This window comes from Staurois parvus, unplaced genomic scaffold (genome assembly GCF_062004578.1).
Source record: "Staurois parvus isolate SC_StPar_1 unplaced genomic scaffold, SC_StPar_1.0 ptg000381l, whole genome shotgun sequence".
In the NCBI taxonomy this organism is placed as follows: domain Eukaryota; kingdom Metazoa; phylum Chordata; class Amphibia; order Anura; family Ranidae; genus Staurois; species Staurois parvus.
Genome location: NW_028318177.1, coordinates 2,248,631 through 2,370,526, shown reverse-complemented (window position 1 = coordinate 2,370,526; position 121,896 = coordinate 2,248,631). Strand labels below are relative to the sequence as shown.

Below are 121,896 nucleotides of genomic sequence, written 5' to 3'. Positions count from 1 at the left end.
ACAGGCAGTAAAATATGATCAAAGCAAAAAAGGACCTGCATTAGTGTTGTTGACTGTAGTGTACAGAACTTCCCAAAAACAGCATGTCCTATCTCTATTAGGAAATGAGAATATGTCATTATATACTATACAACACACGCATGCACACTATACAACATAATAGTCCCCCGATTTACAAAACACTCATCTGTCAGAGCCACAAAGGAATCTTTTATTTTTTAGCTATTTCAAAATAAATAGAGTTTACCAAAGTAACGTAAACAGTGTTTTATTAATACAAAAGAAATATACATTGGGTATACAAATGTATCGTAGCTATTGTGGAAACAATTTCGATTTTTAAATAGCTATCAATTTACAATAGATTTTGTAAGACACAAAAACTAGTTAAGAAGTATTGTGAACACGACTGGACCACTTACAAAAAAAAAAAATGTTCTCTTTGAACCCAAAATAATGTTAATTGCCTCCACGTTAATCAAAAACACAAACAATGTGATTGCCTTTTACATTTGTAAAGGCCGACCTCACCTAGATCTGATTACTCAGGTTGGTCTGCTTTTTGGCATGTTGAATCACATGCTATATCTATACTTTTTTGGAGGTTCCAGTGGTGAGATAGCTACTACAGTGCCTAGTACACAGTTTTTTCATTCAACCCAGCGGGCTGAATGAAAAAAAACAAACAAAAAAAAAAACGGAAGTGCTCAGGAGGAGAACCTGTAATAACAATCTGATGTTAGTGCAGCGTTATCCCTGCTAAGCTATCGTGTTCTTCAGGGGGACGCCTCCCACCCCCGCAAGAACACACCAGTCGGCGCTCTCAACCATTGGATGAGAGCACTGATCGGATGCCAATCAGTAGACCTTTTTAAGTCATGCCCCATCGACAGAAGCTGGATGTTCGGCTGGCTTCTGTTGGACCGGCTGCCATACACACGGGCCAAATGTCGGACAGTTTCTATTGAACCAGCTGATACCGCCGATTTTCGGCCTGTGTGTACAGGGCTTTACCAGTACTGTCTCACTATCATTATGCAACTAAATGATGGTATCCTGATCTAAAGGGCCCCCCACAATGAAGTCTATACAAAAGAAAAGTGGAAATAAAAATATGGCCATATGGGGGGTGAGAGAGAGACAATCTACTACAGAAGATTATCACCACTGGAGTCTCCAGAAGATGCTGCATGATTCCTCCCACAAGTGCCCATCTACCACTGAAAACAGTTTAAGATGTAGCTTAATTTTGTATTATAACATATATAACAGGAAATGCTCATATTCTAAATAAACATACACATGTATGCACTAGTGCTCACTGTTCTCAATGCAGTGACTGCATTATGTCCACAACTATGACTGTGTGTAATTAGTTTTAAATGGGGCAGCATAATCTGTACATATTTATGCCGTCAAGATCACAGTCCACACCAAAAAAAAAATCCGTAGGTGTTGATCATGTGTTCCTGACTACATAAAAAGGTAAAGTAGACAAAAAGTAAGACATTATATTTAGTATGACTGCACTGCCACATAAATCTGGGTATCCCAACAAATCAATACTGAGGCATTTCTTGTTGGCGTTTGTTGATTTTCCACTTCCAGTACACTTCAGAAAAAATTGCACCAAGAATAGTGACAAGTGAAATAAAAACAACCCATAATTCATCTAGCAATCGGTGGCTAAACCACTTATTAATCCTAATTAAAGAAATGTAAGTATGACCTAAGATGAAGATGAAGAGGGAAGGTTAGGAGGGAGAAAGGACAGGGAGTGGAGAAGAAAGAAAGGGAGAAAGGACGGGGAAATGAAAAAAAGGAGAGAGAACAGGCGGAGAAGAAAACAATATGGGGAAAAAAAAACAAGGAGAGATGGATAAGGAGGGAATAAGAAAAGGGGGAGAAGAAAAGACCAGGAGAGATGAGGAAAAGGAGAGAGAAAGAATAGGAAGAGAGGAGAAAAGACTGGGAATGATGAAGAAGAGACAGGAAGAGAAGAAGAATGGCATGGAGAAAGGACAGAGAGAGAAGAAGAAAGAAAAGAATAAACGCCATGAAGAAATGTCAGGGAACAGAGAGAGATGGATAAAAGGAGTGAGAAAGAAAAGGAAGGAGAAAAGACTGGGGGAGATGAAGAAAGAATGGGAACAAAAGAAAAGGTGAGAGATAAGACCAGGAGAGATAAGGAAAAGGAGGGCAAAGAAGAACCAAGATGGAAGAGGAAGGAACTATTTTCTCTGTCCACAAGGAATCCTCCAGGATCTCTTATTGTAGGGCAAGGTTGCTAGACTCTATATGTGGATGGGCATAATTAATCCATGATTATCAAATGAATTTTACCATGCCTGTCTGTAAGGATATTAGGTTTTTTTTAAACACAAATCCCCTGAGTTCAGTTTTAATTAAATACTTTTACTATAGGTTCAAGCCACTGGTGACTAAGCCCACTGAACCTCATGAAAAGAAACAGTTTTGAGAGCTCCTCCCCTCGAATGGTTCTGGGGTTCAGTATTACTGACCTACAACAGAAAATACTTTATTATAAGACATTGAATGAACCATTTTCTGGATGCTGAGCTGATTATTTGAAATCATAAGTATCTGGTAGTCTTTCTTCACTGATACATATACCATCTGGACAAGGATTGCCACTCGTTACTATATAGCAAGAACTTGCACACCAACTGGGCTCATTCCCAATAAGTTAAACATCAACAAAACTGTGACACGCTGCTACATAGCACAACTAATGAAATCTATTAGGGTTTGGTGAGACTTTTATATATAAATATATACACACAGTACATGATAACCATTTCACAAATCCAGTCCTCCTGGAATTGCCATATATATATATATATATATTTAGAATACAACAAAAATGTATATATTATTTACATCATGCTTTGGAAAAAAATGCTTTTTCTGGTGTAAACAAAGAAAGCAAAGAAACAGCAAGGATATAAAGAAACATGGACATACCATTTAAAAAAAGTGAACAAAGCATTTTAATACAAAAATGCCTATAACAAGTGCATAGCATATATTGAAACAAAACAGCTTACAGTGATGATGCTTCAATGGCATTGTATCAAAACTGTACACTGGAAATAACTCTGTGACTACTACTTACACAAGGTATGTTCTACAAAAAAATGATATTTTGGCAGCTGGCATGGTAGCAGTAGTGGTTTGTTTTGGGTTTCAGTAAAAGGAGCTGTTTGCACATCCTCTACTTTGAAATGCATCATTGTTTCGTTCTTTCAAGATCATGCTTTTTCCTAAAAATGAAAAAAAAGTGCATGGAAAAGAGCAGTGAGTGATTTGGTCCAGATTCTATGGTCATAAACTGATATAAGGTAAATAAGGTAAGAGAGGTATATATTTTTCCGATATGTAATGATATACACTTGAGCTTATGAAAACTGCAGGAAAGGAATAGGAGGTGGTTTATTTTTTAGAAAATAGGTGGCCTCACTAGGTAACACCTCATCTTTTCTCCAGTTTCCATAAATACGATCCTCTGATTACTCAAAGCTAACATATTCATACCACAGGATAAGCTATTTCCATAATTAATATACAAGCATGCACTCTACCAAGGACACAGGTTCATAGGTACCCCAATTAAATGAAACATCAAGTACTTTCATCCAGTGAGTTCTCATTTAAATGTCTAGAAGTTAGAAAATGTTTTGTTCCATGTTCTGTATTAATGCCTTCTATTCCAATAATAAGTTTGTTTACTATAGAAATATAAGGACCATTTTGAAATGTATGGCCTTTTTGGAGAGTAATGTCGTCCATGGAATAGCATCATTGTAGAACCTGGAATAAACAATGACGTGTCATTAGCCGACCCTGATTCTACAGTTGCTCTCCATACAGGAAGTAGTATTGCTCTCCTTACACAAAGTAGTATTGTAGTTGTTGCAGTGTATACCTATAAAGTGAAAGTTCACCTTAGAATTGTGACCCAAACTAAATCCACTGGGTCCCCTTATGTATCAACCGCTTTGAGTGTGGACAAGGACAGAGCTTATCCCACCTCTAGATATCTAATCAAAAAGGGAGAAGTCCTGGAAGATGTGCATCTCTGCAAAACCCTGTAAGGTGTATGACAGCCTTGGGCTCCATCCAGGTCACACCCACCAAACCTTAGAATTACTATATGAACATTAAACATATATAACACATTTACCTTGAGGAATGCATAGCACCATGTTTGACTTATGTCTAAGCTCCGGTTGTCCAGCAATCTGCACTGGAAACTGCCAGTTATAAACAGAGGCACCATGCAGCTCATGGGGTTGATTTACCAAAACTGGAGAGTGCAAAATCTGGTGCACCTCTGCATAGAAACCAATCAGCTTCCAGGTTTTATTGTCAAAACTTAACTGAACAAGCTGATTGGCTACCATGCACAGCTGCACCAGATTCTGAGTGTTCCAGATTTATTAAATCTCCCCAATGGCCTCACTCATTCCTCCTCATGCTATCCAAGACAGCATCAGGGCACAGAGGAAGACTGTTCAAGCAATGTCCATTCAGAGGACATAGATAGAAAGAGGGGTGCTGAGCAATAGCATGAGTTGCATGGTTTTGCTGGTAAGTCTGAGGTTTCCAGTGTGAATTGCTGGACATCCAGAGCACGGACAGAAGTTCAACATGGAGCTATCGAGGTACATGTGTTACATGGTTGTGTAAAGTTCATTGAGAAATTTAGAGTGAACTTCCACTGTGAAACCTTTTTAGCAATAGAATGCTTCCTAGTTGGAAATAAATGAACAGTACATTTCAGCTGTCATACACACTAATTGTAAGGTATGTAGTACAATGAGATAAAAATATCAAAGTGTAATAATATAAAGACCAGTCCCTAATCTCATCCTGTGCACAACTGTCACAACCCTGGGCAAGTCAAAGTGATGTAGAGATGGCCGAGGTTACCTTCTTTGAAAACTGCACATCAAATGATCTAGAATTATGGACAGCTAAAGATATATGCGCAACATGACATTTTCTATAAAAGTTACACTTAACCCTTCCTGCAATGTTTGAGTATACAGTTTTCACTGAATGCAGTGGCTTACCTTGGGTGGGGGGAGGGAGGCTTAGGCGTTACACCTAGGTTGAGGGTGCTCTAAGAACATATACCCTGCAATCCCCAGGATCCCTGTCAACCTTAGCGACAGCGGCAGCTCAAACCAGAGAAAACGTCTCTTAAGCACCTCCTGGGCTCTAACGTGCCATATGACAGCCTAGAGGAAGTTTTGATATGAGCTCTGGTAATAGTTCCAATGCAGAGGAGAACATTTAGTAGATGGCGCTTTCTGGCAGAGGAGGTTTTTTTTTGTGTGGGAGGTTCTGCTGGGGAAAAGTAGGGGTTTTGCATTGCGGGGGGGAGGGTGTTTGCTGGGGACAAGTGTTTTGCTGGTGGACGTATGTCTGTCGGGGAAATGGGATTTTTGGGAGGAGGGACAGATATTCATTGGGGCTTGGAAATAGAATAATGGAGGGATTTTTGCTTGGGGGAAGGGAAGGAGGAATTGTTGGCTGTATATTGTCACAATTTCCCATTTGTTGTCTGCATATTATAACAATTGTCTGTTGGTTCCCTGCGTATTGTCAAAATTGCTCATACATGGTGACAATTGCTGGTTTGTTGTCAGCATATAGTCTCAACTGCCAGTTTGTTTCAGTATAGTGTCACATTTTTGCATTTTTTGCCCATTTTCTTCCTACATATTGGAAGTATTGCCCATTCGTTGCATAATATAACAATCTGCTTGTTGTCTGTGTATTGTATGATTGCCCGTTTGAGGGCAATGTATTGTCAGACAAGCCACTAGGCTTGTCACTATCAAAGCACACCACTATTCCTCATGTATCACCACGGTGCACTATATGTACCATTATTAAACCTTTGAATCCAACTTTATTTAGCGTGTCAATATTATCATCCCCACTTTTCTCCATGGCACTCAATTTTATTTTTGCCCATTATTAGTATTCATTTCTCAATTTTGAGAAAATACTTTTGATGTATAGAGGAACATCGGAAAGGGGCTTGTTAAAAAATAGGACCTGGGTAGCAACTAAGCTAGGTACGCCAATGGCTGAAAGTAACCCCTGATTCCATTTTATTTCATCCTATTCTCAGTTTGCAATGCCCATGTTTAATCACAGGTTATCATTAAAGGACCCAGTAACTAAAATCTGGCCACTTTGGCAACCATTACATTAATTCAGCATAATGGAATATGATTTAGTATATTTCACCTAAACAATATTCAGTGACTCTGAAAAGCTTCTGTGAAGGTTCAGATTTTGGCTATGTCTATTCCGGCTACGCACAGATGAAAACATTATGTTGCAGCCTGCAACTTTACATTTATGGAGCTGCCGAAGATGGACAGTTTTGTAATGGGCCCTAAATGTCCCTTTGTTACTATATGTTTTTTGACAGATTTGGCAGGTTATTGGCATACCAGAAGGGATGTTTGAGAAACTTTGCTGAGCTCTAGCAACCAAATTCCAATTGTGACAAATCTCATCCTGTGGTATGAAGCTCAGGCCTTGACCGCTTTCATCACTATCGTCCACTGGTAGGTTACCTTCTTCACTACCACCATCCGAGTCCCAGGAAGAGTGGGAACTGCTGGCTGACTTGATGCTCGAGGTGGTGCTCAAGTCCAACACAACGCTGTCATTCATAGAATCAGCAGCAAAGCTGTTTAAACAAGAATCTCTAATCTTGTTCAAGGGGTAAACCAGACTCCCTGTTCGGTTCATTCCTTTAAAGATCACAGATGTCTGTCCAGGGTTCTTTAATGGCAAGTCCTGGAAACGATCCTTGGACATCTCTTTGACAAGAAAAGGAATATTGTAAGGACTGTTTTGCATTTCTAGGGCATCTTTGGTCAGTAGTTTATGATGAAGGTTCAGATTAGAACTGTGCCTGTGAAAAAAAAAAGTACAAATAAATAAACTGTAGATACCAGAACTTGTTCATTTAAGAACTTTCATTATTATTCAATGGAAATTAAAAGCAATCGTTTTCTATTACAAGGCCGCTGGGTTGTTGATTTTGTCCATGTATAGGAATCTGATATTTTTTACTTCCTTCTCTTCCATGTCCTTTTATTATAAGAAATATAGTACCATTCAAAAAAGATTAATATACAGTATATATCTGCCCCTACCTAAATGTCAGATTTAAAGCCCAAGTCCAGGAATTAGAAAAAGTCTACCCTCGAAGTGAGCCTCAACCACCTACACTGAAAGGGTTAACCACTCATTATGTCTATGGGTACTGTAATGAGTAAATACTTACCTTATTCCATGATCCAGCAGTGCCCTGTCAGCCGCCTCTCTAAGGCACTCCTGGACAGACAAAATTATTGACATAGAAACTACGATGGAGGCTTTTGCCACTGAGAGTGTGTGTAAATCTAACAAGCCGAATGTCAGCTGTCACATGGAAGTGATCTGGCACTTCCACAAACTCTGGTTACTGCAGATCCTCCCCAAACACCCCCACCACGTTTCCCACGCTCCACACACCCACTGGCGGAGGCAGGACTGGCATGGCAGGTGCCCCTAGGTAGAGGGAGAGAGAGATCAGCGAACGTCCTGTTACTGACCTGGAGGAGATCTGTAATACAGGGTTTCTCAACCAGGATTCCATGGAACCCCTAAGGTTCCTCCAGAGGTTGCTAGGGGTTCCTTGAGCAATGAGCAGTTTCTGACTCTCAGATAAGCTCCCACTTACACCATTTATCTTTTTTAGCTATCTGTAAAGGGGTAATTCTTCCCCATGACCACAAGTTTTAAGGAGCATTCTACCCACTGATCATCACACTAATGTATCATGAGTCATAGATACAATAACTTTTAACATAGGTTTCCTGAGAACAGAAAGGTATTTCAAAGGTTCTTCTGTCTTGAAAAGTTTTAGAAAGGCTGATGTAATATGTAATTTCCGTTTCCAGATGTCACTGTCTCAAGCCAGTATGGCTGAGTAAGTAGCTAATTGAACACGGTCTGCATTCTATTAGCTTCATTGGAGGACAGGAGATACATAATGGGTCTTTTTAGACCTTAGTCTTATTAAAGAGAACCTTTATTAAGAAAAATCTTCACATAGTAGACTTTTTGTTGCTTATGAAAAATTAGAGAGCACCGAAGTTTGTGGCCACTTCATGGGTGCACAGAATTTTAAGGTTTGACATGTTAGGTATGCATTTACTCAGCATAACCTCATTTTTATACTTTAGAAAAAATGTGTAATTGACTGCATTTGTGTATTTTTTTGTTACTGAAATTTTCCATTTCCTAACCCACTGCGCTAATATTCTGTGACATACAACTTTGGAACTAACACCCCTCTATGTTATCTGCTTTCTGAAAATATAGAATTTTGGGGGGTTTTACGTAATCTTCAGACCAAAACAAATGTTTTTAGATAAACAAAAACCGCAAAAATGGCTCTGGCAGTGAAGGGGTTAACAGCTCTGCATTGTATGTGATAATGGAGAGGGACTGCCCACAAACTGGAGCTTCTGGGAGAAAGGTGCAGCATCAGAGTTGGGAATAGGGCAAGTAACAATGGCTGTTTCTCTACCCCTTTATCCTGATAAGGAGCAATTAATCCTTGGGGTGCAGGGAGGGAGGGGCACTGCAAGGGTACATTTTGTTTTCTAATTTTGGAGTAAAGATTTAGCTTGAATGAAGCCTCAATTCACCAACTAGTAAAGGCTATATACCGCTTTACTTTATTCCATGAATGTACAGTTACTGAAGGGCTTAAATCTTTTTTTGCAAAGGTGTGATGACCCTCAATGTAGTTCTTGAAGATTTATTTCTATTAAACCTGAAGCATAAGACTTCATTTTTTTTAGAATTACAGAATTCATTCAAGCTACGAAAATGTGCAATTTATGTCTCTTACTAAAAATAAACAATTTTGTTAATGATTTACTTTTGTTGAACAAAAAAATATTTCAAACAAAATTTGTAAAGCCAAGAAAGTGCCCAGTTTTCCCTGCACATATTTTATACCCCCTCGTGTGTTCTGTGTAAACACATCCCCCATTATAACTTCATGCTAAGAAGAGGTATCATTTCTTTTAACAGAAAAACTTGAGATGCTCAAACTTGGCATTATGGCTTCCTCAATAGCCACAAGGGATATAAATCCACTTTGTGTGCAATGAATACCTTTGCAAACATAGATATCATCTTGAAAGTGTAGCAGTAACCTCATTACTGAGCTGCTCGTAGCTTTTGCCCACCCACTAAAGGCTGCCCGCAGAGAACTACTGGATGGGGTGTAGACAAGACCAGTCACCCTGCACATGAAACAAGAGCAGCAGTGACTGGTCTTCATTACAGGAAACTCTTGTACAACGTTTAAATAACACTGGACTACTGCACAGAAGATTCAAATAAGAATATACATACACATTCTTTTCATGTCAAGCAGCACAGTGGCTAAAACGTTAGCACATCTGCCTGGCAGTAGTAGGGTCGTTGGTTCAAAACCCAACCATGGGACCACCTGCCTGTAGTTTGCATGTTATCCTTGTGCCTGTGTGGGTTTGCTCTGGGTACTCTGCTTCCTCCCACACTCCAAAGACATGCTGGTAGGCTAATTGGATCTTGTCTTAATTGTCCCTAGTATGTGTATGAATGTAAGTTAGGGACCTTAGATTATACGCCCCTTGAGGGTCAGGGACTGATGTGAATGTACAATATATATACTGCGTAAATTGACTGCGCTATACAAGTACCTGAAATGAATAAGTCCAGCTGGTTTTAAACTCAAAATGCAAAATGTTTTTTTTTACCTTAATGCATTCTCTGCATTAAAGGTAAAAAAGGCCACACTATCTGTTCCATTGCTCCCCCCCCCCTCCCCTCATCCCTAAAAACGTACCCGACTCCTCTCCCTGCTCCAGTGTCATCACGGCTGCAACACTGCTCTCCTCTCCTGGTCTTGAAGGAGACACTGAAGATAGAGGGAGCCATAGGCTCCTTCATCTGTCAGTCACACTCCTGTAAGGAGGGAATGGGGCACAAGCACGGGTTTTAGCAAGGGGCAAGAGGGAGAAGGGGACAAAACTGCCAAGAGGAAGTAAGGGACCACTCTATGTAATATCATTGCACAGCAAGGGTAAGTATAACATCTTTTTTATTTTAAGAAAAAAATAGATTTAATATCATTTTAAGGTGGATGTTTTCAAAACTTTCATTTTATTAATAGCTGTATCAATACCATTTCTATAGCAATGTATTTTACGGTCAGCAGATTATACACTTGATTAATCATGGGGGCCATTTCTTAAGAAATGCATAAAAGTGGGATTTTTTTTAAATATGCCCTTCACCCATTGGTCCAGAGGAGAATCTATACTTATTTTAAATATTTTTGTTTTCAAGGTACCTTCCAGGCTTCACCATGACATACAGCACAGGAAGCTTTTCTAAGAGTGAGTCCAGTGTGAGCAGAAGTAAAACAATTCTCTCCACAGACAATATTATATAATAATGAAACACTACATTTTCAAACTTGGTGACATGGTTTGATTATCAGTGTCTCATGGGAAATGTACAAAATATCTGATGCATTAAGGCAGGACAAAAGAGGACCAATGACGCAGATTATCAGACATTTACAAAGTGATCACATCCTGAGTCATAAATTCCCTTACCTCTGCTCAAAAATCAAGCATACCCCCTGACCACTTGTAAGCATGTGTTTTAAAATGTTCTGTGGGAATGCACTAAACTGTCCACTGATGTAGCCTACAGCTTCTACCTTCCTACTGGCTAACAAACGTGAAGGATTCATTAAAAAAAAAACAAAAAAAGGACAAAACGTGTGGCGCAAAGTGATGATACAGACTTTGCATCCAATTTTTCCATGAATTAAGCATGACTGGTTGCTTTTGAAAACACCGCTTTGGTGCTCGTCTTCTGATGTCCAGCTTTTTTTAATCAACTACTCTGAGTAATCTCAGTATGTCAGGTGTCTGGGCTCCTGGTCTGTACAATCTCATTTCATGCTTGGTATGCTCAGTAAGAGGCCATTCCTACTATCACATTACCACAATACAAATTACATGCATTACTGTGATGCAGTGGCATTCATCTTGAATGGTACCCCAATGCACTTTGCCAACACGTGTGCTGCAGTGCATTGAGATGCATGGCATCGCATTAATGTGGTAAATGCATTCTTTTTGATGTATGTATTATGTATTCCATATTTCTATCCCAACATATTTCTTTTAGCGGACAGCCGAACTCTTATAAATAAAAAAAACTGTTTATGTGTCTCCCTCTCTTAGGTCTAATCTCAAAAGAGGTCTAATCTCAAAAGATTAGACCTTGGACGCAACAAGATCCCACTCCACACTGACTGGCTTTTGGCTGTTCGAGGCAGCGTTTATATTTTATCGAAATAAAAAAAAATGTATCAAAATAAAAAGTAAAGAACCGTCTAATGAAAATAAACAAAATATTAATATTAACTATTACTAATGATAATCAGGCTGCATATACAGAAATAAATATGTCTCTTTTATAAATTTTGTTTTTATCTAGCAAGTACTGCAGCGTGCGTTTAAAAACCCTGTGCTGGAGCACGTAGGAGAGTTGGACTGCTGTGCTGGAGCACGTAGAAGAGTCGGACTGCTGTGCTGGAGCACGTAGAAGAGTCGGACTTCTGTGCTGGAGCACGTAGGAGAGTCGGACTGCTGTGCTGGAGCACGTAGGAGAGTCGGACTGCTGTGCTGGAGCACGTAGGAGAGTCGGACTGCTGTGCTGGAGCATGTAAGAGAGTCGGACTGCTGTGCTGGAGCATGTAGGAGAGTCGGACGGCTGTGCTGGAGCATGTAGGAGAGTCGGACTGCTGTGCTGGAGCATGTAGGAGAGTCGGACTGCTGTGCTGGAGCATGTAGGAGAGTCGGACTGCTGCTCTCACAAACAAGCAGCAAGCCCAGCTGCAGCTCTCTGAACAATGCTGTATATAACTGCTCAGGGATTGATAGCAGTGTTGATTTAGGCAGTGTTCAGTGTGGTGTCAAGATTGCATGAGAGCTGAGCCACCGCTTGCGTGTGACAGACATGGTCTGACTCCTGACTCCTTAGTGCAGTCAGCAAATTGTAAAAAAAAAAAAAAAAAGCATATTTATCACCTAACCGTTGCATAACAGTGGAGTTCCAGACGTTTTTGTGTTTATTAAAAGTCAGCAGCTACAAATCTGTGGCTGCTGACTTTTAATAAACACACATTTACCTGTCCCAGGGTCCAGTGATGTACTCACCCGCACCATCCCTTCTCTCCTTCTTCTCTTCACGGCGCTGGCATCTCAACTGTGGGCACCAAGCTATGACAGCTTGCAGGTTCACAGCTGGGTGCCCGCTGCACATGTGCAAGTTGTACTGGGCATCCTGATTGGTCCAACAGTCTTCTGGAACCTGTGAAAGTTCCCAGGAGACTGCAGGAGGAAGGAGGGGGCCGAACTTACGGCTCACTTCAGTGGGAGCGGGTGACTGTCAAAACCAGGTACCCGCTCCCCCCTCTCCCCCAAAAGGTGCCAAATACGGCAGTAGAAAGGGGAGGAGGCAAACAAACAGAGTTTTTCCAATTATGGGTGGAACTCCGCTTTAAGGTTTAAAAAAAAAACCTGTGCTGATTGTGTCTGACGTTGGGCCATGACCCTCACACGTTTTGGTCCTCCTGAAGTCCGATTCTCCAAACTAAAAATACTGCTTTTGCCACCTTACTACCTTCATGTACTAATAAAAACAGCGGGTAGACAGACATACATTTCTGGAATGTTGTTTTTTTTTTTTTTAAATGGCAATCAATGACGTTGTGTACCACCATGTGTACAAACGGTAAGCAGACAGTGCAGAATACAGGCAAAATTCACACAGCCATTTAGAGTGGCCAATCACTGTGCAGATGTTTACACTTGAGAGCCCTCCCCATCCTCTCACAATGGAGAAAGGACAAGAAGGAGAATTTTAGCAATTCGAGATTTAATGAATGAAAGGTAAGCAAAAGCAGATTCAAGGTGGGGGTTTTAATTATGTTGGTTAGTTTGTTTTGTAACCAATTCACCCCCCCCCCTTCTCCTGTACATCCCATCTCCATCCAGTCTCTGTAGTAGCCTGTATAAATTATACAGGATTTATAGTATTTGCTTTACTTCCCTTATCATGCACATTACCCCCCCCCCCATACACTGTATGTGACCTGTGCATTGAACCCTTCACCCCCTCCTCCCTCCCTGTATATGTCATGTACATTTATGTTCAGCTTTATCCGGTGCACCATTACCAAGCCCATGTTTTAACCGCCTCAATAACAGTATTCTTCTTTTCCAAAAAATTGTGGCAAAAAAATTGAGAGCAAAAGTTGTAATGTTGAGGTGTTTGTACTGTCTTGTCATTATTATATTTAAAATAAAGAGCAAGGGACATCTTTTCACAATTTGTGGTGTATTTTCCTTTATATGGTAAAAAAGGGGTTATTAAATACCATTCCTATTTGTCTAAAAAAAAGGATATAAAATGAAATTTGGTACAGAGTTGTATAAGTATCAAACTATTGCAGTAATGAAAACTGAAAAATGGTCTTGTGATAAGGGGTAATTACAGGCTGGTACTCAAGTGGTTATTTAACATTGCTGAACCTCCCTGAGCTGGGCTGTTAATCAAAACAGTGTTGAGGAGGGAGTACAACAATTAATTTCCCATCACTTCCTGTACCTGAGACAGTTGTGACAAATAGAGAGAATGGCTCCTAGACTCTAAGTGTTACGCAACCTTTTTTTTTAGCAAAGGCACCCTTTAAAGTTATGAACAATCTTGAGGTTCCCTTTAAAATTATGGACAGTCTCAAGGCACCCCATTCTAAAATGTAAAAACTATTCTAATAGTTTTACCTAATGCAGCAACACCCACACTGAGCTAATTTGACCCTATTACTGACAGAGTGGGGCAGGGGAGGGTCAAACAAGGATGCTGTGCAGGCGACCGACATCCCCCATATCAACTGATGGCATCATTGGTTGTTAGGATGCTGGAGGCTAGAAGGTTGTAACAGTGAACAATGAAAACCCCTGGCTTTGTGTAATTAAAAGGCATGCTTGATCCACCTTCTGGCTTGTATACAATTTTTGGGCAATATTTAGGCATTGTGCCTGGGCACCCTGGTTGAAAAAGGCTGTCTTAGAGGTGGGAACATACTATAGAAAGCATAAACAATATGACTGAGAATTTAACAGTTTTTCAAACTATCCAAGACTAGAAAAAGGTTATGGATTACATACAGTGCATCCAAAATGTATTAACTTTTGCCACATTTTGTTATGTTACAGCCTTATTCATAATGACAACATAAAAGAAGTTCGTTTTTAAATCTTTGCAATTTATTAAAAATAAAAAGCGAAAAAAAGCACATGTACATAAGTATTCACAGCCTTTGCCATGACACTCAGAATTGAGCTCTGGTGCATCCTGTTTCCACTGATCATTCTTGAGATGTTTCCACAACTTGATTGGAGCCCACCTGTGGACAATTCAGTTGATTGGACATGATTAGGAAAGGCATAAACCTGTCTATATAAGGTCCCACAGTTAACAATGCATGTCAGAGCACAAACCAAGCCATAAAGTCCAAGGAATTGTCCGTAGACTTCCTAGACAGGATTGTATAAAGGCACAGATCTGGGGAAGGGTACAGAAAAATCTCTGCAGCATTGAAGGTCCCAATGAGCACAGTTGCCTCCATCATCCGTAAATGGAAGAAGTTTGGAATCACCAGGAATCTTCCTAGTGCGGGCCAAAATTAACAATCGAGGGAGAAGGGCCTTAGCCAGGGATGTAACCAAGCACCCGATGGTCACTCTGAAAGAGCTCCAGCATTTCTCTGCGGAGAGAGGAGAAACTTTCGGAAGAACAACCATCTCTGCAGCACTCCACCAATCAGGCCTGTATGGTAGAGTGGCCAAATGGAAGCCACTCCTCAGTAAAAGGCAAATGACAGCCTGCCTGGAGTTTGCCAAAAGGTACCTAAGGGACTCTCAGACCATGAGAAACAAAACTCTCTGGTCTGAAAAAACAAAGATTGAACTCTGTTGCCTGAATGCCAAGCGTCATGTCTGGGGGAAACAGGCACCACTCACCACCTGGCCAATACCATCCCTACAGTGAAGCATGGTGGTGGCAGCATCATGCTGTAGGGATGTTTTGCAGCCGCAGGAACTGGAAGACTAGTCAGGATCGAAGGAACGATGAATGCAGCAATGTATCCTTGATGAAAACTTGTTCCAGAGTGCTCTGGACCTTAAACTGGGGTGATGGTTCATCTTTCAACAAGACAACAACCCTAAACACACAGCCCACATAACAAAGGAGTGGCTACTGGCCAACTCTGTGAATGTCCTGGAGTGGCCCAGCCAGAACCCAGACTTGAACCCGACTGACCATCTCTGGAGAGATCTGAAAAAGGCTGTGCACCGACCTTCCCCATCCAACCTGATGGAGCTTGAGAGGTACTCCAGAGAATGGGAGAAATTGCCCAAAAATAGGTGTGCCAAGCTTGTAGCATCATACTCAAAATGACTTGAGGCTGTAATTGGTGTTAAAGGGGCTTCAACAAAGTATTGAGCAAAGGTTGTGAATACTTATGTACATGTGTTTTTTATTCGTTTTTTATTTTTAATAAATTGCAAAAATTTCAAAATGAACTTCTTTCACATTGTCATTATGGGTTATTGTTTGTAGAATGTTGAGGAAAAAAATTAATTTAATTCATTTTGGAATAAGGCTGTAACATAACAAAATGTAGCAAAAGTTAAGCGCTGTGAATACTTTCTGGATGTACTGTACATTTTAAGAGTGCACAATCAGATTTTTCTAAAATGCCCAAGTCTAATGCCCCGTACACATGATGAGAATATCGGACGAACGATCGGCCGTTTTATTTTCGCCTGCTAGTCTCACATCGAAAGTGAAAAGGTTACTAAAGATACGAAAATTCTCCTATGAAAGAAAAGAATTTCGAAAGTGATGTATTGCGTTGTATTTGTATTGTATTTTCAGACGACTACTGTACTGATTAAACGAAAATCGTACGATCTGGTATCGTACGAGAAAAATGTTTGCGCTTGTCCCTTTGGATATTGTCGTACGAATTGTCATGATCGGCTCTCAAAAGCTGTGTACTAACGATCCGATATCGGACGATCAGTCCTCGTATGAAAATTTTCATACGATTTTCTTATAGTGTGTACGGGGCATAAAAGGCTCTTTAAAAGCTGTAAATTACTTACACTACTGATGCACAATTTGTGCTGTATAAGCAATTCAGTGTTTTAAGTGTTTAGTACAGAAAATACGTTAATGTGACTTTACCTGTCTCTGCTCCTTCGAGATGGGAAAGCAGCATTGCAGCCATCAATTGTACATAAATGCATTTCTTTGGGGTGCACATTTTTGTAATGCATCTTAACACTGTATGGGTTTTTAAATGCTTTTTTGCAAATCTCACAGTGAAAGCGGTTTTCATCCTTAGGGGTTTCCAAATGCTGTTCTCCACGTTCTATGTTTGCAGAGTCACTAAAGCCTGAGCCCTTGTTAGACATAGCACCAAAAATGCCTCCGCTCAAAGGGTAAGGCCGAAACTCAATACTGTCCTCAGAATCTGCGTGTTTTGGCTGTTCTTTATTATACAGGGAGGGGTCAGCCAGCTGCTTGACAACATTAAAGTGGTTTGAATGTTCATATTTATTTTCACTGGAATCCACTTTCAGTGCCGGCTCATGTTTGAAGGGATGAAATTCATTTTCAGAGTCAGAAGACATATTGTCATAACTTTTATCCATAACAGAGTGAGAATGTTGCTCCCCTCCGTTCAGGGGCTGGAATGAAGCTGAAGAGTGCACATGATCCCTCTCTAGTCCACCTGGATTCTCTGCTGAACCCTCCATATTGTTATCACAGTCATCTAACAACTGCTCATCGTCCTTATGTGATGAAAGTTCCTCCTCAGAATTAATACTTTCTGTGCTTTCAGTTGGTGTAGTCAGAGTTTCCTTGTGAATTTTGATTGGCATACTAGATTTTCGAGACTTCTTTTTTGGCGCTGTGTCTAATGGCAAGTCAGGAGATACCAGTTTTTCACTGACAGGTGAAGAGATGACTGGAAGAGAAGGAAGTATGCCAGGAGTATTAGCTATCTCAGCTGGGGTAACTGGACTTCGGTAAAAAGGCAGGACAGGTTGAACAGTTTTTAAGTTAGGGATAAGAACACAAGACTGTCCAACATTAGGCAATCCAGACGTCACCTTTGATTCAGAGACAGGACTTGCATAATTATTAGGCCTGTTATCTGAAGAAGGAGCTTTAAGTCCCAACCTTTTGTAGTCCTCTGATACAGAGATCATTAGTCCATTCCTCAAATCCTTGTCACGATTGTTTCTATTCATTGGCATATGAAGTCGTGGGTTAGGGTTAGAACTGTGACGATTCCTGCTTCGCAGTGAGCTGAAAACCATGTTGCAACCCTCAATTGTACATCTGTGCTTTATCTTCAGATGGACAGCGTTATAATGAATCTTTAATGTTCCTTTGTCATAAAAAGTCTTTTCACAAGCTGTGCAGAAAACACGTCCCTTTCTGGGTCCACACCCATTTCGGTCACCAGGCTTCAGTTTACCTTCAGGGGAAACTGATGCCACATCATAGTTTGACACTGTGTTGTGTGAGCTAGAGTCACTCAACAGGCTATCATCTTCAGCTTTGGTCATAACATCATGAGCATTTATGTTAGACTCATTCTCTAAATGAAATGATGCAGAACTGGAAGCCAAGAAGCTGCTCTCAGAGAATGATATATGGGCATCTTGTTTGCTCTCATTTCCTCGGTCTTGACTTCTTTCAGTTAGTGGCCTCTCGGGCGGTGAGCCAATGAGTGGTGGAGGCAGGGGGCTAAAGAACTGAAATGGCAGCGTGAAGGCCATGTTATTGATCATGTTCTCAAAGGGATGTATGGAAGATGGAGATACTTTCTCTAGTGCAGGAGGTACAATAGGACTGCTCCTGGGATTGCTGTTCTCAATGAATGCTCTGATGTCAGAATTTGATCTGGCAGGGGGTATAAGCACAGTGTAGCCTTCTTTTTCGTGGATTGCCATAAGTTCTACAATGGACTTGGTTTCCCCAAAGCGAAGGAACTGCTGTAATGTAGCCAATTCTTCTTCGACTGTCATTATGGTCCAGTGATCTAGGACTTTTCCAGATGCATCCTACACCAAGTGAATGAAAAAAAAAAAAGGACTTTAGACATATATATTTATATACAAACTTCCAAGATTTTAAGGCAATTAACGATCGGATATTATAGTTCTAAAGAAAACATACTAAATGTCAACAAATTCCGAAAATGCGAGAAAAATTTCTGCAATTACCAAATATAATAAAATTCTACAAAATTAAAACAGTGCTACTGTTTTCCATACCTTTCAGCATTTACTTTTTGTCACTTTAGGAATGTTACCCAATTTATATAGAAACAAAACCAGGAAAATTATGGTTCCAACATTTTTCTGTTAAGGCCTATAACAGTTTATGCTGGTGAACTGCACTATTTTGATTTACCCCAGAGATTTACACACTTTAGAAATAATCACACTATTTGCATCCCATCAGTCTTGCAGAATCCATGATGAAAACGGGATAATCACTTAGACATTTCTAATCATGTGAAGCCATGGTCCTATACAAACAGCACAGAGGAAGGTGACACTTTCACTTTTCTGAAATGCATTGGTAAAGACTGAATTTCTACCTTTTTTTGCAATTGAGTTTTGGTTCTCTGAATTCTTGCTACATTTAATTTGACTTTAGCTTTTTCCCACTAATCACACTCTTCAGCAATCCAGTGGACTTGCTGTATGTTGTCAGTCTACATTTTACATTTACTTTGGAATAAAATCAGTGGGGAACTGATCCTGAAACCTCTTCTTAGTGGACAGGCAATGAAATGTGGATCTGGAATTGTAGCCTATCCTTGCAAATATAATGAAGCTCTTATGCACAACATTATATTTATGGCTATACTTCAGCGCTCAAGCCTCCACAGGCATGGTGCCTTGGGGTATTCCATCTGCCTTGCTGCAGCGATGGGTCAGATCAGGTTAGCCAGTTAAATATATGAACTTTAACTTCTGTCTCCCAAGGGTTAGTTCAGTAGCAAGTTTTTGTTTTCAGCACTTCAGTTACTTCCAGGTATTAGTGGGAAAACAATAGCAATCAATTCAAAAGGAACTGCTATATTCCCCCAAGATCTGTTTGTTTAGGGTGTCGGACACTGCCCATATTTCCATTTTGCATGATTATAGTCTAACCAAAACTTTTGTTTAAAATAGATGCTTGGCCTTTATATCCAGGGGATTACATCTGCAAGATCTCTGCAGCAGAGAAATTGGTGTAGTCTGACTCCTCCTCCTGTAGTTTCTGTAAAATAAAACAAATGGAAGAATGCCACAGGGATATTAAGACTCCTTAAAACTGGATATCAGGAAAAGCAGACTTGTGAGTTCAAGTACAGGGAATCCCTGATAAAGTGCAGTGAATTTACCAACTTGCTGGCATCTACAGAAATCTAAAATATATAGTTTTGAATGTTAAAACTGAACTCTGGGACCTAAAGTGTTCATTCAAATACTGTACACTATATTGCCAAAAATATTGGGACACCCCTCCAAATCATTGGATTCCGGTGTTACAATCACCTCCATGGCCACAGTTGGCCAATTAGGCATGCAGACTGCTTCTACAAAACATTTGTGAAAGAATGGGTCGCTCTCAGGAGCTCAGTGAAATCAAGCATGGTACCGTGATAGGTTGCCACCTGTGCAATAAGTCCATCCGTGACATTTCCTTGCTACTAAATATTCCACGGTAATCTGTTAGTGGTATTATAACAAAGTGAAAGCAACTGGGAACAACAGCAACTCAGCCACATAAAATGACAGAGAAGGGTCAGCGCATGCTGAAGCGCACAGTGCGCAGAAGTCACCAAATGTCAGCAGAGTCAATAGCAAAAGACCTCCAAATCTCATGTGGCCTTCAGATTAGCACAACAGTGCGTAGAGAGCTTCATGGAATGGGTTTCCATGGCGGAGCAGCTGCATCCAAGCCTTACATCACCAAGTCCAATGCAAAGTGTTGAATGCAGTGGTGTGAAGCACGCCGCCACTGGACTCTAAAGCAGTAGAGACATGTTTTCTGCAGTGATGAATCACGCTTCTCTGGCAATCTGATGGATGTGTCTGGGTTTGGCGGTTGCCAGGAGATCGGTACTTGCTGACTGCATTGTGCCAAGTGTAAAGTTTGGTGGATGGGGGATTATGGTGTGGGGTTGTATTTCAGGGTTTGGGCTTGGCCCCTTAGTTCCAGTGAAGGAAACTCTTAAGGTGTCAGCATACCAAGACATTTTTGACAGTTTCATGCTCCCAAATTTTGTAGGAACAATTCGGGGATGGGCCCTTCCTGTTCCAACATGATTGCGCACCAGTGCACAAAGCAAGGTCCATAAAGACATGGATGAGTGAGTTTGGGGTGGAGGAACTTGACTGGCCTGTCCTGACCTCAACCCGATAGAACACCTCTGGGATGAATTAGAGTACAGACTGCGAGCCAGGACTTCTCATTTAACATCAGTGCCTGACCTCACAAATGAGCTTCTGGAAGAATGGTCAAACATTCCCATAGACACACTCCTAAATCTTGTGGACAGCCTTCATAGAAGAGTTGAAGCTGATATACCTGTAAGGGGTGGACCAACTCAATATTGAACCCTACAGACTAAGACTGGGATGCCATTAAAGTTCATGTGCGTGTAAAGGCAGGCGTCCCAAAACATTTGGCAATATAGTGTATATTAATAAAAAATATATAACCAAAAAGCCACACAGGGTATATAGCTACTTTGTGTGCACTCAATGCCTTTGCAATGCCAAATATTAGAAGTAGCAGTTACACATATTTTCCAAATGTTTTCTGGATGTGTCTCAAAATTAAACAAATCTGGATCACAGTAGTACTCTATGCTACCACATTAGTAAACTATTTGTACATAACTTTTTGGCCTGATAGACATCCCATTATATCTCTTGTAGCAAGGAAAGCCATGCTACATAAGGGAATTTATCCACAAACCAAGACCATCTCTCTGTTTGTAGAGAAATGGTTCTATGTTTTCCACATAGAATGGGTGTCTTCTTACATAGGAAACATGGGAATCTTTTATTCAAACTTTGCCTATAAATACCCACCAATTAATAATACACTGTTTCCAATACACTCAATGGTATCAAACTAGACTTAAGTGATGTTCCTCCAACTGACCCTCTACCTTCAGCTTAAATTAAGTTATATTTTAGATTCTAATAGCAGAGGCCTTCCCCCCTTCCTCCAACTGCTAGATAACAGACCAACCACCATCCATCCAAATACTGCTTAATGCTCATCCTTAGACCCAGTACAGCTAATCCAACCTTAAACTATGTTATTACAGTTAACACTGGGGATGATTTACTAAATGTGGAGAGTGCAAAATCTTGTGCGGCTTTGCATACAATCGGCTTCCAGGTTTTTTTCTTTGTCAAAGCTTAATTAAACAAGCCAGTTTAGTAAATCAACACCACTGTTATTCTTGCATTATTCTACTGGCCAAATGTTGTGGTCATCCTCACTGTCAATTGCATTATGTCACCAAAATAAAAAATCAGCAGTGCCATCCTCAATGTGCTGTACACATAGATGTGGGATGGACCCAATAGCTCCACTGACTATGGACTGCCTGTAGAAAACTACAGGGAGGCAGATGCCAGAATCACACACCTACTGAGCGACATAGACTGGATGTCGCTCCACTTCCTTAAACTGAACCTCTCCAAAACCGAGTTTCTTGTCTTCCCTCCAGCCCGGACACCACCCCCCATTGACTTCTCCATCACATCCAACAACGCCACCATCAAACCCGCCCTGCAGGCCAGAGTAATGGTGTCATTCTGGACTCCAACCTATCCTTCCAGCCCCAAGTCCAATCTTTAACTAACTTGTTCAGACTCCACCTCCGCAACATCGCCAAAATACGCACGTTCCTAACCCCAGAAAACACTAAACAGCTCATCCACTCCCTCATCATATCACGACTCGACTACTGCAACTCCTCCTCACTGGCCTGCCTCGCTGCTGGCTATCCCCGCTTCAGTTGATCCTGAATACGGCTGCCAGACTCATTCACCTTTCCAACCGCTCCGTTTCCGCCACCCCCCTCTGCCAATCCCTCCACTGGCTTCCGATTGCGCAACGGATCAAATTCAAAATCCTAACACTGACGTACAAAGCTGCCCACCATACTGCCCCGAACTACATCACTGACCTAATATCCAAGTACCTCCCAGCACGCACACTCCGCTCCTCACAAGACCTCCTTCTCTCTAGCTCCCTGGTCTCCTCCTCCCATGACCGCCTCCAGGACTTCTCCAGGGTGTCACCCATCCTCTGGAACTCCGTGCCCCAACCCATCAGATTATCACCTACTCTCCTCCTCCTCCACTCTTCCTACCACTCCATCCCCCACAGCTATCTCCTCCTGTACCACTATCCCCTCCCTCCTAGATTGTAAGCTCGAAAGAGCAGGGCCCTCGATCCCCTCATGTTTTGCATTGTATTGGTATTGTTCTGTCACATGTTCTGTCCCCCTTTGTAATGTACAGCGCTGAGTGAACTATTGGTGCTTTATAAATACTGTATAATAATAATAATATAAAACCAGTCACTCTGCCCCAGGTCAAAGAGCAGAAGTGACTGGTCTTTAATGCAGGAAACTCCTGCACAGAGGCAAAATGCAGAAGTTGTTTAATGCTCAACATTTGCACAGACATGGAAGAAATACACAAGGGGCTCCAAGATTCAAGTAAGAACACTCATGCCTCTTATATTGAGATGCAGTTTTTTTTTTTAGCCTGGTTTTCATCTGTAAATGTTATTTACAGCACAAATACATATTACTTTCCAGTAAAAGGGAGAGAGAGTTACATGTTAGTATTTCATGTGTAATTTTAAATTGATCAGTTAATGTAGGGAGAAAAAGCCCTGCACTTCAAGTTTAAGATGAGCTGCTCATTTAAGGCGAGTTCCATTTTCCCCCCATTGCAAGTTTAATAATCTTCCAGGCAACTAAAGATCAGAGAATAAATGAAGGCGTATTGATCTATAGCCAGCGTCCACAAAGCACAGCTGTAATTACACTTGAGTGTTGGAGTTATATCAAACTCTGGCCTTGTCTAACTTTTCCCAATAACTACAATAAATATTTTATCACAGGACTTGTATTTGATAGCCTACTGAGATTTTTCACAGTCCATGAAAGACTTTCCAGGTTGATGAAGAATGTATCATCATATTTTTTTCATGCTGTAGAGGTTTGGAGATAATTGATTCCATATTTTTAATCCCAACACTAAAACACAAGATTATCCAGATCATTAAATATTGATCTGTGTCATGATATAAGACCATAATGGAGCTTAGCATAAAAACATAATTGTAGCAAGTAACAGGAAGTGTAAGCTTCTTACAATGAGCTTCATTAGCATAGTATAACTCTGTTCTGTTATGTACTTGTAGGTTACACAGAAATGACTTCTACTATATATAGCGTGAACATAAAACAAATCTGGTTTTTTTTTTAATTGTATCGTTCTTTGCTGTACTGCCCTGGTTAGACAGCAAACAAGTAGCGACTTCAGATGTGGCTATCATTCAAGACACAAAGGGATTGATTTACTAAAACTGGAGAGTGTAAAATCTGGTGCAGCTCTGCAGAGAAACCAATAAGCGTCTAGTTTTTTATTAATTAATTGAACAAGCTGGAGTTAGAGGCCAATTGGCTACCATCCACAGCTGTGCCAGATTTTGCACTCCAGTTTTCGTATATTAACCCCAAAATGTAACAGATAGAATGAATGGCTCTCAGATCCATTTATAAGATTATCATTTTTTGTGGAAAAGGGAAGAACATGTCCCCTACTGAGTTTCTAAGTTTGCCATTGCCTTTTTCGGCCCAAAAGCAAATCTAGAAAGTTTTTTAGATGGCAATATTAGAATATTTTGAGAAGGATACTGGGATATGTGTGGTAAAACATTAGCATCAACAGAGACTTGGATCAAGGAGGACAGCTAGCAATTTTGTATTGGTTGCAATACAGCAAAGCATCAATTAACTCCTGCAAACCTTGGACCAGGTGAAAATATTGATAGTGAGGAAGATATTTTCTTAAAAAAATAAACATAGCTTTATGGGATGTAGTAAAATTACAGCAAAACATTATGAAACTCCAACCTTGGAGGATTACCAATGTTATCCTAGGCAAAGGCCATCAAAAGGAAAAAAAACGTGTTTTGCTTATTTATTACAGGTACTTATATAGTGCAGTCAATTTTGCTTTAAATATATACTGTACATTCACACCAGTCACTAACCCTCAAGGGGTGTACAATCTAAGGTCCCTAACTTACATTCATACATACAAATACTAGGGCCAATTTAGACAGGATCCAATAAACCTACCAGCATGTCTTTGGAGTGTGGGCAGAAACCGGAGTACCCACGCAGGCACAGGGAGAACAGGCAAACTCCAGGCAGGAGATGCCGTGGTTGGGATTTGAACCAACGACCCTAGTACTGTCAGGCAGAAGTGCTAACCATTTAGCCACTGTGCTTAGAGAATAAGGTTTTTGTTTAATAAAGGAATGCAGAAGTAGGCCTTGTACTGGCCAAAAATGCCAACTATGAAGGACACATTTTTTAAAAACAGCCTTATAAGATAGAGTTTTTCTCCTTTTTGTTGGCTTAGCACCAGTTTAAAGCATCAAAACCTTCCAGCCTTGGAGGATTGCCAACCTTGGATTAGCCATACAACCCAGTAATGGGATCTATGAAGCACCAAGGAAGCTTAAGACTGAATTTTTGTACCTTTCAGACCTTTTCTACAGAGTGTTAGCACTATGGCATGACATGATCTTTGACTGATGAAGCTGTACACATCGTCAATCTCTTGGCCTGTTCCAAGTGCACTCACAAAATGGAGACACAGTCACTCCTGAATAACTGTGGTAAGGGCAGGGAGGGAAATAACACAACAACAACAGAGCCAATTAGGAGAAGGCAGCAAGATATAATATGGGGGGAATAGGAAGCAATATGTATCTTGCCACCTTCAGCCAATCGACTGAAGAAAAAACGAAGTTTTGATTTCTGAAATTCACTGCAAGGCTAACAAATGTAATCAGCAGGGCACTTTTATTTTAACAAGGCTCTTGTTGCTTCTGAAAACGTAAGTATATCCGCACCTATTGCAGACACCGTTAGACCACCAGTGCATACGTTATATGCCAATTATATTTAACAATAAATTATTTACCTTTTATTAACAATTTGTAGTATTCAATAATTATGTAAAATTCTGAAGAATATATGCTTACTGAGAAAGCCATGATAAAAAAAAATAAGTGTAATTCTGTTAGGATCATTCAGTAAGGCAATGCCAAGTGCGAAGTGCAGTAACCCATAGTATGAACAAATCATATACAGTTAATCTGAATCACTAAAAAAAACCCCAAAACTTGAGGTTGCTGGTATAGTTATTACACTTTGTATATCATTACTACTCTTGACACTTCTTTATTGATAATGCCAGTGTGTATCACAGTAATTGAAGCACTGTAATGTACCTGGAGGACATAACCCCGAATATAGTCCTGAAGTGTCCAGTCAAGTGAATGGAGGATCTGCAGGACCTCTTCTTGCTTCAAGACGCTGAAAAGCCGATCAAGCAGAATTTTCAGGCGAACAGGGATGGCTTGAGTGGCATAAAGCATAAGGCTGCTAATATCGAAGACCACGCTGGACTGAACAATCTCAACTTGGCTGGAGGGGTAAAAGTGTGGGATCCGTAACTTGCTTAATGCTAGGTCACAAGAAAACAAAACACGTTTGAGAACTATGGAATCAACAGGAATGTGGACATCTGGACAGAGAACAGGATTTAGTTACAGAATATTACCATGTGCCACCCATCCGTGCCTGCACTGCTCACAATGACGAGGGTTTATTTTCGCAGGTTTAAAACTCAGACAGATGCAGTTGACCAGTGTGCATCTTATTGCCTACAATATAAATACACATAAAACAAACATGTTTAAGACAACAGGAATCAAAGTGACCATTTATTAAAAAAAAAAAAAGGGGGGCTCTACTGTTATGTTTTCATACATTACTATTGCGACTACAATAACTAATCTGACTGGTTTATTAAACAGATTTGCAGCAGACTCACTTTTGCATTGTGATTTAGAATGTCATACGAACACATGCACACACTACTGAAAGGAGATCACTGACAGATTATAGTCCATGGTCAGAGTTTTATAGCTTCCAAATGCAATGTAATGATCACGTTTCATCAAGGAACACATTACTCTTTGCATCTTGTACATCTGGACACCTTATGCAGGTCATAAATAATCACTGATATTGTGGCTTTTCACAGTCAAGAGCACAACTGGCAAAAACTAAAGATTGAAATCTATTGCAGCCATGCACTTCAGTTCAGCAGAGAAAAAAATATAGCCCATCAAAAAGAAAAAGAATTGCAGATAAATGAATGGTAATGCTAATAAAGTATTTCCTGATATATATATATATACAGTTGTGGCCAAAATTATTCAACCCCCACTGAAATTGAGTGTTTTGGCCAGTTTGACATTGCTTTTGATCATTCAGTCATCTTGCTTACATTTACATTAAAGAGGCACTTGTAGGTCAGACAAATATAACATAACAGTTATAATGAAATAACCACAAATGTCTTTTCTGTGCTCACAGCATTATCAGTTTTATTCAACCCCCAAGTGACATTCAATCTTAGTACTTAGTACAGCATCCTTTTACAGTTATAACAGCTTTTAAACGTGAAGCATAGCTTGACACAAGTGTCTTGCAGCGATCTACGGGTATCTTCGCCCATTCTTCATGGGCAAAGGCCTCCAGTTCAGTCACATTCTTAGGCTTGCGCACTGCAACTGCTTTCTTTAAGTCCCACCAGAGGTTCTCAATCGGATTTAAGTCTGGTGACTGCGATGGCCACTCCAAAATGTTCCAGCCTTTCCTCTGCAACCATGCTCTAGTGGACTTGGAGGTATGCTTGGGATCATTGTCCTGTTGAAAGGTCCAACGTCTCCCAAGCCTCAGGTGTGTGACGGACTGCATCACGTTTCCATCCAATATCTCCTGGTACTGAAGAGAATTCATGGTACCTTGCACACGCTGAAGCTTCCCTGTACCTGCAGAAGCAAAACAGCCCCAAAGCATGATTGACCCTCCACCATGCTTCACAGTAGGCAAGGTGTTCTTTTCATCATAGGCCTTGTTCTTCCTCCTCCAAACATAGCGTTGATCCATGGGCCCAAACAGTTCTAATTTTGTTTCATCAGTCCACAGAACACTATCCCACAACTTTTGTGGTTTGTCCACATGGCTTTTGGCATACTGCAGTCGACTCTTCTTATTCTTTGGAGACAGCAAGGGGGTACGCCTGGGAGTTCTGGCACGGAGGCCTTCATTACGCAGTGTGCGTCTTATTGTCTGGGCTGAAACTTCTGTACCCACATCTGACAAATCTTTTCTCAGTTCCTCAGCAGTCACACGGGGACTTCTCTCCACTCTACGCTTCAGGTAGCGCACAGCAGTCGAAGTCAGCATCTTCTTTCTGCCACGACCAGGTAGCGTTTCAACAGTGCCCTTTGCCTTGAATTTGCGAATGATGCTTCCTAAGGTGTCTCTTGGTATGTTTAACATCTTTGCAATCTTCTTATAGCCATTGCCCTTCCTGTGAAGAGAAATCACCTCTTCTCTTGTCTTCCTGGACCATTCTCTTGCCTTCACCATGTTTGTAACCACACCAGTAAATGTCTAGAAGGAGCTGAGTATCACAGTCATTTTAAAGCTGCCTAATTGGTGCTTATTATGCTTGATTGCTGCTCGGTGACATCCACAGGTGTTTTCAATACCTGATGGAAAGCACCTGTATGAACCTCTGTTCTTCAGAGTGGTAGTCTTTAAGGGGTTGAATAATTGTGGCAATGAAGAAACCACATAAGAACCATTTACTACTGTATTACATAAACAATTGATGTCATTTTAGTTGCATTTGGGTAGTTACAACGTCCTTGTAGGATTTGATTCTGAATACAATTCCAAATGTACACTATAGTCCCTAAACCCCTTTACAGCATTGGGGGTTGAATAATTTTGGCCACAACTGTATATATATATATATATACACATACACACACACACACACATCTATTGCATTGCAGATAAACGAATGGTAATGCTAATAAAGTATTTCCTGCTATATATATATATTATATATATATATACACACATACACACACACATACAGTCAGGTCCATAAATATTGGGACATCGACACAATTCTAACATTTTTGGCTCTATACACCACCACAATGGATGTGAAATGAAACGAACAAGATGTGCTTTAACTGCAGACTGTCAGCTTTAATTTGAGGGTATTTACATCCAAATCAGGTGAACGGTGTAGGAATTACAACAGTTTCCATGTGTGCCTCCCACTTTTTAAGGGACCAAAAGTAATGGGACAATTGGCTTCTTAGCTGTTCCATGGCCAGGTGTGTGTTATTCCCTCATTATCCCAATTACAATGAGCAGATAAAAGGTCCAGAGTTCATTTCAAGTGTGCTATTTGCATTTGGAATCTGTTACTGTCAACTCTCAAGATGAGATCCAAAGTGCTGTCACCATCAGTGAAGCAAGCCATCATTAGGCTGAAAAAACAAAACAAACCCATCAGAGAGATAGCAAAAACATTAGGCGTGGCCAAAACAACTGTTTGGAACATTCTTAAAAAGAAGGAACGCACCGGTGAGCTCAGCAACACCAAAAGACCCGGAAGACCACAGAAAACAACTGTGGTGGATGACCGAAGAATTCTTTCCCTGGTGAAGAAAACACCCTTCACAACAGTTGGCCAGATCAGGAACACTCTCCAGGAGGTAGGTGTATGTGTGTCAAAGCCAACCATCAAGAGAAGACTTCACTAGAGTGAATACAGAGGGTTCACCACAAGATGTAAACCATTGGTGAGCTTCAAAAACAGGAAGGCCAGATTAGAGTTTGCCAAACGACATCTAAAAAAGCCTTCACAGTTCTGGAACAACATCCTATGGACAGATGAGACCAAGATCAACTTGTACCAGAGTGATGGGAAGAGAAGAGTATGGAGAAGGAAAGGAACTGCTCATGATCCTAAGCATACCACCTCATCAGTGAAGCATGGTGGTGGTAGTGTCATGGCGTGGGCATGTATGACTGCCAATGGAACTGGTTCTCTTGTATTTATTGATGATGTGACTGCTGACAAAAGCAGCAGGATGAATTCTGAAGTGTCCCGGGCAATATTATCTGCTCATATTCAGCCAAATGCTTTAGAACTCATTGGACGCCGCTTCACAGTGCAGATGGACAATGACCCAAAGCATACTGCAAAAGCAACCAAAGAGTTTTTTAAGGGAAAGAAGTGGAATATTATGCAATGGCCAAGTCAATCACCTGACCTGAATCCGATTGAGCATGCATTTCACTTGCTGAAGACAAAACTGAAGGGAAAATGCCCCAATAACAAGCAGGAACTGAAGACAGTTGCAGTAGAGGCCTGGCAGAGCATCACCAGGGATGAAACCCAGCGTCTGGTGATGTCTATGCGTTCCAGACTTCAGGCTGTAATTGACTGCAAAGGATTTGCAACCAAGTATTAAAAAGTGAAAGTTTGATTTATGATTATTATTCTGTCCCATTACTTTTGGTCCCTTAAGAAGTGGGAGGCACATATGCAAAGTGTTGTAATTCCAACACCTTTCACCTGATTTGGATGTAAATACCCTCAAATTAAAGCTGACAGTCTGCAGTTAAAGCACATCTTGTTTGTTTCATTTCAAATCCATTGTGGTGGTGTATAGAGCCAAAAATGTTAGAATTGTGTCGATGTCCCAATATTTATGGACCTGACTGTATATATATATATATATATATATATATATATATATATATATTATAAAAATAGTAAACAGGCATATCATTACATGTATATTTATTTTTTCAAAAGAGGGAAAAATAGGACACCCATGTGGGATGAAATATCCCAAGCCACTAAAATAAGTTAATACACCACATTCTTCTGGGGGCAATAGTCAATTAGAAATTGCATTATGTAGGCTTATCATACTAGCAATGCTTTGTACAAGACAAAGCTCCTCATCATTAGCACATATTTGCCAGTACTTAATAAATTCGGTGTTCATATCAAGCCAAAATACACCAATAAACACACACCCAGATCTTTTTGTAAATTAAAGTTTTTATAAAGTCCAAGAATCTGCGGTCCAAGTAAAAATACAAACCATTTCTAACTTACCTTTTAAAGAATACATTTTTATTCAACTTTTTCAATACATACATATAACACATACTGTATACATTAGTAGAGGTAAGTCCCTCTTCCCAAGAAAACACACACAGATGTCCACTTTAGACATCATATCCGGTGCAGAACATGCATTGAAACAATACAGAACATGGCAGCTGAAAATATAATGTGGCTGCGTCTTTTACTTTTCACTTTAGGGCTACCATGGGAACATTTTTGTGGGGTAAGAAACTAAAGTTAATGTACTTGAGCTTCCTACAGACACTGAAGAGGTCTATAAACTTAGATTGTAAGCTCCAAGGAGCAGGGCCCCCCTAACCCTCTTATATTGAACTGTATTGTTGCTGTATGGTCTCCCGTTATATTGTAAAGTGCTGAGCAAACTGTTGGCACTATATAAATCCTGTATAATAATAATAATAAAAAAAAAAAAAAAACAGTTGACCCCCATTACACTGGCCAATAATAAAGAGAGGGGATTTGGCATGCTTTGTTGGCATCCAGTGCACCAGCCTATAATAAGGAAAGGAGAATTTGGAGTGCTCTGTTTTTACCCACTGCACCAGCCTATATAATAAGGAGAGGGAATTTAGAGTGCTCTGTTGGTACCCACTGCACCAGCCTATAATAAGGAAAGGAGATTTGGAGTGCTCTGTTGTTACCCACTGCACCAGCCTATATAATAAGGAGAGGGAATGTAGAGTGCTCTGTTGGTACCCACTGCACCAGCCTATAATAAGGAAAGGCGATTTGGAGTGCTTTGTTGGTACTCACTGCACTAGCCTATTAGAAGGAAAGGGAATTTAGAGTGCTGTGTTGGTACCCACTGCACCAGCCTATAGTAAGGAGAGAGGATTTGGAGTGTTTTGTTCAACCCACTGCACCAACTTATTTTAAGAAATACAAAAAAAGAGCTGACCTGGAAAATCCACCTTGAATGTTTACTTCCATCTGCAATGTGGGTGTTTTGGAAGGCCCACAGACATGAACATGAATGCCTGGATCAGGTAAACATTCTCTTATGCTGTGGGTACCTTAAGGCTCCATGCACACTGGCTTAAAAAAATGCTACTTCTATGGGAGTTTTGTGTTTTGCCTGTAGAATGTTATCCCATGTGTCCGTGCACATTAAGCACGATTAGAGACCTATTTTAAGCTCAATGTTTAGAGGCAGGGAAAAAAACCTTCTGGTTTGAGTTTTTGATTGAAGCTTTCTGGCAGAAAAAATGCTAAACTCTCTTAAACTTGCCTAAACTGTGTACAAAAACGCTCTATATCAGTGATTTTTCCTGCCAAGGGAACTGTCTTTTTTTAAGCTCAGTGTGGATGGAGCCTTAAAGCAGGTGGAAGCAAACAGCTAAATGAACAGCTGAGATACAGTATGTAAGTAGAAACCTATTAAGAGAAGAAATAATGGGTATGAACCCCTTTGTGGGAGAGGACCATCATCCCTGAATGTTAGCCATACAAAAGTTAAATTGAACTACTTGGTACTTTTAGGGAGCCAAACCAAGGTTGAACACATATCAGGTCTTAAAAGAAATAAGAGAACTCAGCGAGCGCTAAAATATATATAGAAGCAGCTGTGTATGATAAAGGAAAACCATAACCTTTCAATCGACAATAAGATAAAAATAGGTGCAGCGCTTAAAATGCAGTCCTGGTAAATATACAATTAGCTCATAGAAAAGGTAATAGTCTACACTAAATATAAGAGCTCAGAGATGATTTATAATATCCCCAAAGTCGTCACTTTCATAGAGTCGGTGAGAGGCAGGATATGTGCAGGATATGTACAAAATGCGCACTCACCGGACGCGCAAAGGTATTGCGCAATGTGTCAATAAGTGGAGGTTTGCCAGAGGGTCCCTTTCAGGATGCAAATGGAATCAGCCCGGGATGGATGAAAATCATCTGGACGGATAATTAAACTGGAGGTCCACTTTAAGGACACGGATGCAGCCTCTTCAGTACAATGGGATAATCACCGGGGGGAGCTCTGGGGGATTAAGTGCTCAGTACAGAGCAAAAGATCAAAATACCCATAGTGTAGTACTTTCAAATATCATTTAATGAAGGTAATGAAAAAGTAGTAACAGGGTATCCTCATACATGTAATTGGTATGTGCCAGACATGCGCCAAAATGCTATATCACAAACACAAGGCAGGAGTAGATACTGGGGGGCCGCCGGACCTCCGTGATCTGGCGGCGTGACGTCAACGCATACAGGCTCCTCCAAGATGCATTTCGTACACTCGTACGTCTTCAGAAGGGGTGGCACGCACTGAAGACGTGCGAGTGTACGAAACGCGTCTTGGAGGAGCCTGTATGCATTGACGTCACGCCGCTGGATCACGGAGGTCTGGCGGCCCCCCACTATTTACCAGCTGGTTAGTGCTCATAGCAGCTTTTTGCTGCAGTATCTACTCCTGCCTTGTGTTTGTGATATAGCATTTTGGCGCATGTCTGGCACATACAGTTGTGTTCAAAATAATAGCAGTGTGTTGAAAAAAGTGAATAGAGCTCAAAATCCTTCTAATAGCTTTTATTTCCATACACAGAAATGCATTGGAAACACTACACATTCTATTCCAAATCAAAACATGAACAAAAATATATCAAATTTGTGTTGTTCCTCTAAACAAAATGGAAGAAAAGTGAATATTAGACTGTTCAAAAAAATAGCAGTGTTTGTATTCTTCTTTACAAACTCAAACATTCATTATATAAACTGAAAAATGTTTGAAGATTTTGCTTTCCTTTGAATCACTTAATGAATATTTCGTTGTATAAGCACTGTTTCTGAGAACTGCTGTACATCTGTGTTGCATGGAGTCAACCAACTTCTGGCACCTGTGAACAGGTATTCCAGCCCAGGATGATTGGACTACATTCCACAGTTCTTCTCTATTTCTTGGTTTTGCCTCAGAAACTGTATTTTTGATGTCACCCCACAAGTTTTCTATTGGATTAAGATCCGGGGATTGGGCTGGCCACTCCATAACGTCAATCTTGTTGGTCTGGAACCAAGATGTTGCCGTTTACTGGTGTGTTTGGGGTCGTTTTCTTGTTGGAACACCCATTTCAAGGGCATTTCCTCTTCAGCATAAGGCAGCATGACCTCTTCAAGTATTTTGATGTATTCAAACTGATCCATGATCCCTGGTATGCGATAAATAGGCCCAACACCGTAGTATGAGAAACATCCCCATATCATGATGCTTGCACCACCATGCTTCACTGTCTTCACAGTGTACTGTGGCTTGAATTCAGTGTTTGGGGGTCGTCTGACAAACTGTCTCCGGCCACTAGACCCAAAAAGAACAATCTTACTTTCATCAGTCCACAAAATGTTGCGCCATTTCTCTTTAGGCCAGTCAATGTGCTCTTTGGCAAATTGTAACCTCTTAAGCACATGTCTTTTTTTCAACAGTGGGACTTTGCGGGGGCTTCTTGCAGATAGCTTGGCTTCACATAGGCGTCTTCTAATTGTAACAGTACTCACAGGTAACTTTACACCTTCTTTCATCTTCCTGGAGCTGATTGTTGGCTGAGTCCTTGCCATTTTGGCTATTCTTCTATCCATTTGAATGGTAGTTTTTCGCTTTCTTCCACGTCTTTCAGGTTTTGGTTGCCATTTTAAAGCATTTGCGATCATTTTAGCTGAGCAGCCTATCATTTTCTGCGCTTCTTTATATGTTTTCCCCTCTCCAATCAACTTTTTAATCAAGGTACGCTGTTCTTCTGAACAATGTCTGGAACGACCCATTTTCCTCAGACTTTCAGAGAGAAATGCACTGTAAGCAGCATGTACATTTGCTGCCTTCCTTCCTTAAATAAGGGCAATAATTGCCACCTTATTTATTGTTTTTCAAAGAATGAATGACCTCACTAATAGAACTCCACACTGCTATTATTTTGAACATGACCCTTTCAATTAGTGATTCAATTATACAGAATCAGCAGCATGCATGTCATGACTGTTGGGTCTGTTGGATTTCTATTACTCTACTAAACCTGCTAGTAAATTATTTGCCATGTAGAAATATCATTTCTACCAAAAACAGTGATTGATCAGGTTAGTGATGTCTGACTGCTATTATTTTGAACACAACTGTACCAATTACATGTATGAGGATACCCTGTTACTACTTTTTCATTACCTTCATTAAATGATATTTGAAAATACTACACTATGGGTATTTCGATCTTTTGCTCTGTATTGAGCACTTAATCCCCCAGAGCTCTTCCCGGTGATTATCCCATTGTACTGAAGAGGTTGCATCCGTGTCCTTAAAGTGGACCTCCGGTTTGAATATCCATCCAGATGATTTTCATCCATCCCCGGCTGATTCCATTTGCATCCTGAAAGGCACCCCCTGGCAGACCTCCACTTATTGACACATTGCGCAATACCTTTGCGCGTCCGGTGAGTGCGCATTTTATACATATCCTGCCTCTCACAGACTCTATGAAAGTGACGACTTTGGGAATATTATAAATCATCTCTGAGCTCTTATATTTAGTGTGGACTATTACCTTTTCTATGAGCTAATTATTGTATATTTACCAGGACTACATTTTAAGCGCTGCACCTATTTTTATCTTATATGAGGTCTTACCTGTCGTAAATGTTTAATATTGTTCAGCTAGTTTTCTAATTCGGGCAGCACTGTAGGAGTCTGAACTTAGTTTTCTATCCTACCGTAATAAAGCTTGGTCCAAGACCTCTCAGGTTTGTGATTGGATATTAACAGAGTAGCAAAAACATGATGAGGTCAACCCTGAGCTCTCCCATCAGCCAGCTCCCTCTGTACTGTGCTATGTAGTAAAGCCTCAAATGACTTCCAATGCTACCTCTCCCACTTTATTACATTGTGCAGGGAACTACAGGGGGCTAATATAAACAATTGATAGGATGCAGTTTAAAAATAATTTATGGATTTTTTTTTAAATACATAATCGGGTTAAATGAGGGAATTTTATGTCTGTTGCTTTAAGACAGACAAAAATATTATCCAGGCAGGAAATTATAATTGGTTTCCTATTGTGCTCCATATTCAGACAAAAGGCAGGCATCAAAGTTCATGGCCTATGTAACAACTGCAACATACACATTTCAGAGGGGATAACAATCTTTTATGGTCAGATTGTTTTCTAATGAAAGTCTGCTATCTTACATCTATGGATAGGAATGTTAGGACATCAAAAGTCCTATTTCAGGGAGGTGTACGTCAGTAAAATAAAACTGCTTCTTCTCAGCGTGTCTATTCTAAATGTAACCCACTTGCATAAAGGAGCTTTCACTAGATTCTTTAATATGGATGATTACATTTGTAATTGTTCAAATGACAACCAGATAAGACGGGAGAGGGAGATGTAATTCTGGACTGGGTAAATGTAGAATTCCTCCATGTCTGGAACTGAAGTGCTCTGCATAGTATGCCCGACTTGATGTAACAATGAGCCAATGTTGGGGATACATATTAATCCTCTGGGGAAACCATTCCTGTACAGAGTGGAAAACAGATTATGGGAGTCTAAGAAAACTAGTCTCAAGTTACCCCTATTAGCATTTCATCAGCAGCACTTCCTACAGGGGTTTAGAACATCTGCTGAAACTCTGTGTGCAAGTGATTTATAGATTGAACTTATCAAAATACAATGGTTAAAAAAAGACACCAATATTGTGGTTTTATGGTAATACTGAACTGTTTGGTGTACGGAGAATTGCGTCATAATGATATCTTGCTGAGATCTAGTGTTTTCAGATAGTAGAAATATTTGTTTCTAACACAGCTCTTTATCATATGACACAGATGAAAGTAATTCTGTTTCATATGGGGGGGGGGGGGGAAACAAGATGCACCTACGTTTTTAGAAAATGATTAAAATGTTGCACAATAAAACATATTAGGATTAAATAAATGCACACGGGAAAGCATCAGCTCACCCAAAACTGATATTTCATTCATTTTGTACACTACAGAGTAGAATAACTCAAAAATAAACAGCCATTGAACTTGTATACTTCAATAAATGCATAGCACCATGTCTGACATCTGTCCATGTTTTGGTTGTCCAGCAATCAGCACTAGAAACCACCAGCCATTGACACCATGCAACACATGGTGTTGCTCAGCCTCCCTTATGCCATCTACATCTTTGATAACGTATGAACACAGAAGAAGCATTTGCCATCTACATCTTTTGATAACGTATGAACACAGAGGAAGCATTTCCCAGTCAGATTTTGCAATTACAAAGTATACATAGCAGGGGAGGAGCCTTTAAGAAAGCCTATGCGTGCACAACTTGCCAGGCGGGCAGCGACGTCATCCTGCTGGGCAGAGTCAAGACGCCATGTTTGGTAGTGCTATGAGATATGTCTATTATTTCTTTTGAAATGTATTATTTTAGCTTTTTAATAAAACTGGAATAGAGATCTGCACTATTGGCGTGTTTCTTGCTTCCCTTATGTGTATCTAGATCTGGAACAGTGTTTTTCTGTAAATAAAGTGCGACTTCCTTTAGCACAGTGAGGTCCTACAGTAAAGGTGAGAGGACACCCATGAGGTGTGGTGAAGGGCATTGTGGTGTGTGTTTATGTTGAAGATCATCTTCTGGGTAGAAAATCATTGATCTTGGATTGCACAACAAATTGAATAGTGTATGGGACTTACATATAGACTTTATGTTTACTACTTAAATCTGTTTCTGGTGGTATATTGTCACTACACATTAGTATATTATTTAGAGTTGTTCACTATTAGGATTGATTGCTCTTGTCATATATATATTATTAGTATATATCACAAACTAGAATCTAGCAGACGTGCTGCACTATTTGATTTACGTATTTATTTATTAATGCATTTTAGCACAGTTTGGTGAGTGCATTTATGTGATAGCTACTTCCTTGATTATTTCATTTATTTGTTTATTTATTATTTCTTTTTTGTATAATAATTTGGGTCTTTAGTTTTGATAGCGTGGGGGAATGTTTTACTTTAATAAATACATAGCACCATGTCTGACATCTGTCCATGTTCTAGTTGTCCAGCAATCAGCACTAGAACTACCAGCCAATGACAGTATGCAACTCATGGTGTCACTCAGTTTCCCTCATGCCATCTACATCTTTGACAATGTAAGAGCAGAAAGGACGCGTTTCCCAGTTAGATTTTGCAATTAAAAAGTGTAGATGGCATGGGTGGGGACTGAGCGGTACATGAGCCGTAAATGACCAGCAGTTTCCAAAGATGATTGCTGGACAACTGGAGCACGGACAGATTTTAAATATGGTGCTATCAAAGTGCATGTCTCAAATGGTGGTTCATTTAGTAATTGTAGGGTGAAATGTCACTTTAATTGTGGCCTTGGTGTCAAGCTTGCTACCTGTGAATTCTACATTTGCTCACCAACCAGGGCCATTGTAAGTGGATATCACTCACCCAGTGGACATTACCTAATAAATAATGCAGCAGGAGGAGTAAGACTGTAAAAGAGGAGGGAAGTGGGTGGGTACAGCTATGAACAATGATGGGAAGGTCCCTCCACTAGAGTCCCTTAAAAACAAACATTTACATTAAAATGGGATATCTGCTTTGTGCAGACAGGCATTTGAAGGTAAAGTGTTAAAACTGGAAAAAAGAAGAAAAAAAAAACTTACCTCATTCATTTTGTGCTTTGGTTCAGTCCCCACAAACAGCTGAATCTCATTCCCTGGAATGCACTCACTAACACACAAAACAGAAGGTCAAGTTACTTTCTGAAAACATTTCTTGGCAATGCATCTCAAACCAGCTACCACCCTCATCACAGATATTCTCTCTGCTACAACTAATGACTTCTGTTTAGTATCAATAAACCTTAACCCATGTCGGTAGTGTGCAACATAAAAGGAGACGGATCACCAGTATGATTGTACAGATAAACACAGCTCTACATTTCATTTTTTAGGCAGTACAGATTTCCTCTATACGCATGAAGAAGAGACATCACAAAAATAGACTCTGTTGACTTTTCTCTGATTCATTCTGCCAATCTTGACCCCAGTTTTACAACTATTTGATATCATTTTATTTTTTAAAACTTTGACAATAGCAAAGGACACCAACACAACCAACAAAGCAAAATGATTGGAAGCTCTTATGTTCACAAAAGCCCATATGTATTGGATGGGGAAGGATAGGGACAAAAAATGCTAAGACTGGCGAGTATTAGACTCTTCCATGCCTACATCGGCCAGGAGAAGGGGCAGGAATTGGAAAGAATCAGTACAACTTGCCCATTTCCACTGGTGGCATGTAAATTATCTCTCTTGCTTCTGCAAGAGGTTTATTAAAAATTCATGGTGACCAGGTGAGGGGTCCAATAGGCCCATTTATTCCACAGAGGTAGTGGAGAACAAGTTGTACATTAATCTCCAAATCCAACACAAACATCTGGGCACTAATGATGTAGAAGAACACGTTACCCCTGTTAAGCAACTAGCCAGTGTTGAAGGACATGTGTTGGATATGGATTAATTGTAGATCAGCTGTTTATTTAATAGACATCTGCTGTCCATGATTTAGTCTGATCTACACAGTTACATAGTTAAAAAGGTTGGAAAAAAAACAAAACACAAGTTCGTCTAGTGAAACCAATAAAAAAATTAAATTAAATAACAGAATAAATCAATAGAAAACCTTCAAATACAGAATCCAATACTTAATCTAGAGGAAGGCAAAAAAAAACCCAATAAAGCATGGGCCAATTTGCTCCAGCAGGGGGAAAACAATTCTGTTCTGATTCCCCAGACAGCAATTGGACATTCTCTGGATCAGCAATCCCTGGAATTATTACCAAAAATGTCAATATCCATTTATATTTTTTTTCATTTAGGAATAAATCCTGCTTTCTACTGAGCTGGTCAGAACTAGTTTTTCAGGAAGCCTATTCCACATTTTCACAGCTCTTACTGTAAAAAAGCCTTTTCCTATGTGGAGGTCAAATCTCTTTTCCTCCAGACGATAATCTAAAACCATCCATTCCCTCATCTCTACCAGAAAGCTCATTCACATGTTTACATCTTCTGTAAAATAATCTATTTGTGTTCAAGTGGTTCTAAAGTCTAACCATTTTTTACCTTAATGCATTCCTTACTTTAAGGTAAAAAATGTTTTAGCATCAGTATCCCCCTTCACCCCTCCTTATACTTACCTGGGCCCTTATTTGTTCCAGCGCTAAGTACGTCTGCGGCTCTTCTCTCCATTTAGTTCCGGGTCTCACAGGCTTTGCTGATGCTGTAAAAGACAGTGACAAGGGAGTAGGGAGCGGGGCCAAGTCCCACTGTCTGCATCAATGGACACAGACAGCAAGGCTCGGGAGCGTGCGCACACAAGTGCCCCCATAAGAAATGGTTTCCTATGGGGGCACAAGACAGAGAGGAGGAGCAAAGAGCGCCAGTGGGTGACCCAAGAAAAGGAGGTTTGGGGCATTGCACACAGCAAGTAATTCTACTTTCTTATGTACCAAAATTATCAGCATATAATATACCATAAAATAGACAGTGATACAATTTTCTCCAAAAACTAGAGCAGATTGTGTTGTTTCCTATAAAAGAGTACTGGGTGCATGACTACCGAATTGGGTACATGACTGCTCATGTTGTTGGAAATAATTTATCTTTTATTTTAGATGTTCTAAGTTGATCTCCCAATTCTGAATTCAAGTAACCTCCCAAAACTGTTCATTTCATTAAAGGGAATAGCAAATCGGTTTTTGCCAGACTTAATATGAAATAATTCAGTATGTGTTTGTACTGTTCAATGCTATAGAAGATGAAAAGTAAACATCAGATGCTGGTCATTTTTCATACCACCATACAGTGAATTGTAAGCATTATTACCAAGAACATGGAACGTGAAATATAGACTGGCATTTCTCTACCAAGGAGAGCAAGAGATGGATTCAGAAGTCACGGTCTGTTCTCTGAAAGTGGTAGTGTTCATACCTCTAGGGGGGTCTCCAGTAACAGAATAGCCAAAATACTAATGTACAAAATGTTCACAAAATTACATTGTGTCCTATAATCATTTAGCGAAGATGTCATTGGCTACTTTCTTTCATATATAAAATGTAGCAGAAATGGAAGGGGGGTTTGTCTGTGTTAATACTATTAACCTGTATATTCTTCCAGTAAACTATAGAAATGACAGCTTAATGTTTGCCAATGGAAAGACAGTTACCCAAACTTAAAGAGTAACTCCTTGTTTGTTGAAAAAACAACAATCCCTCCTGGATGATCCATGTACACTTGGAGGGATTTTTACAAACTTTGTTGCAAATTCCCGTTTTTGCTCTGAAGAAAAAGCGGTTTGTTTGTCTATGGCAATGTGCAGAGTGCATCTGAATGGGAGTGACTTTTTCAATATTAATCAGCTGATGCTCTTGCTGTGTTCCAAATAAGGAAAGCTGCAGGGTCTGCATCCTGTTAGAAGCCATCAACCTTTGGGATTATCTCGTTAAAAATGACATTTTTGTTGTAGAGGATGCCTAAAAACTGACTTGTACCTTTGTGCAGATTTCTAGGAAAATCAGTGAGCCAACCATACAAGCAGGAAAAGACATTGTTGGGAAAATGCTGTACATTAACTGTGTACAGAAGGCCTTCAGGTTTCCATATTGCATTGAATTTTATAGAAAATTACAGCACTACAAATGTAAAAGGAAAGGTGGCTTTTAGAAACATTAAGATACAGCTTGTGTAGCAATTGTATAGGCTAGATTTTTTTATTTGCCATATTTCTTTCCAGTGAAAGTGGAGCTACTACAAAACACAAACAATATAGAGCACACCAGCCTCCAGAGCACAGGAGGACCTCACCAGGATCCTAACTGGCTAGCGCGTTTCTCTCGCCTCTTGGGATGGTACTTGTGGTTCTCATGTGTTGTGGTTCTTAAGTGGTGTAGAATTATAGAAATTGAGCTGAGAGAATCTTGATAGTGTGCCTCTGATGCAGAAGGTATATCCTTCGAAGTGCGTTAGCCAGTTAGGATCCTGGTGAGGTCCTCCTGTGCTATGGAGTTTGCTGAGTCTCATGGACTACTGGGCTATGAACAAGTAGCTCAACAATTTTTTTTATTCACATTTTTGTGAGTGTAATTTTACATGGAAATTTTAATAAATGCTGTGGCATAATGCACAAGGCTGGTGCACACTCGTTTGTGTCTTGTAGTCGCTTCAGGACATCCCCAATCCTTAGAGGACAGCAAAGCTTGAAGCAATATCCCTGAGACATGGAGTTTCCATCAGAACTGGTATCAGGCTATCACATTTATACACAGGGGGTTATCTGTTGTGAAAGTGGAGTTACCCTTTAAGTAAAACTACCCAAACTATCTAAATGACTGCTTTCAAATACAGTATATAAAAAGTCTACACATTCCTGTTAAAATATCAGGTTTCTGTGATGTAAAAAATGAGACAAAGATAAATCATTTCAAATCAAAGTTTAAACTTTTTTCCACCTTTAATGTGACCTATAAACTGTACAACGCAATTGAAAAACAAACTGAAATCTTTTAGGGGGGGTAAACATAAAAAAAGTAAAATAATGTGGTTTCATAAGTGTGCACACCCTCTTATAACTGGGGATGTAGCTGTTCAGAATTAAGCAATCACATTCAAAATCATGTTAAATAGGAGTCAGTACACACCTGCCATCAATTAAAGTTCATCTGATTAACAACAAATAAAGTTCAGCTGTTCTACTCTAGTAGGTCTTTCCTGACATTTTCTTAGTCGCGTCCTACAGCAAAAGCCATGGTCCGCAGAGAGCTTCCAAAGCATCAGAGGGATCTAATTGTTAAAAGGTATCAGTCAGGAGAAAAGTACAAAAGAATTTCCAAGGCTTTAGATATATCATGGAACAAGGTGAAGACAGTCATCATCAACTGGAGAAAATATGGTGCAACAGTGACGTCCCTCCAAAATCGATGAAAAGACAAGAAAACTAGTCTGGGAGGCTGCCAAGAGGCCTACAGCAACATTAAAGGAGCTGCAGGAAAATCTCGCAAGTACTGGCTGTGTGGTACATGTGACAACAATCTCCCGTATTCTTCATATGTCTGGGCTATGGGGAAGAGTGGCAAGACGGAAGCCTTTTCTTAAGAAAAACATCCAAGCCCAGCTAAATTTTGCAAAAACACATCTGAAGTCTCCCAAAATTATGTGGGGAAATGTGTTATGCTCTGATGAAACCAAGGTTGAACTTTTTGGCCCTATTTCCAAAAGATATGTTTGGCGCAAAAACAACACTGCACATCACCAAAAAAACACCATACCCAAAGTGAAGCATGGTGGTGGCAGCATCATGCTTTGGGGCTGTTCTTCTTCAGCTGGAACTGGGGCCTTAGTCAAGGTAGAGGGAATTATGAACAGTTCCAAATACCGGTCAATATTGGCACAAAACCTTCAGGCTTCTGCTAGAAAGCTGAACATGAAGAGGAACTTCATCTTTCAGCATGCCAACGACTCAAAGCATACATCCAAATCAGCAAAGGAATGGCTTCACCAGAAGATTTGGAATGGCCCAGCCAGAGCTCAGACCTGGATCCGATCAAAAATCTGTGGGGTGATCTGAAGAGGGCTGTGCACAGGAGATGCCCTCGCAATCTGATAGATTTGCAGTGTTTTTGCAAGAAAGAGTGGGCAAATATTGCCATGTCAAGATGTGCCATGCTGATAGACTCATACCCAAAGATACTTGAGTGCTGGAATAAAATCAAAAAGGTGCTTCAACAAAGTATTAGTGTAAGGGTGTGCACACTTATGAAACCATATTATTTTAGTTTATTATTTTAACTTTTCTCCACCTAAAAGATTTCAGTTTGTTGTTCAATTGAGTTGTACAGTTTATAGGTCACATTAAAGGTGGAAAAAGTTCTGAAATGATTTATCTTTGTCTCGTTCTTTTACATCACAGAAAACTGATATTTTAACAGGGGTGCGTAGACTTTTTATATCCATTGTATATGAGAAAAGAATTGCACACACAGAGCAGCCAAACTTTGGAATTGATGTACTAAAGTTAAATAAGTTGCTCATTTTGCAAGGGAATTTTTCCTAAGCTTAGTAAATGGGGTGAATCTCTGCTGACTTCCATCATCCTATCACGTGCATGCAAAAGTACATAGTTTTACTTTTCATGCACATGATTGGGTGTTCTTTGCAAAGTCAATCTTTATCACATTCACTAAGCTAAGGGAAAAATTCCCTTGTAACGTGAAGCCTATTTGCTTAGTAAATCAACCAATATGAATCAAATCACTTTAGACATATTATATTAGAATAATGCATTCCTCCCCTCCTACATACGCACATGCTGTCAGAACCGAGGAGCACACACAATCCCGTTTATTAATTTAAGTATAGTAAGAAAACGGCATATTCAGCAATGTCTACAAGGATCTAGTAAAAGCATGTGGCTACAGTCAGATGAGCCCAGCACACCAGAAGAGACAAAATACTTCTACAAGTAATGTCTCTGTATCAATTAACTGGCTGAGCATAAGCCACAGCTCATACAGAAAGAGATTAGATCACCATTAGGCCTTGTTGTGTCCACTTTAACCCTTTCTAGAGCATGCAGCAAGCAGTTATATAGTGCACAAATATAGGATGTGATGAATACAGAAATACATAGGATCCAATCAGGGGCAGACTGACAACTCATGGGGCCCCCGGGCAATAGGGGATCATGGGGCCCCTGTGTCCTTGCCCAAACTCAAAAAAGCCTATGAAAAAGGTACCAGGGGCATCTCATGGGGCCCCCTACTGACCCCAAGTTTCCAAATGGATCCAATCCTTTCTATATAAAAAGTGTATCCATGCTCCAAACCAAGAATGTAATACAGTATCAAACAGAAGTGAGTCCACCCCTCACATTTTTGTAAATATTTTATTCTATCTTTTCATGTGACAACACTGAAGAAATGACACTTTGCTACAATATAAAGTAGTGAGTGTACAGCTTGTATAACAGTGTAAATTTGCTGTCCCCTCAAAATAACTCAACACACAGCCATTAATGTCTAAACCGCTGGAAACAAAAGTGAGTACACCCCTAAGTGAAAATGTCCAAATTGGGCCCAATAAGCCATTTTCCCTCCCCGGTGTCATGTGACTCGTTAGTGTTACAAGGTCTCAGGTGTGAATGGGGAGCAGGTATGTTAAATTTGGTGTCATCGCTCTCACTCTCTCGTACTGGTCACTGGAAGTTCAACATGGCACCTCATGGCAAAGAACTCTCTGAGGATCTGAAAAAAAGAATTGTTGCTCTACATAAAGATGGCCTAGGCTATAAGAAGATTGCCAAAACCCTGAAACTGAGCTGCAGCACGGTGGCCAAGACCATACAGCGGTGTAACAGGACAGGTTCCACTCAGAACAGGCCTCGCCATGGTCGACCAAAGTAGTTGAGTGCACGTGCTCAGCGTCATATCCAGAGGTTGTCTTTGGGAAATAGACGTATGAGTGCTGCCAGCATTGCTGCAGAGGTTGAAGGGGTGGGGGGTCAGCCTGTCAGTGCTCGGACCATACACTGCATCAGATTGGTCTGCATGGCTGTCATCCCAGAAGGAAGCCTCTTCTAAAGATGATGCACAAGAAAGCCCGCAAACAGTTTACTGAAGACAAGCAGACTAAGGACATGGATTACTGGAACCATGTCCTGGTCTGATGAGACCAAGATAAACTGATTTGGTTCAGATGGTGTCAAGCGTTTGTGGCGGCAACCAGGTGAGGAGTACAAAGACAAGTGTGTCTTGCCTACAGTCAAGCATGGTGGTGGGAGTGTCATGGTCTGGGGCTGCATGAGTGCTGCCGGCACTGGGGAGTTACAGTTCATTGAGGGAACCATGAATGCTAACATGTACTGTGACATACTGAAGCAGAGCATGCTCCCCTCCCTTCGGAGACTGGGCCACAGGGCAGTATTCCAACATGTTAACGACCCCAAACACACCACCAAGATGACTACTGCCTTGCTAAAGAAGCCGAGGGTAAAGGTGGTGCACTGGCCAAGCATGTCTCCAGACCTAATCCCTATTGAACATCTGTGGGGCATCATCAAATGGAAGGTGGAGGAGTGCAAGGTCTCTAACTTCCACCAGCTCCATGATGTCGTCATGGAGGAGGACTCCAGTGACAACATATGAAGCTCTGGTGAACTCCATGCCCACGAGGGTTAAGGCAGTGCTGGAAAATAATGGTGGCCACACAAAATATTGACACTTTGGGACCAATTTGGACATTTTCACTTAGGGGTGTACTCACTTTTGTTGCCAGCGGTTTAGACATTAATGACTGTGTGTTGAGTTATTTTGAGGGGACAGCAAATTTACACTGTTATACAAGCTGTAAACTCACTACATTGCAGCAAAGTGTCATTTCTTCAGTGTTGTCACATGAAAAGATATAATAAAATATGTACAAAAATGTGAGTTGTGTACTCACTTCTGTGAGATACTGTATATTGCAGGTTTGCAGTCCATGGGTGGCTGCATCCTTTTTCAAGTAATTTTTGGTTTATTTCCACCTGATAATCCTGAAAATAAGATACATCCCATCCCTGGGTGGCCATGCGACTCTTTCACTGTATCTATGGAGGAAGCCATCCTTAGCCGTTCTGATATGGACTACAAACATGTTAATATCTTTTCATCTCCATTAAATCTAGTAGTTTACAGAAGACAGAAGATATTCTTCGATGCAGCTCACAGGAAGTGACAAGGACACTGCATTTTTGGTAAGATTAGCTATTTTCTGTATTTGCTGAAAATGTTCTTAGCTGTCAGCATGCTGGGCCTGTCTATTGTCCTCTGGCTCCTCTTATGGTTTCAGTCTTTTGCCAGCATTGTTTTCTGCTTCGGGGGGGGGGCTCTGGTCACTGTTTTATTTGCACACCTTTTTATTCAATAAAAATATTGTGAAAGACAATGTGAGAAAAAAAGAAACCTAATGCAGTCACCATGTAGGCAGGTGCAGTTAGCTTACTTGCCACCAGATGGCTCTGTTCCCATCATAGTCTGGTAAGTGGAAAGTTATAAGCAGGTGATAGCTCCCCTTGTAGAGAAGTCCCTCCTCTAGTGATGTCAGGGGTGCACTAAGTGGCCATATAAATAGGGGCCCAGTGTGGTCAGGATGAGAGATCTAAAACACCCCGGAGCTGCTAGGATGTAGTTACTTACAGAGCTTATTTTTAGGGCCCTATGCAGGGCTGATGTCCCAGGTAAGGTGGAACAGAACACAAAAGAAAACTGCAATTGTCCTGTCTCCTATGACCTTCTTCTGTAAGTCCTGCAGCAGGGTGCAAAGGGCCTTTTAGGCCAGGCCATAGTCTTCTGATGTGAGTAGGGGTGAAGCCTGGGAATGAGTACACTGTCTGGGTACGTGGTTAGCTGGGTAGAGCTATGGAAGGGACATTGGAAGAAACTGGTATACTAATGAGGGCACCTTGATCCTACTTGTTGAAGGAAGTGGACTTAGTATACATGGGGGCAGTGGTCCCAACTCTATGGTGCTCCCAAGGAGAGGAGGTACAAAGAGAAGATGGCTTACAAATGATGTGCTGACGTTCTGTTGTCTAAATGACAACTACAGAATATCTACTCCTGTGTATGGATTTCTGGGTCAAAGAGTTCTGCTAATATGTCAAATGCGATGTCAGATGTCAGGAAAGATTTGCAAAGCTAAAGTGAAGTTCAGGAAATGCATGGAATTATTATATTATTATTATACAGGATTTATATAGCGCCAACAGTTTGCTCAGCGCTTTATGTTATGTGTGGACATTCCTTTATTGATGAAATACAAGGCCTATGGTTGGGGTTGTCATGAACAGGCTTAAGGCTAGGAGCTTGACATATGGCAGAAAATTCCTTTAGCAGCAGGGGGGTTGTTGTCCTATCCAAAAAGAAGAGAGGTGGGGACTTCCACAATTGCCACACACACACAGCCAATCATAAGCCCCTTTACAACCACATCAAAGGACCGTGAGCTGCAATACGTTGCATTTTTGTTCTTGGGTTTAGTTATCCTTTAAAGCTGATGTTTGGTTATTTTTCCATAATTACATTCGCCAGCTTGCGGGATCCCTGTGGAAGCTGAAAATCATTGTAATAGGCACCGCTACAACAGTGATCTCTGCTAGCCTGCAAGTCCTGGTTATGCAAGGCTGCCTGCTTGGCATGGGCGCCATTCAGAGAACACTGCATTTTCTTGTGATGTCTCTCCCCCTTGTCCAATCAGAAATGCCTTGCATTCATTGAAAGTGTTCTCTGAATGGCCCATGCTGAGTGAACAACCTCCTGTGCTCACAATGCAGCAGTGGCAGTTGCTCAGCACAGGACCTGGAAGTGGAGATCACTGTAGTGTGGTGTCCACTACATGGATTTTCTTTTTTTCTTTTTATTTATATAGCGCTGTAAATTTATGCAGTGCTTTACATATATATATTGTACAACCCTCAGGGGTGTACAATCTAAGGTCCCTAACTCACATTCATACATACATATACTAGGGCCAATTTACCTACCAGCATGTCTTTAGAGTGTGGGAGGAAATCGGAGTACTCAGAGGAAACGCATGCAGGCACAGGGAGAACATGCAAACTCCAGGCAGGTGGTGCTGTGGTTGGGATTCGAACCAATGACCCTAGTACTGTCTGGCGGAAGTGCTAACCATTTAGCCACTGTGCTGCCCATTGGTTTCCAGCTTCAATGGGGATGCCACATGTATGGCTCATACATACTTACACTGGTTCAAGCTGGACTAATGTAAATCTAAAAATCATCATACCTAAACTTCAGCTTTAAATGTATAGACTATTTTATGTAACAAAAGTCCTATGCCCTAGATTTTCTTTAAATAAAAAGAATATTTCTTTAGACCCCCAAAGCATACTTAAAATTAAAATAATCCTATTTCTAAAACATGCTCTATGAGATATCGTACCTTCATGCCTATTTATGAGGAAAGTGGCACAATGCAGTAACCTACAGCAAGAAATGTATTTTTCAATGATCAGACTGACACATTGGTAGCTATGGGTTACAGCACGCTAATTATTGCTCTTAGCATTTCCACACTGAATATGACGGCTTGTCTTCTGCTCTATGTACAATCCTCTAATCTACTGGATTTTACCATTTGGTGGCCTAAGAAGAAGGCGGTGTTCTATATAATACAGTTTTTTGAAGCCTAAACTCTTTTCTTCTCTGACAGCACAACATTCATCTAACCTTACATCTATCCCGTTCGATCGCAATTCAAACTGTGACTAGCCACAGATAGGAAGATTAGGTGAATATATTATCAGCATTGAAAGAACAACCAATGGGCATGACAACACTACAGCGTTTTAAATACAAAAACAATCAGTAATGACGAAAGTGGTATTAAACCCAAAAATGTAATACATTGCAGTGTACCAATCATTAGATGTGGTGGCTGCATTAGTTTTCTTTTTAAAGCTTTTTCCCCTCTGTTTTCACCTGGTGAACAGGTCAGTAACACACCTCCTGTATTCGAGAGACACTACACTGGATGAAGGAGCACAGGGGGCACATCTGGACAGCAGCATTGTCAGTCTGGGGGTGGGGAGTGTTAGATGTACTAGATGATTTAGACACATTGACGCCAAATTCCAGCTATTCATTTTTAGGCATTTACAGCAATTAGTTTTTGTTTTTCTTTTTGGATAAAGGTTTTACCTAAAGTGGTTGTAAAGAAAAAAAAATGTGTTAAAAAAATAACAAACATGTCTATACTTACCTGCTCTGTGAAAAAGAATTGCACAGAGTGGCCCTGAGCCTCCTCTTCTCAGGTCCCTCTTCATCGTGCCTGGCTCCTCCTCTCTGGACTAGTGCACCCATTAGGAAGCCACTTCCCCATGGGCCCTTCCCCCTACTCCTTCATAAATGGCTTTGATTTACAGCAGTGGGAGCCAATGGTGCCCCAGCAAAGCCAGCGAGACATGGAAGTGAGGGGAGAGAAGAGCTGCAGACATGGACAGAGCTGAGGAGCAAGTTAAGGTAAGTATGGATGGGGATGGGGGGAGGGGTCAATACTGATTCATAAACATTATTACCTTAATGCAATTAATAAATTAAGGTAAAAAAATGTAGGCTTTAGAACCACTTTAACTAGCTGCCGACCGCAGATAGCCGAATGACGGCTGCACTGCGGCCGGCCAGTTCTGGGTGGACGTCATATGACGTCCTCCCAGAACGCGCTCTCCTGCGCGCCCCAGGGGGCGCGCACCCAGCGATCTCCGTGATCGCTGTGTCCTACGGACACAGCTGATCACGTGATGTGGTAAAAGGCCAATCACAGCGGCCTTTTACCACGTGATCAGCGGTATCCAATGACACGCTGATCAGAGGGAAATGCAAGTGCCGGTTCTCGGCTGCACTTTCCTCACGCTGTCAGATCGTGAGGAAAGTACTGCCGAGAACCGGCAGTTGTCACAGCGGGGATCGGCACCGATCATCAGGGCACTGATGATCAGTGCCCTGATGATCGGTGCCCCGCAGTGCCACCTGCAAGTTCCGCCCACCTGTGCCCAGCAGTGCGCCCACTAGCTCCGCCCACCCGTGCCCAGCAGATCACCCACCTGTGCCCAGCAGTGCACCCACCTGTGCCCAGCAGTGCACCCACCTGTGCCACTCTGCAGTGCCACCTACCTGTGCCCAGAAGTGCCACCCACATGTGCCCACCTGTGCCACCCACCTGTGCCCACCAGTGCCACCCACCTGTGCCCACCCACCAGTGCTACCCACCAGTGCAGCCCAGCAGTGCTGCCAGTCAGTGCCACCAGTCAGTGCCCAGGGGTTGTGCCAGTCAGTGCCGCCAGTCAGTGCCCAGCAGTGATTCCAGTTAGTGCCGTCTATCAGTACCCATAATCAGTGTCACCTATCAGTGCCGCCTATCAGTGCTGCATATTAGTGCCGCCTATCCGTGACACCTCATTAGTACTGCCTATCAGTGCCCTTTAGTGCTGCCTATCAGTGCCCATTAGTGCCACCTATCAGTGCCCATCAGTGCTGCCTCATCATCGCACATCAGTGAAGGAGAAAAAATACCGGTTTGAAAAATTTTATAAAAGAAACAAAGAAACTTTTTTTTTTTCAAATTTTTTGCACTTTTTTTATTTATAGCGCAAAAAGTAAAGCGCCCAGTGGCAATTAAATACCACCAAAAGAAAGCTCTATTTGTGAGAAAAAAATGATCAAAATTTCATATGGGTACAATGTTGCATGACCGCGCAATTGTCAATCAAAGTGCGGCAGAGCTGAAAGCTGAAAATTGGCCTGGTAAATAAGGGGGTATAAGTGCCTGGTAGGCAAGTGGTTAAATAAAAGCTGATCATTGTAAGCATCACTGCCAGTGTTAAATGGTTTATCTTAGCCCCCTAACTACTACATCTGCTGAACAGCTTGGTCTGTTAAAAAAAAAAAAAACAACAGACTTACTGACTGGATCACCAGGTGAAGATAAAAGAAAGACTAAGAAGAAAATTAAGACAGCGATCATGTCTAAGAATTGGTAAGCTGCAATATAATACGATTGCCTTTGGGTTTAATACTGCTTCAACCAGTATCAGATTTTCTGTCTTTTTGGAAAACGGTTCTGTGCAGAATATTTTTTTTATCATACACTGGTCAGTATAAAAGATATTGACTACTCTTCTAAATGAAAGCAATTGGAAACCATGATACATTATTTTAAAATTTGTATGAATTGCATAGAATGATGTCAGAAAGGTTATATTTGATCATTTGTTTTGTTGGCTTTGTCAGATCTTTCCATCCTAACTGTGGCACCCGAAATCAGTGGACCTTCCTGCACTGTGCTATGTACCTGAATCCCACAAACACCACTGGTAGGACTAAAACCAGCCAAATCGCACCTAGGAGTACTTGGCATTGCCTTGGATTCACCCAATTGCTGAATCTGTAGCATGTCAACTTCATGCATGATCACTTTCACATGTTGCAATCGCAGATTCAACACATCTCAGGCATTTCTTGTACTCGATAAGAAACCTTGTTCCAGGCTGTATAGGAATACATTGTGTAATACTCCAAAGACCCTCCACGCAGCCCGTGATGACCTCACCGGTGTCAGTCCGTGGCAGCTTTCATTTCATCATACTTGGTAATAAATAAGGCACTTGGACATGGAGTAGGAAGTTGGGAACCTCAAAAACTAATCATTCCACACTCACATTTATCTTTCGTAACTGGAAGACATAGGCAGGGCCAGACACCAATGCAATAAATTCATATCCACTGAGTGTTCCCCGTCCCAGGAAATTATCTGCAGGCATTTGGTGCTACAATAGTCACTCCGTGTTTATTAAGAAGCCACTGCAGACAAATGACTCAAATAGTGGTGAATGGACTGGGGGGGATTAAACTTCCCATTAGTGATTGTATTACTTGGCTCAATCATCAACTATGACAGCAGTCAGATGTCAGGGATAGTTTCCCCGGCTTCATTCCACTCTATAGATCAGCTTTTCACAACCGTTTAATACAGGGGAACCCTTAAATACATGTCTGGTCTCAGGAAACCCCTCTTAAAAATTAGTCTACTTCCAGCTCACCGTACATTTGTGTAATGGTCAGTAGGGAGAATGCTCCTTACATCTGTGTTTAATGGGAAGAGTCCCCCCTCCCTGGGCTTCTTTCGTGTCAGCAGTACTGCTTACAACCCTCTGAAAAACAATTTACAGTGGATCACTTTTCAGATGACGATACAGCAGCAGCTCACAGGCATTCAATAGGCACTACTGCTGCCTCCTGAACATTTTTTTTTTTTTTTTAATTGCCATATGGCAATCTTACATGGTGGGACTGCATTACAAACGCAAGCTGAGAGTTTGGCTCATGGTTGCAGTGCAGCCTCATTGGACTCAATGGGGGAGATTGACAGGAGGTGCTGCTTGCCAAACACTGCACCCAAAAAGTTAAAAATGCTGCAGCTGTGGCATGTGTACAGCCTTGTCTAGCTGTTACAAATTTGGGAGAGCAGCTAGGGGATGATAAAACTACAGCTCAGCCTGTCGTTTTTAATGCCCCCATTTTCTGGCCACCTGCCTTGAAGAGCATTTGAAGCTAAAAAGATCATTTTGTTGGTGGTTATTTATCTAGGGGGGCAGACATTGCTCAAGAAACGCCTTACAACCTCTGCAGGAACCCTAGGGATGCATGGAACCTTGGTTGAGAATGCCTGCCATAGAGTTCAGTAATACAGGAAAAAAACTGATGTTCAAGTGGAACTACACTGCATGTGAGCACCACAAACCAAAAACACTAATTATTATTTTCATTCAAAGCAAACTTCCCCATCCATTCATGTCTCCATGAGCTATTCTGCTGAGAAATCACTTTGAAAAACACCCCTCTAGCATTTATGGCCGCGACCATCTTAAGTAAGGGCAGATGAATTTACTTCCTGAATTCTGGAATCCATTTGACCTTAGCTCAGGCAAAGAGGCAAGAGGGTGTGCTTAGCCGAGAAAGCCCCTCCTTCCCTCCTGAAGACTCCTGGGACATATGACATCATTTGCCTAGGCATTGAAACCAGGAAGTAACTGAAGAAATGTAAAAATAAGTTTGAAATAAGTAAATAAGATATACTTTCCTATCTATCTACTAATATTAGCAGCATAAGGATTAAACATAGACAGTGTTGATTGAGAGTGCGAAGTTCCTCTTTAAGCTGGCCACAGAGTCAGTTTTTTCCATTCAATTAGCAGGTTGAAGAGGAACAAACTGACTTGATTCCCCTATCCACACATTCAATGTGGATGGGGGAATCCTCCCTGCTGAGCTGTTGTATTCTGACAGCGGGAGACTTCCCCACAATCACAATACACTGATCAACACTGCACACTACTGCCTGTAGCGCTGATTTGTGGATATGGGCAGTTGTACAGAAGTCGAACAGTAGATTGACTTCTGTGCAACCACAGGGCGCATACATGAATCGCAAATTCGATCGGTGCCTGCTGAACTGGTCGAACTTCGATCCATCTATGGCTGGCTTAAGACCCAGAGAAGCAGATATCAGGTTTTATTCTTGTCGTAAAGGTCTGAAAAGGCAGCAGCAGACTCTGGAGCACAAGGTTCCTTTGGCATCAGCTGATATCCATCTATCCCTGTGCACTTTGTTTTAGTTGCACGTGTTGCCATCAAACGAACACTACTGGCTGGGGTTTGGGGGTGATAAGCTGATTTGGATTTGAAAAGTAAACTCTAGTTTGCTACTAATAGAAATCAGGTTCAGAAAAAAAAAATGTTTTTTTAATTATCATACACATGGATGTTCAAAGAAAAACACGTGTATGTTTTGATATAGTATCTCACACTGTCACATGAGCGATTCTGCCACTAGCGACAAAATGTAGATGATGGAATTGCTAAGAGTCTGCCTGTCTGTCCCTATGAAATCGCTCCCCCGCTAGTTGAAGCAGCGGAATCTCTCCCTTGCTGGCTCCAAATACTGAATCCCAATTGAGAGTGAAACTTCACTGCTTCAACTAAATAGGGAGCAATTCCATAGGGACAAACAGGCAGCCATACACTATACAATCTGATTACACAATCTTCTTTTGCTCTTCTATCATCTATGTAGTACAAGGGCCTGCCTGATTTGATACAATTGAATGCATTCTTTAGGTGTGTCCTCCTATCACACAGTTTTGGAAAATCTATGTGAGACTGTATATAGCTGTATAATTAGATTTTAAAGAGTATGACCAGTTTTAGGCTGACCATACACTATACAATCTGTACAATCTCCTTTAGATCTGCCAACAGCTATGTGGAGGCTGTCTGATTTGATATGATATTCCTGAATAGAGAATCTCAGTGCTGCCAACTGATGCAAATCAATTGATAATATTCTGATCAACTGAAGCCGCGTACACACTGGCTGAATATCGTTCGATCGTTCAGCCGTTACAGTAGGCTTAGAAATTGTCCAACTTTCAACCTGTGTGTACAGCTGCTTGTCTGACAGAAATCAATCTCTCGACTGGCTTCTGTCGAATATGCATGTTTGCAAACCTATTGCTGACCAGCAACTGATCAGAACTTGCAGCCAATGGCTGCGAGTGCTGACTGATGTATTCTGTGGGGGCAGAACACAATAGCACATTGTCAGTTTTGGGGTTTTTTTTCGTTTGGCCTGCTGGGTTGAAATAAGAAAACCTTCTCGTGTGTACCAGGCTTTAGTTTGACTTAAAGTGTTACTAAACCCACAACAGTAAAATCCGGCTGTATATGCAGTAAAGCATGCTTGTTATGCTCCCTGTGGAACCTAAGGGGTTAATCCTCTGCATTGTGTAAAAAGGCGTTTGATCCTGACTTCTCTGCTCCTCCTCTTGCTCAAATGTCCAAGTCTTATCTCCTGATAAGACAGACTGAACTTCAGTCATTCTGCACATGCTCAGTTTTTTTGTGAATTGCTAGAGGTTTTTTTTTCGTTTCTTGGGAGAGTGCATGTGATCAGCACAGGGCCAATCAGCACTGTCCAGACAGAGGTCAGGGGTTCTGCATTCTCCTGGAGCAGAAAGAAAACTCCTCCTACAAGCTTTAACCTATGCTCTGCTGAACACTGATAGAAGTCACAAGACTGCTCTAACTGCTGATGAGAAAAAGTATTTAGCAGTTTATATTTACTCAAATAATTTAATTTCCATGTTGTGTGTACTGTGGGAGACCAGATATAGTGAATGCAGGGTCCTGGGTTTAGTAACACTTTAAATCGAAATGGAGTTTAAATCAATCAGAAGGGAAGTTATGGGTATTCAATTTGTTAGCAGACTTGATTGTTTGGCTCAAATCGCACATTGATCCGATATTTTTTATATTCTAATACAGGATTTATGTAGCGCTGACAGTTTGCGCAGTGCTTATCAATATGACGGGAGACAGTACAGTCACAATACAAGAGGGGTTAAGAAGGCGCTGTTCAGAAGAGCTTACAATCTAAAGAATCAAAGCATGTGTGATCATCATAAAGAAGATTGCACCATGTCTGGCCGGATTTAGTGATCCTGCCTCTGGCATTTTGGCTGTAGTGACAGATCTGTCCGTGTGCCATCAGCCTTAAATAACACAGAACTACATCCACAACAATTTGAAAAAAATGCTGAAAGTCGTCTGTCATCTGAGTAAAGTGACAAGAATGCCCCTCCAGGTGTATCCCGGCCAGGTGTGGAATATGTTATCAGGTGACAAATCCACAACTGCATCTAATGACACCCACACTCACAACACTTTTTTTTCAGGTTCCATCTGTCAAATCAACCAAATCTGTGCAATGTGTGGATCTACCTGGTGGGAGAGAATTGCAATGAAGGGATTTAGGCAGGCCCTATACCACTGCTGGTAAATATTATTGATGTGATTACACAGTTTGTAAACAAAGTCTGACTGCATGGATACAGAACAGCGATCCCGAACTGAAAGGGAAAGAAGGATGTGACGGTAGACATTGTCCATCAGACAACAATGTATGAGACACATCGGCAGAAAAAAGACCAAGTGGTCCATCAAGTCTGCCCCATTGTTTTTGTCTGAGTACAGATCTGTGTTTGTCCCAAGCATCCTTGAATCCACTTCGTGTTGACGGACTCTACCTCTGCTGGAAGTCTATTCCAAGCATCAACTACTCTTTTGGTAAAATAATATTTTCTAAGATTAGTTTTGAACTTTCCTCCTGCTAGTCTGAGGCCATGTCCCCGTGTTCTTGGTCCTGGCTTCATATTGAAAATCCTGCCCTCCTGAACCTTAATCACCCCCTTCATGTATTAACGGGGTCAGTCGTGTCCCCCCCTTTCCCTTCATTCCTCCAGACTGTACACTCATGTACCTACGTGAAGGAGACACCATGAACATAATGAAACATGGATGAAGTATCTTCACAATCACCATCAATCTGATGAGTATTAAAGTGAAACTAAACAATTTATCTAAAATAATCCATACACATCCACTACTTAATATCTCTGTATTCTATTTTTCATTAAATTGTTTCTGTGTTTTTCTGCAGTTTTGTAACATCCTACAAGAGCTCCCAAACCTCTCCTTGTCCCTCTCACGTCTGCTTGTTTGGTCATGGACACTGCTCTGTTGACATTGCACATCCCATACTTCATAGTCCATCTCAGGAGCAAGCAACAGATGGTGGCTATGTTCCTACATAAAGTGGGACCATGGAAAACAAACATAGCCATCTTCTAACAATACATCAGATCTCAGCACCAAAACAACAGCAAAAAAAAAAAAAAGGAAGAGAGTAGTAGAAGGGACTCTTGAGTTGAGTATAAATACTTCAATAGCTTTTTTTAAATCAGAGTTTAGGGTCACTTAAAGAAGAAGCACCATTGCAAGCACTGGCTTTGCCCTTCCTCAGTAAACAGATCATTTTTGCTTCCCTTGTAGAAGCCTTAAATCTTCAGACAGGAGAGTTAGCCGGTTGTCTTTGAAATTCTGGGTGTCTGTATTTGGCTGCACCCATAAGAATGACTTGTGGATGGAGACCTTCTCACATACCAGGATAAAGAGCAGGTCCCACAGAAACGACAAACACATACAGAGCAACTGGGTCGATTTACTAAAGACAGATACTTTGCAAGGGAATTTTCCCCAAAGCTTAGTGAATGACGTGCAGCTCTGGTAACTTTCATAATGTACCTAAAATACTATTTTTATTTCCCATGCCAAGTAAAATTTCACCACATTCATTAAGCTCTGGGGGACATTCCCTTGCAAAGTGCAAATGCCCTTGCCAAGTGAACAGCCTATTTAGCTTTAGTAAATCAACCTCATTGTTCTGTATGTGTTATGTCATTCCTGTGAGACTTGATGCTTATCCAGGAAAGAAGAAGTAGACACAGTGAGGTTGATTTATTAAAGGCAAATAGGCTGTTCACTTTGCAAGGGAAGTTGCACTTTGTAAGGGATATTTCCCCTGTGCTTAGTAAATGTGAAATTTCACTTTGCACAGAATACTCAAATATCTGCAAAGGAAAGAAAAACAGCATTTTTGCACGTGCACGATTGAAAGATGGAAGTCAGCACAGCTTCACCGCATTTACTAAGTTCTGGGAAAAATTCCCTTGCAAAGTGAACAGCCTATTTTTTATTATTATTATTATACAGGATTTATATGGCGCCAACAGTTTGCTCAGCACTTTACAATATAACGGGAGACAATACAGCAACAATACAGTTCAATACAAGAGGGTTAGGAGGGCCCTGCTCCTTGGAGCTTACAATCTATTTGCCTTCAGTAAGTCAACCTCATTATTCTGTATTTGTTATGTTGTTCCCGTGAAACCTGATGTTTATCCTGAAGAGAAGAAGTTGGCAGAGTGGGATTGATTTAATAAAGGCAATTAGGCTGTTCACTTTGCAAGGAAGTTGCACTTTGTAAGGGATATTTCCCCAGTGCTTAGTAAATGTGGTGAAATTTCACTTCGCAAAGAATACTCAAACATCTGCAAAGGAAAAAAACAGCATTTTTGCATGTGCATGATTGAAAGATGGAAGTCATCACAGCTTCACCACATTTACTAAGCTCAGGGGAAAAATTCCCTTGCAAAGTGAACAGTCTATTTGCCTTCAGTAAGTCAACTCATTGTTCTTTATGTGTTATGTCGTTCCTATGAAACCTGATGTTTATCCTGAAGAGAAGAAGTTGACAGAGTGGGGTTGATTTAATAAAGGCAATTAGGCTGTTCACTTTGCAAGGAAGTTGCACTTTGTAAGGGATATTTCCCCAGTGCTTAGTAAATGTGGTGAAATTAACCTTTGCAAAGAATACTCAAACATCTGCAAAGGAAAAAAACCCCAATGTGTATGATGCAGATACCTGAGCAGGTAACCATCATCTATCCATCATTTGGATCAGCCGGACCTAGACCACTGTTACCTGGGACCTTACATCTCAGCAATGGGCCATACGCTGGTATGCCACTCATTACACAGATGCCTACCGAGATCTGTTAGGGATCTGCTGATTGCTTTGAAGTTCACACTGCCATTTCAAGAAGAAAGAAAAGTGTGGAGGAAGGATGTTTCAAATACCTAGATATAATCTTTACACTACACCAATCATTATAGCCAAGTTCGTTTTGAAAAAAGAAAAAAAAAAAAAGAGAAAATGAACAGAAGAATGTGTCTTAACGCATGTACCGACAGCGCAATCTATGCATCATACCAATACTTACACAAGCATTTATATAACTGAACACATGCTCAAGCTGTCAACTGCCCCGCGCTCAAGAACATTACATTCACAAAGTGTGATGCGTTTTAAAATTCGGTATCAATTGCCAAAGTTTAAACAAGTTGTGAAGAGATGCTAAACTTAGGTTCAGTAAGTTAAGTATGCAATTACATTGTTTGCAGAGTTAATGAAAGGGGCCACTGTGCTGAGCAACTGCAAAGATCTGCCCAAACTATGTCAGAGGTCAGACAGGGCCACTGTATGTTGAATTTCGTACATGTTGGGACCCATTTTTGTCCTTGCCAGCGTTGTCAGACGACACCTACACGTCAGAACATCTATTAACCCCTCCTGTGCCTGCGCCATGCTAAATGACCCAAAAGCCAGGATCTTGCCACGGGGCATTCTCTACCTTTTCTAACAAGTATCAAAACAATTGTGTCTTTTAACTAAATAAAAAAAAAATTGGTTGGTTTAGATCCAGATCTGCGCATAGATGTAAAAAAAAGTTAAAAAAAAAGTGTGACATTATCTGCTGTAGCCTATAATAAACCGAAAAGATGAGACAGTGGCAGCTCAGTGGTAAGAAAAGAGGAGCAGTAGAGAAGAACATGTTTCTACACTGCCTTTGAGAAAGTTTGGCTTCCAGCTATGCACTGATTAATATCAGATCTCCTCCTTTACTTGCCTCTTGACAATCGTGTCACATCTGGCTGACAAATCCTTACAAGCTTATCCAAACCCAGGCAGCCCAGATCATGCTCCAGGACTTGCTAGAAGGAAGCAGCAACACCAGCCCCGTACTGATGTGCCATCATGAAACTAATGAAGCTGACTTCACTTGTAGACTGCAGAAACACGACGCGGCGCAACATGCCTGCAGGTCCCCGCAACATAGATGTTAGCTCACCCAACAGATAAAGACAACAAAAAGCTTTCCAGTTCAAGGAGCCAAAACAGCGACACGATTCTGAGCATTGTAAAAAAGGAGATAATCGCAGATTAACATAGGAATGGAAAGACACCTAGATGAAGACCAAAAAGAAAAAAAAAAGAGCTTGCACTTTCCATCGCCAGCATTACGTCAAACGAAGAAAATGGTCCGGGCGCACCTATCTTAATGGATATTGCATAGTTAAAGCCATCTATCAGTGCTATCGATCGCTTTGTACCAAGTTCAGTGGAAAGATTGGTTTCCTATCCACAACTGCAGGAAAAGCTTAACATAGAAAAAAAAAAAAAAAAAAAAAGAAAAAAAAAAAAAAGCCTCTCGACACGTTTTCCCATAAAATAGCAGCTTTTTAAAAATTAATAACGTGCACTTGTGAACAGCATCTATTCCGTCCATTAGAAGGCTACGGTGACGGGACGTGGTAGAGGATCCCAGGATTCATCATCCTCATCACAGGGCTTTCAATGCAAAGGGACCTGAGGACTAATAGGGCGCTTTAAGGGGGGGGGGGACGATGGCGCTCATCAATTACGACGCAAGGCTGTATGCATAATTTACACGCGCTCATCGCTGGCCACTAATCATCCTAAAGAGGACTTTAGGAAAATTGTTTTTACAGCCGGCTGCTAAGAGCTTTCCTGCATCAGAACAGGAACTTGCTTAAAGCACTTTGTCCACAACTCCTTTAAAAGTTACATTTGTCGCATTAGCGGTTATCGGTCGGAAAGGTTGCTGCGCACAGAATGCAAGGACGCAATTCTATTTTTTTAATGTAGCATTTAGAAAGGTGCTGCGAAAACGGTCGGCACGATAGAAATCCCGAGCAATAATAAGTATGAATTAAATATGACAAGAGAAAAACAAAATGTATATAAAAACATTGAAATATATAAAAGAAGATTGCAATGCATGGAAATGAGAAAGGTGAAAGGTATAGGAAAGTTGTCTTACTTTGTCCATTGCTAGAGAGACATCATATCCCAGGCAGGCAGGCAGGCAGTTCCTCATTCCCTCAATGAGTACTCCAGCTATGCACTTGAAGCGCACTCCTGTCTGTACAAGTACTAGGAGAGAACATCACACGCCTTCTTAGCCTTGTCTGACTAGGAGCACCTCTAGGTCTGATGAATACTAAGCCTGTGCACAGGGAGTGGAATGAGATCCTCCCACTTGGTGCTCTGTGGGCCCTCCAACTTTGTGTCTGCCTGGCTCACCTCTGCAGCACGCTCTCACCTCGCTGCCCTGCCTGCTCTGTTCCAGCATGCTCTCCCAGTCACAGGGCAGTCCCCTCACAGCTGGCTGGAAGAGGCCATGACACTCATCTTTCACAGAGATTTGATCAAAAGGAATCACAGAAGCTTGAGGCACTCCTGATGTAGTCGAAGGAGATTCTACCTCACTTCTGGCAGCCTAAGTAATGCATTAAATCAATGCAGCTGACCTAAGGCCACTGACGGTTTTTTTTGTGCTAAAAACAGAACTATCTGTGTAGAAAGCAGCGGGCCTATCAGTGGAATAACGCAGAATATTCGCCGTGAATTAGGGAAGAAAAATACGTTTCTGATGGAAGATTAAGGCTGCTTTCACACTGGTCCGGTTTTCTTTCGCTTTTACATTAAAAAGAAAAACGTGACCATGTATTCCTGCGCAACTCTTCACACTGAAAAACACACCTGACCAGGGGCGGACTGACAACTCATGGGGCCCCCGGGCAATAGGGGATCATGGGGCCCCTGTGTCCTTGCCCAAACTCAAAAAAGCCTATGAAAAAGGTACCAGGGGCATCTCATGGGGCCCCCTACTGACTCCGGGCCCTCGGGCACTGCCCGAGTTTCCAAATGGTCAGTCCGCCCCTGTACCTGACCCACAATGAACCAGTGTGAAGAGTTGCACAGGAATACATGGTCACGTTTTTTTCTTTTTTTTTTTTTTTTACTTCACCAAGATAACAGCAAGCAGGACTTTGAAAAACGCACCTGACCCACAACAGATCAGTGTGAAGCGTTGCACAGGAATACATGGTCACGTTTTTTCCTTTTTTTTTTGTTTTTGTTTTCTTTACTTCACCAAAATTACAGCAAGCAGGACTTTGAAAAACGCACCTGACTCGCAATTATTATTATTATTATACAGTATTTATATAGCGCCAAAGGGTATGCTCAGCGCTGTGATGGATCAGTGTGAAGAGTTGCACAGGAATACATGGTCACGTTTTTCCCTTTTTTTTTTTTTTTTTTTACTTCACCAAGATTACAGCAAGCAGGACTTTGATTCGTTGCGGGTCAGGTGTGTTTTTCAAAGTCCTGCTTGCTGTAATTTTGGTGAAGTAAGGAAAAAAAAAAAGAAAAAAAAGGAAAAACGTGACCATGTATTCCTGTGCAACTCTTCACACTGATCCATCACAGCGCTGAGCATACCCTTTGGCGCTATATAAATACTGTATAATAATAATAATTGCGAGTCAGGTGCGTTTTTCAAAGTCCTGCTTGCTGTAATTTTGGTGAAGTAAAAAAAACAAAAAGGAAAAAAAGTGACCATGTATTCCTGTGCAATTCACGTTTTACCCTTTTTTTTTTACTTCACCAAAATTACAGCAAGCAGGTCTTTGAAAAACGCACCTGACCTGCAACAGTTCAGTGTGATGAGTTGCACAGGAATACATGGTCACGTTTTTTTTTTTTTTTTTTTTTACATCACCCAAATTACAGCAAGCAGGACGTTGATCCGTTGTGGGTCAGGTGCGGTTTTCAAAGTCCTACTTGTTGTAATTTGGGTGAAGTAAGGAAAAAAAAAAAAAGGGAAAAACGTGACCATGTATTCCTGTGCAACTCTTCACACTGATTCATTGCGGGTCAGGTGCGTTTTTCAGTGTGAAGAGTTGCACAGGAATACATGGTCATGTTTTTTCCCCCCTTTTTTTTTTTCACATCATCAAAATTACAGCAAGCAGGACTTTGAAAAACATACCTAACCTGCAATGAATCAAAGTCCTGCTTGCTGTAATTTTGATGATGTGAAAAAAAAAAAGGGGGGAAAAACGTGACCATGTATTCCTGTGCAACTCTTCACACTGTTTTGTTGCGGGTCAGGTGTGTTTTTCAAAGTCCTACTTGCTGTAATTTTGGTGAAGCAAAAATTTAAAAAAAGTGACCATGTATTCCTGTGCAACTCATCACACTGAACTGTTGTGGGTCAGGTGCGTTTTTCAAAGTCCTGCTTCCTGTAATTTTGGTGAAGTAATAAAAAAAGAAAAAAAAAAAAAAAAAGGGAAAAACATGACCATGTATTCCTGTGCAACTCTTCACACTGATCCGTTGCGAGTCAGGTGCGTTTTTCAAAGTCCTGCTTGCTGTAATCTTGGTAAAGTAAAAAAAACAAAATCACACCAAAAATGCACCTCCCCATTAAAGTCAATGAAAAACACAGAAAAAACACAATAAAAATGCACCTACACCACCTGTTTCTGATGCCGTTTTTGAGACACATGTCATGTTAACCACTTGCCCTCCGGAAGACTTGACCCCCTTCCTGACCAGGCCATTTATTGCAATACGGCACTGCGTTACTTTAACTGACAATTGTGTGGTCATACAACGCTGCACCCAAATAAAATTTATGTAATAAATAATAGTAATTTATTAATATTATTATATAATTTATTATTATTATGATAAATAATATGTTGTTTGTTCCCCCACAAATAGAGTTTATTTGTGGTGGCATTGCGTTTTTCACTTTTTCCACTATAAACAAAAAATAAACAGACAATTTAAAAAATATATATATTCTTTGAATTTTTGCTATAAAACATATTCAATGTAAAAAAAAAAAAAATCACATTCCTTCATAAATTTAGGCCAATATGTATTCTGCTACATATTTTTAGTAAAAAAATAACAATAAGCGTACATTGATTAGTTTGCGCAAAAGTTATAGCATCTATAAACTATGGTATGTATAATGGAATTTTTAATTATTTATTTATTTTCATACTAGTAATGGCGGCGTTCAGCGACTTATAGCTGGACTATCACTTTTGACACTTTTTGGGAACCAGTGACACTAAGCCCTCATGCACACAGGATGTTAAAGAAAAAAAAAAACAAAAAAAAAAAACACACACCTCTACTAGAAGCCTTTCTCCTGGCAGCAGCGTTTTTGCAGAAAAAATCCCTGACGCCTGTAAAAATATCTAACACTTTTACAAGTGTTTAGGCGTATTTACAAGCGTCAAATGCTTGGGTGTTAATTGATTTCAATGGTCAGAATAAAATATTCTTTTGGCTAATGAAATGAATTAACACCTAGCGTTAACAGGTGTTTAGACGCATTTAGCGGGGTCAAGTGTTTTTTTCTGCCAAAACGCTGCTGCTCCTGGACACACTGGCCCTGGGTTTTTTCCTGCTGGTAAACTCTACTGCTACTAAAAGCTTCTAAAAGTCTCTGTGTGCATGGACACATAGGATAACATGGAAGGCCGTTTGGAAGCAGTAAAAAAAAGAAAAATGCCTAACGCCCCCTTGAGTGGCTGCAAAAATGCCCTGTGTGCATGAGGTCAAATACAGCGATCAGTGCTAAAAATATGCACTGATACTGTATTAATGACACTTGTTAGGAAGGGGTTATAGATCCAGGGCAATCAAAGGGTTAACTGTGTGCCTAGCCAGTGTTTTAGTGTAACCTGTGTGCTGCTTTTACTAAGGGAAGTGATGGATCCTATTCCCTGCTTTGCAGGGACACAAGATCCATCACTTCCCCCCTGTCAGAACAGAGTTCTGCCTTGTTTACATGCTCCGTTCTGTGAATCTGCCCAATGATTGGTGGGTGCGGGTGAGAAAATCGGTTTTCCTGATGTGAGTAATGACAGCGGAAGCGCGCTGCTGGCGGCATGCGTGTGCGCCCCCTAGATGGAAAGGCGGAATCATGTATATTTATCTGATTTTACACAGAAGGGTCACCCTGTAGCAGTGTATCTGCTATAGGGAGGTCCTTAAGTGGTTAAAATTGCATCGGAAGCACGGTAAAAACATGGCTTAGTGTGAAAGTAGCTATGTATGTTTGTGTGAACATTCGCACAAAAATTTGCATCAGTACATTTGAAGACTTGAGGAGTGTCAAGTGAAAGTACTTCAAAATTGTCATTGCTTTTGGGCACATTCCTTCACACGAGCATCATCCGTTACATCATCAGAGTCAGTTTACATTCACCTCCAATTCAGTTTAAAGGGATTGTAAACCTCAGACATGAAATCTGAACAAAGCAGATATTTTAATTCTATGTATGTGTTTCTTTCCAGAGCACTAAGTGTCATTTCTCTCTGCTGTCTAGTTCCTCTGCTATCAGCATGAATCCCTTCTGACAAGTTTTCCCTGACACCAAGAGAAAAATGGTGATGAGGAGGGACCTCCTGCTGATTGACAGCCTCAGCTCTGTTCCTGTGTGCTGTGTGAAGGGGGGGGGGGGGGGTGTTCCTTCCCTCCAATCAGCTCTCAGAGCTCTTGTACAGTGAGTAACTGCAGCTCCCAGCCCCTTGCTTTGTGAGTCTGAAAAATGATTTTCATCTCTGAGTTTTACAAGGATGTGCAGGACAAATAGCAAATAAACAACTTACAGTATTGTAGGAGGATTTGTTTCATCTCTGTGTATCAGCAGTAAGGGTTTACAACCACTTTAAGTCCCGGCTTACACTATAACCTGCATGGGAATCGCACAGGATCCGCACCACATTCCTCTGCAATTCACATGCGATTCAGCGCAGTGCAATTTCACACCCATAATTTGGAATGGGTTCAAATCGCACTGCATCACACCAAAGAAGTGCAGGCACCTTTTTTAGAGCTGCACCGCAGCTGCATCACATGGTCGTTTTGTACAATGCGATCTGGTGTGGGAAAACCGCACTATGATGTGTTTGGGGTGTTAACTTTGTATTGACCCCGGCAGCGGATCACAAACACAGTGCAATTGCAATGCGGTACAGGAAACACACAGGGATCGCTGCATTTTCTGCACTGTATGAACCTAGGCTACGGTCATTTCAGTTTTGTGTAATTTTTTTGTTTTTGTTGTTACGGACAGCAATCAGAGGCGAGAAAACAATAAAACAGAATGCATGTAAACAGATGGCATATGTTTACATCTGTTCAGATCCATCTAAACAGAAAAGGATGCAGCTTTTTCCCATTTAACCACTTGACCTCCGGAAGGTTTTACCCCCTTCATGACCAAGGCATTTTTATTGCTATTTCACCTTTATCTGGCAATTGCTCAGTCATGTAACACTGTACCCAAATTAAATGTATATCATTTTTTCACTCAAATAGCGCTTTGTTTGGTGATATTTAACCACTTCAAGTCCGGACACTTTTACCCCCTTCCTGTCCAGGCCAATTTGCAGCTTTCAGCGCTATCACATTTTGAATGGCAATTGAGCAGTCATGCAACACTGTACCCATATTAATTTTTTAGCATTTTTTTGAGACAGACAAAACTTTATTTTGGTGGTATTTATTCACCACTGGGATTTTTATTTTTTTTTTGCTATATAGATGAAAAAGTCCAAAAAGTTTGAAAAAAAAAAAAAGTGTTTTTGTTATAAAATTTTGCAAATAAATTTCTTTATAAATCTTGGCTAAAATTTTTTCAGTTATCTTTTCAGTAAAAAAAAATAAACCAAATTAGTTTATAACCCAAAATGATAATTTTTCTAAATTTTTTTAACATTTATATTTTATTTTTTTATATTATTTATATTTTATTTTTTTTTTACATACTGTCACCATAAAGGCTGTAAAAGCAATAATTTCTCCTTCTCTCTGCATTCTTGCAGTCATTAAGAAATACTGTGTGAGCTGTGATTGGTCACAGCTTGTCACATGGAATAGCCTTGTACCATGTGACCTCTGTGATCATTCACAGATTTCACATGTAGTAAGCAATGATGTCAGAAGTGACATCTTGCTTACTACTCTTCATGTGATCACTGATTGGCCAATCAGTGATCACATGATCGGGACCTCATACAGAGGTTCCATACAATGATCGGTGTTCCACTGTGTCCAGAGGACACAGCAGACACCGGATCGCGGTGCTGTGTGCTCCCAGGACGCACGCACAAGCAGGGGGTGGGGAAGCAGTTTTTAAACGGCCACCCAGCCCTGCACTGCTCCTGTCCAGCCGTTTATATACATGGGCCAGACGGAAGTGGTTAATCACCACTGAGTTTTTTATTTTTTGTTAAACTAAGAAATACAGAAAATTTGGAAAAAATTATTTAGTCTGTGTGAAAGTTATAAAATCTGCAAACTATGGTAAATACTGTATATTTGAAAACTGATCATTCCTGATTTTCTGACGGCTAATCTCATTTCTTGAGGCCCGTAAATGCCAGGACAGTAAAAATACCCCCCAAATGACCCCTTTTTGGAAAGTAGACAGTCCAAGGTATTTAAGTGATGGCATGACCAGTTTTTTTTGAAGTTGTAATTTGTTTGGTCACAATTTTGTGGAAAATTAAGAAATTAAATAAAATGTGTTTTTTTGCACATTTTTTTTAACATGTCACCAGTGCAGTACAGCATCATCATATGACTGGTGTGGTGGTGATCAGGGATACTGACTGGTGACAGTGTGCAAAAATCAATAAATACATTTTTTAATATTTAAAAAAAATCATTTTTACAGTAATGAGAGTAGTTCAGTGTAACCACAGTGACACTGTACTAGTCTGGAGGGTTGATCAGGGATTTTTTTTACATTTGTATTACTTAGAAAAATGATGATCACTGGTATATGCAATCATTTTAACTATCATGAATGAAATCCATTCATGACAGCTTGATAACTATTTGATGCTGTGATTAGCTACATCCAATCACATGGTACTGGGTACCTGGTACAATGTGATAGCTGTGGGCCAATCACATCATCACAATAGTAAGCAAGCAAGCTGTCATGAATGGAAGCCATTCATGACAGTTTTGCTTACATATAATTATGTCATCAATATAATTGGTGATAGTGATCACATTATACATGATGTCTGTTCACAGGATAGTGCCTCTGCACACCTGTGTTGAGTAACGTACCAGGACGTTGCTTAGCCTGTAAATATACTGTGGGCAGGTGGCATGTGGTTAAGCTTTGCCAAAAAAAACCCTGGAAGCAGATTGGTTTCTATGCACAGCTGCACCAGATTTTGCACTCTCCAATTTTAGTAAAACAACCCCACTGTCTTGCCCTGCTCTGCACATGCTCAGTTGCTCACTATTGTTCGGTACTGTTCTGATCTGCCGACAACCTAAAGATTTACTGCTGCTCAGGGGCTCTGGGCTTCAACAAAATGGCAGCCTCAGGCAAGAAGAAACAGGAACATTGTTAGAGGCAATTTACAGCACACACAATTATGGTAGCGTGCTTATTAACATGGAATATATGTTCCTTGCTAAAGAACACTATTTTTTTTATCACGTTGCTATGGATAAAGTTACATTTTAAGTCTGGATTCCTCTGAAAAACTGACAGATGGATTCAGACTGAATGCCCTGTGCGAAAGGACCCTTTAACATTCAATTTGGGAATTAATGAACTTTCCCAAATGAAAGCCACATTCACTGTTAGGGCTCATTCACACTAGCAACTTAAGCGCAATAAAAACTCATGGATGAGCCACATTTTACCGCTCTACCTCTTTAGCTGCAGAGGTAGGGGTCTGGGATGTACACATGCTGCAGCCGCTATGCTGTGCTGCCCTGACAGGAATTATGCACTGTCGCTTTTAGCGGGCGTAGTTTAAGTGAATGGGGCCGTTCTGCAAGCATCCTGCAACGGTGTGCATTGCGCTCACAGAGTGGTCCCATTCACTTACACTAAGCCTGAAGAAAGCCAAAAGGGGTATAATTCCTGCCACTTGTTCAGGATTTAAGGGGTTAAAGCAGAAGATGAGAAGGTAGTCCAACATGTCCTCATCGCCTTTCAAATGCCCAAGATTGTTCTTCAGAGATCAAAGCACATGTGAATGAGCCCTTAGAAATGTATTCATTCTAGCAGAGTTTTTCATCCTGCTCCTTCAAATTTTTTTTGTCACTACTGTTGAAATTGAACAATAATTGGACCCCCACTAACGATTAGAAAAAAGGAATGAACATTCTGAAAACTAAGGAATGAAATTCTGCAAGCGTATGGCCCAAATCCTTGCCCTGAAAATTGAGGGGCATGAGCAGTGACCTGCGTCAATACAGGTCAAGGCAAGGGCATAGAGAAAACAGTAGTGTGCCTCGTTCACATCACAGTGGGGTATACCTGTAGTGCGTTGCGACCTGTCTGCATTTTAACACAACACTCATGGAAATGCAACAGAGCAAAATGAAAAGTAAGGATGTCAAAAATAGTTAGTATTTTGACCCCTCCAGGGACCATCACGTCACAACAGTTGAAATAAAAACACACAAAAAATTCAGTGTACCACAATGCACATGAAAATACAAATTAAAGGCAGATAAATGCACATTCTATGCGTTTCAGTGAAATTTTATGTGCAAGGACCCTAGAGCCATGTTCACACTAGCCTGTACAGTAGAACACAGTGTGTTACCCTGCAGGCTAGTGTAGTGTCGCTTTTTGTGTGTGTGTGTTTTTTCCAACTTTAAAGTGTCACATCATTCATGTCACTGCACAGCAGCCCTCATCTGGGCAGTTACATATGAATAGAGCCTCTGACCGAACCTGAACATAGCAAGCGTGCATCCAGGGTCGCCTTTTCTGCGGAGTTTTGCCCGCACACAAACTGGCAGCAGCTAATCATTAAATTTCAATGTGGCCATGTTGCTATGTCCAGAAGTGGCATCTAGCGAAGACTCTTCATGTAAGGCTTTTTTCACTGGAACAGGTTCTCTTTAAATTGCGTCTCCTGCTATTGCATTATGGAATTAATTACAGGTTATGAACTAGTTATTAGACCAAAAATTCAGAAAATGCAGCTAAATCATAATAAAACACAGTAGCAATAGGTGCTTTGTGCCTCATGTCGCATTGATGTTATTAGTGTCCTGTAGACTGATTATTAGTTTGACTTGCTGGCAGGGGTGGACTGACAACTCATGGGGCCCCGGGCAATAGGGGATCATGGGGCCCCTGTGTCCTTGCCCAAACTAAAAAAGCCTATGAAAAAAGGTACCAGGGGCATCTCATGGGGCCCCCTACTGACCCCGGGTCTTCGGGCAGTGCCCAAGTTTCCAAATGGTCAGTCCGCCCCTGCTTGCTGGATTCTTTTACTGTAAACAGAGGACTAGCTTTCTGTAAGAGCCACCTGAAAATGGCTAGTTTACCATTAGCTTACATTATGGGCCTATTCATATCACTCATTATAGTAATGCGCATGTTACTACAACATTTTAACACGCGCATGACGTTCGCACAGGGTTTCTCAACCATCATTCCATAGAACTCTAGGGTTCCACCAGAGGTAGCAAGGGGTTCCCTGAGCAATGAGCAAGTTCTGCCTCTCAGATTCCCACTGACACCATTGAACTTTTTAGCTATCTGAAAGAGGGTAATTCTTCCCAGTGACCAAAAGTGTAAGAAGCTTTCTACCCACTGACCATCACACTAATGTATCATGAGTTGTACATATAGTAATTTTTAGAGGGGTTCCCTGAGACCCGACAGGATGAGAAAGGCTGCATTAGCACATTGTGATGGCATTCAATTTTAATGGCACCCCAACTCAATAGCCCAATGCAACTCAGACTCATTTTCCAGCACACAAACCATATCTAAACCCAAAAACAAACTTTTATCACTTGCAGGTTACCAAATCCTTAGATATCGTTGCTCCAATATTTTTCTGTTTTTCATTCTTTTTCCTTTATTTTCACCTGGTGATCCAACCAGTAGCACACGTCTTTAGTGGCTCCTCTGCCTATGGAGGAGTACCGGAAACACCCTTGGACTGCAGTATTGTCAATCAGTGGAAAGGGTAGTGTTACACTTTTTAAGCAGTTACAGAAACATTTTTTTTCCTTTTGGGATAAAAATGTAACTACATCAATAAAAGCTGACCATTGAAAGCACCCCTGCCAGTGTTAAATGGATTGTATCAAGCCTCCAGAGAGAGAGATATCATATTACCCCGGTACAAATCATTAGTAAGACCTCATCTGGAATATGCAGTTCAGTTTTGGGCACCAATTCACAAAAAGAACATTGGGGAACTGGAGAAAGTACAGAGAAGCACAACCAAACTGATAAGAGGCAAGGAGGAGCTCAGCTATGAGGAAAGATTAGAGGAACTGAATTTATTCTCTCTTGAGAAGAGGAGATTAAGGGGGGATATGATCAACATGTATAAATACATAAATGGTTCATATAGTGAACTCGGTGTAGAGTTATTCACCCTGAGGTCATCACGGAGGACAAGGGGGCACTCTTTACGGCTGGAGGAAAATAAATTTAATCTCCAAACACGGAAAGGTTTCTTCACAGTGAGAGCTGTGAAAATGTGGAATAGACTCCCTCAAGAGATGGTTCTGGCCAGCTCAGTGGATTGCTTTAAAAAAAGGCCTGGATTCTTTCCTAGATACACAGAATATAACTGGATACTAACATTTATAGGTAAAGTTGATCCACGGAATATCGTATTGTCTCTTGGGGGATCAGGAAGGAATTTTATTCCCTGCAAGAGCAAATTGGATCATGCTTTGCTGGGTTTTTTTTGCCTTACTCTGGATCAACTGTGGGTATAGGGTTAGAAATTTTCTTTTTTTGTTTAATGGTTGAACTGGATGGACTTTTGTCTTTTTTCAGCCAGACTATGTAACTATTGTACTAATTTTTGCTGTAATGCTTGGTCAGAAGTTGAAAAATAACAGCACGGTCAAAAGGTAAAAAAGTTACAAAGTCTGTTTTGTTAACGCTAGTGACAGACTGCATCATATATGCCTTTTTTTTGCCTTTAGTATCATTTTAGGGCTTCCCCACTGTAAATATACAGGAAAAAATCTATTAACTATTCCAGATGATATTGTACTCCAAAAAGTGTACACTAAATCTTTCTAGAAGTCCCTGAAACATGGTTAAGGCCCAAGGAGAAGGTCACCTTCCTTCAGGTTTGGTGGTCTTGTTCATGTTTGGTGGTCTTGTCCAATAATCCATACTTTTCAAACCATCAACCACCACCTTATCACAGAGATTACCAGCTATAAAATTCCTTTCCATCCAGATCAATTCCTATTACACCACACTGACATGCCCCAAGAAGAAGGGCACCTTCCTCCATGTTTGGTATTCTTGTCCACTAATACACATTTTTTTGAAGCTTCATTCACCACATTATCACAGAGATTACCAGCTACACAACTCATTTCCATTCAAATCAATTCCTATTACACCATACTGACATGACCCTCACTTTGTACAAGAGCTCTCTTCTCCACCTTTTGAAGGCGGATATTAGTAATCCCACACAAGAAATCAACACCTGATGTGAGGAAATGGCATCTTCTTATTGACCATGTAGCAGAGATAACATGACACCTTACCTTTACACCTAGTCAGACTGGTCATTGTTTAAACATACTAACAAATTCAAGTTATGGTAGCTCACCCATAGCGGTCCATGATCCTAGTACACAATGCTTCTATCATCTTGAACAAGGTTTATGTGTATTGCTGGTTTAAACTGGGAGGGGGTGGGCCTGGAAAAATGCAAAGCCCCAACCCAATCAAGACCCTATGCCTAACCTGACTCCCCCCCCTTCCCTTCTCCCTAGTCCTTCCTACCTGGTTTTCCACAGCCCCCCAAACCCCCTTACCTGCCCAAAACATGCTCCAATGCACCACAGGATCACCCTCACGTCCCACTATCAAAACTCAAAATTCCATTATCCCCCCACCTCTACCCCCAACAATTACCACATTACTTTCCCACTTAACCCTCCCCGCCATTACCACACTCTTGTATTATCACTATCACATCCCCTATGGACTATGTCACCTGTACCCCTCATATTCCATAATACCCCTGCTTTAAAAGCTGCAGCCTTACCTATTTCCACCCTCCTGGGAGCTAATTCTTGGGAATTAGATGCTGCTTAGTCTTCTGAGGTTTGTCATTTTGCTGGCTACATGTACACATTGTACTGCATGAAGTCTATGTGTATCTATGTAATTTGGAAATGTTTGTATACCACATATTAGTCTCAGTAAAAATTAATCTGAAAACACAAAATATATAGCAAAAAATATGGGATAGTATTAAAAAGGAAGGAGAGGGTTCTAATGGACCATGCATACTTTTTTGGTAGCACAACACACTGAAAATGAAATGTGTTATCACTCTGCACAACATGCATCCATTGGAAAGGTGTGTGCAGAAGACAAATGAATGGCAGTGCAGTAAAGCACATATTCTGTGTCGAAGGTCAGTATAGTGTACTAAGCATTAAGTTTATTATATTACTGGTCATTTTCATGCATCCCAAAATCCACATTGATGTAACTTTTGTTAAGACTACACTCTCCATAACACACTGCATGTTGGCAAACAGAGATCTAAACTGACCTCATTGATTTGTATTACAACTCAAGGTTTGCTGCGGTTTCCCTGCTGTAGCTGACTGCATTATACCGCTTGGAAGAGCTTGAATGTATACGCAGACTAGCAAATAAAAAATTATAACTATATTAGTTTAATTAAATGTTTGATCTCATTAGTGTGCATTGCTTGCATTTCTGAAACTATTTTATAATAAACAGACAACATATTTACACTCACCGGCCTCTTTATTAGGTACACCTGTTCAATTGCTTGGTAACACAAATCAGCCAACCACATGGCAGCAACTCTATGCATTAGGGCACCTAGACGTGGTGAAGACAACTTGCTGAAGTTCAAACCGAGCATCAGAATGGGGAAGAAAGGGGATTTAACGGACTTTGAACGTGGCATGGTGGTTGGTGCCAGGCGGACTGGTCTGAGTATTTTTTAAAAACTGCTGATCTACTGGGATTGTCACGCACAACCATTTCTAGAGTTTACAGAGCGGCAGTTGTGTGGACGAACATGCCTTGTTGATGTCAGAGGAGAATGGGCAGACTGGTTTGATGATAGAAGGGCAACAGTAACTCAACCATCTCTGAGCACATAACATGTCGAACCTTGAAGCAGATGGACTACAGCAGCAGAAGACCACACCGGGTGCCACACCTGTCAGCTAAGAACAGGAAACGGAGGTTGCAATTCCCACAGGATCACTAAAATTGGACAACAGAAGATTGAAAAAAATGTTGCCTGGTCTAATGGAGTCTTGATTTCAGCTGTGACATTCAGATGTTAGGATCACAATGTGGTGTAAACAACGTGAAAGCATGGATCCATCCTGCCTTATATCAACGGTTCAGGCTGCTGGTGGTGTAATGGTGTGAGGGATATTTTCTTTGCACACTTTGGGCCCCTAAGTACCAATTGAGCAGTATTTAAACTCCACAGACTACCTGACTATTGTTGCTGACCCCTTTATGACTACAGTGTACCCATCTTCTGATGGCTCCTTCCAGCAGGATAATGCACCATGTCACAAAGCTCAAAGCTCAAAATCATCTCAAACTAGTTTCTTGAACATGACAATGAGTTCACTTTACTGCAATGGCCTCCACAGTCACCAGATCTCAATCTAATAGAGAACCTTTGGGATGTGGTGGAACGGGAGATTTGTATCACGGATGTGCAGCTGACAAATCTGCAGAAACTGTGTGATGTTATGTCAATTAGGACCAAAATCTGAGGAATGTTTCCAAACCTTGTTGAAACTATGCCACGAACAATTAAGGCAGTTCCGAAGGCAAAAGGGGGTCCAACCTGGTACTAGCAAGGCATACCTAATAAAGTGGCCAGTGAGTGTATATTTACAATTCTGATTCGATTTTACCAGTTACTGCAAGGTTGAGATTCTAAACTCTGAGAAAATAATAATGTCTTTAAATTCAACATGTCCTTTGAACTGTGTTAACCTGAATAGATCAATGCAGGATCAACGCAAGAGCACATAGAAAACAATTCTTTTCTATGTTTCGTTTAGTCCATAATGCCATGTTGAGGTGCTTTGCGTTGAATAGAGTCAAATGAAATGTTATTTTGTGATATTTCAATAAAGCTAAAAAGGAGAATTCCACCTTTGGCAACAAAAAAAAAAAATAAACCTATATTGCAAAAAGCAAAAATGTGCATTTATTTTCTCTGTGGGCTTGCATGGATCTCGTGTGCAATGCTCTGACTCCTGCACACTATTCTGCCAACCATAGGTCTGTACATTATTATTATTATACAGGATTTATATAGCACCAACAGTTTGCTCAGCGCTTTACAATATAAAGGGAAACAATACAGCAACAATACAGTTTAATACAAGAGGGTTAGGAGCAGGGGCGGACTGACCATTTGGAAACTCGGGCACTGCCCGAGGGCCCGGGGTCAGTAGGGGGCCCCATGAGATGCCCCTGGTACCTTTTTCATAGGCTTTTTTGAGTTTGGGCAAGGACACAGGGGCCCCATGATCCCCTATTGCAGGGGGCCCCATGAGTTGTCAGTTCGCCCCTGGTTAGGAGGGCCCTGCTCCTTGGAGCTTACAATCTAAAAGGGAGGGGCTAGTGGTACAAAAGGTAATAACTGTGGTATAGACCTTCAGATACTGGCTTGGAGGAAGTATAAATAAACTAAAAAACAGTGATGTGACCACACTTGTGCTCCATTGAGTCCCTCTGACTTGGTGGCAGATAGGAGTGGTAGTATTTGAATCCACTCCCTGTGAATAAATGATGTGACTGTGGGCTCTGACCCTAATTCATGTGACACCCTAAATATGATCAGAAAGGTGGCCTTAGCTAAAAAAAAAAAAAAGTAAACAGCTCTTCATACCGTATTATGTGGAGTGTAATCGATGCAGGCTGGTGTGAATGAGCCCTAAGAGTCCCAATTTTGCACCTGTGAAGACATGAGACGCAGCAGAAATAGGTGTGACTGGCCAAAATATAAATTGTTAAGGTTTGGCCAAATTGGGATAGAATTTAAAATGTGCTAATCTTCCATCTGATGTTTCTGAATAGAAGTATGTTGACATGCATGGGCATGATCCAATTTACCTGACTTTAACTGCAAATGCAGGTCAATGCTCTCACTCTGCAGCGAGCAGGACTTTTTACCAGGCATTACTTTTCAGTATTGCTTTGCTGGGGATAGGCTTAACTAAAAAAAAAAAAAAAACCAAACTGTTCTTACGTCTATACATTTTACATGCACTACAAAATGCATCAAATTGTATGACAACACTTTGGAGGAGTACAATCCTTCAGTGTTGCTTCTAACAAGTACCCTCCAAGGTTTAGGTAGGGCCTCCTTAAAAACACCCCTGAGCAGTATCATCACAAATATAATTGGGGTTATTGAGCAACCTGACTTAAGTGGTAATCTCAGTTTTCTTTAAAAATACGTTCTACGATTTTGCTCCCGTTACCTTTGGCAGTGCAGCAACCCTCAAGGGCTGATTCATAATAAAAGAAGGGCAGTCTCCAGAGAAATTCTAAACCTCTAATTGCTCTTGTAATTTTATGTTGCCAGAGTGGTCACTTTTAATCCCAAAAGAAACAGACTACATAATGTATGACTTGAGCTTCATCACATGTAGCCCGAAAAAGGTTCTACTTGCAAATGCAAAGCACCTGGGAGAACAATCCAGATTTCACAGTGCACTGTCCAACATTCCCAATAAATGGGCCCTGGAAGCCCAACCTCCCCCAGATTGAAGATTGTTGCTTAGAAAGCTGAAATCCGAAGGAGAATCAATTTTCTCTGCCGTAGTTCATACAAAGAACATTTACAGTCTCCATCCAAAACGTATGCTGCAGACAGGAAGTGAAATGGAACCAGTAGCCACATCTGGACCAAGCTTTATTTTTACAAACAACACAAACATTTGACAGCACGCATGGAGCTGCTGCGCCTGAACTCCCATTTCAATAGCAATTAACACTCACAGGCAAGCCTCATTCTTCAGAGGTCTCAGTATTCAGTGGATCTTAAGCTGGGGCATACCAGGGGCGGACTGACCATTTGGAAACTCGGTCACTGCCCGAGGGCCCAGGGTCTGTAGGGGGCCCCATGAGATGCCCCTGGTACCCTTTTCATAGGCTTTTTTGAGTTTGGGCAAGGACACAGGGGCCCCATGATCCCCTATTGCCCGGGGGCCCCATGAGTTGTCAGTCCGCCCCTGATGCACACATTTTTTTTTTTTAATTTATTTGTTCAGCCTGCAATCTTAATGAAAAGAATATCCTTTGTCCATGCCATCTATCTATCCTGATGGACAGATCACCCCTGCTATTATATTTTGACAGCAGCCACTGTCGGCTGTCCAATTACACAAAGTAAAGTTGCATCTGGTTGGATGTAGGTGGTGTTTGACTGAAAAAAATCAAAGGAGCTAGGAGAAAAAGGTTTGGTCAAAGGATGTCAGGTGAGAGGGTGACAAACAACAAAGCTCCCAACTGTCCCTCAGAGAGCCTATCCTTTTTTGAGACCAAATCTCTCTGTCCCTTGTACAGCCTCAGTTGTCCATCTTTTTTGGTCTGATGCGTACATGTCTATAAAAAGGGGGAGATTTGCTAAAACTGGTGCACACAAAATCTGGTGCGGCTGTGCACCAGTTTAGTAAATCTCCCCAAAATGTATTATTTTAATACCAAAAGTGTTATGCTGCACTAAAAAATTGTTAAACCACGATATCACTACATTTTTTCATTTTAAAAAGCCAAAAGAAATAAAAATAGTGGTCAAAAAAGCACACATTTAATTTAGTTATTTTTTACATACAGGGCCAGCGCCACCATAAAACAGCTTAGGCAGCCGCCTTAGGGCACCAGCATGGGGGGTTAGTAAAATCAGATTCCCCAGCAACTTGCTAGGGTTTTGGATTTTTAAAATACCTGTCCCCCCAGCATGCAAACAAAGTTTTAGTTTTCCTGCTGTTTAGTAGGCTGCTGAGAGAGCACAGAGAACACAGTAGGCACGCGGGGCGGTGGTTGTGGGCGTACCCCGCTGTCAGAGTGGATCCAAGGATGCAGAGGAGGGCAGAGCGGTTAACAAAAAAAAATACACCTTAGTTTGTGTAGACTAAAATCCTTGCACTGGCCCTGTTTAAAGGAGAAGTACAGCCAAACCTTATTTGGATGTACTTCTCCTGTGCATCGCAGGACCCGTTTTGACCCAACAGTCGGCTGATGTCACAGAGCCAGTCCAGGCTGGGGAAAGATCCCAACAATATGGTCGAGAGCCACTCAGGAGCCTGGACCGGGACCTGGTTCAGCCTCTTAGCAATCCGCTGACAGCCTGAGCCAACAGCTCCCTCCCCCTCCACAGCCCAGCACTCCAGTGTGAATGGAGGGGGGGTAGAGCAGACAGCGGTGACTGACAGTCACTAGCTCTCTGCTCATGGAGCACTGAGAACTGAGTGATCAACGGTCTTTGATCGCTCAGTTCTCAGTCTTAGATCTGGCGGGGACAGATGCAGCATCAGACTGATGCTGCATCCACCTAGGTAAGAATTATTTATAAATTAAAAAAAAAAGACCCTTACTTCTCTTTTAAATAGTAGATATTTGCAGGCTGTGTAACCAGGGCCATGGCAGGGATGCGTCCTTTGCCTACATATTGTGTGGTATAAGGTTTCCCGCTTTATCATTTCAGAAAGTCGGGAGGGTTGGCAAACAGAGTGCCCACGAAGTGAAATTCGCTCCATGAATGGCCGTCTTTACTGTCTCTTTCTGTAACCAACTACGTATTACATCTAGTTCTGCCCATATTATGGGAGTGTGCTAGTCATCCACAAACACTTTTATATTATGATCTTAGGCTCGCCATTCGTGTCAGGCCTCATTCATAATGGCACTGATAAACCTGGGTGTACAGGTGAAACTCTAAAAAATTAGAATATCGTGCAAAAGTTCATTTATTTCAGTAATGCAACTTAAAAGGTGAAACTAATATATGAAATAGACTCATTACATGCAAAGCAAGATAGTTCAAGCCGTGATTTGTCATAATTGTGATGATTATGGCTTACAGCTCATGAAAACCCCAAATCCACAATCTCAGAAAATTAGAATATTACATGCAATCAATAAAACAAGGATTGTACATAGAACATTATCAGACCTCTGAAAAGTATAAGCATGCATATGTACTCAGTACTTGGTTTGGGCCCCTTTTGCAGCAATTACTGCCTCAATGCGGCGTGGCATGGAAGCTATCAGCCTGTGGCACTGCTGAGGGTGTTATGGAAGACCAGGATGCTTCAATAGTGGCCATCAGCTCTTCTGCATTGTTCGGTCTCATGTCTCTCATCTTTCTCTTGGCAATGCCCCATAGATTCTCTATAGGGTTCAGGTCAGGCGAGTTTGCTGGCCAATCAAGTACAGTAATCCCACGGTCATTGAACCAGGTTTTGGTGCTTTTGGCAGTGTGGGCAGGTGCCAAGTCCTGCTGGAAAATGAAGTCAGCATCCCCATAAAGTTAATCTGCGGAAGGAAGCATGAAGTGCTCCAAAATCTCCTGGTAGACGGCTGCGTTGACCCTGGACTTAATGAAGCACAGTGGACCAACACCAGCAGATGACATGGCTCCCCAAATCAACACAGACTGTGGAAACTTCACACTGGACTTCAAGCATCTTGCAGTGTGTGCCTCTCCATTCTTCCTCCATACTCTGGGCCTTTGGTTTCCAAATGAGATGCAAAAGTTGCTCTCATCAGCAAAGAGGACTTTGGACCACTGAGCAACAGACCTGGTCTGTTTTTCTTTAGCCCAGGTAAGATGCTCCTGACGTTGTTTGTTGTTCAGGAGCAGCTTGACAAGAGGAATACGACATTTGAGGCCCATGTCCAGGATCCGTCTGTGTGTGGTGGCTCTTGATGCACTGACTCCAGCCTCAGTCCACTCCTTGTGAAAACCCCCCACACTTTTGAATGGCCTTTTCCTGACAATCCTCTACAGGCTGCGGTCATCCCTGCTGCTTGTGCACCTTTTTCTTCCACACTTTTACCTTCAACATAACTTTCTATTAATGTGCTTTGATACAGCACTTTGGGAACATCCAACTTCTTTTGCAATTACCTTTTGAGGCTTTACCTCCTTATGGAGGGTGTCAGTGATGGTTTTCTGCACAACTGTCAGGTCAGCAGTCTTTCCCATGATTGTGATTCCTACTGAACCAGACTGAGAGACCATTTAAAGGCTCAGGAACCCTTTGCAGGTGTTATGGCTTAATTAGTTGATTAGAGTGGGACACTTTGAGCCGAGAATATTGCACCTTTTCACAATATTCTAATTTTCTGAGACTGAATTTGGGGTTTTCATGAGCTGTAAGCCATAATCATCACAATTATGACAAATCACTGCTTGAACTATCTTGCTTTGCATGTAATGAGTCTATCTCATATATTAGTTTCACCTTTTAAGTTGCATTACTGAAATAAATGAACTTTTGCACGATATTCTAATTTTTTGAGTTTTACCTATATGTGTTTACAGGGCATTTCTAAATCTCATATAATCGCATATTAGCCTACTGATAGCTTGCTGCATTCAGAGGCGGCTAAACACTGCCTCTGGGCTCTGACACACACTGTGCTAAGGCCACATACAAACTGGCCAATTATCTGCAGCCAGTTTGTGTGATACTAGAACTCAGGTGAGTTGTTACATGTGACATGTGAACAGCGGAGGTTCTGGCCATTGATTTGTACAGAGTACAAATCTGACAGCAGTCGCTGACAGCTGCTGCTAGTCGCACAGCTGGCAAGAATCTACTGAATCTTGCTGGTGGACACCCCTGGCACCTGCTGTGTTGTAACATGAATGTAGTCTAATGTATTTAAATGGTACAGTTCGCATTGTGCATTTACCTGCGTTTATATGCATGGGCGTTTACCTGTGTTTAGGGCTTATTCACACCACGTATATTAAACTACATTTTTCTGCACACCACCGCACATGCATTGTGTGAAAAGGGGCCTAGAAAACTACTGTATTCACAGCACACACATGCGGTGGTGTGCAGAAAAGCGCAGCTCAATGGAAATGATGTGAACAAGCCCTTGAAGAAATTGGAAGTCTGTGTGACCAGGGCAGATTAGATACTCCGAACGCATCTAAATGCAAGTAAATGTGAGTAAACGCTGGTAAAGGCAAGTGCATCTAAATTCAAGCTGGGAAGCATAGAGTTTATTTATACGTTCCAGATCATTTCTCCTGCATTTAAATAATCTAAAGGCAGAAATTTGTATGTTGGTGTAAATGTAGCCTCACAATCTGGCCATACAATCTCTGCACGACGAACATTAGAGCTACCAAAACTAAAAACAATGTAAATAGGACCTACCTAAATTATCCAATCAATTTATATCCAGATAGGCACCACCCACATGGCCAAGTCATTCACTCACAGTTTCCTGTGAATGAATAGATTACAAGTACCATCTTCCGTTGCAGCAGTCAGCTTGTAGTTCTCAATGAACTGCGAGGGTGCTGGTGAGCGTTCTCATAGTTTATTAATACTTCCTTCCATTCAGTAGCTGCCTGCCCATATGGAAGGTATGAGCAGACAGCCTACTGAGAGTCTGCAGGTTCCTGGCATTGCTGATTGCGTGTGCAATACTCTACAGGCTGTAAAGTAAAAAATTAATAAATGCTAATTTTTTACCTGCAAAAAGATGTGCACTTATTATCATTATTGTTTATTTATTTGTTTTACAAAAGGTGAACTTATCCTTTAACAGCCAAATGGGTAGTAGACTCCAACTGGCTGTCAGCAAATTCATGTCAAACGGATTTCAAAGCTCAATTCTACCCAAATGTTTTTTCCAGTTTTTGATGAAATGGAACATTTTGGAGCGTCAATCAGAACTGAAATACTGTCTGTTTCCCTGTTAAGGATATATTCACCTACTTCCTGTTTCATTTGACACTCAGCAACTGGAAAGGAAGTAAGGGCAGGTCTTCTAAATGGGAACACAAAACTACAATACAAACTGACAAAAGGCTACTGTCAGTCTGCTGAGACATTATGTAATGTTTTAATACACATGTGCATACTTAGCAACAATCCTGGATTTGCAGGGACAGTCCCGCTTTTAGACAGCTGTCCAGCAACAAATGTGTCCCAGGATCAGGCCTGCAGGGACAGCTTCAGTGCCTCTGTAGTAACACCTAGCCCTGTCACACAAACCGAAAAGTAATGGCAGAAAAAAGACCAAGTGGTTTACACGTTTTTGTATTTTTTTCTTAACTTTTTTGTCTAAATGTTTTTTCTGACTTTTTTGTCATCTATAACCAAGCAGTTTCTCATTTTCTCATTACAGCAACCAGCACTTAGTCCACCCAGCCAATCACAGCTCCCTTCCGATGGTCACCACAAGTGGCCAGCCTAGCATTAGGGAGCAGCTCCTATAAAGTAATGATAGTTTAGGGATGCTCCTGCACATATGTGGAGTCGGCCTGGCATAATAGGATGGGACACTAAGAGCATTTCCATTCTTCCAGTCTGGTGCAATTCTGCACACCGCACTGGCTAGGACATCACCCTTTTAAGTGAAGCCACCTCTGTAGAGCCTCATGGGTACACGCTTGAGCAACCTCCTGTGTGTAAGCCGTGCATTCTTGAACTGCCTTGTGACTGATGTGTATAAGGGCCTTATTGTACAGAGTTAAACTTTGGAGAAGGAATAATGCATTGTTGTAACTGATGATTACTTGTTATATAAAAAAAATGCTTAAAATATACATATACAGTATACCAGTATACCTAGCCGATGTCCCTGGAAGCTGGAAATCACTGAAGTAGACATCGCTACTCCAGTTCCTGAGCTGAAAAATAAAACTAAATGCAGGCACTCCTTTGAACTAAAGCTTGTGATACAAGTCAAGATTCTCTTGATTCACCCATCTGTGCTAGACAATGTGGGTGGACATATCTGTTGTGCCAGTTACCGTGACTGTTAGGGCTCGTTCACACTTGACTTGTTTTTTAACGCTCCGCAAACGCCGCATGCGCGGTTTAGCGGCAGTTGCTAGGCATTTGCCGAGCGTTAAAAACGCCCCACAAATGCCTATAATGAAGTTTAAATGGTGTTACCGCTCCGCAAACGAGCAGCACCATAGACTAGAATAGGAGGCTTCAACGCCTCCTGACTCGACCAGAGGCGTCCGTTTGGCTGCGACGCAACGCTAACGCTCCCGTTAGAACAGCACCATGTGCTGCAATGTGCAGAATTGGCAGAGGCATTTGGGAAGTGGTACAAACGCTTCCCAAATGCCTCTCTGCCGCCTGCACACAACGCTAGTGTGAACGTAGCCTTAGAATGAACAAACAGTAACTGCATCTGATCGGATACAGGTGCTGTTTGGCCGAGAATTTTCTACCTAGGTCAGTCCACAAAAGTCAATTGAAAAATCAACTTTTATTGAGCTGGCTGGTGCCGACAGGGTCATCCATGAAATTAATTTTGTCTGATTCAGTAGCAATTTGCCGAAATTTAATCTGTGTATGATCAGCTGGTAGGTTGCAATATTACATTTTCGCTTTTGGGTTTAGATACGTTTTAAAGCGGATTGGTAGACTTTGACAGGTACCCGCTCCTACTTCTCTCCCTGTAGTCTTCTGGGAAATGCGACAGGTTCAAGAAAACTACGAGACCATTCACAAAGCTCAACACTACTCCCACATGCACAGTGGGCACCCGGCTGTGAAGCTGCAAGCACCGGCACCGGGGAGCAAGGACAGCTGGTGAAATCAGCTACAATGAGTACACTACTGGATCATGGGACAGGTGAGTGGCTGTTTTTTTGTTTTGTTTTTTTAAAAGTCAGCAACTACAGGTTTTGTAGGTCCTGATTTTTTTTGTTTGACTGCAGCTCTACTTTAAGTTTTTCTTCATTTCAGGTGATAAAAAGTCTATATCACAGGTTCTTCAGCTGGGTATACACTAGTAAAAGTTAGCATGAAAATTTGGATGAAAAGTTATACAAAAATTCCCAGTACATTTGAATGTTGTTCGAAAGTAGTTCAAGATATTGTTTACCTTCAACATTTGATTTTGGAATGAATGCATTTTACTGAAGGAAGACTACATACAGTTGTATTCAAAATAATAGCAGTGTGTTGAAAAAAGTGAATGAAGCTCAAAATCCTTCTAATAGCTTTTATTTCCATACACACAAATGCATTGGGAACACTACACATTCTATTCCAAATCAAAACATGAAGAAAAATAGATCAAATTTGTGTTGTTGAAGAAAAGTGAATATTAGACTGTTCAAAAAAATAGCAGTGTTTGTATTCTTCTTTACAAACTCAAACATTCACTATATAAACTGAAAAATGTTTGAAGATTTTGCTTTCCTTTGAATCACTTAATGAATATTTCGTTGTATAAGCACTGTTTCTGAGAACTGCTGTACATCTGTGTTGCATGGAGTCAACCAACTTCTGGTACCTGTGAACAGGTATTGCAGCCCAGGATGATTGGACTACATTCCACAGTTCTTCTCTATTTCTTGGTTTTGCCTCAGAAACTGCATTTTTGATGTCACCCCACAAGTTTTCTATTGGTTTAAGATCCGGGGATTGGGCTGCCCACTCCATAACGTCAATCTTGTTGGTCTGGAACCAAGATGTTGCACGTTTACTGGTGTGTTTGGGGTCGTTGTCTTGTTGGAACACCCATTTCAAGGGCATTTCCTCTTCAGCATAAGGCAGCATGACCTCTTCAAGTATTCTGATGTATTCAAACTGATCCATGATCCCTGGTATGCAATAAATAGGCCCAACACGGTAGTATGAGAAACATCCCCATATCATGATGCTTGCACAACCATGCTTCACTGTCTTCACAGTGTACTGTGGCTTGAATTCAGTGTTTGGGGGTCATCTGACAAACGGTCTCCGGCCATTAGACCCAAAAAGAACAATCTTACTTTCATCAGTCCACAAAATGCCATTTCTCTTTAGGCCAGTCAATGTGCTCTTTGGCAAATTGTAACCTCTTCAGCACATGTCTTTTTTTCAACAGTGGGACTTTGCGGGGGCTTCTTGCAGATAGCTTGGCTTCACATAGGCGTCTTAATTGTAACAGTACTCACAGGTAACTTTAGACCTTCTTTGATCTTCCTGGAGCTGATTGTTGGCTGAGTCCTTGCCATTTTGGCTATTCTTCTATCCATTCGAATGGTAGTTTTTCGCTCTCTTCCACATCTTTCAGGTTTTGGTTGCTATTTTAAAGCATTTGCGATCATTTTAGCGGAGCAGCCTATCATTTTCTCCACTTCTTTATATGTTTTCCCCTCTCCAATCAACTTTTTAATCAAGGTACGCTGTTCTTCTGAACAATGTCTGGAACGACCCATTTTCCTCAGAATTTCAGAGAGAAATGCACTGTAACCAGCATGTACAACATTTGCTGCCTTCCTTCCTTAAATAAGGGCAATAATTGCCACCTGTTTTTCAAAGAATGAATGACCTCACTAATAGAACTCCACACTGCTATTATTTTGAACATGCCCCTTTCAATTAGTGATTCAATTACACAGAATCAGCAGCATGCATGTCATGACTGTTGGGTCTGTTGGATTTCTATTACTCTACTACACCTGCTAGTAAATTATTTGCCATGTAGAAATATAATTTCTACCAAAAACAGTGATTGATCAGGTTAGTGATGTCTGACTGCTATTATTTTGAACACAACTGTACATGGTTAGAAATTCATACAGAATTTGTGCAGAAATTGAGAACATTTTCCACCCTGCTCTATCAAATTTTCTTATCGCTGCAGTTGAAAACGAATGTTGATTTGACCTCACAACAAATGATCTTACAATACTCCTACAACAAAAAATGAATATGGTAAATGTTGAATGAAATTCTAGTAATCTATACCCAGCTTTACACCATGCACCCTTCTGAAGTGTCAAAATCTACATAGCCATGAACTGCGACAAGGCGTCACAAGGTGATAAACACAGTCTGTTCAAAAAAGTAAACACAGACCAAAAGAAAAAAAAAGGTTTAGTTTGAGTGAGCTGATAATAGCCCAGGAGAGCGCAGAAAACACCACTTAATACTCTTCAGAATAAGGTCATGACAGGGTTGCATGTCTTGTATGCTGCTAGGACTGCTGTAACATCACAGAAAGTCATCCTAGCATTGTGAGCCATTCAAGGGATTTACAGGGCACTTTAAAGTGGCTGAAGGCTATGAAAATTGAAGGGTGTAAGTGAGAGTCAGATTACAACCTAAGGATACGTATACTTGTAGCCTGAAAAGGTGCATAGGATCTTTCAAAAAATTCCTTTATTTTAAAAAGGCCAACAATTGCAAGCTCACATGAACAGCTAACCAAGCATACAATTTTACCTCTGTTAATTCCAGACACGGGTACTCATGTACTATGTCTCTGCTAAGCCTCTGAAAATAAAAAACTGCCAATGGACTGAAACAATGTCATCTAGAACCAGGTTACTATTGGCAATAGGGATTTTTATTTTGTTGCTTTTATAAATAAAGCCTAGGTTGGTCAGCAGTTTTTCAGTGTAGTGGTTTCTGCAACAAATAATATAAAGAAATGTGGGCGCTCAGTAGGCACTCTTGACATTGCTGAGACCAAAGTCACACATTCTATGTTTCCTTATAGAGCTCAATTCACTAAGGCTCCATTCACACTTGTATGACTCCAAAGTTGCATGACTTTGGAGTGCAACTGTGGTGCAACTGATGCAACTTTCACAAAACTTTGGATGGGTGCATCTTGGATGCAACTTTGGGTTTCATTCATGATAATTGACAGCTGTTGCATGTATACAATTCAGGTGCAACTTTCATACGACTTTTGAGGGTTTACATTGCAGTCTATGGCACTCAAGTTCCATAAAAGTTGTACCAAAGTAGTGCATAAACTACTTTGAAGTCGCTGGAACGTTAAGTCATACATATTTGAATGTTTGTCATTGAAAAACATGGGGTACGACTTTTCATGAAACTTTAGTCTCCAAAGTCACACAAGTGTGAATGGAGCCTAAGCCCAAGGACCCCTTCACATCATGCACTGCATTAAGGGGCCAGGCATTCATCTAATGCATTATAGTGACCAAGGCACAATGTGTTAAGGCAATGCATTAACTTTCATTGGGCTGGCAGCACACCAGGGATTACAAACCTTCACCCTTTTGCAACACATTGCATCACAATACATAGCATTTGTATTGGAATGCATGACAGTGCATGTGTGTCACCTACTCATGTAATAGTGCAGTGGTCTCTAAACTGTGGTCCTTTGCTTGCCTTTATCTGGCCCTTGAGGCATTATTCCTGCCACTGACACCAGCAATGGGGCATAATTCCTACCACTGACACCAACAATGGGACACTATTCCTCCCACTCACGCCAACTATTTCTACCCCTAATACCAAAGATTGGGCATTGTTTACTCCCACTAGGCACAATTTGGCCCCCCTTAAAGTCTGAAGGACAGTAAACTGGCCATACTCTTTAATTCCGGCAGCAGAAATGAAGTCACCCATACTGCTGACAGAACACAGCACCACTTACTGTTGGAGATAAAATTACTATAGTGCATTACAACACAGACATTGTTCTATAACAAAACTGGATACAGTTTCATAGTTTTAAGCTGATCCAAATAAACTATTTGAAGTAATATTAATGCTGGAATTCTGCTTTAAGGGTCTAGTCACATCTTCGTGAGACATTACCCCAATGCATGTTACCATGAAATGTTCATTTTGAATGGTACCTCAATGCACTATTACTCTCTTTAATTCTGGCAGCAGTTGGGAAGTCGCCCATACTGCTATTGGAATGCAGCACTACCTGCTGTGTGAAGCTAATACACAGGCAGTTACTGCAGCAATCTGAAATGGAAATAGTTCATTTGGGCCAGCTTGGCTGAAACAAACTAGTTACAATGATATTAAAGCTGGAATTCTTGGTCTTTTAAGGGACCAAGCACATGTAGCACTTGGTCCCACTTGGCTCTGTCCAGCTGCTGCTAAGCAGCATAGTCGGACAGTTCCCCCTCCATATCACTGCTATTCATTATAGTAAATTAAACAGGTAGCTACAGAAGGTGCTGGGCTCTGGGCTGGCTGTACCTCCCTCCACAGCAATGCCCATAAATTGGGCTTCAGAATGGGGTGGAACTAATGCCAGCAAAAGAGGTACTAATTTGCAACAGGCCCACTGATTACTGTAGAACAGGACCAAATGCTATACAGTGAGGAACAGAAGTATTTGAACACCCTGCGATTTTGAAAGTTCTCCCACTTAGAAATCATGGAGGAGTCTGAAATTCACATTGTAGGTGCATTCCCACTCTGAGACAGAATTTTTTAAAAAAATTCAGGAAATCACATTGTATGTTTTTTAAAGAATTTATTTGTCTTGCACTGCTGAACATAAGTATTTGAACACCTAAGAAACAGCAAGAATTCTGGCTCTCAAAGACCTGTTACTGTACCTTTAAAAAGTCCACCTCTACTCCACTCATTAATCTAACTTAGTAGCACCTGTCTGAGCTCTTTAAAGACACCTATCCACCCCACAGTCAGTCAGACGCCAACTGCTACCATGGGTAAGACCAAAGAGCTGTCCAAAGACACCAGAGACAAAATTGTGGACCTCCACAAGGCTGGAAAGGGCTACGGGGCAATTACCAAGCAGCTTGGTGAAAATAGATTAACTGTTGGAGCAATTGTTAGAAAATGGCTAAAGATGACTGTCAGTCTCCCTCGGATTGGGGCTCCATGCAAGATCTCACCACGTGGGGTATCACTGATGATAAGAAAGGTGAGGAATCAGCCCAACACTACAAGGGAGGAGCTGGTCAATGACATGAAGAGAGCTGGGACCACAGTTTCAAAGGTCACTGTCGGTAGAACACTACGCCGTCATGGTTTGAAATCATGCATTGCACGGAAGGTTCCCCTGCTCAAGTCATCACATGTCCAGGCCCTTCTGAAGTTTGCCAATGACCATCTGGATAATCCAGAGGAGGCATGGGAGAAAGTCATGTGGTCAGATGAGACCAAAGTAGAACTTTTCGGTCTAAACTTCACTTGTCGTGTTTGGAGGAAAAAGAAGGATGAGTTGCATCCCAAGAACACCATCCCTACTGTAAAGCATGGGGGTGGTAACATCATGCTTTGGGGGTGCTTTTCTGAGAAAGGGACAGGACGACTGCACTGTATTAAGGAGAGGATGAATGGGGCCATTTATTGTGAGATTTTGAGCAACAACCTCCTTCCCTCAGTCAGAGCATTGAAGATGGGTTGTGGCTGGGTCTTCCAACATGACGACCCGAAGCACACAGCCAGGATAACCAAGGAGTGGCTCCGTAAGAAGCATATCAAGGTTCTGGAGTGGCCTAGCCAGTCTCCAGACCTAAATCCAATAGAACATCTTTGGAGGGAGCTGAAACTCCGTGTTGCTCAGCGACAGCCCCGAAACCTGACAGATCTAGAGGAGATCTGTGTGGAGGAGTGGGCCAAAATCCCTGTTGCAGTGTGTACAAACCTGATCAAGAACTACAGGAAACGTTTGACCTCTGTATTTGCAAACAAAGGCTTCTGTACCAAATATTAACACTGATTTTCTCAGGTGTTCAAATACTTATGTTCAGCAGTGCAAGACAAATAAATTCTTTAAAAATCATACAATGTGATTTCCTGAATTTTTGTTTAAATTCTGTCTCTCAGAGTGGGAATGCACCTACAATGTGAATTTCAGACCCCTCCATGATTTCTAAGTGGGAGAACTTGCAAAATCGCAGGGTGTTCAAATACTTCTGTTCCTCATTGTATGTACTCAAGGATGAAATAAAGGTTTAACAGTTTTAAAGTTTTTCTTTAAGAATGTTGTTACTTGTGTCTGTTAGTTAATCACACAGTAGTTTTTTCAGAAAAACAACGTTAATAGTGTATAAATATGGATTTTTAAAAAATATTGTTTATTTTTTGCTTTTTGTATAAAACAGCTGTTTTACCACAGAAAACCGATATTACTTCTGCATCATTATTTTATCATAACCTAAAATGGCTTCATTTATAGACACCTTATAAAACCTCACAGGAAACTCCTTCTACAGATATTTTAAGAAGTAATAGTGCAATAATTTTAGTCAATTGACTTCTGCATATAAAATACCAAGGGTTTTATGCAGTTGGGAGTTCTTGTTGAACGCCACCTTTTCCAGTCGCATGCAACATTCACTGCTCAACTGCATTTGAAAAAAAAAAAATCAGCATCTGACAAGGATAGGCTGCATTTGACCTGTTTTGCCTGCAATTCAAGCACACCTCAATAGGATATAATGCATTTATATAAACACAATGCAAATCTGGTCAAACAGTCACCTGACCTGTTCCAATCTTCATGAACCCTACAACTGTTGATATAATGAATCTGCAGTAAAGTAATCTGGCTTATTTAGTAAATTAAAAAATATATTTTTGATAGTAAAAAATTAGGAAATATGCAAGAATGAAAACATTGCATTTATTTTTTAAGAATTGATTAAGGAATTCTTACCTATGCCCAGTATAAACATTTACTTTTATTATTATTATACAGGATTTATATAGCGCCAACAGTTTGCTCAGCGCTTTACAATACAACGGGAGACAGTACAGCAACAATACAGTTCAATACAAGAGGGTTAAGAGGGCCCTGCTCCTTGGAGCTTAAAATCTAGGAGGGAGGGGCTAGTGGTACAAAAGGTAGTAACTGTGGGGGATGGACTGGTAGGAGGAGTAGAAGATTCCATTATTAGCTGAGGGCAGGATAGGCTTCCCTGAAGAGATAGGTTTTCAGAGATCGCCTAAAAGTGAGCAGAGTAGGCGATAGTCTGATAAATAGGGGTAGGGAGTTCCAGAGGACGGGGGAAGCTCTGGAGAAGTCCTGGAGATGAGCATGGGAGGAGAAGACAAGGGAGCTAGAGAGCAGGAGGAAATGTGAGGAGCGGAGAGGACGGTTTAAGTGATATTTGGAGACAAGATTGGTGATGTAATTTGGGGCAGAGTTATAAATGGCTTTATATGTTATTGTTAATGTTTTGAATTTTATCTGTTGGGCAATGAGAAGCCAGTGGAGTGATTGGCAGAGAGGGATGGCAGATACAGAACGGTTAGTAAGGTGGATGAGTCTGGCAGCAGCATTCATGATAGACTGAAAAGGGGATAGCCTGCGATGAGGTAGGCTAATGAGGAGGGAGTTACAATAGTCAAGGCGAGAGATAACCAGGGAGTGAATAAGTTGCTTAGTAGTTTCCGAGGTTAAGAATTGGAAGTGCGGGAAAAGAAAAAAATAAACATACATGTGGGTTAGGTGCAGTGTGGTGAGGAGGCAGTAATCACTCCGAGACCCGGAATGCAGTAACCAGTGTATTGAAGAACTTGCAAAACTGTACAACCACCTGGCAGTGATGTCACCCATCTGAGAACTCACAGATGAGGGAGGTGGATTGCGACGTAGCCGGTCCAACCCATGAGGGAGCTAGTGGAAGGGTAGATGTAAGCCCTGCTTTTTCCCCCTACTCCTCTGGAACCTCTCCCTATCACTAGTGCTGTCCTTGACAAGGAAGTGGGCTCTCCCAATCCGAGATACTTCGCAAATGTGCATCAGACCCAGGGGTCAGGGACTTAAAAGAACTCTGCTTGACCCAAGATGACTGCCAGGGTCACCTGGATGCAGCATAGTTAACTGAAACACTGCTCCAGGGGACTGAGGAAACCATAGAGAACCAAATTTCTCTTGACTTCCTCTCCAGCTGTAGTACTGCTCCAGTCAAGAGCCACCTGCAGTGGAGAATACAGACTGCCATACACGTTACGCCCAAGACAGGACTTTGTCAGCAGGGCTAAAGCCACATAAATCAACCTGCTGAAGATCTACAGCATGCAGCCTGTATATGGAGGGGGGGTGGAGCCACGCTCGTGACGTCGTCCCACAGTCATCTTTGTACCTGGCAGCTGCCAGTACTCTGTTCGGCTTGCATCCCAGCACTGATAAAGTGCCCCATCTTGAAAGTTTTATCCTGATTTGTGGCAGTAAAGTGATTCTTTTTTATTTGCATGTGCATTTATCCACCCAAAGCTTGAAGGCTACCATATATAACGGGCTGGCAGTCATCAAAGGATTAACCCCTGAAAGGGAAGGCGCTCTATGACCTGTCTGTTTGTTCAGAGGTCATGGTGGTGAGGTGAGCGGCTTGTATATTCTCTTGGTGGAACCACTGAGCACTGAGGATCAAAGATTTAACTTTGCACACTTTATATCCTCTTTATATACCCTTTAGACTGTAAGCTCCAGGAGCAGGACCCTCATATTTCTTCTGTACTGAAATGTATTGTAATTGCACTGTCTCCCTTATATTGTAAAGCGCTGCGCAAACTGTTAGCGCCATATAAATCCTGTATAATAATAATAACTTTGGGCAATGGACTCTTCTGCTTTCATTATGGGACTTTTTTGGTGTATTTATAAATATTTACCTTTTTTATTGCACTTATTTGAGTTTATATTATCACATCTGATTACCGTATGTCCACTTTTGTCTGTTTTAGTGCATATAAATACACAAATAAACAGACAAGCCTCATTTTTAGACCACAGGGCACTGCACTGCATACCTATGGACAGCCTAAACGAGTAACACTGCTTATGACACAAACGTGGGACTGGGAACATAAGGGCTTCAACAGCCCTTGCTTTCAGTGTAAAAGTCTGATTTATAATTAGATCAAAGCTGTTTATCATTATGGAAATTATGTGAGCCTCAACCTAGGGTGCAAAGTAATGCGATAGGAACATTAGATAGTGACTGATGTGAATGGTTCTATGTGCGCTCTATAATGTACTGTATATTATAAACATTTATATTTTTGAAAAAAAATCTAAACGAATCAAGATAGACAGATACCTAACTAGCATTTAAAGCTGAACTCCAAGTTAATGAAATACTGTGTAAATACAAGAGCCATGTGTATTGTTACTGGAATCTTGGTGTGCTGCGTGCATTTCTCCCAGATCTGTGCAGTAATCCAGTATGAAACTTTACCTCTGTGCAGGAACTTCCTGTAATAAAGACTGCTCAAAGCTGTTCTCTCTCCTTGTGCAAGATGAGTGGTCTGGTCTCCAGTCCTCCTGTAGTTTTCTTATGGCAGCCTGTAGTGGGTGTGGTCTGCTGAGTCCCTCCCACAGCTCAGCACTCTGCACACGCTGTGTACAGCACAGTGATGATGTCTCTACTAGTTTTACAAAATAATATCTGGGCTTCTAAAGACATTTGGTGCACACGAAGTGGATTTATATTCTGGGTGGCTATTGAGAAAAATATTAAAATGATTGCAAACACTCACTTTATGAAACAACCCATTCAGTTTAAAATAGAAATGAAAGTCAAAACATTTGTGTATAGATATAAAAAAACACTATAAACACTATTTTTCTCCATCTTTATAAGTGATCACATACCCCGTTCCCAGCTACATAAGAGCCGAGGGAGAAGAAATAGCAGAACGCTGATCTTCCCAGTGAATGGCTGTGGGGGGGGGGGTGTCATGACAAGTTTGATCATTAGAGAGCTGAGTTCTGAGCACAGCCAGAGAACTGACCACACTGTGCTCTCTTGCTTGGTGTGGTCAGTTTTTAATACGAAAGCAAAAGGGAATGGCAGAACACCAGGGATTTCACATGAAGGAAGCAATACAAAGAGAACAGGATACTTTCTCATACAAGCACATGCTACAGCAGACACATATCAGGAATATTAAATGTTGGGTTTACATATTCTTAAGTGAGAGTTCAGTTTTAACATTTTGTTAGATGTATAACTAAAACTTTTCTTTTCAGATTATCCTAGAATCCAAATTCAAGGGGTTAATTTCATGTCACTGCCAACAAGACACTATCACAGATGAGCACTGGTTTCAAACAAGCAGGCTCAAAAAAAAAAAAAAAAAACCACCCCTGGTATGGATGTTCCCTAGAGGTGTGGCTTTTAATCCATAAATTGCAACACAAGTTTTAACAGGCAAGTCTGGTCTGTCACCAGGAGTTTAGTAATTAACAAAAACATCTCTTTTTCTCTCCTGATGGTATCCTAATGGTTTATGAGAGATGCATGTAAGTCAAGGCATAAGGCGCAGCTCCCGCACAGATATCTATCTACTGGGTGATCCTTTTTCTGTTGCATCCAATTAAAAGAAGCCTATGGGCCAAGAGTACACATAAACACAACATTCCTGAAGTCATGTTTCAACTTCAGTGATGTTTTCTGAAGTGCAGATAGCAGCGTGGAATAGGTAGAAAACAGGAAAATGCACTAATCATGCCAGAGCAGTCTTCAGAGGAACAGAAAATAAACTACTACAGCAGCAACGGCATCCAGAACAATTACAAAGGAGGGAAAGGATTCATACCCAGCCAGCTCTCCAAGTTTTATCATAGCTTAGATCATTAACCTTTCACTGGCAACAGATCAGCGGCACATTGAGCAAGAATAGGCTGCCATTCAAACAGTTATATAGACAAAATAAAGCCAAAATCTAGGTGAAAATTTGATATCTACGCAAACTTCGTACAAAATATGGAACGTGATCATTACTTTTTTTTTTTTTAAACTGTCAAAGCAGAGGAAAGGAATGCTCAGATAGAGCAGAGCCAAGGTAATAGCATGTATGATGACAGTACTGGCTGGGCTACAAGGATGGTTTGTATGGTCTGGCGCATACAGCTTTTCTCCTTGTGTCTGAGCTGTGGAGTATAGCATTTCATGTCATACTAGTGGTGGTAGATCACTGCAAGGCAAAAAAACAGAAATAAAATATAAAAAAAAATAAAAAATTGTGCAACCTGCTTGTAGACTACCTGAAATCCTAGCCACAGCCTAAAAGCAGAATTTTAACCAATTTTACATGGGCCTTCTCTTTTTCTCCCTTTTGCGCACTAGCAAAAAAAAAAAAAAAAACGAAGGAAAAAAACCCAAAAACCAAGTACTTACAACTAAAACTGGAAGAGTGTTGTAAAAGGTATGGAGGAGAAAACCCACAAATTGTGGTTTCACTGGACGGCATACTCTTGCAATACAGAATTTCAACAAAGTTATGCCAGCAGAGTACAAGTGGAGGTCTTGGTTTCAGCCCTGTATGGTACTTGGTGGTCTCAAGATCTTCACTGCCCTCCATACTGTAGGGCTACACTACATAACAAGCAAGTTGGAGAGAGGCTCTGGGGATTGATGCTGGCCACAGAGAGAAAACAACTTCCCCCCCCCCCCCCTTTTATTTTTTTATTTAGTTTTTTCTCTCTGAACTTAGTCCTTCCTGCACTAACTAACCATAGGAGGATTCTGGTACAGGTCCATTTCCATGTCAGTGAACTCTGTGTTAGACAAGTTTTGAGTGGTACATTTAATGCGCTCTTGACATGTAATATAAGAGGGTTCTTCAAAAAGTTTTCACACTTTAACCATATATACGAGTATAGAAGTGTGGAAACTTTTTGAAGACCCCTCGTTCATAATCTTACTCTTACCCGGAAGACCCCACATATTATTATCCTGTCTAATGGAAAGCCTAACCAGAATTATGATTTCTTTTCTTTTTTCTCATCTAATATTTTGAATTTTATATGTATCCCTTATCTTTGACTGAATGCAAAAAAAAAAAGGAAGACATTTTTTTAACTTTTTGCTCAGTCCTGTACCAGAATGATGTTACAGCCCCCAAACATATGCAAATACACTGCGTCTCTCTGCCAGTTCTCTGATGTAGCCATCCCAGGAGCAGTTTGTGAGATTTTTCATCTGTGTCAAAGGGACCTGGCAAACATGTTCTGGGAATCTCCACCACAGCATGTCCCCATATGTGACAAATCCCGGTTAAAGTTGGTGATGCTGGAGATGAGGGGTAAAGGAAGAGCTTTTGCTCCAAGCAAGACAATGCTGGACTCCATTGTCTAATAATAATGTTTTTTTTAGCTATTTTAAGAGATGGACAAGTGGGACAAAAGTTAGGGATTTTCCTTTTAGGGGGCAAGCAGACTTCCTGTAAGTTCTTCTTTAATTTTTCCATAGAGTGGGTAAAGTTAAAATTTTAAGTTGCTTATTTACTGTCTGTGACCCCCTTATAAGAGTTTTTCACTGGGACAGAGAGGCAAATACTGTATAAAAATGTACTGTGCCCCTATGCTGCTCTCCCTTATCACCCCTACATGTTTTACACTCACCTGTTCCTGCCCAGGCGAACTCTGCTGTGTAGGCTGCTTTGCATCACACTTCTTCAAAATCTTCAGTTAGTTCCACACATGTGAGAAGCAATTCAGAATCAATCATACATAGAATTTATACACCAATTGTTGCAGTGGAGTATGAACTATTAGTAGAACAGAATGAAGACAGACCCAAGTGTGAAAATTTGGAGACAACAGTGCAGAACAGATCAAGCAGCACAGTAGAGAGAGGAGAGATGGAGATGTTCTAGCACTGGGACCTTGATGCTTGATTGGGATAACCGTGGACCTGTGTGCTGTTATCCTGCACTATGTTTTGGATTCCACTGGCCTACTCAGACCCTTTTCCCCACAGCTTAGCTATCATATACTCCACGGACACTATTGGACTGCTAACTATAAGCCACTATTTTTCTTAGTGCCGTACACATTCACCGGATACTTTATTAGTTACACCTGTTTAATTGCTTGGTAACACAAATTGCAAACCAGCCAATCACATGGCAATTCACTAAATTTAAGCATGTAGACATGGTGAAGATGATATGCTGAAGTTCAAACTGAGCATCAGAATGTGGAAGAAAGCAGATTTAAGTGGCTTTGAATGTGGTATGGTTGTTGGTCCCAGACAAGCAGGTTTGAGTATTTCCAAAACAGCTGATCGATTGGGATTTTCACACACAAATACCTTTTTGAGGTCAGAGGAGAATGAGCAGACTGGATGCTGCGATATTCAGATGGTAGCATCAGAATTTGGTGTAAGCATGAAAGTATGGAACCGTCCTGCTTGTATCAATGGTTCAGGCTGGTGGTATAATGGTGCGGGGGATATTCTCTTGGCACTAGCAAGGTGTACCTAATAAAGTGGCTGGTGAGTGTGTATATATATATATATATATATATATAAATATATATATATTTATTTATATATATATATATATTAGTAAAACCGATAGCAAATTAACCAATTACCAGCTTTTTGACTAGCACTGCACATACCCTGCATATGGGACTATATCACTAGTGCTTTTTCAAGCCCAATTCCTGACAGAAATTAAGGTTTACCTGACAATTCTAGAGTTTAAAATTTGCCTAAAAGGTCCTCTCCGGTCCTAAAATAAAAAACTAACCCTTCAGTTTATCATGATCTGGTGATCTGAGAACCCCTGACTGTGATGCAGGAAGGTAGATTCCCAAAAACACTCAATGCAGTCTCCTTGTTGTTGAAAGATACAGAACCCATGGTGTACACAAAATGCCACCAGGAAGCTCAGTAAGGAAGTTCACAATGCAAAGAAGTAAACTTTTGAGAAATTGAATTATACTGATCTTCAGTAGATTGAACTCTATTCTATATCATGGTAAATTGAATAAACCTTCTGATATGAACATTTGCAGTGTTTGGCCCCTTTCACACTTGACCCTCAATTCATCCTTGTAGACTTGTGGCTGTAAACTGACTTGTGTCCATTTACACCCATCTAGCTCCAATCCGATCTGCTACAAAAACAAACAAACAAAACAAAAACCCATTGGAAACAGGCACCTTCCTTTCTCATCAGCAGGGGATGTCTGCTGATCCCCTGATGATTGGAGCAAAGCAGGGCAATTGACAGGTCTGTGTCCACTCAGTATATGCAGAGCAGACCTGGACAGATCCCACGCTGCTGTATGGGAGGCTGGGAGTAAACCAACTCAGCTGTCTGTTTACACCTGGCTGCCTCCAATCTGGTCCACCCAAACAGAAGAGGACACAGTGTGTGCTTGATAGGACCTGACAGTAGGCTGGTGTAAATGGACACAAGTCCATTTACACCCCACCAGTCCAGGTCCGCCTGAACACTGACAGGCAGAACTGATTGGATCACCTGTGTGAAAGGGCCCTAAGGGGATCTGTCCCACTCCATCTAGGCCAGGCATGTCCAAAGTCCGGCCCGCGGGCCATTTACGGCCCGGGGGTCGGTTTAATACGGCCCTCCAACAGCCCTCCCTGCTCTGTGTAATGTGGCCCTCCCATGGCCCTCCCTTCTATGGCAGACAGTCTTCTTCTTGAGAGCAGAGGGCAGTGCGCATGCCTGACTGCGGCACGTTCTCCCTGGTCTGTGTAAATGCGGCTGTCGCACGGCCCTCCCTTCTGTGGCAGACAGTCTTCTGCTTGAGAGCAGTGCGCATGCGTGACTGCGCCGCGCTGGGAGCGACAGAGGGCGGTGACGTCAGGGCCGGGCTTCCAGCGTGAAGTGTGTTTCTCTTCCCCTCCCGGCTGCCGAGCAGAGACTTCAGCTCCAGCTACCTTTTTCACCCTTCACATTAGTGCAGGTAAGTTTTTTTTAAATTTATTTTCAATACATTGTGAAAACTCAGCTGACAGTTGATCTTAATGTTATGAAATGAAAAGTATGTCGTTTGCAATTAACTTGGTATAAAATAATTTATTTGCATTTAATTGTAATGGTTCAAAGAATGTTCGGAAAAATGTTTGGCCCTCCACCATGTTCACTTCATCCAATCTGGCCCTCTTTGAAAAAAGTTTGGACACCCCTGATCTAGGCGGATCAGAATGGAGGTCAGACACATTTACCTTTAATTCGAATTTATGTTTATAAACTACAGAAGCAAAACCAGGAAGTAATGGGTGGGATTATATCATCAGAACTAAAGATTTCAGAAGCAATACTTGGAAACAACTGAATATTTGGTAGTAGAAGTATATGAATTACGGAGACAGTTTGGAAGAAGTGCAGGCAAACTGAGAAATGCTGTCTCATCAAAGGTGGAAAAATGACACTTTGTTTTTTTAAGCTTGGCATATCAGAAGTTATCAGAGCCCTCAAAGAGCCATCTTTACCTGTACATGAGGGATATTCAGGTCATTGACAAGAAAACTTCGGGACATCATGCAAGCTTACTACCTCTCAGATATACAGTAGGTCACAGAAAATGTAATTTATGTAGTTTGCAGAGGGCTGACTCAATATTCAATGCAGGGATTTACGCACCATCTAAACTGAGAGATGAATTTGTGTAAGAATCCTTTCCGTGGGTTTTCCATGACTAAGTCCCTCATGGCCTGGTTCTCAGGCTGTGATAGTGTCAACTCTACCACCTGTAGGAAAGCCACCCAGAAAGAGTTCAATAGTGCAGATATAGGAGAGATTAGACAGTAAAGTGATATCCTGTATCTTGCAAAAGTCATAAAATTCCCAGTAGGGTTCTGGAAGGCTGGGAAATGAACCAGTGTCAGCCCAGTATCACCATGCTGGTATGCCATCTACAGTGGGTATAGAAAAGAATTACCTCCTTTAAAATAATCAGATTTTGTTGCTTTGCAGCCTGAAATGAAGACAGACACAGTTTTTGTTTTATTCAGCTGTATTTACTAGTGCAACTTATAACATCCAAGTGAAAGATATAAGACCAACATGCCAGATAAAAAGTTAAAAAAAAATTCAAAAACAGAAATCATTGAGTTGGAAAAAGGATCGCCTCCCTTCTAAAAAGTACTTCTAAACTCAAATCAGGTGTAGCTAATCACCTTCTCAATGGCATACTGTCAGGGATCCGGGTATGACCAGAAATGTGTGGACTGACACAGGGAAGTAACAGGCTTCAGGAATGATGTAATAACAATATAATTTATTGTTAGCCGCCCAAATATACAAAAACGCACAGTAACAAAACCAACCTTCCACTAATATCAGTATGTGTGGGAACACAGGCGTAGTCAGGGCTGGAGAGGTGGAATGGTCAGGCAGGCCGTATGGTTCTGTCAGATACCGCCTGGCGGTACCTCTAGCAATCTACAGGACAGTATTCCCCGGAGCGCGGAGTCTAAGCCCCAGTCTGCTTGTTCACTAGGGCCCCTGATGGTGGGGATGGACTTGGAGCAGACAGTGACCAGGTCGTGGCCCCTGAGTACACCCACCTGTGGTAGAGGTATACACTGGTAAGAGCCTGATGTGAAGAGGCAGATAGGTCCATGCAGGACGGATGGATGGCAGAGTAGCAAGCGTGGTCAGACAGTCCGGGTCGGTAACAGTGGGAACATCACGGTACAAGGCAGCAGGCAAAGAGTAGTCTGGTCACTCGCCGGGTTCGGTAACAGGAGTTCAGATCAATAGGGCTATCCAGAAGAGTAGTCATACGAGCCAGGGATCAGAGCAGGAGAAATCAGCAAGGTCAGGATCAAGCAGGGTCGGCAGCAAGGCAATCAGGAGTACAGGGCAATCAGGAACAAGATACAGGGGCTCATGGGACAACACCAAGGCACTGATTGCAGGCCTGGTGCTGCTTAAATATACCTCCTGCAATCAGCCTCAGGTGATGGCTTGATTGCAGGAGTGAGATCCTGGCTGCTGAAAGCACCCGCTGGCAAGCACCGGTACTGCAGCCCACACAGCAGGTGAGCCCATTCCTGACACACCCGCTGGCAAGCACCGGTACTGCAGCCCACACGGCAGGTGAGCCCATTCCTGACACATATAAAGCCATTTGACTTTCAATTGTGATCAGCTGTGGTCATTTTGATTAGCTCAGCATGAAAAGAGGTTTCCTGGAGCGTTTCAGTTTCTGCTAGTGCAACTGAAATAAACAATCAACTATGGGTGGCAAGGCACTGTCAAAAGATCTCCGGGATAAAGTTGGGGACAGGCACAAGTCAGGAAATGGATACTAAAACATTTCAAAGGCTTTATCAATGTCAAAAAGCACAGTGAAGTCCATTATTAAGAAGTGGGAGGTATTTGGTACAACATAGACCCTCCCTGGATCAGGACATTGCTCCAAACTGGATGAAAGACCCTGGAGGAAACTGGTCAGAGAGGCTACGAAGAGACCTACAGCAACTCTGAAGCAGTTGCAGGAATTTATGACAAAAAGTAGTCATTGTGTGCATGTGACAATATCACAAATTCTTCACAAACGTGGCTTGTATAGGAGGATTGCAAAAAAACAGCTACTCCTCATGAAAGGCCACATGCAGTCAAAACTGAGCTTTGCCAAAACGCAACTTGAATCTTCTGCGGCCACATGGAAAAGGATCTTATGGTCAGATGAGACAAAAATGTAATTATTTGGCCTCAACACTAAACGATATGTCTGGCGGAAATCCAATACAGCTCACCATCCACATAACACCATTCCTACAGTATGGAAATGGTAATATCCTGTTATGGGGGGTTCTCTGCAGCAGGGACTGGAGCACTTGTCAGGATAGAAAGAAAAATGGTTGGAGCAAAATACCATCAAATTCTTGAGAGAAATATGCTGCCCTCTGCCAGAAAGTTGTCAATGGGAAGAAGGTTTACCTTCCAACCTGACAATGACCCAAATCACACAGCAAAAATTACCACACAGTGGTTGAAGGAGAAAAAAAACTGAATGTCCTTCCATGACCTAGTCAGAACCCAGACTTAGGCTGGCCATACATTATACAATTATCTGCAGATTTTCTGCCCAATTTCCTTTAGATTTACCTTCAACTATGTAGTGCAAGGGCCTGCCTAATTGGATACAACTGAAAGTGTTGTTTAGGTTTGTCCTCCTATTATATGGTTTTTGGTAAATCTAAACCAAAAATCTGCAGATAATTGTATAATGTATGGCCAGCCTTAAACCCCATTGAAAATCTCTGGAATGACTTGAATACTGCAGTCCACATTCAGTCTTCATCAAATTTATCTGAACTTGAGCAGATCTGCAAAGATGAGTGGACAAATATTGCAAAGCCTAGATGTGCATAGTTAGTAGAGACATATCCCAACAGACTAAAGGCTGGAATTAAAGCAAAAGGTGGTTCAACAAAATACTGACACAAGGGTGTGATCTTTTTTTTGTTCTTTCGAATTCAGTGATTCTGTTTTTGATTTTTTTCTCTGACATGTTGGTGTTATATCTTTCACTTGCATTAAATACGGCTGGATAAAACAAAAACTGTGTCTGTCTTCATTTCAGGCCACAAAGCAACAACATGTGAGTATTTTAAAGGGGGGAATTTTTTTCTATACTCACTGTATTACCCAGCCAGCTACAAAAAAATGGGTGAGGAGTCAAAATTGTACAAGTAGTATTAAATTCACAGCATTGGGGATCACCAATAGTGTGGTAAACCCCTAAAGGAGCATGTTGATGTACACGTTTTTGAAGAAAACTGAAGCATATGTCTGTGGTGCTTGTGTTCCTGAGACCTCACAAGAAATTCCCACTGTGATGCACAGGTGGGAAGAGGGAACCTCTTGCATAGTCAACCCATCCTGAATGCATTCTAACAAGCCATGCCAGAAAACAACCACAGATGCATTATTATTACTAAGCTAATTTGTGAAAATTCACCATGTAGTATGCAGCCAATGAGAGCTTTGGCGTAACTGCAGGTTGTGAAATACAGGAGAGGAAGCTTGATGAGTTTATTTAAAACTTTACAGGTAGAGAGATGGGTCAGAAAAGAAGAAATTATACCTTTTCCAGAGTGAAGAGATCCATGTGAGAGCATAGATATAACCATCGTAGAAACATTTTTTTACGTGGTGTTAAAATTAGATTGGAAACGGATTTAGAAACCCACAACTGGCTTTCTGTGGAAACACAGTGATGGTGCAATTCATAAATCAGAGGACACCACATGAGTTGGCACCATAGGACATGGAAAGGAAGAGAAGGAGCATCAACACCTTGTGGTGTGGACTGAAGCTGGTCTAGGAAGCCAGAGTAAATTCGGAGTACCTGGATCTGTGCTCCAAGTTAACCTCTCACACAGGAGTCACACAGAGTAGGCTGTCAGGCAATGACAAATCAGCAGGATCCATGACCTGAGTAAATTCTCAAAGTTAGGTGTATATTCTGTTATCAGCAAGTGGAGAAAAACTCTCACTTAAAATTAGGCTCTAAAAAGGTACCTGGTATTCATCAGACCACTTGATATGTATGGGGTTAGAGAATGTCTCTCGTTTTTGACCTTCAGGACTGCCTTTCTGGTGAGGTTAAACTGAACCTGAGCCAGAATGAGTCATACTCAAGCCCAGGTGACAGATAATTCCAATTGGAGAAACAGGTAGGAGGTCAGGGCAAGTAGTACATAGTAAACAGAAATATGAATCTGGGCCAACCAATGGAAACCACTCAAGCAGAATTCAAACCAGAATCAGAAGATCAAAATCAGATGCTCAAAAAAAGCAAAGTCAAAATCATAATTGCAGATATGTGGGCGGGTTGCCTACAGTGTGGGTTCTCTGTGTTAGCTATGTAGTTAAGCTTGCCTAGGCTGGGGTATGAGTTAATTTCAGCACCTCAGTTCCCGGGCTTTTTGACTTGGGCCAGCCTTCCACCCGGTGTGATACATAAATAGGGGGAAGGTCCAGTTCTGAGGGCATTCAGGAGAACTTGAGGTAGGAGAAAGACACCAGAACATGAGGCTTGGGAGCCCTAGGAACAGCATGTGATCCGCACAAGATACCAGTGATCCAGTGGGTACTACCATTGATGGGAGCTCACCAGTTGTGAACGTACACCTAAGAAGGTATGCCTAGGCAGCCAGCCACCTCTGTTAGTCAGTTAAGGGTCAGGACTTTGTTATGCTTGTTGTCTATTCTGCCATGAGAAGTTGCAATAAAGTTATGAAACTGTTTCAAGCCTAGTCTGAAGTTATTCTAAAGGGGCACATGATGGTCTCGGGCATGAAGAAACAGGGTCAGTAAAGCACACTTGGGGTATGAAGCAAAACCACTATAGAGAGGGTTAACTCAGCAAGACAAGTGGAGGAGGAATGCAGTTGCTATGGGTAACCAAGAACCGCTGGTGAGTGTACAGCAGCTTGTCATGAAGGGTGGCACCTGGCATGGCGGAGGGTCCTCCAATAGCAAGGGAGTCTAATCTGGCTTCCTCCACAGCGGTTGGTTCCCCAAAGGTATCTGGGACTGAACCCACGTTACAAAGACCTCTGGCCTAGCCAATTAATGCAGGAGAGCGCAAGGAGTTACATGAGAGCATGCCTGAGGTCTGTTCTATATGCCCGGCGGGACCTCATTTTGTAAGTGAGGTGACAGAGGTATGCTGGACGGCTGCAAAGGGCATAGATTCAGCAGCATCTCTCCTAAATGCAACATACCGCTAGTAAGGTGTGTAGTGACAAGGGACAGAAGGCTTTATAGAGGAGCTCTGCATTTCACACAACTACACACAGTGCACATCTCACCTCTAACTAGAGGCACCCCCATTATCTTTGACTGGTCCTGGTCATTGGTGAGCACGTGGATGGCGAAAGGTACCCCCACGTGCAGGGTGAGTGGCCCTGCCCACAGATAAATGTCTGTAACGTAATAGCTACCAAAGTGGCACACAGGGCACTGAGTCACACCTAAACTTGGTTCTTGATGGAGGTCAATGGAGGTCAGGCATAAGCTGTAATGTGACCATGCAGTGACACTGAATATCTAGCAGTATATCATGTGAGCATGCATACACAGTGCTCAAAACAGGAACAGTACCGGAGTAGAGATAAGTATGAGAGCACGACACTTGCGGACAGCATTGGATAAGCAGCTGGTGACGGATCATTACATTAGTATACTCCAAAATCCTATTATGCCAGAAATGATCATGATGTCTATGGGTAGCCTCAGATACATACATCTGATCAATTTAAAGAACAGCACTGAAAGTGTCCTGCACAGAACACAGAAATGTATGCTCACAAGACATGATCCCTACATGTTAACTTGTTGAAAAGGAAAATATAGTACATGTGCACCTACTGAGTGACATATCAGACTGGATGTCGCTCCACTTCCTTAAACTGATTCTCTCCAAAACTGAGTTTCTTGTCTTCCCCCCAGCCCGGACACCACCCCCCACTGACTTCTCCATCACATCCAACAACGCCACCATCAAACCCGCCCCGCAGGCCAGAGTACTTGGTGTCATTCTGGACTCCAACCTATCCTTCCAGCCCCAAGTCCAATCTTTAACAAACTCATGCAGACTCCACCTCCGCAACATCGCCAAAATCCGCATGTTCCTAACCCCAGAAAACACTAAACAGCTCATCCACTCCCTCATCATATCACGACTTGACTACTGCAACTCCCTCCTCACTGGCCTGCCTCGCCGCTGGCTATCCTGCTTCAGTCGATCCTGAATACGGCTGCCAGACTCATTCACCTTTCCAACCGCTCCGTTTCCGCCACCCCCCTCTGCCAATCCCTCCACTGGCTTCCGATTGCGCAACAAATCAAATTCAAAATCCTAACACTGACATACAATGCTGTCCACCATACTGCCCCGAACTACATCACTGACCTAATATCCAAGTACCGCCCAGCACGCACACTCCGCTCCTCACAAGACCTCCTTCTCTCTAGTTCCCTGGTCTCCTCCTCCCATGCCCGCCTCCAGGACTTCTCCAGAGTGTCACCCATCCTCTGGAACTCCCTGCCCCAACCCATCAGATTATCACCTACTCTCCTCTCCTTTAGGCGCACTCTGAAAACCCATCTCTTCAAGGAAGCCTACCCCACCCCCTGCTAACTTGCCGACCTCCTCCACTCTTCCTACCACTCCATCCCCCACAGCTATCTCCTCCTGTGCCACCATCCCCTCCCTCCTAGATTGTAAGCTCGAAAGAGCAGGGCCCTCAATCGCCTCATGTTCTGCATTGTATTGTTATTGTTCTGTCACATGTTCTGTCCCCCTTTGTAATGTACAGCGCTGAGCGAACTATTGGCGCTTTATAAATACTGTATAATAATAATAATAATGTGCACACATTTCCTTTCTTTACCATGGCCAGGACTATAAAATGAAACTTCCATTTTTCTGTGGTGCTTATTTTCTACCTCCCCCAGCCTCCAACTGAGCTGCAGTTTTTTTGTTTTTGGGGGAAGGGGGGGGGGGGGGTCATAGTTGACTATCATTCCATGATGGCAGCACTGGGAATCCTCAGAAGTTGAGCAGAATTAGCTGCAGCTAAGACAACTCCATAGACTGGCAAGTATCTGGTTTTTAAAAATCAGCAGCTACAGTATTTGTGGCTTTTTTCAAAGCTGGTGAAGTTCCTCAAAGCCTGTACTTACTGGTCACAATAACAATGCCTGACATTGGCACTAAGTGTTAGATGGGTTTAGATGAAGTAGGAATGCTGGAATGCTCCAGTTTCAACATCTATAACAGGGACTGTCAAGGTCAAATAGGTTTTAGAGATTTAATGGAATTAATGGAATAATGTTTACAAAGACCGCCCAATAAATCTTCAAGGCCAGTGAAGTTGTCTGATGAACAACTATTTTTTTCCTTGGATTTAGCAAAAAAACAAACCACACACAAAAAAAAACCCCACAGTCATAATTGGGAATGGCAACATTAGAAAATGTAACATTCAAGAATTGCTTAGGTGTTAGAAAAGTAGCTAGAATACTGCCTGTATAGCTAAGAAGGTCCTGAACTTCATTTAGTGGTTAGACGAAACATTCCAGAGCAGCAGTGTAGAGTGACTGTACAGAATCATCCACCTGGATGCCATCAGTCTTAACCAAGTAAACATTATTGACATCAGTGTTAGCCTGCTGACCAGCCTGGGTTAGGAAGGGTCACCCAGACAGAAGGGTGACCAAAATGTGCCTTAAGCAATAGCTGTTCTGGAAGTTGTCAGAGTAACCAAGATAGAAGGTCCCTTTTTCTACTATCTTATGGAATTCTAAGATACTGAGAAAATTTACTTCTCTTAAACAAAATCTGACATTCAGTATTTTGCTGATGGTTGAACACCCTGTTCTCATCTGGAGAGAGATACAGAACCTGCTGCAGTCCAAAACAACATGGAATGTTGAATTACAGAGAACAGTAAATGAAAAGGCTACTGTGTACACCTGCACATCATTATACAAAGTTCCTGAAAACTAGTGGCCATGTGTAAGTCCCCTTAAGAGATGTTCTGTTCTATTTAGTGTGTAACGTTCTCTTTTACCTTCTCATTGATCAAACTAATTTGACAGTCGTCTCATCATGGTTTTCTCAATAAATATCTAAAGCTGAACTCTGGGCACAAAAACATTCAATGAAATGTATTCCTCAATAGCCACAAAGGTAAATAGCCGTGACATCACTGTGCTGCACATAGCTTGTGCAAAGAGCAGAGCTGTGGGAGGGACCCAGGAGAGTCCACCCACTACAGGCTGTCTGCAGAAAATTACAGGAGGTGGGTGGAGACCAGACCAGTCACCCTGTACAAGAAAAGAGCAGCAGTAACTGGTCTGTGATACAGGAAGCTCCTGCACACTGGATTACTGCACAGATCTGGAAGAATTACACAAAGCACACCAAAATTCAAGTAAGAATACATATGCCTCTTGTATTTAGATGATATTTTCTGAATTTGGAGTTCAGCTTAAACAAAAATAAGGGTTAAAGTATAACTAAAAGTAAAAAATGTTTTCAATTCCGATAAAACCCTGGGGGGCTAGAACCAATACCAGGTTTATATTGCTGTGTGTGTTTCTATTAGGGAGCATAGTGCTTACCCCTGAAGGCACCACTCATGTTTGGGCACCCATGTTCCTGGTGATCATGACCCTCTAAGCCAGTGGTCTCCAAACTACAGCCCTTTGCTTGCTTTTATCTGGCCCTTGGGGCATTATTACCCCCACTGTCAGCAACAGCGGGGCATAATTCCTGCCACTGACACCAACAACAGGGCACTATTTCTCCCACTAACACCAAAGATGGGGCACTTTTCCTCCCACTGACACTAATGATGGGTCACTATTCCTCCCACTGACACCAATGATGGGGCACTATTCCTTTCACTGACACCAACTATGGGGCACTATGCCTCCCACTGACACCAACGATGAGGCACTATTCCTCCCACTGACGCCATCGATGGGGCACTATTCCTCCCACTGACGCCATCGATGGGGGACTATTCCTCCCACTGACACCAATGATGGGGCACTATTCCTCCCACTGACACCAACGATGGGGCACTATTCCTCTCACTGACACCAACAATGGGGCACTATTCCTCCCACTGTTTCTCCCTCTCCCCTCTCTGTACAGCTGCATAGTCTTACTGTGGTGGGGGAGAAATTGCAACAGTATGTGTAGCCTGTTATTTCTAGGGCCATGAGGCTGCAGTGACAGTGGCACAGTGGCCTGAGCTACAGTAGATTTGCCCTCTCTAACTGTGTCAATTACCAATGTCACTGGGAATGAAAGGGAGGATAAATCCAACATTCTGAGTCGCCCCCAGAACAGGAACAGAGAGGAAATCTTCCAACGGGGATACTTGTTCCCACGGCAGCCGTCTAAGGGGATTTCCTTCACATTGGAAAGATTTCCTTTCATTTCCTGTTGAATTTATGAGATAGGAAGTGAACGGAAATCTCCCTAATGAGACACAGATGCAATGCCACCAAAATGTTCTAGGAAGCCTCAGATGTGTTGTTGTGAATCTTAAGTGATTCAATATCCAAAATGCAAGAAGTAAAGCTGCTTCTCATTAAAGAGATCTAGTCACCAACTGAAAAGTGCAGACAAAAAAACGAAACGCTTTCTTGCAGCAATTTTCCTTTTTTCTATATATGATTCTGTATTCACTTGCAATGTGCATCTAAACTTTGTAGCAAATTTGACTCCCCCTCCCTCCTTGCACAGCAAAGCCCTCTTCTGTGCTTAATCACTGTCTGTGCTGTCCTAGCTCCCCCACCCACCTTCTCTACATAGTTTTTCATGTAGCGGCCGGGGAAAGGAAAAAAGGGTAATTCTAAAAAGAGCATCACTTCTGTGATAGCTTTGAGTCTGTTGGACCTGCTGACATCACGTCCAATATAGTGGCACCCAGCAGCAATCTCAGGGCTTTTTGAGGTCTACACAAGGGAGGACGTTACAGGTAAATGAAATGCTTAACGCTTAAATACATTGCATGCACACCGATCAGCCATAACTTCATGACCACCCACCTAATATTTATTGAGTAGGTTCCCCTTTTGCCACCAAAACAGCCCTGACCCATCGAGGCATGAATGCCACTAGACCTCTGAAGGCATGTGGTGATACCTGGCACCAAGCCATCAGTAATAGATCCTTTAAGTCCCGTAAGTTACAAGATGGGGCTTGTGATGGAAAGGGGCACTCTGATGGGGAATATGATGTAACGAGGCACTCTGATGGGGAAATATGATAGAAAAGGGTACTTTGAGTGTAAGTGGGCACTCTGATGGGGATACCTGATGTAATGTGGCAATGTGATGGGGATACCTGATGTAAAGGGGCACTTCGGTGGGGACAACTGATGTAAGGAGCACTCTGATGGGCACACCTGATGTGATGGCAATACATGATGTAAAGTTGCACTCTGATGGCAACACCTAATGTAAGGGGGCACGCTGATGGGCACACCCTATTCGGACCTCGGCCAGAAGAAAATTTTAGTGACTGGACCTCCTTGAATTTTAATTCAATACCCCTGAGGTAGGTGGTATGTGTCAGAGTGACATCCACATGAATTGCAGGACCCAGGATTGCACAGCAGAACATTGCCCTAAACATCACACTGCTGGAATGCCTTCTTCTCATACTGCATCCTGGTGCTGTGTCTCCCCCAGGAAAGCAATGCACACACACCTGGCTATCCACATTATATACATTAGTACAAAAGAAAAATAAAAGTGATTCATCAGACCAGGCCACCTTCTTCCATTGCTTCATGGTCCAGTTCTGATTCTCATGTGCCCATTGTAGGCACTTTTGCCTGCGGACACGGATCAGCATGGGCTCCTTTACCGATCTGTGGCTACAAGGCCCCATACACAACAAACTGTAATGCCCATTTTTCTGCTTTCAACACATCAACTTTTGGGACAACATGTTTACTTGCTGCCTGATATATCACACCAAATTTCAAATGCCATTTTAACGAGATCAGTGTTATTCACTTTACTTGCCAGTGGTCCTAAAGTTTTGAATGATCAGTGTATAATCTTATGGAAAAATAGTTGTTGAAATGAATCTGGCAACAGGGTCTCCAAAAAACTGAATTCCAAGCAAACAACCTCTCTATTAGAGAAACACAGGAATCATTCACACAAGCAGTTGAGCAACAGTTGTACTGCCTTCTGACCACCCATCTAAACTAGGACATGCAGCTGCTCAGGGACCTATATATACACACCACGGCAGTGATGCTTTGCCTCTGGGCCGAGGCAAAAATTGAAGAGTGTGTCCCATTCGGTGGTCGGTACCACAGTTGTGGCAGGATAGGGTGCATTTTGAGGGTTAAAACAGACAGTGAGGTGGCAACATATTGCATCTTCACCTACTGTATAATGTTCTATTAAAAATGATGCCCTGGGGATCGCTTTTCAGAAGGGCAGCAGTTTTAGCCACTTGAACGTTACAGGACGCAAATGACAATCACAGTTAGAAATTCGCTTACTTGAGAAAAATCCTGCTCCTTTGAATTGTCTGATGATTGCGGCTGAAGACAAACATCAGTTTGACCCAACTAATAATTAGAAAATGAAACAAATGTTCTGAAAAAAAATGTAAACAAATAAAATTCTACTGGTGTATGGCCAGCTTTGGTGTGCTAATCCTCCTTCTCCAGTGTGATGGTTGTACAGAGGATTGCAGAAATTGAGTAGTAAGATAGATTCAGATACAAAATACATTTAAAGTGTATTTAAATGCAAGAAGAGAAATGTAACATACTATAACTTAGCAGGCCTTGGATGTGGTTGTGGTGTGCACACCTCTGGCCTGTAAGGCTACATTCACATCTGTGCACAAAGGTAATGCATACGCGTTGATGAGCGTTTTTGTGTGTGTAAATGTGACACCGTAGTGTCATTCTGTACAGTTAACAAAACATTTATTGCGTGGCACATATATTAACAAAGAATTCAAGAGTGACAAGTAGGATTGGTGTCAGCCACAAAAGGTTCACTCACCATCCATCTCCCTTCTTTATCTTTCCACAAAGCTTAGTCCAAATGACAGTTCTAGGTTCACATTACATTGTACTTTTAATGCAGCCCATGACATATGGTAACAAGTTACTGTGCGTTTTGGTACACTGCAATCCACACGCATTGGCATGGTGCATTTGGGTGCCATTAAGAATAAGTGGCACTGCAGTATTCAATAAAAACACATTTTTATGTGCTGGAGAAGTGTGTGCAACATTGCGTGTTCCCACAGCATACACTTGTGAGTCTGAAGGAGTATTTCCACTTTGGCAGCTAAATTGGGATACCACCTACTTTATATTTGTTGCATGTCCTCATTCACATAGCATCATTAAAAAAATAAAATTGCTGCTTAACATTTTAGATGCGATTTTCCAATCCAGCAATGAAAAATCCTACTTCATTCTCTTTGTTTATAAGGGGACTGGAGAGATGTGTTTACTATAAATAATCCTGTCTGTACTGTGCTGGCAGATCTTGCTATCAGCTGGAAACACAATTTGAATTCTGTCTGGGGGTTAAAGATAAGAACGGGCTTCTTAATGACATGGTAAGGAGAGGCAATTTATGTCCTTAGCCTTTCTGATACAACAGACTTCCTCAAAACTTGTCAAAAAATGATTGCCATGACACCTTCTTCTAAGAAACATCAAAAAGGTAAGAACAATTTTTTTAGTTATAATGTGTGAATGGGAACACATAAACATAGTGGGGTTTTCTCCAATTTGACTGCAAAAGTTTAAAAGTCACTTTATACATCTATGACATACCTCCTAACTGTATGTCTTTTGAATCCAAATCCCTCTGTCCCTTTTTCTTTCACAGCTGTCCATCTTTTCTGTCCTGATATGACGATCTCTATAAAAAAAAATATAATACATATCAAAAGTGTTTTACTGCACTAAACCTTTTATCTAACATTTAATTTTTTACTTTGAAAAAACAGAATAAAGGAAAAAGTAGTGATTCAAGGTCGGGTCACACTGGGATTGCACAGGAACAATGCACTAACACCTGTAGCAAATTGCAAAGGCAGTGTGTTCCAATTCGGTGCGGGAAACAAAAATACATGCAATAGTAAGGTACGTTGGTTCTATTGAGAATTAAATGGCACCACTGCACTCCGGCAAAGAGAATGCACATTTTTTTGTGCATTGCAAGGATGCATGAGATTTTGCAAAATGTAATTCTAACCTTAAGAAACTAGTGTCTGACAATCAAGGCTGGTGCTAGCATAAGGATGTTTAGGCAGCCACCTTTGGTTGCCAGGATGGGGGGGGGGGGGGGGGGAGGACCGAATCCCCAGCCGAAATAGATACTTTCCAGGCGAAGTCCAAAGTCATCCAGAGCCGATTCCTCACCGGGCTTGGATAAAGGAGCTGACCAACTTCCTGAAGTTTCACAACCAGCTTCCTCATTGTGTGTATGTAAGGCACAGCAACTCTGCGGGTCAGGTCCAGCAGCCTCCTGGGATGTGTGACGATGTCCCAGGAAGTTGTGGGCAGGGGTGGCAAGGGTGAGCGCACATAATTCTCACCTAGTTGGGAGCAGATACCTATCACGTAAAGCCACCTGCTACCTGACAAAGCAAATGTTAGAGAAAGGGATTAAGAAGATGAGTGGTACTTTCATGTTGCAGTCATCCCACTCCCACAATGTTCCCTACGAAATCACCAGTTGCTGCGACTGTTTAAAATTACCAAGATAAAAGTAAGGCACTTTTACTTTTTCTGATAAACGTGTGATTTTGCCGCAATTAGGGTGTGTTTTTTATAGGTCATGTGGCTCAAAATACACATCAAAAACACAGTACGTGTGTGTTTTTGCTGTGTTTTCAATGCATTTCAGGCCCAGTTCACATCAATGCAGTGTGTGTTTTGTCCACTTTGCAGTGCATTTTGCATTTTTGCACCTGTGTTTTTGACACTTTTTATGCATCTTGCAACCTTGAATTTTTTGTTGGCCAACGTGTTGGTGGGCAGATTAAATATGCAAAATGCATCAAAAACGCATCAAACACATGAAAAGCAATGAAACACACTACATGCATTTTCTGTAGCGCCTCTATTGAACGTTTTGCATTTTAAAAAAAGTCACGGACCCTTTTCAAAAATGCAGCAGCTCAAAAAAGCATAGATGTGAATGTGTCCCATAGCAAACCATGTTAACCTATTGCGAACAGCTCGTCCCTCCGCGTGGACGCCATATGGCGTCCTCTCCGGAACGCGCAGTGCACATGCCCACAGAGCCACGCTGCGGCGTGATCTGTCACCGGCCGTGTACCTCGAATCACAGCTGATGACAGATCTGTGTACCGACCCCATTGCCAGTACCATGTGACCTGCTGTGACCAATCACAGCAGGTCACATGACAGTTGTATACAATGGATGGCTTCCTTTCATGCCATTCATTGTATCCAAGTGTGTCTGTGAATGGTTACAGCGATCACATGCACAAGCTGGGCCAATCATAGCCCATCTGTATCATGTGATTAGCTGTGGCCAAATCACAAAAAAAAACCCTGAATGAATTGATTTCATTCAGGTAAATGCTTGCTTATAGCAAAGTAATTCTTTGCTATAAGCAAATTGTGCAAAACAAAAATCACTGATCACTTCCCCAAAGTAGTACAAATGTTACTATGGTAATATTATACTATTTTGGTCATAGTGCAATATGAAAAAAAATCTTAAAAAACAAGAAAAAAAAATTAATAAAAAATTGAAAATAATAAAAAATTGAAAAAAAATTGAAACTATTTTTTTTTCTTCGTACTGTCACCAGTCAGTGCCCCTGATCACCGCCATGCCAGTTATATGATGACGTTGTACTGCACTGGTGACAGTATGTAAAAAAAAAAAAATAGTGGAAAAATTCAAAAAACTCGCCATGCCTCTTATGAAATATGTCAGACTGTCTACTTTGCAAAAAGGGGTCATTTGGGGGATATCTGTACTGTTCTGACATTCTTGGACCTTAGATTGGCTGTCAGTACTTCAGGATTGATCAATTTTCACATATATCCCATAGTTTTTGAACTCTATAACTTTCCTACAGACTAAATAATAAATACTTACTTGGGTTATTTTTACCAAAGACATGTAGCAGAATACATCTAGGCCTAAATTTATAAAGAACAATTACTTATTTGCAAACTTTTATAACAGAAACAAAGAAAAACTTGTTTTTTTTTCAACATTTCCAAGTTTTTTTTTTAATTTAGCAAAAAATAAAAACCCCAGCGGTGATTAAATACCACCAAAGAAAGCTCTAGTTGTGTGAAGAAAATGATAACATTTTAGTTTGGGTACAATGTTGTATGACTGCGCAATTGTCATTCAAAGTGTGAGAGCGCTGAAACCTGAAAACTGGCCTGGGAGGGAAGGGGGTAAAAGTGCCCGGTATTGAATTCGTTAAATGGACTGTAGTGCATATCTGCAAAAAGCACTAAAAAACGCATTGGTTTGATCCTCAATGGGGAGGTGTGTTTTTTTTTTTTTTCCCAACTGGCCAAATATGCACCAAAATTGTGGCAAGCAGGATTTTAAACACTGCAAGGGAAGTGCAATGGACCAGTGTGAAGACATATATTGAATATAAAGGGATGCATTTATCTTGAGCTTTTCTCGTGCTTTTTATAATGCAAAAGGTCTTCAAAAACTGCTCAGTGTGAAAGCAGCTTAGTGGCCAAAAAGCTGCTGAAAATAAATTCATATGAATTTAAATTCATGCTATTAATTAAAAAACAATACAAATATGTATAAAAAATATATAAATTTTAAAAAATGTCCATCTCGGTTTCGGTTTTTGGCCAAAATGCATTCTGAATTTTCGGTTTCGGTGAACTACAAGTTTAAAGTATATCTAAAGGCAAAACTTTTTTCGTTTTGGATTGAGTTCAGAGGAATTAGCCAAACAGACTATTATACAATTTAAATATAAACTGTTATTCCTGCAAAGATATTTGTGATTCTGTTCAGCCACTTTTGTGATTCACACCCTCCAGACATAATGCACAGCCAGGAAAGTGACTCTACTTTCCCCTTTACAATTTATGTATACAGTGGTATTACTTAACTGCCCTTTCCTTCCTCTGTATTATGTTATTATTATTAGTAGTAGTATTATCTACTGTTGTATGCATTTTCCTTATGTAAGCAATGTACATGAATAGGGCCTGACTGGTTTACACTGCTGATCATACTTCTTTCAATACGAATACAGGAAGCAAATAGAAAGAAAAATGTAAGTACGTGTACTGCTTATATTTAAAATTACAGTTGAGTTGGCTCACCTATAACAGCTTCAACTCTTCTGGGAAAGCTGTCCACAAGGTTTATAAGTGTGTCTATGGGAATGTTTGACCATTCTTCTAGACACGCATTTGTGAGGTCAGGCACTGATGTCGGACGAGAAGGCCTGGATTACATTCTCCGCTCTAATTCATCCCAATGGTGTTCTATCTGGTTGAGGTCAGGACTCTGTGTAGGCCAGTTCCTCCACCCCAAACTCACCCATCCATGTCTTTATGGACCTTGCTTTGTGCACTGGTGCGCAGTCATGTTGGAACAGAAAGGGGACATCCCCAAACTGTTCCCACAAAGTTGGGAGCATGAAATTGTCCAAAATGTCTTGGTATGCTGACGCCTTAAGAGTTCCCTTCACTGGAACTAGGAGGCCAAGCCCAACCCCTGAAAAACAACCCTACATCATAATCCCCCCTCCTCCACACTTTACACTTGGCGCATGCAGTCAGGCAAATACCATTCTCCTGGCAACTGTCAAACCCAGACGCATCCATCAGATTGCCAGACAGAGAAGAGCGATTTGTCACTCCAGAGAACATGTCTCCACTACTCTAGATACCAGTGGCGGTGTGCTGTACGCCACTGCATCCGAAGCTTCGCATTGCATTTGTAAGGCTTGGATGCAGCTGCTCAGCCATGGAAACCCATTCCATGAAGCTCTCTCCGCACTGTTGTTGTGCTAATCTGAAGGCCAAATGAAGTTTGGAAGTTAGCTATTGACTCTGCAGACAGTTGGCGACTTCTGCGCACTGTGTCTGTCATTTTATGTGGCCTACCACTTCGTGGCTGAGTTGCTGTTGTTCTTAGTTGCTTCCACTTTGCTAAAATGCCACTAACAGTTGATGTTGAATATTTAGTAGCAAGGAGATTTCATGGATGGACTTATTGCACAGATGGCAACCTATTACAGTACTACGCTTGAATTCACTGAGCTCCTGAGAGCAACCCAATCTTTCACAAATGTTTGTAGAAGCAGGCTGCATGCCTAGGTTCTTGATTTTACACACCTGTGGCCATGAAGGTGATTGGAACACCTGAATCCAATGATTTGGAGGGGTGTCCCAATACTTTTGGTCAATATATATATATATATATATATATATATATATATATATATACACACACACACACACACACACAGTATATACTGTGTGTGTATATATATATATATATATATATATATATATATATATATTTTACATTGCTGTGCTTACCTATTGCTTTATCATATTACCTGTGCTAATAAATCCCTGCCAAAATGTACAGTTTAATTACTGGTCTACTTTAAAACGGAAAAATACAGTTGCAAGAAAAAGTATGTGAACCCCTTGGGATTACGTGGAGTTTTGCATGAATTGGGCATAAAATGTGCTCTGAACGTCATCTAAGTCACAACAATAGAAGAACACAGTCTGCTGAACATAATACTACACAAACATTAGATGTTGCCATGGTTTAATTGCACATAACATGTAAACATTCACAGTGCAGGGAGGAAAAAGTATGTGAGGCCCTAGCTTAATGACTTCTCGCAGAGCTAATTGGAGCCAGGAGTGAGCCAACCTTGACTCCAATCAGTGTGATGATATTGGATGTGTTGCTGACAGCTGTCCTGCCCTTAAAAAACACACACCTGTTTTGGGTTTACTGGTTTCAAGAAGCACTGTCTGATGTGAACCATGCCTCGAAGAAAAGAGCTCTCAGAAGACCTACGATCAAGAATTGTTGACTTGCATGAAGCTGGAAAGGGTTACAAAAGTATCTCCAAAAGCCTTGATGTTCATGTGTCCACGGTAAGACAGACTGTCTACAAATGGAGAAAGTTTAGCACTGTTGCTACTCTCCCTAGGCGTGGTCATCCTGTAAAAATGACTGCAAGAGCACAGCGCAGAATGCTGCATGAGGTAAAGAAGAATCCGAGAGTGTCAGCTAAAGACCTACAGAAATCTCTGGCACATGCTAACATTTTTGTTGACACATCTACAATAAGGAAAACATTAAACAAGAATGGAGTACATGGGAGGACACCACGGAGGAAGCCATTGCTGTCCAAAAAGAATATTGCAGCACGTTTGAAGTTTGCAAAAGAGCACCTGGATGTTCCACAGCACTACTGGCAAAATATACTGTGGACAGATGAAACCAAGATTGAGTTGTTTGGGAAGAACACACAACACTATGTGTGGAGAAAAAAAGTCACAGCACACCAACATCAAAACCTCATCCGCACTGTAAAACATGGCGGAGGGAGCATCATGGTTTGGGGCTGCTTTGCTGCCTCAGGGCCTGGACGGATTGTTGTCATTGATGGGAAAATGAATTCCAGAGTTTATCAAGACATTTTGCAGGAAAACGTACGACTATCTGTCCGCCAACTGAAGCTCCGCAGAGGATGGGTGATGCAACAGGACAATGACCCAAAGCATACAAGTAATTCAACAAAACAATGGCTGCAACAGCACAGAATACGCCTTCTGGAGTGGCCCAGTCAGAGTCCTGACCTCAACCCGACTGAAATGCTGTGGCATGACCTTAAGAGAACGATTCACACCAGACATCCCAAGAATATTGCTACACTGAAACAGTTTTGTGAAGAGGAGTGGTCCAAAATTACTCCAGATCGTTGTGCAGGTCTGATCTGCAACTACAGGAAACGTTTGGTTGAGGTTATTGCTGCCAAAGGAGGGTCAATCAGTTATTAAGTCCAAAGGTTCACATACTTTTTCCTCCCTGCACTGTGAATGTTTACATGTTATGTGCAATTAAACCATGGCAACATCTAATGTTTGTGTAGTATTATGTTCAGCAGACTGTGTTCTTCTATTGTTGTGACTTAGATGACGTTCAGAGCACATTTTATGCCCAATTCATGCAAAACTCCACGTAATCCCAAGGGGTTCACATACTTTTTCTTGCAACTGTACATTACCATAAAGATAGTCCATCTGATGAAAAATTGCAGAACATTTTGAGTCCTAAAGTCAGTTTCTCTGGTGATCTTTCTTTTGAACCATCTTAATTAGTTGTATGAATATGTGTGCTGAAATTGTATGCTTCCTAATAACTTTTGTCTATTGTTTATGAGTAGCTGCGTTTCAAAGTAAGCAGAAGACGTTTATGTCAAAATTAAATGACTTAGGTTAAGGATGGCTAAACATTGCACGCCACGTAGAATCTGGGGCTATTTAAACCAACATGCATCTAACCAGTGTGTGGCCATATGTTTCTCACCTCTTCTCGTTACCTCTGGACAGAAGCCAGTCTAATGTGTGGGCAATTAGTGTCCATGTGCTGCTTCAACAGAAGACAAAGTCACAGCCAGCTCAGTGCCAGAGGGAGAAGTGGCAGTACTGCGCGCGAACAGAGATTACTAAATCACATCACAGCTACTAAGCCTAAAAGTGGCTTGGCATTCTTCATGTTATTCGTTATAACTAGACTCACACTTCACAGAAAAAGAATATATATATAAAACATATTTAGGTCATATAAAATTGCTGCCATTGAAGGGATAGTGCATTAAATACCCACTTCAGCTCTGGAAGATTTTACTCCCTTCATGACCAGACCATTTTTTGCCATTTATCACTGTGCTACTTTACTGGTAATTGCACATTGGTCATGCAACACTGTATTCAAATGAAATGTATATTTATTTTGCAAATTAGAGCTTTGATTTAGTGATATTTGATCACCACTGTTTTTTTTTTAATTTTTTTGCAATACTAAAAAAACAAAAAAGCCCGAAAATTTTGAAAAAAAAAACAATTTTGTTTAACTCTGCTATAAAACATATCCAATAAAAAAAAACAAATAAATTCATAAATTGTGGCCAAAATGTATTCTGCTCCATGTCTTTGATAAAAAAAATCCCAATAAGTGTATTTTGATTGGTTTGTGTGAAAGCTATAGTGCCTACAACCTATGCTTAACTATGTGTAATGTGTGTAAAGTGTGCTGCTTTTACTGATAGATCTCTAAGGGATGAGAAACAGAGAGATCGCTCTCCCGGTTCAGAGCTCTGTGTTGAATGTCAACACAGAGCACTGGGTTGTGATTGTACACAGCTCATGCATTATTGCCCGGAACTTGCTGACAGGATCCTGCTGTGTACAATCACAGTGGCTGCAGGCTGGGGGGTGTGCATGTACGCTCCCTAAACCCAGATGTAGGCAGCGACGTACGGGCACATTGTTTTGCCTACACTGGCTGCCCGTACACAGTACATTGAAGGTGGGCAGGAAATGGTTAAACAATAGCATAACATTACAAAACCATAAACTGAACAATAAATTCTGTGACCTCAGTGCAAGTTTAAGTGTATCCAAACCTTTAAGGCCTCTTGCACACGGGCGTAAAAAAAAACACTGCGTTTTGTAATGACTTGAAATTAGAGGCATTGTTGTCTATGGGGCAATGCACACAGCTGAGTTAAGATCAGCAATCAACAGTGATGAGTACAGAACCGTAAAACAAAATGGGACACTTTACATTTGGGTGCAGTCATTTATCCTCATACATACAGTTAGGTCCATATATATTTGGACACAGGCACAATTTTAGGTTTTTCAGGTATTTACAAAAACATATTCAAGCTATTGTTATGTAATGGATATGGGCTGAAAGTGCACACTCTCAGGTTTAATTTGAGGGTATGTACATACAAATTGGAGGAAGGTTTTAGGAATTACAGCTCTTAAGAGTAGCCATCCCACCTTTTTCAAGGGACCAAAAGTAATTGGAGAATTGAAAGTAGCCAGGTGTGGGCTACTTCATTATTTATTCATCAATTAAGTAGGTAAAAGGTCTGGAGTTGATTCTAGGTGTGGTATTTGCATTTGGAATCTATTGCTGTGAACCTACATCATGTGTTCAAAGGGGCTGTCCACGCAAGTGAAACAGGCCATTGTAAGGCTTCAAAAACTAAACAAATCCATCAAAGAAATAGCAGCAACTTTAAGAGTGGCCAAATCAACAGTTTGGTACATTCTGGAGGAAAGAAGAACGCACTGGTGAGCTCAGTAACACAAAAAGGCATGGTCGTCCATGAAAGACAACAGTGGTGGATGACCGTAGGGTCCTCTCTATGGTAAAGAAAAGACAAGTGAAGGACACTCTCCAGGAGGTGGGCGTATCATTTTCAAAGTCTACAATCAAGAGAAGATTTCATGAGAGCAAATACAGAGGATTCACCACAAGGTGCAAACCATTCATAAGCCTGAAGAATAGAAAAGCCAGATTAGACTTTGCCAAAAAACATCTAGAAAAGCCAGACCAGTTCTGGAAAAGCATTCTTTGGATGTATGAAACTAAGATTAATCTGTACCAGAATGACGGGAAGAAAAAAGTGTGGAGAAGGCTTGGAACAGCTCATGATCCAAAGCACACAATGTCATCTGTAAAACATGGTGGAGGCAGTGTGATGGCATGGGCATGCATGGCTTCCAAAGGCACTGGGTCATTGGTGTTTATTGATGATGTGACAGAAGACAGAAGCAGCCGGATGAATTTTGCAGTGTTTAGAGATATACTGTCAGCCCAGATTCAGCCAAATGCAGCAAAGTTGATTGGACGGCGCTTCACAGTACAGATGGACAATGATCCAAAACACACAACCCAGGAGCTTTTGAAGGAAAATAAGTGGAATATTCTGCAATGGCCGAGTCAATCACTTGATCTCAACACAATTGAGCATGCATTTCACTTGCTGAAGGCAAAACTAAAGGCAGAAAGACCCACAAACAAAGAACAACTTAAGATAGCTGCAGTTAGAGCCTGGCAAAGCATCAGAAAGGAGGAAACCCAGTCTTTGGTAATGTCCATGGGTTCCAGACTTCAGGGAGTCATTGCCAGTAAAGGATTCTCAACAAAATATTTGAAATGAACATTTTATTTCTGATTATATTCATTTATCCAATTACATTTGAGCCCCTGAAAATGGAGGGACTATGTATAAAAATGGTTGCAGTTCCTAAACATTTGTACTTGATATTTATGTTCAACCCCTTGAATTAAAGCTGAAAGTCTGCACTTCAAATTCATTTGGATTGTTTTAATTTATTCTGGTGGCATACAGAGCCAAAAATATGAAAATTGTGCCTGTGTCCAAATATATATGGACCTAACTGTATGTTTATGCATTTATAAGCACGTTTACACAAGCATAAATGAACATTAGCACTGAAGAATAATTTTACGTCTCTCTATGTTTTCGCACCTTTACTCGCCTATATGTGTGTACGCAAGGTCTTTACTGAACATTTTACTCAACAATTTTACGGAACATTTTTCTCAAGAAGATCCTGAGTGTCAGGATCAGTAAATGATTAAACCGTGTGCAACTGGTCTAACTGTATAATAAATATTATATATTATATCTATTATGTTTAACATTATGACCTACTCTATACAGTTTTT

At 41.3% G+C, this 121,896-nt stretch overlaps 1 protein-coding gene across 3 annotated transcripts; it reads right to left on the bottom strand.

The window, feature by feature from the left end:
* Positions 1 to 252: 252 nt before the first annotated feature.
* BNC1 (basonuclin zinc finger protein 1) lies at positions 253 to 60,982 on the bottom strand. Of its 3 annotated transcripts, none has more exons than XM_089685712.1 (7): positions 60,826 to 60,982; positions 38,298 to 38,364; positions 26,163 to 26,265; positions 25,831 to 26,066; positions 16,438 to 18,329; positions 6,495 to 6,964; positions 253 to 3,284 (listed from the first exon to the last, which is right to left on the bottom strand). In XM_089685712.1, the coding sequence occupies exons 2-7, from the start codon at positions 38,304 to 38,306 to the stop codon at positions 3,208 to 3,210; spliced, it is 2,787 nt and encodes a 928-aa protein (XP_089541838.1). In that variant the 5' UTR covers positions 38,307 to 38,364; positions 60,826 to 60,982; the 3' UTR covers positions 253 to 3,207. The 3 variants fall into 3 exon arrangements, with proteins under 3 accessions (XP_089541838.1, XP_089541839.1, XP_089541840.1); XM_089685713.1 differs by having other exon boundaries at positions 6,621 to 6,964; XM_089685714.1 differs by lacking the exons at positions 253 to 3,284; positions 60,826 to 60,982 and having other exon boundaries at positions 3,307 to 6,964; positions 38,298 to 38,358.
* Positions 60,983 to 121,896: the final 60,914 nt, after the last annotated feature.

Excerpts from the sequence above, each read along its gene's own strand:
- BNC1 (XM_089685714.1), bottom strand. Across the intron at positions 26,067-26,162 it reads GCACGGATGGGTGGCACATG|CATTAAGCAAGTTACGGATC; the intron begins GTAATATTCTGT and ends CTTGTGACCTAG. Across the intron at positions 6,965-16,437 it reads TCTCGAAGGAGCAGAGACAG|GCACAGTTCTAATCTGAACC; the intron begins GTAAAGTCACAT and ends TTTTTTTCACAG.